The sequence below is a fragment of the Bubalus bubalis genome, chromosome X (assembly GCF_019923935.1).
Source record: "Bubalus bubalis isolate 160015118507 breed Murrah chromosome X, NDDB_SH_1, whole genome shotgun sequence".
Taxonomy (NCBI): Eukaryota; Metazoa; Chordata; class Mammalia; order Artiodactyla; family Bovidae; genus Bubalus; species Bubalus bubalis.
In genome coordinates, this window is record NC_059181.1 from 63,342,462 (window position 1) to 63,486,640 (window position 144,179).

At 40.1% G+C, this 144,179-nt stretch overlaps 2 protein-coding genes and 1 non-coding gene across 14 annotated transcripts in view; all 3 read left to right on the plus strand.

Moving 5' to 3' along the window:
* Positions 1-1,145, plus strand: part of LOC102394106 (rho-related GTP-binding protein RhoG) — an 8,610-nt gene extending 7,465 nt beyond the window's left edge. For both annotated transcript variants that reach the window (XM_044936752.2, XM_006050806.4), the window contains one exon: positions 1-1,145. This exon is cut by the window's left edge and continues 1,928 nt beyond it. The gene's annotated coding sequence lies outside the window, so the exon portion shown is untranslated.
* Positions 1,146-10,096: 8,951 nt separating this feature from the next.
* On the plus strand, positions 10,097-117,611 carry TAF1 (TATA-box binding protein associated factor 1). 11 transcript variants are annotated; one of them, XM_025276722.2, is made up of 40 exons: positions 10,098-10,321; positions 11,341-11,455; positions 11,600-11,716; positions 16,064-16,183; positions 17,290-17,531; positions 17,925-18,143; positions 18,532-18,762; positions 19,114-19,321; positions 20,519-20,695; positions 21,055-21,182; positions 21,280-21,387; positions 21,508-21,681; positions 22,427-22,600; positions 22,834-22,938; positions 24,451-24,651; positions 24,821-24,962; positions 25,335-25,465; positions 26,133-26,213; positions 30,350-30,499; positions 30,675-30,794; positions 31,319-31,494; positions 32,262-32,440; positions 34,051-34,264; positions 34,698-34,863; positions 36,173-36,384; positions 39,555-39,663; positions 39,863-39,961; positions 42,756-42,933; positions 45,960-46,027; positions 47,342-47,464; positions 48,265-48,357; positions 48,442-48,526; positions 70,263-70,330; positions 70,878-70,994; positions 74,747-74,872; positions 75,652-75,753; positions 76,009-76,165; positions 76,710-76,887; positions 77,839-77,938; positions 80,107-80,190. In XM_025276722.2, exons 1-39 carry the CDS (start codon positions 10,202-10,204, stop codon positions 77,900-77,902), a joined length of 5,577 nt encoding a protein of 1,858 aa, XP_025132507.1. In that variant the 5' UTR covers positions 10,098-10,201; the 3' UTR covers positions 77,903-77,938; positions 80,107-80,190. The 11 variants fall into 11 exon arrangements, with proteins under 11 accessions (XP_025132505.1, XP_025132507.1, XP_025132504.1 ...); XM_025276720.2 differs by lacking the exons at positions 77,839-77,938; positions 80,107-80,190 and adding an exon at positions 116,788-117,611 and having other exon boundaries at positions 10,097-10,321; XM_025276719.2 differs by lacking the exon at positions 77,839-77,938 and having other exon boundaries at positions 34,054-34,264; positions 80,107-80,920.
* Positions 27,910-27,981, plus strand: TRNAS-GGA. The gene has a single exon. It is a non-coding gene; the product is annotated as a tRNA-Ser (tRNA).
* Positions 117,612-144,179: the final 26,568 nt, after the last annotated feature.

Here is a 144,179-nt window from a genome sequence, read left to right on the forward strand (position 1 = left end):
TGTTCCTCCTCTATATGTCTCTCTGTTTGTGTGTGTTCATCCCTGTGTGCCTTTTGAGTTTGCTTCAAGAGTGTTGGAGTATGTTGGGTTTCCAGGCCGAAGGGGCTATCCTCACCCTTGTGGCAGTTTTGTTGGCTTTCCTCAGTTTGCTCTGGGGCGAGATGAGTTGACTTCTGTCTCCCCGTGGACCTGCTGATCCTTCCCCCAGCTGTATTTTTGACCTTCTTCATTTGATATGGAAGGAAAACTTCTCTACCTGACAGATAGTGGTCAGCAACCTCACCATGCACATGTCCTCTCATCCTGCCAGAATAGCATGGGATTTTTGAGAATTTGGGAAATGGAGCTAAAAGGATCTCATACCTCCCCTTGGGGTGAGTGAAGTGCCTGTGCTTTGCTCTGTGATTGTCTTGTTGTTGCTCTTTGACAGGATAAGATCAGAGTAACCTCAAGCTGACTGAACTTCCTGGATAGGGTTGCCAGATAAAATAATTTTTTTAACCAATTTTTTAGTGTAAGTGTGTACCTTGTAATATCTGGGACATGCTTAACACCAAAAAGATTATTTTCTGTTTATCTGAGATTCAAAGTTAATGGAGCATCCTGTATTTTTATTTGCTAAATCTGTTAACTCTACTCTTTGAGAATCTGGAACCTGGAGGTCAAGCAAATATCAAGTATTGATAGAACATAAAAGGTTATATAAATACTCTGTTCTTCCTCCCTTTCTTCTGGTTTCCCTTTTCCCTCACAGTGCACTAAAGTGCTTTTTCTTTTTCCTTCATCACTGTACTCGCCACTTCATGCAATATTCCATTGGTGTGTATGTCTACAATGTTAATTGTCTGAAGCTGTGGAGGATCCAGGATGAATACTGTTGTCCAGCACTTGCCTTCTCAGTTCCAATGTACTGTATCTATTTTCCAGCATGCAACTCAGGGTCTCCTGAGGCTGGCAGGGATTCCGTATGAGCAGTGTGTTAACTTGAAGAGGGTGAACGTGGCCCTCCTCAGCCAAGGCTCAATCAGATCAGATCAGTTGCTCAGTCGTGTCTGACTCTTTGCGACCCCATTAATCGCAGCAAGCCAGGCCTCCCTGTCCATCACCAACTCCCGGAGTTCACTGGGACTCACATCCATCGAGTCAGTGATGCCATCCAGCCATCTCATCCTCTGTTGTCCCCTTCTCCTCTTGCCCCCAATCCCTCCCAGCATCAGAGTCTTTTCCAATGAGTCAACTCTTCACATGAGGTGGCCAAAGTACTGGAGTTTCAGCTTTAGCATCATTCCTTCCAAAGAAATCCCAGGGCTGATCTCCTTCAGAATGGACTGGTTGGATCTCCTTGCAGTCCAAGGGACTCTCAAGAGTCTTCTCCAACACCACAGTTCAAAAGCATCAATTCTTCGGTGCTCAGCCTTCTTCACAGTCAAAACTCTCACATCCATACATGACCACAGGAAAAACCATAGCTTTGACTAGATGGACCTTTGTTGGCAAAGTAATGTCTCTGCTTTTGAATATGCTATCTAGGTTGGTCATAACTTTCCTTCCAAGGAGTAAGCGTCTTCTAATTTCATGGCTGCAATCACCATCTGCAGTGATTTTGGAGCCCAGAAAAATAAAGTCTGACGCTGTTTCCACTGTTTCCCCATCTATTTCCCATGAAGTGATGGGACCAGATGCCATGATCTTCGTTTTCTGAATGTTGAGCTTTAAGCCAACTTGTTCACTCTCCACTTTCACTTTCATCAAGAGGCTTTTTAGTTTCTCTTCACTTTCTGCCATAAGGGTGGTGTCATCTGCATAAATGAGGTTATTTATATTTCTCCAGGCAATCTTGATTCCAGCTTGTGTTTCTTCCAGTCCAGCGTTTCTCATGATGTACTCTGCATATAAGTTACATAAGCAGGGTGACAATATACAGCCTTGATGTACTCCTTTTCCTATTTGGAACCAGTCTGTTGTTCCATGTCCAGTTCTAACTGTTGCTTCCTGACCTGCATACAGGTTTCTCAGGAGGCAGGTCAGGTGGTCTGATATTCCCATCTCTTTCAGAATTTCCCACAGTTTATTGTGATCCACACAGTCAAAGGCTTTGGCATAGTCCATAAAGCAGAAATAGATGTTTTTCTGGAACTCTCTTGCTTTTTCAATGATCCAGTGGATGTTGGCAATTTGATCTCTGGTTCCTCTGGCTTTTCTAAAACCAGCTTGAACATCAGGAAGTTCACGATTCACATATTGCTGAAGCCTGGCTTGGAGAATTTTGAGCATTACTTTACTAGCATGTGAGATGAGTGCAATTGTGTGGTAGCTACAGCATTCTTTGGCATTGCACTTTGGAAAGTGGGGCTGTTATCGTAATGTGGCCACTGTGGAAGTCAACTGGCTTCTGGGCACTGGGCCCACTGCCCTTGTGTAAAGTCACTGGGTTTTTCCAAAGACAGTCAAATGGAAGTGTATTCCAGTCTCACGATGTTCTGATTGATGCCACCTTGGGTGCTCACAGGACTTTATGGTTGAAAGGGGCTAGACACATGGCTGTCATCTGGGTCTCTGGGAACTTTCTATTTAGCTACTGACATCTTTTAAATTAGCTTTTAATTTAATAGTGCCTCCTGCTCCTCTTTTGCCTGTCAAATTCACAAATGTAAGCCTGGGTTTGGTTTGGGCAAACTTGTGTTCTCTAATAAATGGAGGTGTGATCCACAAGTCTGAGTGAGTGGTTTTGTTTTGCTCTGATTTAATAGTCTTATGTATACACTGACATCTTGGTTTTTATATTTAATTTATATGAAGACTAACTGCTACTATCACTTTTAAATTTTTCACAAGGAATGCTAATAAACTTTTCTGATTTTACTGGGTCTGTTGCTTTCTAAAAATCCAAGCAATTCCTCACCACCACCCCTTTGTCTTGTGTGTGTGTTAATTGCTATCTTGTCCAACTCTGCAACCCCATGGACTGTAGCCCACCAGGCTCCTCTGTCCATAGAATTCTCTAGACAAGAATACTGGAATGGGTTGCCATGCCCTTCTCCAGGGGATGTTCCCAGCCCAGGGATTGAACCCGGGTCTCCTGCCTTGGCAGGTGGATTCTTTACCGTCTGAGCCACCAGGGAAAGTGAATGGTTTCTAAATGCTTTTCAGCAAAAGAAGAAATAACTATAACTGTCATATTGCACATGGTGCCTATGTGTAACTGTACTTATTTTTCTACATCACATAATCAGCATAAGGAATTGTCTGTCCTGCTAACACTGATTCTCTAGTTCCTGCCCACCCCTCACCTATTCATCTCCAGGATTTAGCTTCATATCCTGGTTTTCAATAATGATGGACCAGTGAGTTGCCTGTTGGTGATTTTTCTCACTTATTACACGACATTCAGTAAACAATTCTCAAGCTCTTATTGTGTTACAGGCTTGACTGTGCCAGGGGTAGGAAAGATTCTGCATTTAATGTCTTTTGCCTCTTCCACTTAGCTCAGGAAAATCTCCTCCTGTTTGTTTTAAAAATGAACTAAGGAATTCCCTGGTGGTCCAGTGGTTAAGACTGCTTTCGCTACTGAGGGCACGGGTTTGATCCTCCCTCCTCCCCCCAAAATACCTAATCTTGGCTGGCAACTGTAAATAATGCTGGTATACTAGTAAGTGCACAGGAAGAGCAAAACCATGTTTTTTGTTTTTAAAAACCACTTTATTGAGGTATAACTTACATACTGTACAATTCACCCATTTTAAGTGTACAATGTAACAATTTTGAGTAAAGTTACTGAGTCATGCAACCATTACCAAAATTCAGTTTGACAATATTTCCATCACTGCAAAGAGACCCCTCATGTGGTTAATCCCATTCCCATCCCCAGCCCTTCATATAAATGGAATCAAATATGTGGCCACTTGAAACTCTTCTTTCATTTAGCAAAATCTTCTCAAGGTTTATCCATTTTGTAGCAAATATGGGTAGTCATTTCATTACTGAATAATATTCTACTGTATGGGGTACACCATATTTTATCTACTCATAGTTGAGGGACGTTTGGATTGTTTCTACCCTTTGGCTGTTACAAATAATGCTGCTGTGAACCTTCATATAGGTTTTGTGTGGGTGTGTTTTCCACTGTCTTGTGTATATACCTGGGAGTGGAATTGCTGGGTCATATAGTTCAGTTCAGTTCAGTCGCTCAGTAGTGTCCTACTGTTTGCAACCCCATGAACTGCAGCATGCCAGGCCTCCCTGTCCATCACCAACTCCTGGAGTCCACCCAAACCCATGTCCATTGAGTTGGGGATGCCATCCAACCATCTCATTCTCTGTCATCCCCTTCTCCTGCCCTCAATCTTTCCCAGCATCAGGGTCTTTTCAAATGAGTCAGCTCTTTGCATCAGGTGGCCAAAGTATTGGAGTTTCAGCTTCAACATCAGTCCTTCCAATGAACACCCAGGACTGATCTCCTTTATGATGGACTGGTTGGATCTCCTTGCAGTCCAACAGACTCTCAAGAGTCTTCTCCAACACCATAGTTCAAAAGCATAAATTTTTCGGCTCTCAGCCTTCTTTATAGTCCAACTCTCACATCCATACATGACCACTGGAAAAACCATATGAGAAATGCTGGACTGGATGAAGCACAAGCTAGAAATCAAGATTGCCGGGAGAAATATCAATAACCTCAGATATGCAGATGACACCACACTTACGGCAGAAAGTGAAGAGGAACTAAAAAGCCTCTTGATGAAAGTGAAAGAGGAGAGTGAAAAAGTTGGCTTAAAGCTCAACATTCAGAAAACGAAGATCATGGCATCTCGTCCTATCACTTTATGGCAAATAGATGGGGAAACAATGGAAACAGTGACAGACTTTATTTTTGGGGGCTTCAAAATCACTGAAGATGGTGACTGCAGCCATGAAATTAAAAGATGCTTGCTCCCTGGAAGAAAAGTTATGACTAACCTAGACAGCATATTAAAAAGCAGAGACATTACTTTGACAACAAAGGTCCACCTAGTCAAAGCTATGGTTTATCCAGTAGTCATGTATGGATGTGAGAGTTGGACTATAAAAAAAGCTGAGTGCCGAAGAATTGATAGTTTTGAACCGTGGTGTTGGAGAAGACTCTTGCGAGTCCCTCGGACAGCAAGGAGATCCACCCAGTCCATCCTAAAGGAAATCAGTCCTGAATATTCATTGGAAGGACTGATGCTGAAAACTGACTCATTTGAAAAGCCCCTGATGTTTGGAAAGACTGACAGTGGGAGAAGGGAACGACAGAGGATGAGATGGTTGAATGGCATCACTGACTCAATGGACATGAGTTTGAGTAAACTCTGGGAGTTGGTGATGGACAGGGAAGCCTGGCATGGTGCAGTTCGTGGTGTCACAAAGAGTCGGACACGACTGAGCGACTGAACTGAACTGACTGAAGGGAAAAAGGAAGTAAGTCTGAACTTACTGGTGGCTGTTCTCTGAATGGGCAAATAAATGATGAATACAGAAAGTGAAAGAAAGTTTTGTGAGAAGTGGACCCCGAGAAGAGAGTTTTGTGCATGGTACAAGTTTCTTAAGACATTAAACCGCCTTTGAAATCTTTTATTGTTACTGTGCCTAAGTGAATAACTATTGTTTCACAGTGAATATAAGCTGGTGCCAAACTGGAATTTGGTTTCTCTCCTTGTTAAATGAATAAAGTTTTCTTAGAATGCAGCCTTTTGATAACAGACTATGTAAATTCCCTTGCCTTTAAGTGATTTATATTTGTTTTTAAAATCTTTTGTTACTTTGGTAAACTATTATTTCACAATGATCTATGAAGACTATGGCACACATAGACAAAGCTCATTCCACTTCTACAAAAATTAATCCCTCATTGACTCCTAAATTAGGGAATTTAAAATGGATAAACAACGGCCATAAATCAGAGTTATGGGAAATCTGCTTGGCTTTTCCTGGCTCCCTGACAAACCTCACTTTTATTTGATGGGATAAAGTCTTTCCTAAGTTCAGGGTTAATGCTCTCTCAACAGAGGAAAAAGTGTTTAAAAATGTGCTTTGCACTTTGGGTATACTTTCTACAATCTCCAGTGATCAAGGCACACACTTCACTGGACAAATCATACCATCATTAACAAAAACGTTTCCAACTTCTGAAAACTATCACTGTCACTATCAACCTCAGTCATTAGGCAAGGACAACAGAAGCAAAACTAATTACATGGGATTAAATAAACTGCTAAATATGATTACAATTTTCATGACTTTTTGTCTGACATATTACTAGCTTCTGATCTTTGTTTCAGATATCAAGAAACTTTTCTCCTCAAGCTACTTATGGTTTAAAACAATTTGGTAATCTACACCTGTGGGTAAAATTAAAACATTTTTCTTTTCTCTCTGCCTTGTCCCTCTAGAAATTGGAGACACTTGAGTTCTGAATAGATTTATCAGGTAAATAAAAAGATTGTCTCCTGACAAATATAGACATCTCAAAGTATAGTGGGGACCTCTAGAAGAAAAAACTCCAACTCGACAAAAACTGATGACAGGCCTGTGGCATCTGTAGTCAATGGACCAAATTTATTTTAAAAACAAATTAGTTTTGGCTGTGTTTAAAAAAAATGGGAATAATTTTAGGAAAAAAAATATTTCACTGAATATTAAATTCTAGTTTTTTTAGTTAAGGTCTGTGTTTACTGAAGATTCACTTCTCATTTAGTCCCTTGCTGTTATGTTATACTGTTACAAGATAAAAATCAGATGCTTCATGATCTACAACCAGGAGATTAACATCAGACTAAGTCAGACAACATGGTATATACTGGACTACACCTAAAAAAAGTTCTTAAATTCTTACTTGTGAACTTACTATTACTGCAAACTATATTATTTTCTATATTGCCAGTTTTATAAGACTATTCTCTTACATTACCAAATGTGTGACTGAGCCTCTAATAAAATAATGATACATAGTTCCATATGAAATCAATGATTGTAATAATGTAACTCTAGATGGGAAGAAGTAACAAGAGGGAGTATTTTCCTGGACTATAAGAGACTATTAGTAACACAGATAAGGTCCAGGACTTTTGCTACTTTCATGGCCTAGTCCAGTAACAGAACATTGAGTGGCCAATCAAAATGTCTTCACTAGACTTGGGAATGAGCCTTCCTAGCAACGTGGGACAAAATGATCATAAAATGCCCCTAAACCAGTGGTCAAATTTAAGGCAATGAAGGGGCCCTGCCAACTGAAAACTGGCACTTGCCATCTGCCTCTACAAAGAGTAAATCAGGAGCCACTCCAGTTGCTGACTTTCAACAGCCCCTGAAAGGAGTTCAGGGTAGAAATCATGAATGAGGCATTCTGTGCTCTGGGGAAAACTGGCAGAACAGGCCTCAGATTGTTATATATTTTCAAGAAAAGATTTTCATGAGCCCAAATTCTTGCATCTTCTCATACCTAGAGAAATACCAACATCACAAGCCAACATCTAGCCCTGGTTCTCCTGGCTAGCCCCTCTTCTAGGCCCCTTAGCAGCTTTTCTACTTCTATTCATCTTGGGGCTATGTATCTCTAACTTCCTGTTAAGTTTGTTTCTTCTAAAATACGGTACATAAATCTCCAGATGGTACTACAAGGATATAAGCTGGCTGACATATGGATTATGTTGGAACAAGTGGTCTTGTCATTCCATGGACATCTTCCTCCATATGCGCACCCTGACAGAGAGTGGGCATCAGGACCCAGACCCCATGATGCCCCTGTCCAGCAGGAAGAAGCCAGAGCAGTCTCCGCCCCTTTCCCCAATGACCTGTGTCCCTATGTCCTGCGGAGATAGGCAGGTAGTTAGACATGAGCAGGGTGTTAAGCGGCCAAAGATTTGGCCCATTAATAAGAAGGGGGGGGGGGAAATGCAGAATCCTGCCCTAGGCCATAGGTATGAGGTATGAGGCCTTGCACCAAGGCCTCAGAAGCAGAGCCCAGAACCAGTCACCTCTGAAGCTGACTGAGCCCCTTTGTAACCTTGCCAAAAGCCCCCTGATCATCAGTAACAAGCTTCCTGACTCCCAATTAAGCAAAGATGCCCACTCCAGTAAATACCCTATAGCATCCCAGCCAATCACCTAACATCAACCTTCCAGCCAGAATTTTGTCTTAAGGCTATATAAATTGGTTATTAACCCATGAACACCGTCAACTCTCCTTGGTCTCTGTCAGGAGGTTGGCCTGCTTCACTCATAGTGCCCACTTTTATCTCTCTTTGTTCTTAATAAATTCACTCCCTTCATAAATGCTTTGTCTGGAAATTCTCTTCCAACTGTGTTCCAACTGCCTGAACACTCTCCTAATATAATTGATTCAGGAAAGGATCATCGACAGATGCTACAACCTTTGGGTGTAAGGACAATGGGGAACAGAATGTTCATACAGTTTCAAAGTATCACCCTCATAGATTATTTACTAATTACAAAAGGCAAAATGTCCCATTGCAATGGAGAGATCTGTTGGGCACCACTTTCTTGAAGTGCTCAAATTTAGCATTATCAACATTGGGACAACCTGACATTGTGCCTTCTGATAGCCAGTAAGATATTTAACCAGAATCACTTGGAAGAAAAGACTACATGAATTCATAGTATAGCATATTTTCAAGACAATTTCCCTGGATTCTTTCAAATAGGTAGTGTCATGCAATACAAAGAAAAATGCTGGTGGATTCTGAATTCAGAGGCTAAAGAAAGATAAATGCAATGCATGAACCTTGAGTTGATCTCGGATTGAAATGTAAAATGCTCCGGTTAAGACAACTGAGGAAATTTAAATGTGGATTGTATGTTAAATGATATTGACTTAACGTTAAGTTTTAAAGATGTGCTAATAGTATTATGGTTAATGACAGAGGATGAGATGGCTGGATGGCATTACCAACTCGAAGGACATGAGTTTGAGTGAACTCCGGGAGTTGGTGATGGACAGGGAGGCCTGGCGTGCTGTGATGGGGTCGCAAAGACCCGGACACGACTGAGCAACTAAACTGAACTGAACTATGTAGAAAAGTGTTAGTCACTCAGTCAAGTCCGACTCTGCAAGCCCATGGATTGGGACCCACCAGTCTTCTCCATTTATGGGATTTTCCAGGCAAGAATACTGGAGTGGGTTACCGTTCCTTTCTCCAGGGGAACCTTCCCGACCCAGGGATCAAAACCTGGTCTTCCGCACTGCAGACAGACTCTTTACCGTCTGAGCCACTAGGGAAGACTATTTTTAGGGGTGAAGAATCACAGTATCTGTAACCCAGATTCAAATGGTTCAGGAGAAAAAAAAAAAACTAGCAAAATATTAAAATTGTGAATCTAGGTGAAGGTTCGGCTGTTAATTTTTCTCATCTCTTACCATCTTTTTTTCCAAAAAAGGAGGGAAGGAAATCTATTTTTATAAGGGAATGTCAATTCAAAACAACTAATTTGCACTAGTGCCTTCGGCACAGTGCGATACACGGCCAGTTTCTCTTTGGGACGGTGCAATAAAGGCGCCGACAGCGCAGACGGGAAGAACGTGAACGTGCGTGCTCAGTCGTGTCCGACTCTGCAAATTCTATGGGCTGTATCCCGCCAGGCTCTTCTGTTCATTCCAAGCAAGTATACTGGAGCGGGTTACCGTTTCCTCCCCCAGGGAATCTTCCCAACCCGGGGATCGAACCCACGTTTCCTGTGTCTCTGCACTGCAGTCAGAACATTATTTACCACTTGAGCCATCCCAGAAGCCCACAGAACCGAAGAAACGGTTCTAATGCTCATTTCCGTGGCAACGAGGAAGTGGGTCACGTGATCCACGAATCGCCTTCTGATTGGAGGAAGATCCGTCGCTCTTCCCCAAGGTACTGAGACAGCGCCTGCGCAGATTAGCAGAGGGGGGGAGGGGCCAAACAGTCTCTTCGACCAACGGTTTTTCACAGATCCAGCCTCCTGATCGCGTATTGTCCAATCAAAAGCCCTTAGTAACGTAGTGTTACCAATTCTCCTTTTCTCTTAGGATGGGCGGTCTTTCCGGTTCCTTATTCCGCTTCCGGTGGGAGCTTATCTTATCCAGGAACTTAGTGAATTACTTCTGGGCGAATGGTTTTTATTTCCGGGCTATAGGACAAGACAGAGCCGTTTAGCCTCCTGTAGGCGCTGAGGCAGCGCTGCCGCCGCCGCCATCATGTCAGACACGGATAGCGATGAAGATTCCGCTGGAGGCGGCCCATTTTCTTTAACTGGTTTCCTTTTCGGCAACATCAATGGAGCCGGGCAGTTGGAGGGAGAAAGCGTCTTGGACGATGTGAGGGGTTGGGCGTGGGCATAGAGTTAGAGGGTACATCGGCTGAGGGAAAGGGGACGTGAGGAGAGTTTAGGATGCTTGGAGAGTTGAGAGTGCTTAGGAAACTAGAAGAGAGGAAGATGTGGCCCTCCCTTACTGAGAGGGCGCACTTAACGTACGCGAAGAGAGAAGCGGTTGCCTTGCTAGTAGGTTGTGTAGTAACAATCTACTAGCAAGAGAGCGAGGGGGCTCAGTTCTGGGCGAGGGTGGGGACAAGAGGTGAACGGTAAGCCAAGCGGCGCTGATATGGGTGGCTTTGGCGGAAAAATAGCCTAAGCTACTGAGATTACTTTCAAATCGTTGCTATGAGAACCTTGGAGATTCTTGAAACCGTCTGCATTTGTGACATCACTGACTGGAGACGGCTCTAATTAGCTAGATCGAGAGGGCAGACCGGCGCCAAATCCTGTGGTTCGGGCCCCAGTTCTTAAAACAGCCAATGTTAAGACCATCCATTGCAGGCCTCTTCTGGTCCCAGTGCACACTTGCTTACATAGTTTTTCCACCATTCACTGACATTCATGAAATTGTTTCCTGTGCCCAGTCGACTCTTAAACCTATCTTTATTTAAAGTTCATTTTCTCAAGGAGAAAATACTGACCAGTATTCCTCCTTCGCTGCAACACACAGTAAAGATAACAATAAAGTTCTTGATTTGTTTTCTCTAGTGGGAATTACCTGTTTTCTTAGACTTTATTCACGGATCTGCTATTTAATTTAGTCTTGGTGGTGGTTCCTTGAATAATTTTTCCTTACGTTACTTTAAAGGATGGTGATGAAATTGAATATGATGTGTTATATCTGATCAATGTGGACGTGGAAGATGTACTTCACAGTTCTCAAATGTGATGCTTCTTTTAGCATGCTGTGGAGTCATTTATATGGGTTTAAACTTTGTTGTGGATCTGGAAATAAACCTTGTGGTGTGGGAAACTTAGGTTTAGTTATTGTCTTTGACTCTGGTGCTGTCCCTTTTTCAGGAGTGTAAGAAGCACTTGGCAGGCTTGGGGGCTTTGGGGCTGGGCAGCCTGATAACTGAACTCACAGCAAATGAAGAATTGACTGGTACTGATGCTGCCCTGGTAAATGATGAAGGTGAAGTCTGGGTCATGGGGAGTATGGTGGGCGAGGAAGCTAGCCACTTACTGTACATGCGCTTTTCAGTGGGAATTATCTAAGGGAGTGAGAGTTCCTGGCACTTTATTTAGATCTGCTCCCCCCCCCCACTTTTATTTATAGGATGGGTCAGGAGTACAGAAGATGCTGTAGACTATTCAGACATCAACGAGGTAGCAGAAGATGAAAGCCGAAGATACCAGCAGACAATGGGGAGCTTGCAGCCTCTTTGCCATGCAGGTGATTCTTCAGTGCCATTAATAAGAGCATTCTAGTACTTTTTTTTCTTTAAAAAAAAAAAAAAGATTTATTTATTTATTATTTTTTGTCTGTGCTGCATCTTCGTTGCTGCATACTTTCTTTGGTTGTGGTCAACAGTGGCTACTCTTAGTTATGGTGCGCCAGCTTCTCATTGTGGTGGCTTCTCCTGTTGCAGAACACAGGCTCTAGTCACAGGCTTCAGTAGTTGTGGTGCATGGGCTCAATAATTGCGGCTCACGGGCTCTAGAGCAAGGGCTCAGTAGTTGTGGCACACAGGCTTAGTTGCTCTGAGGCATATGGAATCTTCCCAGACCGGGGATTCAACTTGAGTCCCCTGCGTTGGCAGACGGATTCTTAACCACTGGACTACCAGGGAAGCCCCTAGTACATTTTCTTGCTGTGTAGTTCAGTTTGTTTTTATCCAAGCTTTCTGTCATTGTTCCTGCTTTTTATGTCTTTGCTTCTCTCCCTTTGTCAGCTTAGTTCCAAGTAGCTGCTATCCTTTTTTGTGTTCTGGGGCGGCATTTTTATACTTAGGCTTTTATTCCTCATACTGGTTAGTCCCAAATTCTTGGTGAATGCCAAGTAAGAATGATAATGCTTTCCTCCTTATCATCTGGTATTTGAGTTCCTGTGGGGTTCACAGTACTAATTTAGATGCTATTTGAACTCAGTCTTTGCCCTCAAGGAATTGGTAGTTCAAGAAAAATTAAGTATCCAGTTTATATATAAATGAGCACATGTATTTATTGGTTCAGCTTCTGTTGATCACTCACTACCTGTATGTTAACACAGTGCACTTAATGCATGCTCACAACATTGGTTTTCCTTCCTGGTATAAGGTGCTACATTATAGAATCAGAATGTTAGAGCTCGAAGGGGTTTTAGTGATTATTTATTCTTAACCTCATCATAGATAGACTTGAACTTCAGAGAACTTTAATAAAATGTGAAACTTTATTAAAAGTTCTATAATTAGCTAGTGGCAGGCCTTGACTAATTAAACATTTCAGTTCATTAAACATTGAGCAACCATTATATGCTATAAACTGTAATAGTATTGTACAAAGATAATAAAATCCATTTTCTGATTTTTGAGGAGCTCCGTTCTGGTCATAGTTCATTCTTTCCACTGCCCTATACCATCTTGGGACTTTTGTATGAAGTTGTTCATTGTTTATTCATTATCCATTTTTTTGAATTAGATTTCAGCTTGTGGAGAAATGTAGGTAAAACCTTGGTAAATAGCTGAACCTAAGTTTCTTCAGAGTCAGTTAATGGATTTGAGTGCTTCTTTTTTTTTAATATATTTATTTTTATTTACTTATTTGACTGCCAGATCTTAGTTGCAGCACTTGAGATCTTCAGTCTTTGTTGAAGCATGCAAGATTTTTAGTTGATATTTAGTTGCAGCACGTAGGATCTAGTTCCCTAACCAGGGATCAAACCTGGGCCCCCTAAATTGGGAGCACAGAGTCTTCGCCACTGGACCACCAGGGAAGTCCCTGGGTGCTTCTTATATAAAGAGATTAACTACACTGTATACACAAGAAGTAACTTAGAAAAACAGAAAATACAAGCTTTACTTTCAGGGATATTATTATCATTTGGGAAAGGCAAAATAAACGAATGCTAAACAAATCTCAAAATTTGTATGGAGACATTAAAGACCCTGAATAGCTAAAGGAATCTTGAAAAAGAAAAAGGGAGCTGGAGAAGTCAGACTCCCTGACTTCAGACTGTACTACAGAGCTACAGTCATCAGTATAGTATGGTACCAACACAAAAATAAAAGTATAGATCAATGGATCAGGACAGAAAATCCAGAAATAAGTCCATGCACCATAGAATCCACCTTCCAATGCAGGGAAGTGGGTTCAAGCCCTGGTCAGGGAACTAAGATCCCACATGCCACAGAGCAACTAAGCCTATGCACCACAACTAAGACCTGATACAGCTAAAAATAAATAAATAAATACCAAAAAAAAAAAAGAAAATCTGCTGGCCAATTACCTTCACACTACTTATTTCTATCTCCAAACCTTTACGAAGCCATGTTACCAAACCAAAATGTCATGCTGCTCCTGCTGCTCCTCTCTGTCAAACCTTTTCAAAATTCACCTCCATGAAGCCTCTAGAATGCCTTATACCTACTTCTAATTATTCCAAAGAAACACCCTTGTAAATCAAGCTGTGTGAAGGGGCCAATGCCAGGGAAGGAGGAAGCTAAGGGCATAGATGAAGGTACCCTCAGAAGACAAGATAACTTGGAAATGAGCTTCCAGAGTACCAACACTATCAAATATAGCATCCTCCTTTTCCAGGAAGTCAATTCATAGAATCCAATTAAGAACCCCCTATCTAGCTTCTTCCTTACTATTCCTAGCCATGACAACAAATCCAAATTTGAAAATTATAACATTCCCTGAAAATCGGAGCTGAAGTCAGGCAGGTTGATTCCTCCAGTTCCATTCTTTCTCAAGATTGCTTTGGCTATTCGAGTTTTTTTGTATTTCCATTCAAATTGTGAAATTATTTGATCTAGTTCTGTGAAAAATACCAGTGGTAGCTTGATAGGGATTGCATTGAATCTATAGATTGCTTTGGGTAGTATACTCATTTTCACTATATTGAATCTTCTGATCTAGGAAGGCAGGTTTCTTAACCACTGTACCACCAGGGAAGTCGCCCATAGAGCAGTTAGACAGCACCTTTATGTACACATTACTTGGAGTTTCATGCTGTAATAATCCCTCAATTTTCTTGTCTGTTTATGTGTGTTAATATTTACCTCATTAATAAGACTTTGGTGGGAATTTAAGTTCATTATCACATGGTATGAAATCACCTACATAGAACAGTGTCATGGTAGGAGCTCCTTAAATGTTGCTTGTCTTCCCTTCCTAAATGAAAATGAAAAGGGATACTTGTTGCTTTGGGATTTTGATTAGGAAAAGGGTAGAGGGGGACTTCCCTGGTGGTTCAGCAATGAAGAATCCACCTGCCAATTCAGGGAACATGGGTTTGATCCCTAGTCAGGGAACTAAGATCCCGCATGCCTTGGGGCAAGTAAGCCCACATGCCACAGCTATTGAAGCCCTCTTTCTCTGGAGCCTGCATGCCTAGAGCCTGCTTCAGGATGAGAAAGGCTACCACAGTGATAAGCCCGTGTGCTGCAACTAGAGAAGGCCCACACAAACATCAGACTCTGCAGCCGAAAATAATAAAGGAAAAGGATAAAGAGGCCAACTAACTGAGAGACTGTTTTTGTGAGCTAGATGTAAAGTTACCAAAAGTTACCAAGGTCTGGAGTAGGGTGACAGTTGTGGAAAATGATAGGCAGGGTCAGACTTTAGAGTTGCTGATAAAACATCAGTAGGACTTGGTAAGTGAGGAAGTGTGTTGGAAAGACACTGTTGTTAAACCAGGCTTAAATTCTGACTTTGTCACTTAAAATTATATGACCCTAAGGAAGTCACTTAACTTCTGTAGCTCAGAATAATTTCTGCTTTGTAGCATTACTGGGAGGATTATAGATAAATAACTAAGAATACCTGGCACATAATACCTGGAGCTCAATGAATAGAAGTTGCCTAATGACTGTTATTAATGATTTATTGGAAAAGATGTGTTGGGTGTAAGAGATTGATGAAGGAGACAGGAGGCTAAAATCATAAGCTGGGAAAATGAGGATGGAGGTGGTATTGATAGTAACAAAAGGGAATTTAAAAGAGTTGAAGGATATTTCAGTGTGATAGTGAAGTATAATTGTTGAATAGCTGAATGGAAAACCTTTAGGCAGCAGAACATGCAGTACAATTGTAGAGAGGCTAAGTCAGGGCAAGACATAGAGGTTTGGATTTAGTCTAGATAAAGGCAATTCTTGAGAAAGGGAATGAAGAATTCAGTGGTTGAAGGTTAGTGGAAGGAATAACAGGCTACAGAAGTCAGACAGAAAAAGTGTCAAAGACTAGGAAGATGAGAAGAAAGTCCAGTTTTAAACTGACAGAGAAAGAAGATTGTTAAATTTAATTATGAGGTTGAGCAGGTTGAAAAGAAACAGGGTTTGACCAGGAGAAAGAGCAGAGGTTTTATTAATAAACAGTTCTTGGGGGCTCCCTAAATTCCTGTATGAGATATACATAGTGTTACAGCATTTGGCGATACATTGTCATCTCTTTCTGAAGGCAGAAGCTGTACCTCTTGTGTGTTCTCAAGGAATCTGCATAGTTCTTCATATGATGCTTTAAAATATTGAGTGACAAGGGAGCTCAAGGTTGTTGTGTGACATTCTGGATATTGAACTCACTTTCTTGGTTTTATTAGATTATGATGAGGATGACTATGATGCTGATTGTGAAGACATTGATTGCAAGTTGATGCCTCCTCCACCTCCACCTCCAGGACCAGTGAAAAAGGATAAGGACCAGGATGCAATTGCTGGTGGTAAGTAGAGACTTACTTACTTTTATCTAAGGAGCAAGTTCTATTTCTGGTCCAGATTTTTGGCATGCTCATAGGGGGCTATTCAGATTAAGCCGCTAGGAAATGATACAACTTCTATAAGCGATTCATACAATTTTTAAATTTCAGTGTTAAAGGTAAAATTTAAAACATTTGACAACAGTATTTTAACATGGGCTCAAGAAAAAGTAGTTTAGGTTGATGTGGTTCTCAAATCTGACTGCCCATCATAGTCACCTCAAGTCTTCAAAAAATTGCAGGTTTCTGGCTCTCACCCCTGGAGAATCTATCTGATCCAGAAGATCTGGGGTAGAGCCCAGGGATTTCACAGAATTTCCTCAAGTAATTTCTGATGCAACTGATGTGTACTGGTATTTGGAAACTACCTGTCTAGATGGTTCTCTTTAAAAAAATGATTAAATGAGAAGGTACCTAGAATGGGTATAAATCATTTACAGCCAGCTGTCAGATTCAGAGATTTCAAAGTCAGGGACTTATCTCACCTATTCCTATGTCTGCAACTGTGGTAAGTCATCCTGTTCTAGGCTAGAAGGTTGGGGAAGAGCAGTGTCTTTGATCTCTAGTGTTTTGAGGCTTATGTCAACCTACATGTCTCCTAGTAGAGTTTTAAGCCCTTTCCTTTTTAGTCTGCAGGCTAAATAGCATTTGGTAACTTTGTGTCTTAGATCTTGTTTTATGCTAAATAATTTCATGGTTACCCTGTGGGCTTAAATGTTTCCAGTTTATGGGTTCCGGAATCGGGCATGAAAAGGCCTGATTGGTATAAAAGTGTTATGTAATTTTTCTATTGGTCACATTTCTTTAACCTAATATAGAAAGTAGTAAATGTAGTAATAGTGTTTGTTTTCTCTCATCACAACCCCAGGGTACCAGGTACAAGGTGAGTTGTGGATGGTGGGAGATAATGAGTTGGAATGAGTTTTCCGGGTTGCATACCTAGTAATCTGGGTGCTTAGAACTGTATCCCCTGCCATTGAGCCATGCTTAAGCCTAGAGTGGGTGTTGGCTGAATTTGAGGAAATATGCTCACAGTTACATGCCAAAGGGGTTTCTCTTCCTTGTTGCAGTGTCTGAAGATGGAGAAGGCATCATCTTGCCCTCCATCATTGCCCCTTCCTCTTTGGCCTCAGAGAAAGTGGACTTCAGTAGTTCCTCTGACTCAGAATCTGAGATGGGACCTCAGGAAGCAGCACAGACAGAATCTGAGGATGGAAAGCTGACCCTACCATTGGCTGGGATTATGCAGCACGATGCCACCAAGCTGTTGCCGAGTGTCACGGAACTTTTCCCAGAATTTCGTCCTGGGAAGGTACTTTTGGTGGAGAATGCCTGCATTCCAAACCACTGCCCTCTTGTAAATACTGAGTTTTGTTGAGATATTGAATATAGAATGAGCAGAAAGTAAAGGTTTCCTTATTCAGTGATATTGTATTGGGTCTTTTTTTAAGTTTTATGCCTTGATCATATTAATACATGTGATTTATATAGTTCTCATTAGGAATTGTCCTTTCCCTCTTAAAAGAACTAGTCCAAATTATTAAGGAATACTTTACTTTCTTGGTTGGTGTTGTAAATCTGAGTTCGGCATTTCTTGATCCCTCCCTCACAGTTGAGTAGACTTCTCAAAGGAGTTCTAGCTCAGAGCTACTGTCTTCTTATCTGACATTGGGTCTCTTACATAGAAACATGTTTTGTGTTCTAGGTGTTACGCTTCCTACGTCTTTTTGGACCAGGAAAGAATGTCCCATCTGTTTGGCGCAGTGCTCGGAGAAAGAGGAAGAAGAAACACCGTGAACTGATACAGGAAGAGCAGATCCAGGAGACGGAGTGCTCAGTAGAATCAGAAGTCAACCAGAAATCTTTGTGGAACTATGACTATGCCCCACCACCACCTCCAGAGCAGTGTCTCTCTGATGATGAAGTAGGCAAAATAGAGATCTGGAATTAAGACCCAGGAGGGCAACAAATGAGTTCTTCCTAGCTTATGTCTAAATTGAAAGTAACACCTTAGTGTCCTGTGCCTGTTATCATTAAGTAGTCATGATTTCAGTCCCAGTAGCTATCCCTTCCCTGTTGTAATAGAGAAGTATTTTGGGCAGGCAGATGGTGATATACTGGTGAATAGGAAAGTTGAATGATAGGCAGAGTGTGCCATGATACACCTCCATTGTTTGCATTTAACCCCAGTCCTGTTCAAGAATCATCCTTATGGATTCTCTAAGTTCCCCCTCCTGCCCATTAACTCCCTATAGCCTTAGGGCATCTGGGATCAGGATGTCTACCTCCCCTTCTACTTTGTTCTGTTACAGATCACAATGATGGCACCTGTGGAATCCAAGTTTTCCCAGTCAACTGGGGATACAGATAAAGTGACAGACACCAAACCAAGAGTGGCTGAGTGGCGTTATGGGCCTGCTCGACTGTGGTATGATATGCTGGGTGTCCCTGAAGATGGCAGTGGGTTTGACTATGGCTTCAAACTAAGAAAGATGGAACAGGAACCTGTGATGAAATGTAGAATGGCGGATGTAAGCAACACGGTATGTAAGAAAGGAATCACTGTGCCCAGAGCCCTATCAGTATTACTTTACTTTTCAATTGGGGAGACACTGAGTAGGGTTTCTTTGGTGGGAGATTGAGGTGTCAAAACCTTTTGTTTGGTGCGGTATATCGCCCTGGCAACTTGGCCCTATTGCAAGGATTCTTGTTTGTGAAATGAGTGTTGTGCCAGACTAGGAGTGGGAGGAGGCAGGTATTCCTTCATTATCAGGTGTGTGTCTCTCAAGTCAGGACCACATTTGATGTATCTGATTTATCTGCTGTGGGATTTGAAGTGGGAACTCTGGCCAGTGACCATTCAGAGATTTGTTGTTCTTCCCCTACTTCTGTAGGAATACAGGATACCTGAGGAAAGCAGTGGCACCGATCTTCTGGCTGATGAAAACTTCCTAATGGTGACACAGCTGCATTGGGAGGATGATATCATCTGGGATGGGGAGGATGTTAAACACAAGGGGACAAAACCACAGCGTGCTAGCCTGGCAGGCTGGCTTCCTTCCAGCATGACTAGGAATGCCATGGCTTACAATGTTCAACAAGGTTTGCATCTGTGCCCACTGTGTCCAGCACCCTGCCCTTCACCTCAGTCATTCTAAGTAAGCTTAGCTGTGATCTTTGCTGCTGAGGGACAGTGAAATGTTTTAGATCTGAGCCCTGATTCTAGTCTGTAATTTTTTTTACACTGTTAATGAGCTAGGATGGACTCTGATTTCTCATTAAAAAAATGTGAAAAGTACTTTAAAGTTAAAAATATTTCTGAGATATAATAATGCTTTTAACTTTATAGTCTACTTTTGTTTCCAAAGGCCCCTTTATCATTCTAGAATTTGCTTTTTCGCTCCTTAAATACATACGCACACACAAAAAAAGGTATGCTATGCTTAATGTAGAAAACTTTGAAAATACAATGCAGTGTCAAAAATAACTGGTAATTCTAGAGACTATCAGCTCTACCTTTTTGGTGTACTATGCTTTCAGTGTTCTATCCTGTATGTGTATGTAGCTGAGCTTATTCCTAGAGGTACAGTTTTATGTGTTGTGCTTTTTACTTAATGTTATTTTATGTTATTTAAAATTCTTCATAAAAATGTTAAATGACATGGGAAACTCATTTTAAATGGAAAAAAAAAGCCTAGATATGCACACTATATAAACAGAAAATTTCCTGAAAGGGAAAATACCATGAGATTCACAGTGGTTCTTTCTAGTTTGTAAGATCACAGATAGCTGTGCGGTTTTCTTTATATCTTTTCTGTCTTTTCCAAATTTTCTTGTGTTAATGTGGATTTCTTTTGTAATTCAGTGGAAAACCAAAAATGTCTTATTTTTTAAATATAACAAATAATTTTTTTCTTTTTTCCTTCCATTCTATGTAGAAACACTGTTGGTTACATAGTAGTCATATATGGATATCTTCATAATTTTTAGTTACTATTGTATTTTAAATATACTTTATCACATTTATTGTTAGCATATCTTATCGTATTATTTATTACCATAATTTGTTTAATCAGTCCTATGTTAAATATTTGGTTGTTTAAATTTTGACTATTATAAAAAATACTGCAGTGAACATTGTTGTCTGCAACATTTTTTAACAGTGAGAAATACATTGTTTCCAATAGGTTCTTTTTCAGTAGCTACATGAGTAACTACTAGCGTTTACTCCTTTTCCCTTTGCTAGAATTGAAGGGAGCATGAAATGTTTTGTTTATTCTTTCCTCGTGTTTTGACTAGGTTTTGCAGCAACGCTGGATGATGACAAGCCTTGGTACTCCATTTTTCCCATTGACAATGAGGAGCTGGTATATGGACGTTGGGAGGACAATATCATTTGGGATGCTCAGGCCATGCCCCGGTTCTTGGAGCCTCCTATTTTGACACTTGATCCCAATGATGAGAACCTCATTTTGGGTATGGTACTGGTTGGGTCAGTGTTCCTTCTCCATAACTGATAGCTTGCTGTCCTAATGTCAGCGGGCAAGAGGCAATCAGAAGGGTTGGGAAGGTCAAGACTGGAAGCTTCTAGATAGCAGTTTGAGACAGCAAAGTTGTGGCTGTCAGTTTCTAATATTGTGTATTGTTTTAGGGAAAACTCATAATGTAGAAATGTTGGAAAGTAGTACCTTGGAGATGTCAGGAGTGTAGTTTGATTGGTTGGACTAGAAGTGGTCTTGGGGGAGATGAAAATCTGGTTAGGAATTGTAAAGGTGTCAGTAGGAAAGTTGAATCTTCAGGGATAACAACTCCAGGGTGACTTGTTTCCTCCTTAGAAATTCCGGATGAGAAGGAAGAGGCTACTTCTAACTCTCCCTCCAAGGAGAGTAAGAAGGAATCATCTCTGAAGAAGAGTCGAATTCTGTTAGGGAAAACAGGAGTCATCAAGGAGGAACCACAGCAGGTCTGTGAAGGGAAAAGGGATTTGGTGTTTAGAAGAACAAAGAAAGGTAATGAAGAAGGGTAGTCTGACTAAGGTTTATTTGATAACTTGTCATTAGAACATGTCTCAACCAGAAGTGAAAGATCCATGGAATCTCTCCAATGATGAATATTACTACCCTAAGCAACAGGGTCTTCGAGGCACCTTTGGAGGAAATATTATTCAGGTAAAAGTAGTGTTTTTTTTTTTCTGTGGTGAATGTGAACCACTGCTTTGTTTTGGTGTAGACATGAGTAAATCTTTCTTTGACTGGAGTTCAATTTGAACCCTTATATTTCTATCTTAGCATTCAATTCCTGCTGTGGAATTACGGCAACCCTTCTTTCCTACCCACATGGGGCCCATCAAACTCCGGCAGTTCCATCGCCCACCTCTGAAGAAGTACTCTTTTGGGGCACTATCTCAGCCAGGTCCCCACTCAGTCCAACCCTTGCTAAAGCACATCAAAAAGAAGGCAAAGGTATGATTGAATCTTGGTTAGGAAAAAAAAAAGAGCTATAAAAGGCATTGGAATACAAATGGGGGAGATGGACTGGATATTAGATGCTTTTAGGAAATTGTCTATCTTCTTAGAAGTGATAAAATATTATTGTGGTTATTTAGGAGAATGTCCTTATTCTTGGGAGATGCATGGCATGTGAAAATAAAGTAAAATGTCATGATAACTTCAACTTTAAAAAATGGTTCATGGACTACCCTGATGGCCCAGTAGTTGAGAATCCACCTGCCAATGCAGGGGACATGGGTTGAATCCCTGGTCTGGAAAGATACCATATCCCACAGAGTTGCTAAGCCTGTGCAGAACTACTGAAGCCTGCATGTTCTAGGGCCAGTGTTCTGCAACAAGAGAAGTCACCCACAATGAGAAGCCCACACACCACAGTGAAGGAGTAGTCCCCACTCACTGTAGCTAGAGAAAGCCTGTGCACAGCAACCAAGACCCAGCTTAGCCAAAAAGAAAAAAAGGAAAAAGGTTTCAGCAAAATCTATTGATAGTTATAGCTAAAACAAATATGGTAAAATATAAAGTAATATATAAGTGGTGGGATAATAAGTGTTCATAGTTTTGACTTTATGCATAAACATTTTTGCAATAAAATAGGAAAAAAAAGCAAGTAAAGTTTTTGATGTCTCAATGAACAATATCACTGTGTGTAATTATTGTCCTGTCAGTAGCTGTACCGTATTCTCCTTGTTCTCGGCAGATGAGAGAACAAGAGAGGCAAGCTTCAGGTGGTGGAGAGATGTTTTTCATGCGCACACCTCAGGACCTCACAGGCAAAGATGGAGATCTTATTCTTGCAGAATATAGTGAGGAAAACGGACCATTAATGATGCAAGTTGGCATGGCAACCAAGATAAAAAACTACTATAAGCGGGTGAGTCTTCTCAGAAAAATCTTTGTTGTTAATAAATAATTGTAGTTAAATATTCAGCAACCATATGTGAACATACATATATTTTTTTTAATACTAGAAATTTATTGGGAGAAAGGAATGGTATATGTTTTGCAGTTAGTAATATTAGTAGAATGCTGTGCTCATGGAATGTTTTATTTAGGCTTATTGATTATGTTCTGGGATAGTAACTGGGTCTGTTGCATTCCTTATAGAAACCCGGAAAAGATCCCGGAGCCCCAGATTGTAAATATGGAGAAACTGTTTACTGCCATACATCTCCTTTTCTAGGCTCACTCCATCCTGGACAATTGCTGCAGGTGAGGAATTATTTCCTGCTATAACTTTTTCCTAAGGAAATTGGCAGATGAGCTAGTCAGCCCAGAAAGAACCAATTCTGTTTGATTGAGACACTGTTTAACTAAAGTATGGGAAAGAACAATATAAGCTAAAAATTATTATAATCCAAAAATTTGTTTTTGCATCTTTTTATTAAAACTGGCTCCTTATTATGTTATTCTATAAGTTAAATTTTAAATAGTCTTTTGGAAATACATAGTGGTAAGAAGTCCAAAAACATCTGGGTAGCATAGGGAAGTCAACTGGATTAATAATTTACTATAGTTAATTTATGAATGTTTAATTTGTATGTGTAAGATTGGTGTGTTTTGAGTATTGAACCACACCCCAGCTATAGTGAAATGGTTTTTCCCCTCTCTGTTCTGATGGGTATAGAAATGCCTTCTGGTAACCTAGCTTTTACATACTTTGTTAAGGGAGGGTATAGAGGTCCACGAATGATGTGAGGAAATCTTTAGCACTCTACTACCTTGTTTCCCCCTCACTCCCTCCCCAGTTTATTTCCCTTGGCAATCTTAACCAATTTAACTGTTCTTATACCTAGTTTATCCCATTGTTTCTATTGCTTACTCTCTTAAAGCATCTACAAAGCACATTTTTTTAATCCTTTGCATCTATAGTCCATTTCCACCAGATTTTGAGTATCACCTTACACTGTTGCTAGAGTTCCTGTCCCTATAACTTTCTGTTGAAGTTTTCTACCAGTTCCTACCCTTTTGTGGCTACTTTTGTAGTCTCTCAGATATCCTTTTTCATCTTCCCCCGTGACTCTTTTTCCACATTTAGAATTTTCTTTCCACACCTACGTATTGGATCCTCCCTCTTTCTGTCTACTTTTCTGATTTTTTTGAGAAGTCTTTCTTTAGAATCTTAACGACAGGTTCTTAATGACAGTTTGATCCTCATCCGGCTGCCACTTAAACAAGCTCAAATGTTTCTGTCCTGCATCTTTAGTTTGTCTTTTTTAAGCATAGTTTCTAATTCATTAGTTGTTTTTTAAATTAATTTATTTAACAAATGTTTTGATTTCACATATTATGTCAGGGGCTCTGCTGGGATCTAGGATAAGCAGTATGGTACTTTTTAGATTATAAAGTGATTTTCAGATGTAATCTTCATAGTAATCCTGTGAGTATAGGAGTTTTAAGTATCTCCATTTTGTAGATGAGGAAAATTGAGCTCATAGATATGAAGTAACTTATCTGACATCATACAGTGAGCTAGCACAGCCAGTGTCATCTATAGTGTCAAATCCTATAGTTTCCCCACTACTGAATCTTAAAGGTGACCAATGGGTAAAAAATTATCTGTCTAATCCCATTTGATATTCCATATTTTAATTTATGTTACTCAATAGACCTTAGATGGCATAATGGGGATGGAGAGCCAACAAGCTTGATTTTCCATTCTCATGAGTTTACTAAATTTCCAGGGCTTCTCTTATATTACTTTTGTGTTTTTATTTTTGTTAGGCATTTGAGAACAACCTTTTTCGTGCTCCAATTTATCTTCATAAGATGCCAGAAACTGACTTCCTTATCATTCGCACAAGACAAGGTTACTATATTCGGGAATTAGTGGATATTTTTGTGGTTGGCCAGCAGTGCCCTTTGTTTGAAGTTCCTGGGCCCAACTCCAAAAGGGCCAATACTCATATTCGAGACTTTCTCCAGGTAAGAATGAGAGGATACGGAGGGGGTCTAGATGTACATAAAAGGATATTTGGATTTGGGGTCATATCAGGGAAGATAAAACATATTATGGGCTTAGCAGGGGAAGGGACCCTGGTGAGGAATTTTATCCTTATTTTGCCAAATAAAAAAAATTTGGTATGTTGAGCAGGTTTTTATTTATCGCCTGTTCTGGAAGAGTAAAGATCGCCCACGACGGATCCGAATGGAAGATATAAAAAAAGCCTTTCCTTCTCACTCAGAAAGCAGCATTCGGAAGAGGCTAAAGCTCTGCGCTGACTTCAAACGCACAGGTCCTCAGTTGACTGATTATGTTTCTCTGCCTCTTTCCAAGAAAGGATTAAGGCTTCCAGTTAAAGGAAAAGCATACAACTAATAAAATAGAAAAAAAAATTGAAGTCATCAAAAGGAGGTAGCAAATCTTCTAATTATGGAGGCTCTGATTGGTAATTTAATTTTGCCAGTCAGGAAATTGAGTTTGATTGTTGATGTCTTAGATGCAGGAAACCTAGCAGCAGGGCTTTTCTTGGCCAGACATTCAGACTGGCTAAGTCTGATACCTTCTGGGACATTGCCTGGTTCAGTCTTGGTTTGGTATCCCTGTTAATGGCAATGAAAGGGCCTTTGGAGTTCCGAATGGTCTCATTTTCTCTTATCTGTTCTAGGCATGGATTCAAACTGGTGGGTGCTGAAGTCTGATTTTCGTTTACCAACTGAAGAGGAGATCAGGGCTATGGTGTCTCCAGAGCAGTGCTGTGCTTATTACAGCATGATAGCTGCAGAGCAGCGACTGAAGGTGAACACTTTCCTTTTAGGCACCACCTATGCCTGTGGGTGTTTCTCAGAGAGATGAGGGTGAAGAACTTTTCTCACTAGCTTAGGAATGATGCATACTAGATTATTACTAATTATTTCAAAAGTCAAACTGTATAAGGTACTCCATGTATACCAGTTCTGGGGTAAACTACATTGTAGATAAATACCAGGGGGAAGGCTTAGTGAGGGACTTAGTGTTTTGCTTTGAAAATGGTTGCTCATTCATTTGGGTGATGGCTTTAATCTCTATTCTTTGTAAGACAGGTGTATAAGCAAGGAAAGTGCTTCTTAGTTGTTTTCCATAGCCTTCCAGGTGGGCAGAGATGCTGATGGTGCTGGACATGTAGTTTGGAGAAGGATAATGTCCTTATTAGGCCAAAATAGGAAAGATCTAGCTGGGGTGGGACAGCACAGTTGTGTCCCACGGAGTTAATGAACATCTCTATTCAGCTTCCTCATGGGGCCTTAACTATCCACATATGTTAGCTTAAGGGTGTAGAGTGGTGATAGGTATACCTAAGACTTTACAGACTCCATTTTCTATGCAAAACTGTGCATTGGTGTTCTGTACTTGGTATTTGGTGAAACTTGTGCTTTGCATTTTCCAATTTATCGATTGACTTACACACGGATTTGTCCTCTTCCAGGATGCTGGCTATGGTGAGAAATCCTTTTTTGCTCCAGAAGAGGAAAATGAGGAAGATTTCCAGATGAAGATTGATGATGAGGTGAGATTTTAATCTTTATTAGTACATCCCATTTATCCTTAAAAAAAACAGGCTTATTGAGATGATTGACATACAGTAAATGGCACATGTTTAAAGTGTACTATTTGGTGCGTTTTGATGCATGTTTATACCTGTGAAATTGTCATGACAAGATAATGAGTGTATCTGTCACCTCCACAAGTTTGTGCCTCTTTAAAATCCCTTTCTCCCCTCTCCTCCTTTCTCGCTAACTCTCCCTGTCCCCTGACACCCATTGATCTGCTTTCTGTCACAGATTAGTTTGTATTTTTTAGTGTTTTAGATAAATGGAATCATACAGTTATATTATGTACTCTTTTTTTAATTGTGGTAAAATACATGTAACATAAAATTTATCATCAAACCTTTATGTGTGTAGTCAATAGTGTTAAAGTACATTCACACTATTCAGCCAATTTCCAGAACTCTTTTCATCTTGCAAAACTGAAACTTGATTACTCATTAAATAGTAATTCCCCCTTTTTCCCTCCCCCAACCCCCTGCAACCACCATTCTACTTTCTGTCCCTATGAATTTTACTACTCTAGGTACTTCGCCTAAGTGGAATCATACAGTATTTGTTTTTATGTCACTGATTTATTTCATTTGGCATAATATTCTTAATACTCATTCATGTTGTAGCATATATCAGAATTTCTTTCCTCTTTTATGCTGAGTAATATTCTCTGGTATATATGTACACACACACAAACCATGGAATATTGTTTTGGTTATCCATTTGTCCATTGATGGACATTTGTATTATTTCCACATCTTGGCTGTTGTGAATAGTGCTGCTGTGAACAAGGGCATGCAAGTATCTCTTCAAGACCCTGCTTTCAATTCTTTTGCATATGTACCCAGAAATGGAATTACTAGATCATATGGTGGTTCTATTTTCAGTGTTTCGAGGAGCCTCCATAATGTTTTCCAAAGCATCTGCACTGTTTTACATCTTGTCAATGATGTATAAGGGTTCCAGTTTTCTCACACTTTAAGCAGCATTTGTTATTTATTGTTTTTTTTTGAAAAGTACTCATCTCAATGGGTGTGAGGTAGTATCTTGGTGGTGTTTCAGTTTGCATTTCCCTGATAGAATCTTTTCATGTGCTTGTTGGCAGTTTGTATGTCTTATTTTGAGAAACGTGTATTCAAGTCCTTTGCTCATTTTTGAATTGGGTTGTTTGGTTTTTGTGATTGAGTTAGTTGTAGGAGTTACATATTCTAGATGTTAACATCTTTTCAGGTGTATGTTATACAAATATTTTCTCTCATTGTGTAGGTTGCCTTTCACTTTGTCATGTCCTTTGATGCAGAGAAATTTTACATTTTGATGTAGTCTAGTTCAGTTTACCTAATTTTACTTTTGTCCCTATGCTCTTGGTTCCACATCTAAGAAATCACTGCCAAATCCAGCGTCAGGAAGCTTTTTCTCTGTTTTTTTTTTTTTTTTCTTCTAAGAGTTTTACATTTTTAGTTCTTACATTTCGGTCTTTGACTCATTTTGAATTAATTTTTGTATATGGTGTAAAGTAAAGGTTCATCTTTATTATTTTGTATGTGAGTATTCTGTTTTCCCAGTACCATTTGTTAAAAGTGTACATTCTTTCTTGTCTGTGTTCTTCACTCTAATTATGCTGAGATTCATCCAGGTGGTTGTGTGTATTAAAGCTGGGCTTCCCTGGTGGCTCAGAGGTTAAAGCATCTGCCTGGAATGCAGGAGACCCAGGTTCGATCCCTGGATTGGGAAGATCCCCTGGAGAAGGAAATGGCAACCCACTCCAGTACTCTTGCCTGGAGAATCCCATGGAGGGAGGAGCCTGGTAGACTACAGTCCATGGGGTCGCAAAGAGCCGGACACGACTTCACTTTCACTTTCACTCTTATTGCTGTATAATATTCCATAGTATGGATGTACCACAGTTTGTTTGATCACCTGTCAAAGGACATTTTGGTTGTTCCCAGATTTTGGCTATTGTGAATAAAACTGCTATGAATATCCATGTATGTATCTTTATATGGACATATGTTGTTTTTTTTTTTTCCTTGGGTAAATATTTAGAAGTGGAATTGCTGGATTGTATGGTAGTTCTGTTTTACCTTTGGAGGAACTGCCAGACTTTTCCACAGTGGCTACACCATTTACATTCCTACTAGCAGTGTATGAGCATTCCAGTTTTTCCACATCCTTGTCGACATTTGTTATTTCCCATTTATTATATTATTGCCCACCTATAGTGGGTGTGTCATTGCAGTTTTAATTTGCATTTCCAAATAGCTAAAGATGTTGAGCATCTTTCTATGTGCTTATCATCCAGTAATCTTCTTTGGTTGAGGATCTATTTATCTCTTGCCCATTCTTATTTTTAATTAGTTACTTGTTTTCTTCTTGAATTTTGAGAGTTCTTTATATATTCTGGGTCCCAGTCCTTTATCAGGTATATGATTTACAAAGATTTTCTCCCAATCTAAGGCTTGTCTTTTAATTATCTTAGCAGTGTCTTATGAAGAGCAGAAGTCTAACTTGTAAACCTTCTCCTTTGATGCTTACGGATTTTGTGTCAGGTCAAAAATTTTATCTAATTCAAAGTTGCAAAGATTTATTCTTATTTTCTTCTAAAGGTTTTACTGTTTTAGATTTTAGGTTTAGATCCATTTTGAGTTAATTTTTGTTTAGGGTGCAAGATGTTTAGATTAAGGTTCATCTTTTTGCATAGGAATGTCCAGTTATTCTAGTACCGTTTGTCAAAAAATTAATTGATCTTTTAAAACAAAAGTTTGATCATATCACTCTTGCTCAAGGACTTCCTGTGGGTCCTCATTTGTTTTAGGAAGTAATCCGTAACATGATTCACAAGGCTCTGTGTGATTTTGGTCTTGTAATATAGCTCTCATCTCCTCTCATCTGTCACTGACCATCTTATACTCTTAAGCTCCAAACATACTAAAGTTCATTCAGTTCCCTAAATTTATTTCTGCTGCTTTCTAGGCTTTTGCAACTGTTATTCCCTCTGCCTAGAATATTTTCCTCTCCCCTCCTCTATCATCTGACCTTCATCTGCAAGTTATATTCTTTTGGAAGCTTTCCCTGACTCTTGCCCTCACTCCCACCCTTCATTCAGATTGGATCACCATCCTTTCCTTCTTTGTATACATATAGCACTTTTTACTTTCCTATCATGGCACTGATCATGCAGTATTGAATTTGGTTGGTTTATTTGTCTTTCCCTCACTGACATTAGGCCCTTGAGAAAGTAGTGCTTGATGTGTAGATATTCAATAAATATTTGTTAAATGAGTGAATGCTTGTCAGTGAGGTCAGGCAGAGTGAGTAAAGAATCATTGTTGTATGTACTGTACTTTTGAGGCTGGAGTGAACAATAAGTGGATGTCAGAATTTCCGAAATGAAAGATTCTTTTGAACGGCCTTCAAGATTGAATCTAGAATAGAGAATTGGCCACTTTATAGCTAAGCTATATATATATATATATATATATATATAACATATACCTTTTCTTGTCTGTTTAGACAAGCACATTCCCCTTTTCTTAATTGCCTGCTTATTTTATTTGATCAATAAACACCATTTAGGGTTCTAGGAGAGGACAGGTCTTTTTGACCAAACCTGTGGCAGAGGTGGAATACACTTTGGTTTATTGCTACTGAGACTGGGGCCAGTACTTTGTAGAGCATGTTTATCATCTAATTGGGAGAGTATGTATATGGGTCATTCTAAAGAAGGCGTTTGAGCAATAAGACAATCAAATGTGGTCATCAGTCTAACTTAACTCTTTGAAAATCATGAGGGTGGGGACAACACTGTCTTTGAGAACTCTCAGTCAAACCCAAGTGATGTGGAGCTAAAGAGGGGGTACCACTTTTCCATGTATTCCTACTTAGACTGACTGAGACTTTGGCCTCTTACTTATTATCATGATTTAAGTACCATAGAAAAGAACAGGCTGTGTCCTGGGCAGCTTTATGTAGCTATTGATCTCTGTGAACAGTTTAAGAAAGCATCAGATTGTACATTATTGTTATTATCCCCGCCTTCTAAGTGTGGCTAGACATAGAGCAAATGTTTTTCACCACCCCCTGAATCTTTTTCATACTTCAGGTTCGCACTGCTCCTTGGAACACCACACGGGCTTTCATTGCTGCCATGAAGGGCAAGTGTCTCCTGGAGGTGACTGGGGTGGCAGATCCCACAGGGTGTGGTGAAGGATTCTCCTATGTGAAGATTCCAAACAAACCAACACAGCAGAAGGTGAGACTGAATATCTGGAAGGTGAAAAATCAGGGGAGGAAGAAATAGAGGTTAAAGAATGGAGATGAATGGATGGGGATCTGGGAAGCCATGGAAATGTTAACAGTATATCTTAGGTGCCTACTATAAAGAGTTCAGCTTACTAGGATTCTTTCTTGTTTTGTTTCTGAGGTAGGATGATAAAGAGCCTCAGCCAGTGAAGAAGACAGTGACAGGAACAGACGCAGACCTCCGTCGCCTTTCACTGAAAAATGCCAAGCAACTTCTACGTAAATTTGGTGTGCCTGAGGAAGAGGTGGGCATGGAAGAGAAAAACTTAGAGGCTCCCTGGGGCTCTTTATAGAGAGGGGAAAGCTTAGAGGCAGATATTAAGAACTATCTGGAGGATTTTGTCGTTTAGGTTGTGATAGACTGAATCTTAGAGACTTCTTCAGGAGTTAGCTTTCTCAAAGCTTTCTGTCTAACCTGCTTGGGTGATTTTTTTTTTTTTTTTTCTGATTTCTCTTCAGTTATATATATTTTTTTTTTTCTGATATGGTTAGTTTTTTTTTTTTATTTTATAACTTTACAATATTGTATTGGTTTTGCCATATATCAAAATGAATCCGCCACAGGTATACATGTGTTCCCCATCCTGAACCCTCCTCCCTCCTCCTCCTCCCCATATCATCCCTCTGGGTTGTCCCAGAGCACCAGCCCCAAGCATCCAGTATCGTGCATCGAACCTGGACTGGCGACTCATTTCATATATGATTTCTAAACATGTGCACTGGTTTTTTCCTTTGAAATCTCCAAATGATTTGTGTGTGTCTCTCGTAGATTAAGAAGTTGTCCCGCTGGGAAGTGATCGATGTAGTACGCACAATGTCAACAGAACAAGCTCGCTCTGGAGAGGGACCCATGAGTAAATTTGCCCGTGGATCAAGGTTTTCTGTGGCTGAGCATCAAGAGCGTTACAAAGAGGAATGTCAGCGCATCTTTGACCTGCAGAACAAGTGTGTTGTTTTAGTACTGCAGAAGATCTAAGCTGGAAAGGGGAGGGGATCTCAGACATTATTTTATAGGGGAGAGAAGGTCACCTAAAAATGTGACTAGGTGGTCAGGTATCTGAGATTTCAGGTGATATCTATTCATGATAATGCTGTGGTACCTACTCCCTTCAAAACAATAGGCAAAAGTTTTTGTTTTTTTGTTTGTTTTGCTTTTTTAAATTTTGTATTGGGATATAGCTAATTAACAATGTTGTGATAGTTTCAGGTGAACAGCAAAAGGACTCAGCCATACATATACATGTATCCATTCTTCCCCAAACTCCATTCCCATCCAGGCCTGGCAGAGGTTTTCAGTGGCAAGAAGTGTTAGGTTCCATGGCAAATCTTGTGGCCTGCTTGAGCCTGGCAGCCATTACAGTGGTAATAGGGGATTGTGGGGGTTTTTTGGAGGCTAAGTGTTTAGAGGATGATAATGCCCTATTAAAAATGACTACTATGCTGATTTGTTGTTTCTCAGGCTTTTTCCAAGAATTCTGAAAGAGGTTGCTATACTATTTCATATTTTGAACTTGCCTCGTTGACTGAATTTCTAGGAAAACTTGTAGAGCTTTTCTGTTCAGGGTTCCATGTTTTAGTGGATTTTGAATATTTCTCTTTTAAGGTTGATTTCTCAATTTCCTACTCTTGCCTAAACTAAAATTGTTTTTTCAGCTTTTTTTAAAACTTATGTTTCCCCTCCTTTTTAATTTAACATTATTTTGTCTTTTTAGGGTTTTATCATCAACTGAAATCTTATCAACTGACACAGATAGCAGCTCAGCTGAAGACAGTGATTTTGAGGAAATGGGAAAAAACATAGAGAACATGTTGCAGAATAAGAAAACCAGCTCTCAGCTGTCACGTGAACGGGAGGAGCAGGAACGGAAGGAGCTACAGAGGATGATACTGGGTGAGGGTAGTGACTTTACAGATACACAGACAAAAAAAAGAAAGATCAAAAAATTGTAAATAACTGCTCACTGATAACTAAGGTAAAGATGGAGGCAGGAGAAGTAGGACATGAGTATAGAAAAGCCCATAGATGAATTAGAGAGATTCTGCAAACTGGACTCTAGGTATGTCTGTGGGGCACAAATTGAAGAGTGCTGCCAGTCTGCTACTGCCTTTGTTTGTATCAGGCCTGGCCAAACCAGGGCTATCAGTGCTCTACATCACTTGAGCTTTCTGGGCATTCATCCTAGAGGGTAAGAGTTTTTAATACAAAATCCGTGGATGAATTTGGGGGTTGTTCATGAACCCTCTGAAATCACATGTAGAAGTCTGTACAGGTGTACTTTTTCTGAGGAGAAGATCCATGGCTTTTGGAAGATTCTCAGAGGAGTCTTGGATTCTAAAAAGAGTTTAAACTCACCAACCCTAAATTGCATAAATTGAGGGTGGGGATGATGAAGGCCTGAACTGGTTTGTCTTTTTTTTTTTTTTTTCTGTTAAACAATGATTTTATTGCTTTAGTACAATACACAAATTTATGCAACCAGGGCAGAGGCTGTGGATGACTCGTATTTCCAGTTAGGGGGTAGGACTCGTTTGGTCTTGTAGTCTGAACTGGTTTGAGATGTGGTCATTGGGAATGAAAAAAGGAGAGAGATCAAAGTTAAGGTTTCACTCTGGCTTGCTGTAAAGATGGTGGTACCATTGATTAGGGTAGTACATTTCAGAAAAAGAAGCAGGTTTAAGAAGGAAAGGTATAATATGTGGATTTTGAGGTCCTTATGACACTCCCCAGTATAGATGTCAAACAGGCAATTGAGAACTTGGATGTAGATACTGAGAGAGGATAAAGGCTGAAGATGAATGCTTTAAATGACTACACTCACAGTAGTCTTTCCTTTGTTTTCCCTTTGTAAAAGCTTTGTGTGATTTGGTTGTTCTGACTACTTTGTAAAAATATGATAAAGCCTTTCCTCGAATGTGGTCTTGAACCAGCAATGTCTACATCATGTGGAAGCTTGTTAGAAATGCAGTATCAGGTTTCACTCCAAAATACAGAATTAGAATCTGTATTTTAACATGATCCTCAGATGATTCCTGTTCGTTCATATTAAAGTTTGAGAAGCATACTCTAGGCCTTAAGACCCTGGAGTTTTTCTGTGGTGTCATTTCTGCCTGCCACACCCTAGCCCCCACCCCCGTCATCCCCAGTGCTTGGGTGCTTTTCTATAGTGTGATCATCAAGTACTTCCTACTTGGACTTTCCATTTGTGCATTGGTTCAAAGAAATCAGAATACAGCTACTGCTCTGCTGTCCTCCATATGACAAACGTGTTTCTTTGAGATCCTCTCAGAACTTTCTGTACTTATAAAAATGGGAACATTGACAGTGATAAAATGAAGTCAGGAAAGGACAACTAGTGTATCCTTGGGGCTGGTGGTGACTTTGATGCTTTCTATAGAACAATAGTTCTGTGGCATGTTGAGTTTTGGGGTCTCCACTCAACCCCAAGAAAATAGCCATTTAGGTGGTAGGGGGACTGTGTGGAAATCTTTTTCTCCTTGCAGCAGCAGGCTCAGCAGCATCAGGAAACAATCACAGAGATGATGACACTGCTTCTGTGACAAGCCTTAATTCTTCTGCCACTGGCCGTTGTCTCAAGATTTATCGCACGTTTCGAGATGAGGAGGGGAAAGAATATGTTCGCTGTGAGACGGTCCGAAAGCCAGCTGTCATTGATGCCTATGTGCGCATACGGACCACAAAAGACGAGGAATTCATGTGAGTTTGACTCCCCACTTGCCAGTGTGATAAGGAGAATGATAATGATGGGGAAGTGGGTGAGGACGGATACTTGAATTTTAGTGACAGGATTCTGCACAGTTGTCCCTGGAAATCTGTGTTAATTGAGAACCATCTTGCCTTTAGAACTTTGGGTTTGAACAGAGCCAGATCACAGGGAGAATCCCCAGTTTGCTGGGTCCTTTGTGTTTTTGTTTGTTGGTTGGCAAAAATCTTAGGGACTCCTCAGGGCTCCTCATTCTGAGAGAGGTACCCCTCTGCACATGGAAGACTGATGAGCAGGGTAAGTAGGAATACAATGTAGCCCCTTTTGTTTCAGTATTACTTTAGTTCTGAGATGTTTGTTATCAGTACAGTCTTCTTGGTTTTAAGTTCGCTTATGGATCCGTGAATTTTTTTCCCCTTTATATAGTCGAAAATTTGCCCTTTTTGATGAACAACATCGAGAAGAGATGCGAAAAGAACGGCGGAGGATTCAAGAGCAACTGAGACGACTTAAGCGAAACCAGGAAAAGGAGAAGCTTAAGGGTCCTCCTGAGAAGAAGCCCAAAAAAATGAAGGAGCGTCCTGACCTAAAAGTAAGTATAGTGTAACGTGATCATAACTAACAAAGCAGAGAAAGAAAGCATACCTTTTCCTTTAGCTTTTGGCATCCTCCCTTACTGGGAATGAAGGCAGTATTATGGAAAGCTAGTTTGAACTGATGTGGCCACTTGGGTGTTATAAATGCTATTACAACTGGAACTGACAATACCAGATTTAATCTGGTGTCATTGGGTGTCATTTTATGCTTCATCCATTGAAAATATTTTCTGTGAGTTGAGACAGGTGTGGTGGATTTTTTTGACATGTATATTTATGTACATATGTAGACACATCTTGTTTTTAAATTGCATGTGTTAAAAGCAGTGACTGAGAAAACATACAATACAGGTTGCTTTGCATAGTTTAGGTATCACTGTGCAATGTAACGTGCAGCACAAAATGGGGCAACTGTGGTTCAGTGGAAAGAGCCGTGGACTTGGAAACAGAAGATCTGGGTTCAGGTTCTTGTTCTGCCATTTAGTAACTGTGACCATAGCCTCTCCAACCTGTTTTTTCTTTTTTAAAATGATACCTATATCACAGTGGTATTGTATTAAGGAATGTAATACATGGGAAGCACTTTATACCTGGTAAAATTCTCAACAAATGTGAACTGTTAACATGTACTGAGCTCATTAAGTATTCTAATGTTTCTTGTATGTGATATTATATGATACAGTATTGATTCCATTTTACAGATGACAGTGAGGGCAATTGCACAACTAAGATGGAGACTTGTTTTGTTGTTGTTTTGGCTGTTTTGTGTGTGGAGTGTTTTTGTTTTTTTTTTTTTTTTTTTTTGGCTGCACTACACTCACTGCCTGTGGGATCTTAGTTCCCTGACCAGGGATTGAACCCAGGCTCTCTGCAGTGAGAACACAGAGTCCTAACCACTGACTGCCAGAGAATTTCAAGAGACTTAGTATTATTAAGCCTTTTCCTTGAGACTGAGAATATACTCATTCTGGCTACCTGTGCTGCTGAATGCAACCTTGGGCTTTCAATAGCCTTTCTTCTGCATTTTTAATGTTTTCATAGTTTACAACTTAAGTTGGGTTAAAAATCCTCTGCCTTTTCTTCCTCACTTGATTTTTAAAGTAATGTTCAGTCTCTGGATTTCATTTTGTTTTTAATGTGTCATTTCCATACATATACTTTTGTTCGGTCGCTTCTGGTTGAAAGGTGTGTGAGAATAAAAGTTCTGGGCCTGCCTTTGTTTCACTTCTGCCTTCTGTGTTATTTCTTAAAGCTAACATGGAGAGCCTGCTTACCTCTGACATGTTGATACTTTTCCTTTTACAGCTGAAATGTGGGGCTTGTGGTGCCATTGGGCATATGAGAACAAACAAATTCTGCCCTCTTTATTATCAAACAAATGCTCCCCCTTCCAACCCTGTTGCCATGACAGAGGAGCAGGAGGAGGAGTTGGAAAAGACAGTCATTCATAATGATAATGAGGAACTTATCAAGGTTGAAGGGACCAAGATTGTCCTAGGGAAACAGCTAATTGAGAGGTAAGAGCGGTGGGAGACATCTGTTGGAGGTTGGCAATATTGGTGGGGGGCAGGGGTGGATGTGACGTGTTCTCTGAAGTGGAACTGAGGACATAGGAACTTTAATGGACTTTCCTCAGTAATTGTTGCCAGTAATGGAAATTACAGTCTTGTAAAGCACTCATTAGGCTCCACCACCTACTTGCCCTTGGGCATGCTACTCAACTTTTCTGAGTCTTAGTTGCCTTATTTACAAAATAAAATCACCCTTTCAAGGGTAACTATGAAGATAAAATGAAGGAGACTATATAAAGCAAGTAGTACAGTACCTGGTATATACTAGATGCTCTTCCTGTTCTAATTCCAGGCACTTGTAATATTTGTAAGGTCCCTGATCTCAGATGTTTTGATAATGGACCAGCCAAAAAGATTGAGGAGACAGACTATACTTATACTTACCTAGCCCTTGTCGTCAGAGAATTTGATAATCAAGTAGAAAAGTTTTTATTTTTTTTAATTCATTTTTTACAATGTTGTATTGGTTTCTGTTGTACAATGAGAAAAGTTTTTAAATTAAAAAAAAATCCTCCCAACTTTTTTTTTTCCAGGCATTTTATTTTATTTTTTTATGACCCCCAACTTTTTAGTTAGAAAATTGCAAACCTACAGAAAAGCTGAAGTAATAATATAGTATGTTTTTTCTCTAAATTCACCAACCATTAACATTTGTCACATTTGTTTCATCTTTATATATCAAAAACATTTTCTTTTTTGCTGAAACATTTGGAAGTTGTAGGGATCATGACATTGCTCTCAAATTCTTTAGCACACATCTCCAAAGTATAAGGACATAACAAACATGATACTTGGAGAAGGAAATGACAACCCATTCCAATATTCTTGCCTGGAAAATCCCATAGATAGTAGAGCCTGGCAGGCTGTAGTCCATGGGGTCACAAAGAGTCAGACATGACTGAAGTGACCTAGCATGCATAAACATGATACTACACCTAAGAAATTTAACATTAATTCAGTAGTATCTAATATTCAGTCCTTATTCAAATTTCCCCAGTTGTCTCAATGTTATTTATTGCCTACACCCTACTTCCATTCAGGATCCAATTCCAGTTCAAACATTAAGTATTTTGAATCTCTCTTAATGTAGAACTGTCTTCCCCACGTTGTTTTTCATGACATTGAATTTTTTGAAGAGTCCAGGTCAATGGTCTCATAAAATATTCCACATTCTAGATATGTCTGTTTTTGTATTGATTATATTTGGCAGGATTACAGCAGAAGTAATATTATGCATTTACTGCACCACATGAGAAAGCATATAATGTCAGGTTTCCTCAGTATTTTAATCATTTCATTAAAGTGGTAATACTCAGATTCCTCTATAATAAAAATTTTTTTTCCCATTGTAATTAATTTGTGGGTGAATATCCTGTTCTCTTACAATATTTCTCTCAATAGTTTTAACATCCATTGATGATCATTACCTAACTCATTACATAGGGGGTTGCTTAATTGTTTTTCTAATTCTATCATTCTTTATACTAACTGACATTCTGTAAAGCAGGACTTCTCCCTCTTTTTTTGAATATTACTATGGATTCTGAAATTCTTCGTTTTGTAAACTATATTAAAATTTGTTAACATCATTATTAATTTGAATGCCCAAATTGTCCCAGATTTGATTCCTTCAAGCCAGAACCTGTGTCCTTTTGAAATGAACCTATAAATTTTGCAAACTTCTTTGCTTTCTGGCACTAGATGTCAGGCTTTCCTTGAAATTTCTCTGTCCCAGACCCAGAATCAGCCCTTTCTCAGAGAGTCCTGGTTCCTTTTATTGGGGAATAGTATTTTGGAACCAATATCTAGGTGTTAGGTATGCTCATTGGCACTGAGATGTCGCTGCTTCTAGGTTCTTAGTAGATAGAACTAGGAAATATATAAATATTGTAAGTCACAACCTCATTTAATACTTCCAATACAAATTATATCTATAGATTCTTTGTCTTTTTCTGCTTTTTAGCTATAGTTTGCATTTTATTTTTAGCTCACACTTTTTAGGTTCTTGATTTAATTAAAATCAATGAAAACATTATATCACCTCTATTTGTACATCATTAAGTTTTATTCTTTTTCTGTTTTATATTTATATCCTGTTTGGTTCCCAGCATCAGTGTATTTATACATTTGCCCATCCTGTGATATGTGCAACATAATTTGAGAATTTGGAGAAGGAAATGGCAACCTACTCCAGTATTCTTGCTTGGAAAATCCCATGCACAGAGCAGCCTGGCGGGCTACGGTTCATGGGGTCGCAAAGAGTCAGACATGACTGAGCAACTGAGCACGCATACTACTACCAATAACAAACATGTAAAGTAGATTCAAGATATTTTCTGTAATTTGTTGTCCTTGGATTATATGCCACTGACGTTGTACAGTCAGGGTATTACATTCAAAATATATTTATTTTTTGAGTATGTAATTTTTAATTTAATATGTGATTATACTCATTTATTCTGTTTAGATTTGAGAGTTTTTTCCTATCCTTGTTAATTTATCAACATCTATAGTAATGTTTTGAAGCACATTAGAAAAAGAAAATATAGTATCTTGATATATGATTAAAGGGAAGTAGATAGTTGGGCTTTTAATAATTGAGGGAAACTCAAACTAGTTTTTTCTCTTCTTTTCGGCCACTCCGTGTGGCATCCAGGATCCTAGTTCCCCAACCAAGGATTGAACCCATGCCTCCTGCAGTGAAAGCATGGAGTCCTAACCACTGGACCATTAAGGAAGTCCCTAGTTTTTCTTTTCAAACAAGCTTTAATGTCTTCCCTTGTTTCTATTCTGAATAAGTTAAATTTCCTAGCCCTTTTATCCTGAGATAGAATGTTCGAGATAGAAAGATTTTTGAAATTCCTTTAGCCTAGTTCCTTTATCTTCCAAGTAGGAAACTGAGGTGAACTTGTTGCTTGCCTAGTTCTTTATTAATTTGGAGATACTATGAGGTCTTGCCCAATCTGAGCCTTAGGATGTGGATGTCTGGCATTTAGTTTGGCTTTTTACTCCCCAGGCTCATGCTCAGGTATTTTGGGCTTTTTCTTCGTGGTTGATTTTTTTCTGGGGGCTAGAAATATGGACTGCATGCTATGAAAGTGTTATGATTATTACAGTGCAGATGAGGTTCGCAGAAAATCTCTGGTTCTCAAATTCCCTAAGCAGCAACTTCCTCCCAAGAAGAAACGGCGAGTTGGAACTACTGTTCACTGTGACTATCTGAATGTGAGTATCTGCATTGCTGCTTTCTGACTAGATGGGATTCTCATTAATTCCCCCTGTCCTCTAAGCTGTGGCCCTGATACAGCCTTAAATTCTCACTGTGGCATTGCCCTGAGAATTACATGTACTGCTCATTACAAGGTTTCCAAATGTATTCTTTCTTTAATTTAAAGAAGCATTCTGATATTTTGTTTCTCCTTAGAGACCTCATAAGTCCATTCACCGGCGCCGGACAGACCCCATGGTGACATTGTCATCCATTTTGGAGTCTATCATCAATGACATGAGAGATCTTCCGAATGTGAGTTCACTGCATTCAGGTCTGCAGTATGGATTGCAAGGCCCTTTGTTCTGTCTGATTTCAGATAGAGGGCGGTATAGTCCTCAGTTCAGTTCAGTTCAGTTGCTCAGTCGTGTCTGACTCTTTGCGACCCCATAATCGCAGCACGCCACGCCTCCCTGTCCATCACCAACTCCTGGAGTTTACTCAGACTCACGTCCATCGAGTCAGTGATGCCATCCAGCCATCTCATCCTCTGCCGTCCCCTTCTCCTCCTGCCCCCAATCCCTCCCAGCATCAGAGTCTTTTCCAGTGAGTCAACTCTTCGCATGAGGTGGCCAAAGTACTGGAGTTTCAGCTTTAGCGTCATTCCTTCCAAAGAAATCCCAGGGCTGATCTCCTTCAGAATGGACTGGTTGGATCTCCTTGCAGTCCAAGGGACTCTCAAGAGTCTTCTCCAACACCACAGTTCAAAAGCATCAATTCTTCGGTGCTCAGCCTTCTTCACAGTCCAACTCTCACATCCATACATGACCGCTGGAAAAACCATAGCCTTGACTAGACGGACCTTTGTTGGCAAAGTAATGTCTCTGGTTTTGAATATGCTATCTAGGTTGGTCATAACTTTCCTGCCAAGGAGTAAGCATCTTTTAATTTCATGGCTGCAGTCACCATCTGCAGTGATTTTGGAGCCCCCAAAAATAAAGTCAGCCAATGTTTCCACTGTTTCCCCATCTATTTGCCATGAAATGATGGGACCAGATGCCATGATCTTCGTTTTCTGAATGTTGAGCTTTAAGCCAACTTTTTCACTCTCCTCTTTCACTTTCATCAGGAGGCTTTTTAGTTCCTCTTCACTTTCTGCCATAAGGGTGGTGTCATCTGCGTATCTGAGGTTATTGATATTTCTCCCAGCAATCTTGATTCCAGCTTGTGCTTCTTCCAACCCAGCGTCTCTCATGATGTACTCTGCATATAAGTTAAATAAGCAAGGTGACAATACAACCTTGACATACTCCTTTTCCTATTTGGAACCAGTCTGTTTTTCCATGTCCAGTTCTAACTGTTGCTTCCTGACCTGCATACAGATTTCTCAAGAGGCAGGTCAGGTGGTCTGGTATTCCCATCTCTTTCAGAATTTTCCACAGTTTATTGTGATCCACACAGTCAAAGGCTTTGGCATAGTCAATAAAGCAGAAATAGATGTTTTTCTGGAACTCTCTTGCTTTTTCCATGATCCAGTGGATGTTGGCAATTTGATCTCTGGTTCCTCTGCCTTTCCTAAAACCAGCTTGAACATCAGGAAGTTCACAGTTCACATATTGCTGAAGCCTGGCTTGGAGAATTTTGAGCATTACTTTACTAGCGTGTGAGATGAGTGCAATTGTGCGGTAGTTTGAGCATTCTTTGGCATTGCCTTTCTTTGGGATTGGAATGAAAACTGACCTTTTCCGGTCCTGTGGCCACTGCTGAGTTTTCCAAATTTGCTGGCATACTGAGTGCAGCACTTTGAGGCCCACTTGACTTCACATTCCAGGATGTCTGGCTCTAGGTGAGTGATCATACCATCGTGATTATCTGGGTTGTGAAGATCTTTTTTGTACAGCTCTTCTGTGTATTCTTGCCACCTCTTCTTAATATCTTCTGCTTCTGTTAGGTCCATACCATTTCTGTCCTTTATCAAGCCCATCTTTGCATGAAATGTTCCCTTGGTATCTCTAATTTTCTTGACGAGATCTCTAGTCTTTCCCATTCTTTTGTTTTCCTCTATTTCTTTGTATTGATCGCTGAGGAAGGCTTTCTTATCTCTTCTTGCTATTCTTTGGAACTCTGCATTTAAATGCTTATATCTTTCCTTTTCTCCTTTGCTTTTTGCTTCTCTTCTTTTCACAGCTATTTGTAAGGCCTCCTCAGACAGCCATTTTGCTTTTTTGCATTTCTTTTCCATGGGGATGGTCTTGATCCCTGTCTCCTGTACAATGTCATGAACCTCCGTCCATAGTTCATCAGGCACTCTATCTATCAGATCTAGGCCCTTAAATCTATTTCTTACTTCCACTGTATAATCATAAGGGATTTGATTTAGGTCATACCTGAATGGTCTAGTGGTTTTCCCTACTTTCTTCAATTTCAGTCTGAATTTGGCAATAATGAGTTCATGATCTGAGCCACAGTCAGCTCCTGGTCTTGTTTTTGCTGACTGTATAGAGCTTCTTCATCTTTGGCTGCAAAGAATATAATCAATCTGATTTCGATGTTGACCATCTGGTGATGTCCATGTGTAGAGTCTTCTCGTGTGTTCTTGGAAGAGGGTGTTTGCTATGACCAGTGTGTTCTCTTGGCAAAGCTCTATTAGCATTTGCCCTGCTTCATTCTGTGTTCCAAGGCCAAATTTGCCTGTTACTCCAGGTGTTTCTTGACTTCCTACTTTTGCATTCCAGTCCCCTATAGTGAAAAGGACATCTTTTTTGGGTGTTAGTTCTAGAAGGTCTTGTAGGTCTTCATAGAACTGTTCAACTTCAGCTTCTTCAGCATTACTGGTTGGCTCATAGACTTGGATTACTGTGATATTGAGTGGTTTGCCTTGGAAACGAACAGAGATCATAAGAACCTCAAACTTCTTATTCTTTGGAATATGGTTTTTTATTTATTTTTTAACAGTTAGTAGAGGAAACAGTCAGACCTGCTCCATCTAGAGAGATTCCTTTGAGAGTTGATGGCCAGATAGAGACAGGTAAGATGTGAGAGAGTCTTGAGGAATTGGTTATGGCAAATGTTCTTTGCTCATGGATGGTGCTGGCTCTTGTTTGCACAGACATACCCTTTCCACACTCCAGTCAATGCAAAGGTTGTAAAGGACTACTACAAGATCATTACCCGGCCAATGGACTTACAGACACTCCGTGAAAATGTGCGTAAACGCCTCTACCCATCTCGGGAAGAGTTCAGGGAGCATTTGGAGCTAATTGTGAAAAATAGTGCAACCTACAATGGTAAGAATCACCTGTCTTTGACTGCAAAGGTGACCTTTCAGATCCTTACTTAATTCCTTACTAGTCCTAAATTCAAACTAGATTGGACTGATGGAAAGGACCTACAATGTATTAGTGAATTTGAGGGTTATGAAAGTCAGGTAACGTATGTTTTTAGTCATTTAATAGATATTGCTGCTTTTTATTCCCACTTTTTAATGTATCCTCTGGAGAATTTGGAGTCTATCTGTTGAAATGAAACAATTGGATGGCGAGTATGGGAGGAAGAAGTGAGCCTAGGTAAATAGAAGAGGCATTCGCTGTGGATGGAACCCCCACAGAGCATGTGCTTGTGACTGTATTTGTCTTTAATTTGATCTACAAATATGTTATAGGGGCTGTTATATTTCCACTTTGCTCAAAAACTGAAAAGACAAGGAGGAAGAAATCTGTTTTCTGAGTCTTAAAGAGTTCAAGATATAGTACATACAGCTTTTGCATGTAAAGGATAAAATTTTCTGATTTCCAGTTGTATCCTTGAGCACAGATTCGTCTCTAAGTATAGAGATTAAGGGTACAGATTAACCATGGCACTTAATAATTGAATTACCTTAGATGACTTGTTTAGCATCTTACAACCTTTTCCGTTTTCTCACCTGTACGCATGGGACAATAGTTGTACCTAGATTTTAATACCTTTCACAAGCAGGCCTGACCCGTTTATCTAGTCTCATTTCCAGTGACTGGCTCCCATACCTACTATAGATATAGATTCCTGCCACACTCAGCATTGTATTTCACTAAATATCCTATCCCATGTCTTCATTCCTTTGCACAGTCTTTGCCCTTTGTAAGGAATGCCCTTTATTCTCTTTCCATTCATATTCCAGACCAGCTCATATCCTCGCTTCATGAAGATGTATTCACATTGCTCACAGTACCCATTTTTCAATCATCTGTGCCCCTTAGCACAATTAAATCAACTTTTATAGCTCTTATTATGTTACATGTAATTGATTATATATTTGATTTTCCTACCACTTTGTGACCTCCTAGAGAGACTATTCATCTTTCTGTTCCAAGGGCCTAGCAGAGTACCAGACACATACATACAAAGGAAGAATAAATTTGTTAGGTCCAACTATCATTTAAGTTGGCAAGCATAATTGCATAAAAAAAAAAATGGGTAGGTAAGAGCTGACATTGAAAATGCAGAGCTTGAGGTACCTGTGGGTCATTTAGGGGCAATGTTAGTAAAAATTTGGAAATGATTTTCTCCTTACATCCCCCTCTAGCTCAATCTTCTTTCTTCCTTATACCCAAATGATGATAATAGTAATGATACCACCATCAGTGGTATTACTATCCTTCCAGTTATACAACCTAGAAATATTAGTCATCGTTGATTCACTCTCCCTCTCCCGCACTCATAGATCACTAAGTTCCATAAATTGTACCTTCTAAATTTTGCTAGAACAAATTCCCTTCCTTTTGGTCTCCATTGCAACTGTCTTAGTTGAAGCCCTTGTCATCTCTTCTTTGACCTCTTGCAATTGCTTCCAGACTTTCTCTCTGCTGCTTGCCTTAATTCTTCATACTGTTGACAGGGTATTTTTTTCTGATATACAAGTTTGAAAAATTACTCTCTAGCTTAAAATCTTCAGTGCCTTTGTATCTCCTATGAGGCCACTGTAATATGTCCCATCCAGCCTTTCCAAGTTCCATTTCTGGTTTCTCTTCCTCACACATACCTGTATTCCAGTTGTATAGAACTACTTGTGATTCCTGTTGTGAAATGTGTTGCTTCGTGTTTCCATGAATTTGCTTACTTAAATGTTTTTGCACAATTCTTCTTCCCTCTGGAATGTTTTTCTACAATACTATCTACCTGGTGGACTTCTCTTCATTAATGACATTGCTCAAGTATCAGTCACAACAAGCCTTTCCTGTTCCTGGTACTCAGATTTAATTGTTTTAAAACTGTTGCAAACCCTCCACAGTTCATAGTAATCAGTATGTTCCTCTATTTGCACTTACACTCACTTTTTAAAAACTTTAATTATGGAAATTGTTAGGCATATACAGAAGTAGAAAGTAAATAAACTTCAGTACACCTATTCACCCAGTTCAGGACTTACCAGCATATGGCCAGTCTTGTTCATTATTTATATTTCCAGATATCATATCATTTCACTCATAGATATTTCAAGCACTTATACCTTGTTGTATAGCAATTTATTTTCATGTCATTTTCTTTGACTAAACCAAGAACTTTCTAAGGTAGGACTTGTGTCTTATTTTCCCTTTAATCTCATCATTGAATATATCACAGTCATTAAAAAATTGCTGAATGAACAAATAAATGCCAGCTAATTAATTAATAAGTAGTTGAGAATAGAGCTAAGGTTTAGGCTCTGGGGAGCACTTACTTTAAAAGAATTGACAGGAAGATAAACAAAGGATACTGCAAGGAAATAGAATTACTGTTTAGAAGAAAATGTTTTGACTATCCCTATGATGAGCTTAAACTAGGGTAGCCATAAGCAGGGAATGTAGGTGATAGTTGGAGGATTTTGTGAAACTCTTGTTAGGGACTTCAGGGAAACTAAAGTAGTAGTCTGAGCTAGGATGGAGATTGTTTTCTGACGAAGGCTTTGGATTAGCCATGTGTTGGGCGGACATCACAAACCATGAGTTCTGCAAATGAAAATTGCAGTCACAAATTTTGAATGCTAAAGATGATCTCCTTAGTCATCCTTAAATAAATTGTCCTTTCCCTATCCATAGTATTATTTTCAAGGTATTAAAGGCAGCAGTATCAAAGGTAGTCTGCTGTGTGTGGATATACACAACTAAGGGAGAGAATTAAAATTAGTGTATTCATCCATATTATTCATCTGGTATGTGTTAGGCACTGAAAAATGGAGGTAAGACTGAACATCTGTCTGACTCAGCAGCTAGGTTGGTGCAAGTCTGGAGAGGTGTTGGTACTCTTGCCTCCTGTGTCCATGGTCTCATCTCTTCCTGTTTGTTTCTCTGTAATCTAGGGCCAAAGCACTCACTGACCCAGATCTCTCAATCAATGCTGGATCTCTGTGATGAAAAACTTAAAGAGGTAAGACATTTAAAATGAGAGAAGGGCGGTAGAATTTGAAGCTGGCAGGTACCAGAATTGAGGAAGTAGGGAATGTAACAGAAGATTAGAGAAATGAGGGAGAAGCAGGTCTTTCGTACATTAGAGTCTGGAAGGGACCTTAGAAATCATATAGTCTAATTACCTCCCTTTTGTTGATGGAAAAACTGAGGTCCATAGGAGAAACTAACTTGTCTTGGGCATCGTGGCTGTTAAATAGTAGAGCTAGGATTAAAATCTAAAATCCACATAACACTTTAGAAAGGGCTAAGGAAATTGACTTCCTGGAAAGCCAGCTGAAGCTAAGAGACTGTTTTGGCAGGGATAAATTTTAATTTTTAAAAGATAATCTGTATTTTATCTTCTTAACAACAACAAAATATGGCAGCTGTACAGGCCTAAAAAATATAAATGTGATGATGTTAATATTGAAGTAGAAATTTCATGAAAGAAGATTGCCAAATGGCCAATAAACATGAAAAGATTATAAGTTTGGTTGATCATTGTGGAAATAAAAATTTAAACCAGTTAAACCAGTTAATACTTCATACCCACTTAGAAAGGCTAAAAAAAAAAAAAAAAACAAACTTAAACAAAAGACATGGTCTTCCCTGGTGGTCCAGTGGTTAAGAATCCAACTGTCAATGCAGGGGACACAGGTTCGATCCCTAGTGGGGTAAGATTCCACATGCCACAGGGCAACTAAGCCCATGTACCTCAGCTGCTGAGCCCAAGCTCTAGAGCCCGTGCTCCACAACAGGAGAAGCCATTGCAGTGAGAAGCCCATGCACAGCAACAGAGACCCAGTGCAGCCAAAAATAATTTTTAAGAAGATTTTTAGTGGGTTAAGACATGGAGCAATTGATATACAGACTTTTTCGTAGTATAGTCTAAAATGAATTTATTGGGTTAGATTCCCTTGTATAAAAGTTACTAATCAACAATAATGTGTTCAGTGTTTTCAGTGATAGTTTTACAGAAAAAACAGTGTGATATTAAAACTTAATTTGGTGAAGATGTTTTTGTTGTGGGAACTAAGCTGTTGTTGCCCAAGGGTGTATATTTTTGATGATCTACAAGACTAGAAGATAGAATACCTATAAGAATGGTTGACACATCTCTTTTGATCCTTTTACTGGAGTATTATTTCTTATCTGAATTTTTGTCTGGAACAGATGAGTTTACAATTCAAAGTTAGACTTTTTGGGACAAGAGAAATATTAATTGTCCTTAATACTCTATGATGATTATACCTCAGGGAAGCCTTTATGTTTCCTTTGCTTTGTTTCATGTCAGAAAGAAGATAAATTGGCTCGTTTAGAGAAAGCAATCAACCCCTTGCTGGATGATGATGACCAAGTGGCATTTTCTTTTATTCTGGACAACATTGTCACCCAGAAAATGATGGCAGTTCCAGATGTAAGTGGTCTGTATGTTGAATATTGTGAAGATAGTACAAAGGAAAGAAAAGGACAAAAGAGTGTCTGCATGTGTGTGTATCACTGGGGAGTTTGGAGTGTGGTGTTTGTCAATTCAAACTGGTATGTAATTTTTTTCTTTTTTTCAAACTGGTATATAATTTTAAAAAGAAACCTTTTTGCTATATGAGTGCATTATCATTGAAATCAAAGAGGCCAGGAATCTGTGATATAGAGAGGGTCTTTATTCCTGTTGTTGACATTCAGTATTTAATGCTCCTGAGTAGCTCGGGAGAGAAATTAGGATGCCAGGTAATATGGGAGGCTTTGGATTTAGAGGTGCTTCTTAACAAAGGAGAGTTTGATAATTACCCAGCATTTGTTGTCTTTTGTTTCAGTTTTTCCCTTTTGCAACTTTATGACAGGGCTACCATGTTGGGTCTCTGTATCATTTTGTTATAATGATCTTCCCTAGGGAATTCTGAACTGAGTTTCCTTTTGTGTTATAGGCATATGTTGTGTATGCAATAATGCTGTGAACCCTCTGCAATGGGACTAGGGGATGCGAGATTTTAATTGTGAATATAGGGCAGGGGTCCTTACCCTGTCAGGGCACATGAACTCTTAAAAGAATCCGTGAACCCCTTAAATTATATGCAAAGTTTTGTATGATTATGTGTCTTTCTGGGAAAAGGGTCCATAGCTTTTGTCAGGGTCTTAACATTATGACCCAGTGAAGGTTGAGAAGCTCTGGTATAAAGAATGGTTTCCATTTAATTTCTCATGCTTTCTTTTTACTAGTCTTGGCCGTTTCATCACCCAGTTAATAAGAAGTTTGTTCCAGATTATTACAAAGTAATTGTCAGTCCAATGGATTTAGAGACCATACGTAAAGTGAGTGATTTGGTCTAAAATATCTTTTTGGAAGCAAGTAACTTTATATGTGTATCTGAGTCCCTTGATTTCTTTTAATCACAGAATATCTCCAAGCACAAGTATCAGAGTCGGGAGAGCTTTCTAGACGATGTCAACCTTATTCTGGCCAACAGTGTTAAATACAATGGTGAGTATGTCTCCTTTTTTTCTCTTTCCATCAGTATATCCACCCAACATTAGTTAGCATTATTAAAATTTTGTTAAGTGCATAAAGCAGGCTTGAGCTGTGATAGTCAGCAGAGTCAATCAAGTGACTTAACTGCATTTTTTTAAAAAGACATATTTTAGTGTGTTCTGTAAAGTTTGCTAATAATGTTTAATGATGACAAAGCAATGTACATTTATTTTCTAAACTTCAAAAGCACAGACAAATGAAATGAGAATAAAAATCAAATGGATGTCACTTTGGGCCATCACTACTTTTCATGAGTTGTGAAAGCTTACCTAGTCCCCAGGCCCTTTGATGGAACTTAGGGAAATGTGTTAACATAACATAGACTATGGTGTGCTTCCTCAGAGCATGGAATTCCTGCTCAGTATATGAACTGATTGAATGATATGTGTCAGGTTCTGTGCTAGCTACTCCCGTCTACTGATGGGAAAGACATCACTGTCCTCATGTAATTCACAGTCCAGTCAGTGAAGAGAAACAGTTAAAATGCAGCTTATCAGGGGCTATATTAGAAGGATGTACAAAGTGCCCTAGAGGAGATGAAGGAGCACCTTCACCTAAGGGTTAGGAAGGCTTTGTAAACAAGTTAATCAAGTTCAGTTTTGAACAACTCACTTGTTAAATAAACATCTATTGAGCACCTAGTATGTGCTGGCACTGATAGATATTACAAATATAAAATCAAATTAGATATGTTCTCTGCCCCCAAATTGGCTATAGTTTAGTTGGGAAAACAAAAGAAAAATCACAGAACTTGTTGTAATGCTAGATGCACGCACAGAGTGCCAAAGTAAAACAGAAACTGAATATCTTAATCAGAGTGGGATGAGAGGAAGCTTCTTATAATAGAATTTTCTTAAGCTGAGTTCTAAAGGATCAGTGGAGTTTACTAAGCAAAGGATGTAGAGGAGACAGCATTATAGGCAGAGAGAATAGCATATGTGAAGGCACAGAAGCCTGAAATTACATCTTGGGTTCAAGAAATGAGTTATTGGGGTTGCAGTTAAGTGTAGAGTTAAATGTAGTGAATGACTGGTTATATGTAGAGAAGTAGATGTCAAATCATAAAAGGACCTGCTGCTGCTGCTGCTAAGTCGCTTCAGTCGTGTCCGACTCTGTGCGACCCCGTAGACAGCAGCCCAATAGGCTCCTCTGTCCCTGGGATTCTCCAGGCAAGAACACTGGAGTGGGTTGCCATTTCCCTCTCCAGTGCATGAAAATGAAAAGTGAAAGTGAAGTCGCTCAGTCGTGCCTGACTCGTAGCGATCCCATGGACTGCAGCCTATCAGGCTCCTCCGTCCATGGGATTTTCCAGGCAAGAGTATTGGAGTGGGTTGCCATTGCCTTCTCCGTAAGAGGACCTAGTGTATGCCATATGCCATATGCCATGCTTAAGAGTTTTTCAGGGACTTCTCTGGTGGTCCAGTGGTTAAGACTCCACACTTCTAATGCAGGGAGCAGGGGTTCAATCCCTGGTCAGGGAATTAAGATCCCACATGGTACAGCCAAAAAAAAAAAAAGTTTTTCAGTTCAGTCGCTCAGTCATATCTGACTGTTTGCAGCCCCATGGACTGCAGCATGCCAGGCTTCCCTGTCCATCACCAACTCACAGAGCTTCTCAAACTCATGTCCATTGAGTCGGTGATGCCATCCAGCCATCTCACCGTCTGTGTCCCCTTCTCCTCCTGCCTTCAGTCTTGCCCAGCATCAGGGTCTTTTCCAGTGAGTCAGCTTCTTGGCATCAGATGGCTAAAGTATTGGAGCTTCAGCTTCAGCATCAGTCTTTCCAATGAATATTCAGAACTGATTTCCTTTACTTTATCCTAAATGGAAGAACACTGAAAGAATTAAGCAGCAAAATGACAATCCCATGTAGCTCGTGAAGCAAAAAAGAAGAGGGAGCTAAGGGAATTTAAGAGCATTGCCTAGCATACTGAGGTCTCAACTAAAAATCTACATGTCTATATGACTTTTCTCCTACAGTATTCAGCAGCCCAAGTAGTGTGGCTGTTAAGTTCATCAGAAGGGACAGAGAATTGGGAGGAGGAGGTGAAGGAGGGGACAACCGGAAAGACAGATGAGAAAATGGGTATTCTGGGTATAGAGGATAGAATATCATGGAGGAATGAAAGAACAGGGCAAGTTCAGGGAACTGTACTTGGCTAGAACCTATATATTTCATTAAGAGAAGTGGTAGGAGATGAGATGAGCCTTCTAGTTTATTCCATCTAGGTTGGGTTAAAAGAATCTACTTTGTCCCTTGTATCCTTCTTCTTGCTGATTGTAAAGTGGAAATGCAGGTCATTTATCTTTCCATTATTGTTTCCTGAAAATACCTAAAGCTAATCAGCCCAAATTCTGGTAATAGAAGTTAGCAGCCTCACAGGTGTCTTAAAATGAATATAACAAGTAATAAGCAAGCAGGAATGTTACAGAGATGATGTTTGGCCTGGGGATAGCTGCCTTAAGATAGAGGGTAGGTTTATGAGGAGCTTAGGTAAGGCAATAAGGAGAAAAACCCAGAAGATGGTAATTGGAATGAGCAGAGGGCAGTAGACAAATCACAAGACAAAAATCAAATGCAAAATGAAAATGAATAAATATTCAGTTGTATCTGGTAATCAAAGAAATAAAAATTGAAGCAGATAAACCATCTTTTTTTTTTGCCTATTAGATGAGCTTGGTTTCCTTTTTAATGGAAGTATTCAAAATGCTAGTGAGGTAGGTACTCTTACATATGCAGTATAAAATTACGAGACATTTCTAGAAAGCTCTTTGATAGCACTGAGACTTAAAAATAGTTAAGTGAACAGATCTTATAGTCAGGTAGACTTGAATTTGAATATTGCCCCCCCCCCCCCCCCACTTCATAGCAGTATGACTTTGGACAAGCAACTTAGACTCTGCTTTCTCATCTGTAAAATGGGGGAAATAATAATACCCTCCTCAGATGGCTATTGTGAGGATTACAGGAAATAATGAATGTAAGTGCTTAGCATGTAGTAAGATAATCTGTCCTAATCAGAGATACAGAAAAAGCTATTCACAATAATGTCATTTATATTAATGAGAAATAACTTTGGAACGGTTAATGTAAAGGGAATGACTAGTTAGTGTGCCACCTGCATGATAGATTATTGTGTAAAGATTGAAAGCTTATTCTGAAAAACTAATGACAAAAGTGCTTAGAATGTTAAGTGAGAAAAGTAAAACACATAACTTTAATTTCATCTCAGTTATGCTTTTTATGAAAAGATACATACATTAAAAAAAAAGTGATGATAATAGTGGTTATTTCTGAGATGTAAGGTTAGGATTATCTTCATGTTCATCTTTTGTAGTTTTCCAAGTTTTCTACTGGTATGGAAATCAGGAAACTCTTTCAAGAGGATGTAGTTTTTGAGCTAAAATTTAAAGGATGATGATTATTGCAGCTAATTCTTTATTGAGCACCTGCTGTGCTGAGCAGATAGTCAAGTGGAGAAAGGTAGGGAAGAAGTTCCAGATAGAGAGTGCAAATGCTAGAAAGATGAGAGCACCTTGGACAGGGAAGTGCAAACAGTTGAGTTTGGCTATGGTGCAGAGTGGGAGCTAGTTTTGGTGTTAATAAAGGAGTTTTTAAAGTTCAGTTCAGTTCAGTCGTGTCCGACTCTTTGCGACCCCATGCATCACAGCACGCCAGGCCTCCCTGTCCATCACCAACTTCCGGAGTCTATTCAGACTCCTGTCCATCGAGTCGGTGATGCCATCCAGCCATCTCATCCTCTGTCATCCCCTTCTCTTGGCCCCAATCCCTCCCAGCATCAGGGTCTTTTCCAATGAGTCAGCTCTTCGCATCAGGTGGCCAAAGTATTGGAGTTTCAGCTTTAGCATCAATCCTTCCAATGAAGTTCAGATCAGATCAGTCGCTCAGTCGTGTCCGACTCTTTGCGACCCTATGAATCGCAGCACGCCAGGCCTCCCTGTCCATCACCAACTCCCGGAGTTCACTCAGACTCACGTCCATCGAGTCAGTGATGCCATCCAGCCATCTCATCCTCTGTCGTCCTCTTCTCCTCCTGCCCCCAATCCCTCCCAGCATCCAATGAAGTTAGGTGGGCCCAAATCATGAAAGGCACCTAGTATGTCTTACTAAGCCTTTAAAAGGACAAATCACCAATAAAGAAACTATTAACAACCATCCAAGTTAAAGCACTGAGAGTTTGAACTAAGTTACGAAGCAATAAAAATGGAAAGATGGGGACAGATGGTAGAGATGTTGAGGAAGTAGAATTGATAACCTTCATAAATGGCTAGAAATTGAGGGTATAGGTAAAGGACTACTGCTAAGTCACTTCAGTCGTGTCCGACTCTGTGCGACCCCATAGACGGCAGCCCACCAGGCTCCCCCGTCCCTGGGATTCTCCAGGCAAGAACACTGGAGTGGGTTGCCATTTCCTTCTCCAATGCATGAAAGTGAAAAGTGAAAGTGAAGTCGCTCAGTCGTGTCCGACTCTTCGCGACCCCATGGACTGCACTCTACCAGGCTCCTCCGTCCATGGAATTTTCCAGGCAAGAGTACTGGAGTGGGGTGCCATCGCCTTCTCCAAGGTAAAGGACAGGGAGAATTAAAAATGATGCCAAGTACTCCTGTTCTCTTGGTGAAAACATAAATTGGTACAAACTTTTTAGAGGACTATAAATGTGTATTCCCTTTGACTAAGTAAGCAAGTTCATCTCAAAGGAATATTCCATACAAGTTTGCAAAGGCATATGTGCAAATGTACATATGTTTGTAATTGCAACTTTGTAATTAAGGAAACAGCATTCTAAAATATCCAACAATAAGAAATTATTAATAGTTAAACTATGGTACATCTATATGATGGAATACTGTTTAGCCATCAGAATGGTAGATTAGCTAACAAATAAAGCTGTATCTTGTATATGCTGATACCCAAATATATCCAAGATATGTATTGATGAAAACTAGATCACTCAACAGTATATACAGAAGGATTTGTACATTTAGATCCTATGGAGGCCAGACAGGTAACATAAATGAGTTGAAATGGGCTCAGTAGTAATGATGAACTGAAGAGCCCATCTAAAGGGCTCAGTCACTAGTTCAATTGTCATAAGGAAGAATTACTAAAGGGAGAGGTGGAGGATAATCTTCACTTTATGCTTTTTTGTACTTAGATGTTTGAATTTTTTTAATTGAGCATGAAGTACTTTTGTTAATTTAAAAAATCTGGTTTTTGGAAGGGTGGATAAGCCAGATGACATTCAGAATTCTGACTTGGGCAAACTGGTGGTATCATTGACTAATACAGTCATCCCTCGATGTCCACAACTCCCAGGAATACCAAATCTGTAGATGCTCAAGTCACTTGTAAAATGGCATAGTATCTGCATCTAATTGTCACACATTCTCCCATATACTTTAAATCATCTCTAGATTACTTACAATACCTATACAATGTAAATGGTATGTAAATAGTTATAAATACAATGTAAATAGTTTCCAGTGTGCAGAAAAATCAAGTTTTGCAATTTGGAACTTTCTGAAATTTTTTTCACAAATGTTTTTGCCCAATGATTCCATCATTGTGGAACCCATGGATACAGAGGGCTGACTATAATAGGAAATAAAGGAGGAGTAGTTTTGGAGGAAAAGTGGTAGAGTTCAATTTGGGCTGTGTTGTATTGAGGTAGGATATCCAAGTAAAGACTTTGAGTAGATAATAGAGGTACAGAGCTCAAAAGAGAAGTCTGTACTGTTTGTATATATGGATATTTTTTCAAATCATCAGCATATAAAAATATAAGTGGATGAGTTCAAATAGGGAGTCAGGTACATTCCTTGAACCCTCTGATGCTATAGCTGAAATACGCTTGTATGTTTTTCTGGGTAGAAAGATCATAGCTTTATCAGATTATCAAAGTTATATGTGACCCAAAAAGGTTAAGAACCACTGTTAAGAGAGAATGTAGGATGAGAATATATTTGACAGATACCAAACCAGCATTTAAGGGATAGGGTGGAGAATACTGGGGAGTGACCAGGATGAAAAAAAGGAAAACCAGAAGAGAGTAATGCTCTAGAAACCTAGAGAATAGGAAAATGGCCAGCAGATCAAGTGCTACAGAGAAGACCAAAGAGAATGGTCATTAGAAGAGCTAGTTCAGTGCAGTGGTAGAATCAAAAGCCAGACTACAGAGGATATGAGTGAATGAGAATTTAAAAAGTGGAGGCTGAAATTTGCCTAAGAAGGGAAGAAGGAAGACTAATCAATGTGTTAGAAGTGATGAGTCAGTTGGACAGAGGGGATCTTTGTATAGATGAAAGAGAAGAAAATAAAGAATATGAGATAAGATCCCTGTGAGAATGGGAATATAAACATTGAGAATGTTTCTGCCCAGTAGCCTCTCATTTTCTCTGCAAAATAGCAAACAGGGCCTTTTGCTAAGAATGAGTGAGGTGGTGGGAGAGAGAATTTGAAGAGAAATGTAGATAAAGGTTTGAATTAATACAAACTTTGTATTAGGGAAAATCTGTTTATAGTTTAACATGTTTCAAATTTCTTACCAAGTTATTTTAAATCCCCCCACCCCCACCTCCTGATGAAGAAAGATAAATAACAGCAGTCCTATAGCTTACTTTGGTATACTGCTGTACATTGCCTTAGTTTTTGAACTAAAGTTAGGAGAGGCCTGATAGAGACAGGATTTAATGGGGATGCAAGTTTCCTTTGGATGAAGAGACTGGACAGATACAAGGCTGTGATAAGGAAATGTAGGATATTGGAATTGAAACTTTCAGAGGTTAAGCAGTAAAATCTGCTTAACAGTTAGCAGTAAAAGACAGCATTCTAGATATAGCCATGGATATGTTTGGCTGGAATGGAGGTGCAAACCATTGGCATGAAGATTTACAAGGATTTTGGATAGGTGGTACATATGAACATTAGAGTAACCCATCATAGTGGAGAGGGATTTGGGGCCAAGAAGATTGTGCCAGGTGTGTAAGTCCTTGGTGAATGTGAGTTAGTTAATGATGGTGAGTAAAAGTGAAGAGCAGAGATCTCAAACTCAAGTGGCCTATAGGGGCCAGGCTAGTAATGTAAATGAGTTGAGGTGGGCCAAGTGTGGATTGAACTCTGAAAGCCAAATAAAAACATCTATCTGCCGGCCAAATCTAGCTCCAAGGCAGCTCGTTTTCAACCTCTGGCATGGTAGAGAACAAGCCTCAAAGTAGGAGGAATTTTTTTTTCCCCAAGGGGAAGTAAATAATAATTTGGTAGCAGCAGTAGACAGCCTAGAAGGCTGTCGTCCCCTCATCCTTAATCTGTGGGTGAGAGTATAAGAAACCTCTGAATAGGGCAGAAAGGGTTAGTGGTGTCATGAGATAAGAAATGTGATCTTTTTTTGTGCTAAAAGGATATCCATTATGGAGTTGAAGGCACATATGAGATGTTTCCTACCATCAGGTACTATATACAAAGTAATACTTTTATTTGAAACTGTGTTGGTTTGGCCAGATATGAACCTGCCTCTATTTCTAATTAATAGTAATAAAGTCCATGTGGAATCTATTCCCTGCTTTAACATTTTTATTTCAAAAAAATTTTCTAGCAAAGTTAGTAGAATGGTATCTCTGATTAACATTATTTTGACCCTTTCCATTCAAATTCTTCACACATATCACACTGCATATGGCATATTTCTATAGCATTTTACATACTTTCATTATCATGTATGTAACATATGAGCTAAGTTGTACATAGCTAGAATGCTTAGCACTAAGGTTAGGATCATTGGGCAACAAGTGAAAGATAAGTAATACTTACCTAGAAGTATGCAGTATACGTTGGAGGACTCAGGTCTTGTACTAGAGGTGGTGGTGATAGACTGCACGCTAGTGTTCAAGCCTCTAGGTCTGTTCAGCTACCACATAGGTGCTGAATCAATTGCAGAGCCTCTGTTCATGTTCAGATTACATTTGAAGGAACATTAATAATCAGAGAAACCCAAAACTTGGGATTAGAACTATTCGCAATAGTCTTAAAAGTCACATAACATTCCATGTCAGTGAGAATGATACAGATAAAGAAATCCTGTCTGAAAAACACAACCCAAACTTTATACCAGTCTTAGCAAAACCATAAAGTAGTTGGCAGAGGCCTTAATACTTAATGTTTGATTAAATTTAAGATAAACTGCATAGTCTGTGGGCTTCCCAGGTGGCTCAGTGGTAAAGAATCCACCTGCCAATGCAGGAGACAGGAGACACAAGTTTGATCCTTGGGTTGGGAAGATCCCCTGGAGGAGGGCATGGCAACCCACTCCAATATCCTTGCCTGGAGAATCCCATGGACAGAGGAGCCTGGCGGACTACAGTCAATGGGATTTCAGAGACTTGGACATGACTGAGCATGCACACATGCCCGCATAGTCTGTACCAATAGATGATGCCAAACTATTCGTGATGAAACCCCTTTTCCCAAAGAATTTCCTAACAAGTTCCTCCTCCAGTGTTCTTCAAACCAAAAATTAATAAGAAGCCATCTTACCTATGATAAGTAGATCACATATCATAAAATCTCAGTGCCTGAAGTTTTAGAATGCTCAGCAGGACCCTACAATCTAGATTAGATAAAACAATAAATTTCCCAAAAAATCTCCAGGGAAGTTTTTTCTACACTTTTGTTTGAGTAACTCCCAACCCTGTGTGATCTCTAATAGTTCTGTGTATAGGACTCTTTTGTGGAGCTCATCATATACACATGTGCAGCTTAGCATTCAGCTGAAGATTTAAGAGAGCTTTTCTGCAGATCTTAGATTGTCTGTGGAGTTCCAGCCTCTCCAGTTCTGTCCTGCAATTTCTAACTGTTGTAGCCTCTTCAGACTCCAGTATCTGTTTCTATGGCTTAGTCAGACTGCTGTGCTTTTGTTGGATTCAGCAGAAAGCCAAGGACAATTGTAGGGCTCACTTCCTTTATTTCCTTTCTCTCAAGAATGACAGTCCTATACTTCCTGGTTGGAAACAGTTGTTTCATTTGTTTTTTTGCAGTTTTCTGGTTACAGTGGGAAGACTAATTCAATAGCAATTACTCTATTGTGCCCAAGAAGGTCTTTAGGTTTATTGTATTTTCTGACATAGAAATTTCATTTTTATGTAGTTATATTTATCAGTCTTTGCTGTTTAGATTTCTGTATAATTGTTTAAAAGACCTTCCCTACTCTGAGATAGCCAACTATATTTTCTTCTAATATGTATAGTATTTAAACATTTACTGATTTTTAAAAATAGAATCTAAGATATAAGGTAAATATCTAACTTATTTTCTCTTCCAAAGAATTAGCCAAAGTGTCCAAGTTGTACTTATGGAATGGTCTGTCCTTTTGTACATTAGTACAAAATGCTACCTTTATCATGTAGTAGATTCTTATATATTCTTTAACCTATTTTGGAGCTTTCTGTTTTATTTATTTGTTTATCTAATCTGTACTGTTATCACCAGATAGTGTCTCTGATTATCATTCAGACTTTATAATTTTAAATTCCTCTGATGTGACTATCTTTCCTCTATTAGCCTAAATAAACTCTAGGATCATTTTTGTTAAATTCTAACTTGTCAGTGACAGATAATTTTGAAGTCTTATTTTAATTTATGGATTAATTTGAAGAGAATGTATATCTTTGTAATATGTTTCTCCATCTAGAAGCTCATGTTTCTTCATTTATTCACATGTTCTTTTACCTTTGTCAATAAAGACTTTTGGGTTATGTTGAATAATTTCTAGGCATCTTTTGTTTATTTCTATTTATAGTTTTTATTGCTATTGAGCATCTACTTTTTTTGTTGTTGAGTTTATTCCTGGCTAATTTAAAAGTTTTGCTACTATTGTACATGTGCTGCCCTCCTGCAAAGTGGTTATTAAATCTAAAGGTTTCAATCAGTTTGAAGAATAGTATTGTTAACAGGTTAATATAATGCTTAAAGTATTTTTGTATACTAGTTTCTAAGTCTGTAAGTTTGGCCATTAATAAATATTAAGGTTCTTTTTTTCTGTTAATAACTTTCCTTGGATTGGGGCCAAGGTATAAGTATTCCTACATAGAGGTTAAGTCTCACATCATTAAAGAGAATAAAATCTCTTTTGATATCGCTTCAGCCCCTTGCTGCCATCCATTCTTTTCATAGCTGACTTTTTGTTTGTTTTTATTATGGTAAAATATACATGAAATAAAAATTTACCTTTTCAACCATTTTTAAGTTTACAGTTCACTGGCATTAAGTACATTCATAATGTTGTGCAGCCATTACCACTATCGGTTCCCAGAACCATTTCTTTATCCCAAACAGAAACTCAGTATCCCCATTCTCCCATTCCCCCAGTTCTTGGTAAACTCTATTCTACTTTCTTTCAATGAATTTGCCTCTTCTAGGTACCTCATATGAGTAGACTCATATATAGAATATTTGTCCTTTTGTATCTGGCTTTTATTTCACTTTGCATAATGCTTCCAAGGTTCAACCATCCATGTTGTAGCATGGGTCAGAATTTCTTTTTTCTTTTTTAATGAACATGTAATTTGTCTCTCCTATTCTTTACCTGCCATTCATGTCTCACTCAGCTTTAGTTTCTACCCTGCCAAGCATACCAAGTGAACAGGATCACATAATTGCCAGGTATAGTGGGCACTTTTCAGTCCTTATCTTTACCTCATCCCACTCTTTGACATCATTGAGCATTTCTTCCTTGAAATTATAGTATGATTGGCTTCATGACAACTTTCAGCTCTTACTTTCCTCTTACCTCTTAGACCATTACTTTTCAGTCTCCTTTACTGAATGTTATTCTGCCTGTTACTACAAGTTTAACCACCACCTCTTTCTGATGACTCTCAACTCTATTCTGGGCAAAGATCTATATATATCCCAACCACCTGCTGAACATTCCCTCTTGGATGTCCCAGTGGAACTTGAAACATGCTTCAAACTGAATATTCTACTATCCTTTTCTATTCCAACTTTCTCCCTCTGTCCTTTACTTGACTCACTCCTTTACTGTTTCCAGTCTGGATTTAATGGGTTACTAGCATCTTGCCGGGAGAAATATCAATAACCTCAGATATGCAGATGACACCACCCTTACGGCAGAAAGTGAAGAGGAACTAAAAAGCTTCTTGATGAAAGTGAAAGAGGAGAGTGACAAAGTTGGCTTAAAGCTCAACATTCAGAAAACTAAGATCATGGCATCTGGTCCCATCACTTCATGGCAAATAGATGGGGAAACAGTGGAAACATTGGCTGACTTTATTTTTTGGGGCTCCAAAATCACTGCAGATGGTGACTGCAGCCATGAAATTAAAAGACCCTTGCTCCTTGGAAGTAAAGTTATGACCAACCTAGACAGCATATTAAAAAGCAGAGAGATTACTTTGCCAACAAAGGTCCATCTAGTCGAGGCTGTGGTTTTTCCAGTGGTCATGTATGGATGCGAGAGTTGGACTATAAAGAAAGCTGAACGCAGAAGAATTGATGCTTTTGAACTGTGGTGTTGGAGAAGACTCTTGAGAGTCGCTTGGACTGGAAGGCGATCCAACCAGTCCATTCTAAAGGAGATCAGTCCTGGGTGTTCATTGGAAGGACTGATGCTAAAGCTGAAACTCCAGTACTTTGGCCACCTCATGCGAAGAGTTGACTCATTGGAAAAGACTCTGATGCTGGGAGAGATTGTGGGCAGGAAGAGAAGAGGACGACAGAGGATGAGATGGCTGGATGGCATCACCGACCGATGGACATGAGTTTGGGTGAGTTGGTGATCACAGGGAAGCCTGGCATGCTGCAGTCCATGGGGTCGCAAAGAGTCAGACACGACTGAGCGACTGAACTGAACTGAACTGAGCATCACTGAGTAGCAGCTGGAAACCTCACAGTTATTTTTGATTCTTCCTGTTGAATAAATCCCTGACTTCCAGCATATCACTAAAACCCTCATTATATTTTGCCTAAATTATTACAATAAATAGTCACCTGGCCAATATCCCAGCCTAGACTTCTAGACTTATCTCTTTCTCACCTATTATTTGCATTTTTGTCAGATAGACCTCTTTAATTGGAGAGGGAAATGGCAACCCACTCCAGTATTCTTTCCTGGAAAATCCCATGGACAGAGGAGCCTGGTGGATGGTCCATGGGGTCATGAAGAGCTGGAATGACTGAACGACTAAACAACAGACTTCTTTAATAATTCATACTTCTTATAAAAAAGGTCAAATGATACAGAAATAGATAGAATTAAATATTAAAACTTCCGGAGACACTGCTTTGGGAAAGATCCCTAGTGTTCTTACTTGCTGCAAGTAATAAATCTTTCCTTCTCCTGAAAAAGAAGAGAAAAGCTTCTTCCTACCCGCACACTCCTATTTCTATGGTTTTATTCCCTGGAGGTAACAGTTTGGTGTATATCCTTTTATACTTTTTTCTGTACTTGACTCAAAACATGGTAAATAATTACACATTAGTTTTTAACTTTTTGTCTTTTTTTTTCTTTTGGCAACAATGGACATTTTTATATATAATTATTCTGTAATTTGCTCTCTTTGTTCATGAATATATCCTGATCCTCTTTTTTTAAGCTTCTATTTTGATATAATTTTTTATGCAGTTTTATGCCATCACCTAACCACCACAATCAAGGTTTAGAACTGGTCTGTCATCACAAAAGAACTCCCTGATGATACCTCTTTGTATTCCTGTCCCTCCACGTGCATGCACCTTTCTCCTTGTTCCCTGGCAACCACCTAGCTGTTCTCCATCTCTGTACTTTTGATACTTGAGCATCTTATACAAAGAATAGTACAATATTTTTGAGATTGACTTTTTTTTTCACTAAGCATAATTCTCGAGATCCATTCAAATTATTGTATGTGTCAGTAGTTCTTGTTTTAAGTTGTTGAGTAGTGTTCATCGTACCAGAAGTTTGTTCAGCCGTTCAGTCATTGAAAAATATTCAGTTCTCCAATATTTTGCCATTGTGAATAAAGCTGGTATGAACATTCGTGTATAAGATTTTGTATGAATGTAAATTTTCCTTTCTCTGAGATAAATGCCCAAGAATGAGATGGTAGATATATGTGTAGTTTTGTGAGAAACTGCTATACTCTTTTCCAGAATGCCTGTACCATTTTGCATTTCCTCCAGCAATGAACTAAATCATACAGTTTCTCTGCAGTATTTAGTATTACCGCTATTTAAATAAATTGTATCTGTTCATCTTTTTCATTGTGTTTTTACTTTGCATTCCCCTAATGGCTATTGATATTAAATATCTTTTCATGTGCATATTTACCACCCATGTATTTTCTTCGGTGAAGTGTCTGTTTCTTTGCCCCAGGTTTTTTTTTTTTTGGCTGTACTGGGTCTTTGTTGCTGCTCAGGCTTTTTTCCAGTTATGGCGAGTGGGGGCCACTGTCTAGTTGTGGTGTGCAGGCTTCTCATTGTGGTGGCTTCTCTTGTGGAGCACAGGCTCTGGAGTGTGTGGGCTTCTGTAGTTTCAGCACGTGGACTCAGTAGTTACGGTGTATTGGCTTAGTTGCTCCACTGCATGTGAGATCTTCTGGGACTTGGGATCAAACACATGTCTCCTGCATTGGCAGGTGGATTCTTTACCACTGAGCCACAAGAGAAGTCCTGCCCCAGTTTTAATTGCATTGTTTTCTTATGATTAATGAGTTTTAAGGTTTCTTTATGTATTTTAGGTACACTTCCTTTATTAGATATATGATTTACAAAGAATTTTTCTAGTCTGTATCTTTTCAGTCTTTGGACAGTATTTTTGGAAGAACAGAAATGCTTAATTTTGATGAAATCCAATTTATCAGGTCTTTCTTTTTGCATTGTACTCTTGGTACGTCTCTAAGGAGTTGTTGCTTTACCCAGGATCACAAAGGTTTTGTCTTATATTTTCTTTTTTAAAAAAAAATTATTATTTATTTACTTATTTATTTCTGGCTCTGCTAGGTCTTCGTTGCTGTGTAGGCTTTTCTCTAGTTGTGGCTAGTGGGGGCAGCTCTCTAGTTGCAGTGTGCAAGCTTCTCATTGTGGTGGCTTCTCTTGTTGCAGAGCAAAGGCTCTGGGGCTCTTGGGCTTCAGTAGTTGCAGCACATGGGCTCTGTAGTTGGGGTTCCCAGACTCGAGAGCACAGGCTCAGTAGTTGGGGTACATGGGCTTAGCTGCTCGGCAGCATGTGGGATCTTCCCAGATTGGGGATCGAACCCTTGTCTCCTGCATTGGCAGGTGGATTATTTACCCCTGAGCCACCAGGGAAGCCCTCTTATATTTTCTTTTCTAAAAGTTTATAGTTTTAGTGTTGTACATTTAAATCCATGATCCATTTTGAATTTATATACAATATGAGATTTAGATTGAGGTTTGTTTTCTTTTTGCCAATGGATGTTCTACTGTTCCATTGCTGTTTGTTGAGAAGACTGTTCTTCCTTCAGTAAATTGTTCTGAGCATCTTTGTGAAAAATCAGCTAAGTGCATGGGTCTGTTTCTGGGTTTATTTTGTTCCACTGACCTATCCCTCTGCACACTGCCGTGATTACTATAGCTAAGCTACTGTAAGTGTTATCATCAGGTAGCGTGATTCCTCTCACTTTATTCTTTTTATAAATTGTGTTCTTTTGCCTTTCCACATAAATTTTAGAAGTATTTTGTCTATGTCTATAAAAAAAAGTCTTGCTGGAATTTTAATAGGAATTGCGTTAAACCTATAGATCAATTTAGAGAAAATTAACATCTTTACTGATCCTGTCTTGTTGTTGGTACATAGGAATCTCTATCATTCTTTTTAATGTATTCCATAGCATGTATATTTGTATCATAATTGATATCCTTGTACATTTGTAGGGAATTTTGATAGATGTTCTAACATTGTATTCTAAGAGGGTTGTACCTGTTTATAATAAAAACAACAGTGAAGGAGAATGTCTGTTTCCCTACAACCTCTCCAACTCTGGGATTATCAGTGTTTTAAAGTCTTTGCCAAATTATGTCTGTAAAATTCAAGTATATAACTTAAACTGAAATTTTCCATCGTAAAAAGTTGCATGCGCATTAAAAAAATCAAACCATCTAAAATTGTATATAAAGTGAAAAGGAAAAATCTCCCTGTCCTTCCCCTTTTCCCATCCTGCTCTCCAGAGTACCATTGGGTTTGGTGTGAAGTATCTGGGCCTTTTTTATACATACCATATATTTTTTCTTTTTCTTTTTTTTTCTTTTACAAATGAAAGCATATATTTGGTTATACAGTTTTCACCTGACATTGTTATGGACAATTTTTCATTCATCTAAGTATGTGATATTGTTTAAGTAAATTCTGTTTCTGTATGACTCAAAAAGGCAAAAGAATGAACTGTACAGCATTATGAATGCTTCAGAAAAAAATTGAATTTCTACTTTGTTTTTAAAACTGCTGTGGCTATTGATTATGGATAACAGTATGGAGATTCCTTAAAAACTAAAAATAAACCTGTTTGCAAAGCAGAAATAGAAACACAGACTTAGAGAACAAACATGGATACCAGAGGGGAATGGGGGGAAGGGCGAGGTGGGATGAATTGGGAGATTGGGATTGACATATCTACAGTATTGGTACTATGTATAAAATAACTAATGAGAACCTGTATAGCAAAGGGAATTCTACTCAATGTTCAGTGGTGACCTTAAATGGGAAGGAAATCCAAAAAAGAGGACATATATGTATACATATAGCTGATTCATTTTGTTGTACAGCAGAAACTAACACAACATTGTAAAGCAGCTATACTCCAATAAAATTTTTTTTAAAAAAAAAGAAAAAAGAAATAAGAATAGAGTTACCATATGATCCAGCAGTTGTACCATATGATCCAGTAGGCATTTGTCTGGAAAAGGTGAAAACTCTAATTCAAAAAGATATATGCACCCCAGTGTTTATAGTAGCACTGTTTACAACAGCCAAGATATGGAAGCAACCGAAATGTCCATCAACAGATGAATGAATAAAAAAAGAATGTACACACACACGCACAATGGAATATCACTCAACCATAAAAAAGAATCTTATGATACTACTTTATGTGAAATCTAAAGTGATACAAAAGAACTTATTTACAAAATAGAAATAGACTCACAGACATAGAAAACAAACTTACAGGGCTTCCCTGGTAGCCCAGTGGTTAAGAATCAGCCTGCCAATGCAGGGCACACGAGTTCAATCCCTGGTCCAGGAAGATCCTACATGCCGTGGGGCAACTAAGCCTGTGCACCACAACTACCGAGGCTGCATGCTCTGGACCCTGTGCTCTGCAATAAAGAACCCACCACAACGAGAAGCCCATGCACCATGAATAGAGAAAGCCTCTCGCAGCAGCAAAGACTCAGCGCAGTCAATAAATAAATAAAACATTGAAAAAAGAAAACTTACAATTACCAAAGGGGAAAGGTGGAAGAAGGGATAAATTAGGTGTTGAAATTGATACACATTGCTATATGTAAAATAGCTAAATATCGGAAACTATTAATATATTCAATATCTTATAAAAACCAATAATGAAAAAGAACCTGAAAAAGAATGTATATTAATAAATGAATCACTTTGCTGTATACCTAAAACTATCACAATGTTGTAAATCAACTATACTTCAATTAAACAAATACTGTGGCTTCTACTATGTATAAAAAAGGTACAAGGATATGTTGTATAGCACAGGGAATATTAGCCAGTATTTTATAACTAAAGGGAATACAATGTATAAAAATTTTGAATTACTATGTTGTACACTTGAAACTGATATAAATCAACTATGCCTCAATAAAAAATATGAGTGTCTATATATATATTAAATCTGGCACTGATTTTTTTAAAGCTTTCTACTGCTACTGAGATTTTATTTTTTAATTTTAATGCTATTTTTTCTCTGAAACCTTTTAGATAGCAGTAATACTTGTTTGCTGTCTCACTACTAGAACTACAAAGCTTGTAGCTTTCCTTTCTTCTCCTGACATTACTAAAGAGCGAAATTAACTTAGAAATGACAAAAGGAGTTTTCTTTGATTTTAGTAAAGTATCAACTTTCCAAAGCTGTCACTAAAATTATCACTATTTAGGGATATTTGAATTTGAATTACATATGATTCTGTAGGCCACTGCCAGTCCTTATGAATGAGGCAAAGTATAAATATAAATATATATTTTTTTACATTTGCAGCTGCTTTGCCATGATTTACTAAATAAGGAGAGAGAAGAAAAACAAAACTTTTCTTTTTTGCAAACAAAAACATTTCTTTTTGCAAATGGGTCACTTGTTCTCTTGTAAGGCACAGTGGTAATTCATAGACAGCCTTATCTTTCATATTCATTTTCATGCCGTTCCGGAAATTATTCTTGCTAAATTCTGATTTTCTGTATAGTAATTCTTTAGAGACTGGGAAATTGAAACTTAGTTTCTATTTACTCTCTTCTCCCCCACAATAGCCCCAGCTTCTTTATTATTCCCACAGAGGCCTTGTTGTCTGTGTATGTCTTCACTGGATGACTCTTTTCTTCCTTAGCTGTGAAACCTAAAGCTGATCATCCTACTTTGAGTAAGCACCTGATTACTGCAGAATATAGAGCACAATTTTTAGCTTTATGGAGGTGGTTATGGACCCCTTTGAGAATCTGATGGAAAAGCGTGGATCTTCTACTCAAAAAAATACATATTACATACAAAATTCTGTTTGCAGTTTCAGGAGGTTCATGGATCTCTCATTACCACCCCATTCAAGAATTTCTGGTATAGGTATAGATCTATCTGGGTATTTTTATCCTTTTTCAGTGGTGTTAACAGTGGTTTGCCAACTCCGCCACCATCTTTCATCAGAAATACTTCAGTGCTGTGGAGCTCTGCTCAATGTTACGTGGCAGCCTGGATGGGAGGGAAGTTTGGGGGAGAATGGATACATGTATATGTATGACTGGATCCCTTCAGTGTTCACCTGAAACTATCACAATATTGCTAATTGGCTATACACCAATACAAAATAAAAGGTTACAATAAAAGGATACCAAAAAAAAAATTAAAAAAATACTTCAGTGTTACTTTTCATATATGTAGAGTTAAGTAGCTGAAACACTTGTAACTCCTGAGAGCATGGACTGTCAAAAACTGAGAACAGACACAGCTAGTAATCAAAACACATAGAGAATTGTATTTGCTATATAAATAAGTATATTTTTTATATTCTGGAGTATTATTGGTGGATATTTCTTTAGAGTTATGTGTTGCAAAGAAAATGGGGAATGAAGAGGACACATCTTTTTTTAAATTTTTATTATTATTATTATTATTTTTACAATATTGTATTGGTAAAATGGTTTAAGGGAGAAAACTTTGCAAATGTATAAAATTAATTTTCCCCTGCATTATAAATGAGAAGATTGAGATATTGAAAGGGTTGGTTTATGTTTCAGTTTCAGAACTGAAGAGCTGAATTCTTAATCTGTAGGCTGGAATTTTAGCGATGAGTCAGGTTCTTGTAGGTGTATGAGCCAGGATACTGCCATAAGCTGCTGATGTACTTGCTCAGTAAAGGAAGCCTGTGACTTGTATGCAACCTATTTTCTCTAGCATCATGCATTTCTAATCAGCATGAAACCTTGTATGATAACTTTTGCAGTCTGTCTCCATCAGTACTTTGAGGACCAACCTCCTGGTGGCTTTAGGAGATTAGAACTCAGAAACTTCAGCTGTGGACGCCTATCTCTCAAAACTGTTCCTGACTGTGAGCCAGCTCTGGCTGTCTTTATGTCCTGAATATCTTTTAGTTGACTTTAGTTTTCCTTCTGGTTTGGCACAGGCAGCTTGTGTGAGGACACAACTTAATTTTACATCTTTTATGAAGAATAGATGGACCTATGCTTGTGAAAAATTTAATCTGAAGTGAACTTATTTGTTTGTATAAAAAGTATAAAGTGTTAGTCGCTCAGTCATGTCCAGCTCTTTGCAACTCCGTGGACTGTAGCCCACTATGCACTTCTGTCCATGGGATTCTCCAGGCAAGAATACTGGAGTGGGTTGCCATTTCATTCTCCAGGGGATCTTCCCAATCCAGGGATCGAACCTGGGTCTTCCTCATTCATTGCAAGCATATTCTTTACCAGCTGAGCCACCAGGGAAGAATAGCTTAATAACAATACTCAGAGTAGTTATGTAGTTATGGCACGAAAATGTCACATGGGGTATATTTTTTATACTTTACATCCTGATAAATAGTAGGTTTAATTCAAGGATCACCTCCTCTATGAAGCCTTTCCTAATTCTCTTTTCCCTCTTCCATCCCAGCAGTGGTCACTTCCTCCTCTATGCCTCTACTAAACCCTCTTATGTATTTTTTCACTGCATTGTATCACCTCATTTGTTTATAGTCTGTCTCACTGGGCTCTCTGGTAGCTCAGACAGTAAAGAATCTGTCTTCATTTCAGGAGACCTGGGTTTGATCCCTGGCTTGGGAAGATCTCCTGAAGAATTCCATGGATAGAGGAGCCTGGCAGGGTGACAGTCCATGGGGTTGCAAAGAGTTGGACACGACTGAGTGACTAACACATACACTGTGCTAAGACCATAAGCTTCTTGAGGATATAGTCTGTATCTTACTCATGTCTGTGTATTATGCCTGGCACCTAGAGGTACTCAAAAATGTTTTACAAATGAGGAGGTGAATAATTAGTATATTAAAGAATATTATAAAGCACTTAACAACTCAGTTAAGTTGGAAATAACAACTCAGATGCTTTCAGGCTCCAGGCATAAACAAGCAGACCTGGTAGGGACTGTGTGAAACACATGCCTTATCTAAAAGGGGCAGCTGCTACTCAGATCCAGCCCATTGGTGCTTCGTGAGAATGCTGACCGTGTGTTGCCACCTTTTAATTTTTTGAGAGAAGCCGGACATTTGGGTTTTTATATGAAATCTCTTGATTGTTAAATGTTGCCAGTTAACTAATTAAGCTCTTTTTAAGCTTTTAATTGAGGTGTAATTTACATACAGAAGTGTATGAGTACACAGCTCAATCCGTTTTCACAGACTGAAGTGATTTTTAAATTGAAGTATAATTGACCTACAGCAATATATTATATATATACATATATATACACTGTATATAATATATATATATAACTATGTATATATGTGTGTGTGTATATATATATAATATATATATATATATACAGTTCCAGGTATATAATACAATAATTTGATATTTCTTCACATCACAAACTGATCACCACCTGAACTGATTTTTTGTGAGCCAAATAAAACTGATTGACCTGCAAGCCACCAATTTACAACTTATAACAAAATCTATATGGGGAACTGTGTAGTTTGGTTAAGAATCACCCTATAGGTTAACTATCTTAAAGAGACACATCTGTCAAATGCAGTGTGTGGACCTTATTTGGATTATAATTCCCCCCCCAAAAAAAAATCAAATGTAAAAGAGCATTTATAAAAAAATTGGGGAAATGTGAATGTTGACTGGCCATTTAATAATATTAAAGAATTATTGTTAGCTACCTTAGGTGTAATATGGTTTTTTTTTTTAATTAAAAAAAAAAAACATTTATTTATTTATTTGGCTGCACTGGGTCTTAGTTGTGGCATGCAGGCTCTTTGTTGCAGCACGTGGGGTCTAGTTCCCTGACCAGGGATCAAACCCAGGCCCCATGCTTTGGGAACATGGAGTCTTAACCGCTGGACTACCAGGGAAATCCTCAGTAGTTGTTTTTTTAATAGTTGTTACTGTGTTTTATTTTTTAGAGCAGTTAGAGCAAAATTGAACAGAAGGTACAGAGTATTCCCATGAACCCTGTGCCCCTACACATGCACAGCCTCCCCTGTTATCCACATCCCCCACTAGAGGGACACATTTGTTGCAACTGATGAATCTACATCATTAGCACCCAAAGTCCATAGTTTGCATTAGAGTTCACTCTGGGTATTGTACATTTTATGGGTTTGAAATCCTCAGTAGTTGTTTTTTTAATAGTTGTTACTGTGTTTTATTTTTTAGAGCAGTTAGAGCAAAATTGAACAGAAGGTACAGAGTATTCCCATGAACCCTGTGCCCCTACACATGCACAGCCTCCCCTGTTATCCACATCCCCCACTAGAGGGACACATTTGTTGCAACTGATGAATCTACATCATTAGCACCCAAAGTCCATAGTTTGCATTAGAGTTCAGTCTGGGTATTGTACATTTTATGGGTTTGACAGATGTTTAATGACATGTATCTACCGTTATACAATTGTCCATGTTCATTTCTTTTAAAGAGTCCTTTAAGACACATAGTGAACAATTTATGGATGAAATGCTAGAATTTGCTTCAGAATAATTTGGGAAGAGTGTGAAAGTTGGTGTGTAAATGAAACAGGATTGACCATTTATTGATAATCGTTAAAGATGGGTAAGAGGTACATGGGAGTTCATTATGTTAGTGTCTCTGGTTTTGTATGTGTTTGAAATTTTCCCCCTCCAAAGTTAGAGCACGAGTCCAAGTTAAAGCTGAAGCATGATTTTTTGGACCTAGGACAAGAGGACACCACTGCTGGTGACAGAAAGTGCATTTCTGGAGCTGAAGCAATGGCATTCTCTTTTTTCATTTATAGGGCCTGAAAGTCAGTATACTAAAACTGCTCAGGAGATTGTGAACATCTGTTACCAGACACTGACTGAAGTAAGTGAAAAAGAGGACGTCCTGTAGGATCTAACTTTTTGGAATCCTTTTGTTCCCTAGGGCTGAGGGAGGCCTTCTCTGCCTATCCTTTTTTAAAATGTAATATCCCACCCCAACCCTCAACCCACAGTCTGTATTCTTCCCTTCTTTATTTTCTTACCCAGCACTAAATGTTTTTAATAAGCTGTATAATTATTTACTTTATTACCATATGTATCCTTATATCCTGCCACAAGAATACAAGCTTCATGAAGACAGGGATTTTTTTCACAGGCTGACATCACTTTAGTAAGTTCATCAGAAAGTGGTTTTTATAAACTTATTTTTCTGTGCTCATCTTTTAGCTTTTTAAATTATATTTATCTTTAATTGACTGATGATTACTTTATAATATTGGTTTGATTTCTGCCATACATCAACATGAATTAGCCATAGATGTACATGGTCCCCTCCCTCTTGAACCTCCCTCCCACGAAGACAGGGATTTTTGTTTGCTTCTCAATGTCTAAAATACATGTTGAATGAATTCACTGCTTTTCTTCCTCAGTATGATGAGCATTTGACTCAACTTGAGAAGGATATTTGTACAGCTAAAGAAGCAGCTTTGGAGGAAGCAGAATTAGAAAGCTTGGACCCAATGACCCCAGGGCCTTACACACCTCAGGTAAGTCTGAGGACTAGAAACTTCCTCTTACAGTTTTCTTATTGATTTTGGAAATTGGGAGCATGTTAACAGATGTATTTACTGAGATACCCTTCTTCTCTGTCCTTCCTCTTCATATGCCTTTCGTGTGCTTTCTTGTCTTCTCAAAGGCTAAGGTGAGTGAGGGCCATGGGTCTTGGTAGCCTTGTTGGATCCAAAAGAGACAGGCGTGGGATGTATGAATGGGGTGGGGTCTTAGTCGTTTAGGCAGTACTTAGGAGTACCAGACTCCTGACTACCATGGCCAAAGGCATCCTCTTGAATCCCTGGAGTTCCTTTGTCCCCAGCATTGGGGTTCTGTGTATGCTGTGCTAAGTCGCTTTAGTCGTGTCCAACTCTTTGCGAACCTTTGGACTGGAACCCGCCAGGCTCTTCTATCCGTGGGATTCTCCAGGCAGGAATACTGGAGTGGGTGGCTATTTCCTCCTCCAGGGGATCTTTCTGACCCAGGTATCGAACCCGCATCTCTACATCTCCTGTGTTGCCAGGCGGTTCTTTACCACTAGCACCACCTGGGAAGCCCCATTAGGGTTCTGTGACATCCCAAGAGTATAGACATGGGCCACATTATTCCCTCTGAATTATCTTAGTGTAGCTCAGACGTCACCCATTTTCCTGGATTGACTTTCTCTCCCTGTAAATGAAGAAGGTAATGTTTATAATGTTCTTAAATTTCCATGTCAAAGACTAGAGAGCAAGATTAATAAGAAATTTTTAGTCTTTCTGATCTGACCCTTGAATATACTGAGAGTATTTCATCTATACTGTACTCTTAGAGGGCCAGCATATTTGAAGACTAGGACTTAACCAGACTATAACTGTTGGAGGCACTGTGGTAAAGTGGAAAATACATGAAGTTTGGTATAAAACAGTCCTGGCTTTGAGTCTTGGCTTTGAGTCTTATCTCTGCTGCTATCTAGCTTTGTGAACTTGGGAAGTTGACCCCTCTAATCCAGTTTCCATTTCTCTAAAATGTACTTTTCAAGATTATTGTAAACATTAAATGAGGCCATTTGCCTAGCACACAGTAGACATTCAGTAAATGTTTATTTCCTTATGTGTATGAAAGTCATCTACAGGGTTCTCAGAGGTTCTTTCAAATTTAACCAAATATTCTAATACAAGTTTCTCCCAATTCCCACTGGAAAACTTTTTCATTCTGCTCAGGTTTCACTCTGAACTAATAAATGCAGCCTTTGTGATCTCTGTTGGATAATTGCTGTCTGTATCTCATTCATACAGTCTCCCTATCTATCTTTTACTCTCTCTTTTACCCTAAAACCTAGGTCACTGAGGGGCCAAATACAAAGAGCCCTAAGATACTTCCTCCAGGCCCAGAACAAGGAAAAGCTCTAGGAGTATGTGGGCAGATTGGGTCAAGGGGGCTTGGGTGAGTGATGTTCCCCAGGAAGGTCCTATTTGCTAATAGGCCCAACAGCTTCCACAGACCCTTTCTGGTAAGTTAAAGCCTGGGTTTTAGCCATCATTCCTCAGGAGAGTCTAACTACTGAGTGGCACATGGTTTGCTCTGGTCTATGACAGCATCAGTCTAGCACTGTGGTGAGTCCTTCCCCTCCAATGCTGTCTCAAAAATAGCTGAGGAAAACCTGGCAACTGTGCTCCCTCCTGAGCAGTAGCTGTTTGGTGCAGTTAGAGGATCTCCTGGTAAGAGTAGGGTGTAGGTATTGCCTCTTCATTATTCCAGTTCACTCTCTTATCATTGCCTTCACTCATATATACACATTTAGTAAGCCCAGTTCATTACCTCTGAACCTGAGGAAGATACATGTGAGTGATTGTCCTTACTTAATATTACTCTCAAACCCAAATGCTATTAAATACTAAAAAGTGTGTAAGTTTCCCTGGTAGCTCAGACGGTAAAGCGTCTGTCTGCAATGCGGGAGACCTGGGTTCAATCCCTGGGTTGGGAAGATCTCCTGGAGAAGGCAATGACACCCCACTCCAGTACTCTTGCCTGGAGAATCCCACGGACGGAGGAGCCTGGTAGGCTACAGTCCACGGGGTCGCAAAGAGTCAGACACGACTGAGCGAGTGCTTTGCTTTTGCCTTTTTAATACAATTTTGTTGTGTAGAAATATGACAGTAATCATACTGTACTGCCACCTCTAAATGGGTGGTAATCAATGTATTTTCACTCAACTATTTCTACCCAGCTTATATTGCACTATACATTCAGCTTGACATGTTATCTAAAATTGCTTGCTTTATATTTTTCCACATAGTGTTTCATTCCCTAATTTTCTCTTCTTTTGTTCCACAACTACTTTATCTGCACTTGTAATCCTTTTGAACTCAGTTTTTCCTTTCTCCAGAACCCTGTTCCCACTCAGCCTTGTTTGTTTGCTTTAAAAACAAAACCAACAGCAAAGTAACACATATGTGGGTTCTTTGTTGATAAAAGTACATGTTCATTGTGACAAATTGGGAAACATACAGAATAAATAAATTACTTAAAAATCAAGTCCACCACTGAGAAAGAACCAAACCACTGTGAACATTTTGGTGTGTTTCTTCAAACCTGTAATGTGCGTGTGTGTGCATTTATAACGTGAAATTGGTCATTATTATTTTGTGTCTTGTTTTCACTTCACATTATATTATGAGCATTTTATTTCATTAAATGGTCTTTGAAGACATTTTTAATAACTGTGTGATATTTATACCCTCAGCCAACTTTTTAGAGAGCCCTTTCCTAAATGAGCAGGCTTTGCTAGCCTGTTAATTTTTAGTCCCTCCTGCCCTCCTTTCCCAGGTGGTGCTAGTGGTAAAGAACCCACCTGTCAATGTAGGAGACATAAGAGACTCGGGTTCAGTCCCTGTATCAGGAAGATCCCCTGGAGGAGGGCATGGCAACCAACTCCAGTATTCTTGCCTGGAGAATCCCTATGGACAGAGTAGGATCTCAAAGAGTCAGACACGACTGAAGCTACTTTGCACACCCTCCTTTCACTGAATAGTCCATTTGCTAAATCCCTCTTCACTTTAGGAGAAGGAAGAGGGAAGGGAGCTATAATTTTTTGACTGCCAGGCATGGGGTAAGGAGCATGTATACACATCTCTTAATTTTCCCAACAACCATTTGAGGTAGACATTACCATCCATGTTTTAAAGTTGAAACTAAGACTTAGAGACATTAAGTTATTTGTTTAAGTTACTCAGCTAGCAAATGGTGGAGCCAGGACTCAAACCTAGGGCAGTTTACTCCAAAGTCCGTGGTTTTTCACCATGCTATTTTGCCTCATATTATCCTCTAGTGAGCTCATAAGCTATTACCCCTTTCCATGTTCTGGTTGGAATTGACATTTCTTTATCCCATTTTAGATGTCTCTACACCAAAACAGACAGAATAGCAGTGGTGTGGAGCCCTGGGCCTAAAAGCAATAAGACCACACTTAGAAGAAATTAGGTTATTGACCAGAGAGGCTATTAGGACATAGAATTGTCCCATAGCTTGGATGCTTTTCTGCTTCAGGCTTCTGATCATATACATCAGATGCCTCTTTGATAGAATGAGCAATATTTGTGAGAGCCCCCAAAACTTGCCCATAAAGCTGTGTCAAAACTATGTTTTTTTTTCCTTAAATGGATTGTTCTGCATGACCTTTTCTTCAGTGAATGCACTAAAGGGGAGTTCTCTGAATTTTTTACTCCCTTTACTAAATAGAAGCTAAGTTGTATGATTTGTGCCACAGCCTCCTGATTTGTATGATACCAACACATCCCTCAGTATGTCTCGAGATGCCTCTGTATTTCAAGATGAGAGCAATATGTCTGTCCTGGATATTCCCACTGCCACTCCAGAAAAGCAGGTGACACAGGTAGGATAGTCTTTTTCTCTTAGTGAGATTGGTAGTATGCTTAGGGGTAGGGGATGGGTGAGTAATGGTGGTGATATATGACATGTGTCAAGGATGATGATCAGACCCCTTGGCCCTGGGAGTGAAAGCCTGGAAATGTGATTTCAAGGTGGGATGGTGGCAGGTCACGTGACTGGCTTGTCTTCTGTCATGATGGGCAGAGTCAGGCACGGCAGAACTTAAGACACAAGTGTGAAAAGTGTGTGAGGCATCAGAGTATCCTGACTGGAAAGACCAGCTGCATTCAGAGACATAGTTCAAAATAATTGCCCTGCTACCTTACTGTACATGTGTTATCAAAGTTGTTTTTAAAATTAAGTTTTTTAAATTGGCCTTTTCTAGAGGTATCAGCAGATACTCCTGATCTGAAGCCAGAAATCTTATCAGCTGATCTCGGTCAAGGTTCCACTGGCGAGTGCAAAATCCAGGAGGGTTTTTCTGTCCCAAAGAGTCCAACACAAGCTAGGAAAAGCTTGTTTAGAAAGGAAGTCTCCTTGTGATGCTATACTAATAACAGACCAAGGACCTTCCTATTCTTTGGGTTTAATTTTTACCCTACCTGTGATTTCCAAAGAATGAATGGGGGAAAATGCACATGCTTTGAGCTGTGTAACAGCCCCCACTAGCTGTGGGGTTGGCCGGGATATCAGGGAGGAGCATCTGTCCTGGGTGAGAGCCCCTGGTTAACTCCTCCTACCGGCATGTCCCTCAATGATGTACTATTTGTGTTCCTTACTCAGATGCACCAGGGCCGAGGTAGGCTGGGCGAGGAAGACTCTGATGTAGATATTGAAGGGTATGATGATGAGGAGGAGGATGGGAAACCTAAGACACCAGCCCCAGTGAGTATGCTTACAGAAAGCTTATGGTTTCATTATACCTTTATATGGTAGGTGCCCCAGAAGTACAGGACAGGCCAAGTCCCCAGGCGATACCATAGGGTCTCTATAGTGAGGCCCAGTATGACTTTAATCCTTGGAACCAGCTGACCAAATCTATCCACCAAAATTATATCTTGTAAGGCAGCAAGGGGGCGGCTGGTGGTGGCTTCTGGTCTCTTAGTTGGTCAGTTAATGGTCTCAACTGGTCTCCTTTAGGAAGGTGAAGATGCAGATGGTGATCTTGCAGATGAAGAGGAAGGAACTGTGCAACAGCCTCAAGCCAGTGTCCTGTATGAGGATTTGCTTATGTCTGAAGGAGAAGATGATGAGGAAGATGCTGGGAGTGATGAAGAAGGAGATAATCCTTTCTCTGGTACATAGCTCACCATAGCACACTCAGGGCTCAGAGGAAGCTCTGGGCCACATATGCTGTTAAAAAGCTGTTCTTTTATTGAAGTCCCATTAATAGACCTCAGGGTGCTGAGCATTCACTCATAGGATGATTAAATTCATTGGTCTTAGAAGACGTGAAAAAATACAGCATAGGTAGAAAAAGATGATAGTCAGAAAAGCAATGCCAAAGCAGCGTTTGATTTGAATACTTGGATAAAAATGAGAAAGATGTGTTATATGTGGCAATAGGGAAAGAAAATTAAGAAAAAGAGATGTTTGTGAATTAATCGCAGTGGTAGGGGAATAATATAGGAGATGATGGGGAAAAAAAACAGATTGCACTGAAATGGTTTTTTAATTCATTTTCCAAACTATAAATCTTGTCAATGTTGACCCTAGGCAGTCCTCTGAGGTGGAGGGTCCAGGCAAGATACCTGTGTAGATGCATGGGATTAACTGTTCTGGAAGACTAAGCCAAAGATGTTAATTCTGTCAAGCTTATCTCAGGATTTCTCTTTTCATAGCTATCCAGCTGAGTGAAAGTGGAAGTGACTCGGATGTAGGATCTGGTGGAATAAGACCCAAACAGCCCCGCATGCTTCAAGAAAACACAAGGATGGGCATGGAAAATGAAGAAAGCATGATGTCCTATGAGGGAGACGGTGGGGAGGCTTCTCATGGTTTGGAGGATAGCAATATCAGGTAATCGATAGCAACATGCTACGTACGGGGGCTGTGGCATCAGTGCTCAGCTATGATGTCAGAGGGCCCAGCATCATATTACTTTCATCCATCAAACATTGCTTGAGCACCTACTAGGGCCAGGCACTATGCTAGGCCCTTGGGAATACACAAAGGAGCAAGACATATCCTGCCCTTGAGGAGCTCACAGTCTAGTGGAAGAGACTGATACAAAATCATTGCAATACAGTGTGAGAAGAGCTATATAGCATAAGTTTAGTACAAAGTGCCAAGTCACACTGAGGAGGAGGAAGTGTCTCACTCTGCTTGGAGTAATCAGGGAGTATCACAAATGAGGGGACATTTGAACTGGGCCTTACAGGATGAATAGAAGTCTACTAAGTATGTAAGTGGCAGCAGGTGAGGAGATCCTTAGAGGTGAAACAGTATGTTCAAAGGCACAGAAATATAGCAAAGAAATTCCAGACCAAAGGGAAGTTGTTGGGAGTTGTGACTCTAGAAGCAGCAAGGGATTATGTTGTTAGAGGACCTTAAATGGCGTGCTAAGACATGTGGATTGTGGTTAATGAGAATCATCACTTTAAGGAAAAGAAAGTAACATCAAGTTTATGTGTTAAATAACTCTAGGGCAATGATTGGGCTTCCCTGATAGCTCAGTTGGTAAAGAATTCACCTGCAATGCAGGAGACCCTGGTTCAATTCCTGGGTTCGGAAGATCCGCTGGAGAAGGGATAGGATACCCATTCCACTATTCTTGGGCTTCCCTTATGGCTCAGTTGGTAAAGAATCCTCCTGCAATGTGGGAGACCTGGGTTCGATCCCTGGGTTGGAACGATCCCCTGGAGAAGGAAAAGGCTAACCACTTCAGTATTCTGGCCTAGAGAATGTCATGGACTCCATGGGGTCACAAAGAGTCAGACATGACTGAGCAGCCTTCGCTTTCACTTTCAGGGCAATAATAAGAAATTCAACTAGGATCTGTGAGGAGTGGAGGAAAGGGAAGGGACATATTTAAGAGCTGTTTAGAGGACAGATCATTTGGATTTAAGAGGTAAGGAGATTAGATACGTAATGAATGGGAATGTCACTGACATAAGTAAGAGGGAAAACAGGTATTAGATGGAGTGGGAAGGGAGGCAAAAAATGAATTTGTCTTTGGATATGTTAAGATACATATGATACATCTAAGCCAAAGGTATCCAGCAAGCCACCAACAAGCCTGGTGGCTCAGATGGTAAAGAATCCACCTGCAATGAGGGAGACCCAGGGTTCAATCCCTGGGTTGGGAAGAGCCTCTGGAGGAGGGCATGGCAGCCCACTCCAGTATTCTTGCCTGGCGGGCTACAGTTCATGGAGTCACAAAGAGTCAGACATGACTGAGTGACTAAGCACACATCGGGCAAGCAGTTAAGAGCCTTAATTCATCGAGCAAATATTTGTCACAAGTACAAAAGCAACTAGGATGTTATCCCTTCCTTCAGGGAGTTCAGTTTAGTGGGAAGTCTAAAACAGGCAAACAGATGATGATCACAGTGTAACATGAAAAGTGCTGTGATAGGAAACCACGGGATTTTTCTGGGGCTTGGGTAGGAGTGGAGTAGGGGAGCTGGTTAGAGAAACTGAGCTGAATCAGAGTAGGAATTAGCTAAATGAAGAAGAAAGGGAAGGGCATTCCAGAGACCGAGAAGAGCATATATGAACACACAGAGACATGAAACACTTCTCAAGAATACAAGTAGCTCAGTGTAGTTGGTGCTTTTCATCATGATCCGTGTAATAGAGACAGTTTAAAGAGGTAGGTAAGTAAGGACCAAATCTTGAAGGGCCTGAGAATTTTGGGCAGACATTGAATGAGAGTAGTATGATCAGATCTGTATTTTAAAAAGATTGCTCTGTACCCCAGAAGAAGGATGGGCAGAAGCCATGAATTAATTCACAGAAGAAATGCAAATGGCCAATAAATTATGAAAACTCAGCTTCCCTAAGAATCAAAGAAATGCAATAAAACAACCAAATGCAATTTTTTTCCTATCAGATGGGCAAAGATTAAAATGAATAATAATGCCCAGTGTTGGAAAAGACGTGCATAAAAGGACATTCAGAAACCACTGGTTGGTAATAGAAATTGAAAAAATGGGGTAGGTGAGAGAGGTATAGCAATTTATCTTACAAATCAGAAACTTAAAAAATGTATATCCTCTTTGGCCTCCCAATTCCATATCTAGGGAGTTATTCCATGGGAATAATAAAATAACCTTCATCAAGATGTTTGTACAAAGATGTTCATCACAGCATTGTTTCTAATAGTGGAATAATTGAAGACAGGTTAAATGTTCTAGTGAGAGACTGTGAAATAAATCATGTTACAGCCACACAGTGGAATACCACACAGCTGTTAAAATGGTGCTATCGATGTATGTTTATTGACATGGAAAGATGTTCATTATAAACGTTAGTGAAAAAGCAGATTCCTGAAGAGTATATAGAGCATTCCAATTTTGTAAATTAAAAAAAAATGTTTAAGCATCAAAGTAAACTGCATAGAAAAAAATTTGGAAGGTCATATACTGAAAGAGTATCTCTGGGTAGTAGAGTTATTGGTGATTTTTTCCTTTTTTTTCTGCTGTATATTCTAATTTTTTTAAACCAGTAAACGTGCATTACTTGTGTGATTTTTTTTTTAAGTAAAATTAAGAATAAACAAACAAACAAAAATAAAGAGCACTCTGGCAGAAATGTGAAGAAATTAATTGGGGAGAGCAAGACTGGAAGAAGACTGATTGCAGTGGTGCAGGCCAGAGATCTCAAAGAATGAAGCCAGAGCAGGCAGAATAGGGCTGGAAAGATGGGGATAGAAGTGAGATATATTGAAGAGGTAGAATCTTTAGGACTGTTGACTAATTGGATATGTAGATGAGTGAGGCTATAAGTGGTCGACAAACCTACAAGGCTTATCAGAGCATTTATGGTCACGTAAGCTAGCAGTGTGTTGTTCAGGTGTAGGGGAGTTTCATTCAGATTCTTGCGTATATGAAGTTGGCAAGTTGATGTTTTAGAATAGGATCATTTTTCTCTCAGGTACCCGTAGAATAGTCCAGAGCCATCATTTTAGTGGCCAGGGGAGGTGAGATGGGCTGATCCCTTGGTGGCACTGAGAACGGGACTGGTCAGCTAGAGGATGGTGTCCGAGCTTGAGAGATGACATGTTTCTTTTCTCAGTTATGGGAGCTATGAGGAGCCTGATCCCAAGTCGAACACCCAAGACACGAGCTTCAGCAGCATCGGTGGGTATGAGGTATCAGAGGAGGAAGAAGATGAGGAGGAAGAGCAACGCTCTGGGCCGAGCGTACTAAGCCAGGTCCAGCTGTCAGAGGACGAGGAGGACAGTGAGGATTTCCACTCCATTGCTGGGGACAGTGACTTGGACTCTGATGAATGAGGCTTCCTTTCGGCCTCCTTGGTCCGCCTTCCCTGTTCTCCAGCCTAGCTCACCTTTCCCCCATTTGTTTATATTTTTTGTTACAGTGTCTGATCCTGAAACTACCAAATTAATGAATACTGTAGCTTTTTAAAAAATAATAAGTAAATGATAATAAATTAACTCTTCTGATTTTTCTGAGGCAGTGCCACCCTTTGATTTAAAACCAGGCAACCCCCTTTCCCCATCACTAACAAAAAGAGAGCACTCTCCTCCTTCTGCAGTACTCTCCTTAACTCTATTAATTGCTTTTGGTATCATTTTGTTCCTGGGGAAGGAAGAGAAATTATGAAATAGCTAATAACTTTATGTCCTCTTGATGTATTAGAAAATTTCCAAGCATGATATCACCTCAGTTTTCTAATTTGCAGGCTGTAACCATTGACAGCCCCCTGTTGGGACAGAGAATTGCGTTCTGGTGGACTCTGTGCCACACTAAAACCATAAAGCTATTGGACAAACTGAACTGCCCGTTATTTATTATTTATTTGATTATACAATGCCTTGTTCCTAAGTGGATTGGAGGCAAATAAATTATAAATCTTTGAAACAGCATATTTGTCAGAAATGATATGTCGCCATGTAAATGTGTTCTGTCCTTCCCCCACCCCCAGGGGAAATGGTAGGGAAATGGTAAGTTCTTTAGGGCAAAGACTGTGTCTTCTGTTTCTTTTCATGCTTAGGATATGGTTCTGTGCAGAATAGGTACTCAGTAAATGTTCCTAGAATCATAAAATCCTCAACAGATTTGTTATTAAGCATCTGCTCCATGATAAGCATTCTATCAGCTCCTTGGGATGCAAACTTAAATAAGACACATTCCTTTTATTGAAAGAGCTCACCATTAAGTTGGGGGAGGGGGAGGGAAATTCAAAACATGTTAATAAATCATTACAGTACTGTAAGATAAGTGCAATTAAGCTAGGTATAAAACATAGGAGAAAATAGAGGAGCAGTCATGTCTGAAAAAGTCAGGGAAGTATTCTTAGAGATAATTTTTAAGCTGACTGTTGAAGAATTAGTAGGAGCTTGCCAGATGGAAAAGTCTAGGCAGAGTGTCACATGAAATGAAAAGGCCAAACTCCAGAAATGGCAAATAGCAGAGTGTGTTCCTTGTTTGTTTGTTTGTTTGTTTGTACCTGCCTTGTTCCAGAAAGGATTTAAGGTGGTTTATGTTCCAGTCCCTCCATGCTGGAATGGCTCTAGGTGAGACTGAAAGATGGACAGGAAGCATATCATCAAGAGCTTTGAATTGATGCTAATGAATGTGAATTTTATATTAATTAGAAATGAAATGTGCTAGTGGAGTGATAAAATATGATTTGTGTTTTAGAAATTCTCAGTATATTGAATGAAGAAATAAATTGAAGAGTCATGTGTAACAAGTGTGATCCCATTTTTGTAAATGATAAAACCACATGTATATATTTATATGTGTTTACATATACTTGTATATGCAAAGGAAAAAGTCTGAAAGGATTTACACAAAATGGTTGACAGTGATAACCTCTGGGCAATGAGATTGGAGGGGAAGGGGCTATATGTTTATTTGTATACTGGGTGGGGCATTGTGCTTTTATTTCTGTATTTGAATTTTTATAAGAACATATTATTTTTGTAATAAAAATAAAAAAAAAATAATTCCAGTGGTAGTGTGGAGAATGGTTTGGAGGGTGGCAAATACAGTTGAACTAGGACTGTGGCATTAGGATAGGGAGGAAGGGGGTGAATTTGAGAGATATTTAGGGGACAGATCAACAGGACTTGGTGACCAGTTGGCATTTGGGAGTGGAGAAGGAAAAATGGAAGATGACTTCCAGAATTTTGGTTTAGGAGATTAGATGGATACATGGTATTCATTCATTCATTCATTCAGCATTTATTGAGCCACCGGGCTTCCCAGGTGGCGCTAGTGATAAAGAACCTGCCTGTCAATTCAGGAGACATAAGAAATCCACAGGTTTGGTCCCTGGGTCAGGAAGATCCCCAGGAGGAGGACATGGCAATCCACTCCAGTATACTTGCCTGGAGAATCTCATGGACAGAGGAGCCTGGCAGGCTACAGTCCATGGTATTGCAAAGAGTCTGGCACAACTGAGCCACTGAGCACACATGAAGGTCACAGAGAGCTCTGTATGCAAAAGAATCTGGACTTAATCCTAAAGGCAGTAAGAATCTATTGAACGATTTGGATAATTTTAGCAGCAGTTTGGGCTATGGACTATAGAATAGGACTGCATATGGTTGTGAGTCATTTAAGCAAAGTATGAGTCAGTTGTTCTTATGCAAGAACAGGCAAAGATTTGAGAGAATTGAGGGGAGGTAAAATCTACAAGTGATTAAATGTGAGGGATATTTCAGTTAATTAGTGAAGAAACATTGATTGAGCCTAGTGAGTACCAGGCATTATTGTTGGTGCTCTGAATATAGCAGTGAATAACACATACCCCCTTCCCTCATAGAGTTCAGGATCTAGTGGGAGAGGAAGACAGATAAGTGAATGAGAGTGAGAGAAGTACTCTGAAGACAAAGTGATATGAGAGGGTTTGGGGTGAGGGTTCTAATTTAATGGTCAAGGAAGACCTTGCTGAGTAGCTGTCATCGGTGTATAAATAAGCATGTGTTGCTGTGATAAAATATTTTTTAAAAGTCTGAAAAAGGAAGCAATGAAAGAACCAAGAAAGTTACTTTGAAAGACTGGCCAGAAGTATGAGGAAACCAGGATACACTGTTTTTGTTGTTGTTCAGTTGCTAAGGTGTGTCCAGCTCTTTGTGACCTAATGGACTGCAGCACACCAGGCTTCCCTGTCCTTCACTATCTCCCAGAGTTTGCTCAAACTCATGTCCATTGAGTCAGTAATGTCATTCAACCGTCTCATCCTCTGTCTCCCCCTTACTTGCAGAAAGGTCAATCAAATAAAGACTGAAATTTGTCATTTGGACTTGGCAGTTGGTGAGCCTTGTGAAAATAGTTTCCTTGTAATGGTGGGTACAAAAACCAGATGGCAGGTGGGTTGAAGAACTCAATGTGAAGAAGTAGAAACAGAGCTTGGTTTGATTAAATAATTGCTGCCGTTCACTTTGCCAGCTTCTGTACAGAGAGCTCTTACCTGATCTCATTTGATCCTGAACCATCTGAGATAGGTGTTACTATTTCTGTTTTACTAATGGGGAAACTGGACTGGAGAAGGGTCACCTTTAAGACCAGAAGGATGAGTATTGGATAGAGAAGCAACTAAGAAGGAAACCATACCTCTCGGCATTTGTAGACGCTGGTAAGAAGTTTTGTCTATATCCTGAAAGTAGTGGGAAATTTTTCAGTGGGACTAGGATTGAGCTTGAAAAGGTGACCTCAGGATTGTGTTTCCAAAACATGAGCTCCATATCAGTGTAAAAATAGCCAATCTTTTCCTATTGATAGTTTAGTTACACTTCTTTGGCAACTCCAGGGTTTTAGGAATTATGTTGCAAATATTTGCTGAATATAATCTAATATTACCCCCTGACTTTGAAGATAAATCACTGGTGTGCTTCAGGAACACTGATTCCTAGGCCCCAGTTAAACCTTCTTGAGTCACAATGCCTAGGGAAGATTGGTGGTCTGTATATTTTACAGATACCCCAAGTGATTCTTTTCTTTCCAAGTGATTTTTTCCCCCACACCACGTGGCTTGAGAGATCTTAGTTCCCTGTCATTGAGTCGCTAAGTCATGTACGACTTTTTGTGACCCCAGGGACTGTAGCATGCCAGGGTTCCCTGTCCTTCACTATCTCCCAGTTTGCTCAAACTCATGTCCATTATGTTAGAGATGCCATCCAACCATCTCATACTCTCTGTCGCCCCCTTCTCCTGCCTTCAATCTTTCCCAGTATCAGGGTCTTTTCCATAAGTCAGCTCTTTGCATCAGGTGGCCAAAGTATTGGAGCTTCAGCTTCAGCATCAGTCCTTCCAGTGAATATTCAGGACTGATTTCCTTTAGGACTGACTGATTTGATCTCCTTGCAATCCAAGGGACAAACTCTCAAGAGTCTTCTCCAATACCACAGTTTAAAAGCATCAATTCTTCAGTGCTCAGCTTTCTTTATGGTCCAACTCTCCCATCCATACATGACAGCTGGAGAAACCATACCTTTGACTAGATGGACCTTTGTCAGCAAAGTGAAGTCTCTGCTTTTTAATACGTTGCTAGGTTTGTCATAGCTTTTCTTCCAGGGAGCAAGTGTCTTTCAATTTTGTGACTTGGATCCCAAGAAAACAAAATCTGCCACTGTTTCCACTTTATCCCCATCTATTTGCCATGAACTGATGGGACCAGATGCCATGTTCTTAGTTTTCTGAATGTTCAGTTTTAAGCCAGCTTTTTCACTTTCCTCTTTTACCTTCAACAAGAGGCTCTTTAGTTCTTCTTCACTTTCTGCCATTAGAGTGATGTCGTCTGTATATCTGAGGTTGTTGATATTTCTCCCGGCAGTCTTCATTCCATCTAGTGATTCATCCAGCCCAGCATTTCGCATGATGTACTCTGCATATAAGTTAAATAAGCAGCAACATTCCCAAATTAATGCTATCCTCTGTATCAGCTGTTTTTAAAACAAGTGTTACATCAATATGGAAATAGGGGTTGCTTATTGTAAATTTAAATTCCTGGGCTTGAAATGTGCATTTTTAATATGCATACCTATAATTCTGATGCACATAGTCCTTGTAACAGTATTCACAATGATCCTTTGGTAAACATAAGCGCTTTAGAAAAAATATAGAATTGCAAATTTTTAATTATCAGGATATTGGAGAAGTGAATGGCAAACCGCTTCAGTATTCTTGCCTTGAGAACCCCATGAACAGTATGAAAAGGCAAAAAGATAGGATACTGAGAGATGAACTCCCCAGGTCAGTAGGTACCCAGTATGCTACTGGAGATCAGCGGAGAAATAACTCCAGAAAGAATGAATGGACGGAGCCAAAGCAAAAACAACACCAAGTTGTGGATGTGACTGGTGATAGAAGCAAGGTCCGATGCTGTAAAGAGCAATATTGCATAGGAACCTGGAATGTCAGGTCCATGAATCAAGGCAAATTGGAAGTGGTCAAACAGGAGATGGCAAGAGTAAAAGTCGACATTTTAGGAATCAGCAAACTAAAATGGACTGGAATGGGTGAATTTAACTCAGATGACCATTATGTCTACTACTGTGGGCAAGAAACCATTAGAAGAAATGGAGTAGCCTTCATAGTCAACAAAAGAGTCGGAAATGCAGTACTTAGATGCAGTCTCAAAAACAACAAAATGATCTCTTTGTTTCCAAGGCAAACCATTCAATATCATGATAATCCAAGTCTATTCCCTGACCAGTACTGCTGAAGAAGCTGAAGTTGAACGGTTCTGTGAAGACCTTCAAGACCTTTTAGAATTAATACCCAAAAACGATGTCCTTTACATTATAGGGAACTGGAATGCAAAAGTAGGAAGTTAAGAAGCACCTGGAGTAACAGGCAAATTTGGCCTTAGAGTACAGAATGAAGCAGAGCAAAGGCTAATAGAGTTTTGCCAAGAGAACGCACTGGTCACAGCAAACACCCTCTTCCAGCAACACAAGAGAAGACCCTACACATGGACATTACCAGATGGTCAATACCGAAATCAGACTGATTATATTCTTTGCAGCCAAAGATGGAGAAACTCTATACAGTCAGCAAAAACAAGACCAGGAGCTGACTATGGCTCAGATCACGAATTCCTTATTGCCAAATTCGGACTTAAATTGAAGAAAGTAGGGAAATAGACCATTCAGGTATGACCTAAATCAAATCCCTTACAATTACACAGTGGAAGTGACAAATAGATTTAAGGGACTAGATGTGATAGACAGTGCCTGATGAAATATGGATGGAGGTTTGTGACATTGTAGAGGAGACAGGGATCAAGACCATCCCCAAGAAAAAGAAATGCAAAAAAGCAAAATGGCTGTCTGAGGAGGCCTTACAAATATCTGTGAAAAGAAGAGAAGCAAAAAGCAAAGGAGAAAAGGAAAGATATACCCATTTGAATGCAGAGTTCCAAGAACTCTTGGAGAGATAAGAAAGCCTTCCTCAGTGATCAATGCAAGAAATAGAGGAAAACAATAGAATGGGAAAGAATAGAAATCACTTCAAGAAAATTGGAGATACCAAGGGAACATTTCATGCAAAGATGGGCACAATAAAGGACAGAAATGATATGGACCTAACAGAAGTAGAAGATATTAAGAAGAGGTGGCCAGAATACACAGAACTATACAAAAAAGATCTTCATGACCCAGATGATCACAATGGTGTGATCACTTACCTAGAGCCAGACATCCTGGAATGTCAAGTCAAGTGGGCCTTAGGAAGCATGTCTATGAACAAAGCTAGTGGAGGTGATGAAATTCCAGTTGAGCTATTTCAAATCTTAAAAGATGATGCTGTGAAAGTGCTGCACTCAGTATGCCAGCAAATTTGGAAAACTCAGCAGTGGCCACAGGACTGGAAAAGGTCAGTTTTCATTCCAGTCCCAAAGAAAGGCAATGCCAAAGAATGCTCAAACTTCCACACAGTTGCACTCATCTCACACACCAGTAAAGTAATGCTGAAAATTCTCCAAGCCAGGCTTCAACAATACGTGAACCATGAACTTCCTGATGTTCAAGCTGGATTTAGAAAAGGCAGAGGAACCAGAGATCAAATTGCCAACATCCATTGGATCATCGAAAAAGCATGAGAATTCCAGAAAAACATCTATTTCTGCTTTATGGACTATGCCAAAGCCTTTGACTGTGTGGATCACAATAAACTGTGGAAAATTCTGAAAGAGATGAGAATAGCAGACCACCTGACCTGCCTCTTGAGAAACCTATATGCAGGTCAGGAAGCAAGAGTTAGAACTGGACATGGAACAACAGACTGGTTCCAAATAGGAAAAGGAGTACATCAAGGCTGTATATTGTCACCCTGCTTATTTAACTTATATGCAGAGTCCATCATGAGAAACACTGGGCTGGATGAGGTACAAGCTGGAATCAAGATTGCCAGGAGAAATATCAATAACCTCAGATATGCAGGTGACACCACCCTTATGGCAGAAAGCGAAGAAGAACTAAAGAGCCTCTTGATGAAAGTGAAAGAGGAGAGTGAAAAAGTTGGCTTAAAACTCAACATTCAGAAAACTAAGATCATGGCATCTGGTCCCATCACTTCATGGCAAATAGATGGGGAAAAAATGGAAACAGTGACAGACTTTATTTTGGGGGCCTTCAAAATCACTGCAGATGGTAACTGCAGCCATGAAATTAAAAGACGCTTGCTCCCTGGATGAAAAGTTATGACCAACTTAGATAGCATATTAAAAAGCAGAGACAAAAAAAAAAAAAAAAAAGCAGAGACATTACTTTGCCAACAAAGGTGCATCCAGTCAAGGCTATGGTTTTTCCAGTAGTCATGTATGCATGTGAGAGTTGGACTATAAAAAAAGCTGAGTACCGAAGAATTGATGGTTTTGAACTGTGGTATTGGAGAAGACTCTTGAGAATCCCTTGGACTGCAAGGAGATCCAACCAGTCCATCCTAAAGGAAATCAGTCCTGAATATTCATTGGAAGGACTGATGTTGAAGCTGAAACTCAAATACTTTGGCCACCTGATGCGAAGAGCTGACTAATTTAAAAAGACCCTGATGCTGGGAAACATTGAAGGCAGGAGGAGAAGGGGATGACAGAGGATGAGATGGTTCAGTGGCATCACCGATATGATGGACATGAGTTTGAGTAGGCTGTGAGAGTTGGTGATGGACAGGGAGGCCTGGTGTGCTGTAGTCCATAGGGTTGCAAAGAGTTGGACATGACTGAATGACTGAACTGAACTAAACTGAATTATCAGGTACATAGTATTACAAATTTGCTTTTTGGTTCATAATAACTTAATATTCAAGGTTTTTTAAAAATAGTAAATTACCCTTAATGGTATGCATTCAATCTATCATTTATAAACGTCATGCATAAAGTGACAGTTTATATTACATATAAATTATAAATTCTGCAAGTTGGTTTAAATAGATGTGAGACTTTCAAAATCATTTCTTTAAAATTTTGCCTGTATAGGTTTGGATTTTCCACATTTGGGGATCTCGAAGTACTGTATTTTTCAATCAACTCTATATTACAGCTTTTAAATATCCATTCATCCTGATTTATAGAACAGAAATGTACGATTATATCCTGTCCTTGTGACTCTGTCACTTACGTAGTACAAATAAGACCTTGTATCAACCAAAATTTTGACTCAGTTATCTTTAAAAGTGGTCAAATAACAGAATAAGCAGAATTAAATCACATTTTAGTAGGCAGAGGGTATGTCATATTAATGATTGCAAAACTATTCACTTTTTGCGTGCTTCCTCCTTTTGAAATCAAGAATACTTTAAAGGGAGGAAATGGTTATGTGGGAAAGCTGGGAGCAAATAAATGCTCAAAACTGGAGAAATAGTTAAATACTTAGAAAGGAAAAAGAATTTGTCAATGAGAAGTGAAGGTTGGTTGGGTGCCAGATACATTTTGCTTCAGTTTTGACAACTGTATCTGTAGAAAGTATATTAGAAACTTTATTTTAGACAACTCACTTCCTAAATTTCTTTATGCCAAATTATGACAGTCTGCCTGTCTTTGAAAATAACATCAGTTTAGTGCTGGGCACATATGACCCTGAAGACAAGAGTTTAAACCAGTCTTTTTGTTTCTTTGTTTCTTCCTCAAATATAGTGGGAGTTAAGATAAGCTTTTATTTGGAAAACTCAGCAGTGGCCACAGGACTGGAAAAGGTCAGTTTTCATTCCAGTCCCAAAGAAAGGCAATGCCAAAGAATGCTCAAACTTCCACACAGTTGCACTCATCTCACACACCAGTAAAGTAATGCTGAAAATTCTCCAAGCCAGGCTTCAACAATACGTGAACCATGAACTTCCTGATGTTCAAGCTGGATTTAGAAAAGGCAGAGGAACCAGAGATCAAATTGCCAACATCTGCTGGATCATCGAAAAAGCATGAGAATTCCAGAAAAACATCTATTTCTGCTTTATGGACTATGCCAAAGCCTTTGACTGTGTGGATCACAATAAACTGTGGAAAATTCTGAAAGAGATGGGAATAGCAGACCACCTGACCTGCCTCTTGAGAAACCTATATGCAGGTCAGGAAGCAAGAGTTAGAACTGGACATGGAACAACAGACTGGTTCCAAATAGGAAAAGGAGTACATCAAGGCTGTATATTGTCACCCTGCTTATTTAACTTATATGCAGAGTCCATCATGAGAAACACTGGGCTGGAAGAAGCACAAGCTGGAATCAAGATTGCTGGGAGAAATATCAATAACCTCAGATATGCAGATGACACCACCCTTATGGCAGAAAGTGAAGAGGAACTCAAAAGCCTCTTGATGAAAGTGAAAGTGGAGAGTGAAAAAGTTGGCTTAAAACTCAACATTCAGAAAACTAAGATCATGGCATCTGGTCCCATCACTTCATGGCAAATAGATGGGGAAACAGTGGAAACAGTGTCAGACTTTATTTTTTGGGGCTCCAAAATCACTGCAAATGGTGATTGCAGCCATAAAATTAAAAGACACTTACTCCTTGGAAGGAAAGTTACGACCAACCTAGATAGCATATTGAAAAGCAGAGATATTACTTTGCCAACAAAGGTCCGTCTAGTCAAGGCTGTGGTTTTTCCAGTGGTCATGTATGGATGTGAGAGTTGGACGTAAAGAAAGCTGAGCGCCGAAGAATTGATGCTTTTTGAACTGTGGTGTTGGAGAAGACTCTTGAGAGTCCCTTGGACTGCAAGGAGACCCAAACAGTCCATCCTAAAGGAGATCAGTCCTGGGTGTTCATCGGAAGGACTGATGCTGAAGCTGAAACTCCAGTCCTTTGGCCACCTCATGGGAAGAGTTGACTCATTGGAAAAGACGCTGATGCTGGGAGAGATTGGGGGCAGGAGGAGAAGGGGACGACAGAGGATGAGATGGCTGGATGGCATCACCGACTTGATGGACATGAGTTTGAGTGAACTCCGGGAGTTGGTGATGGACAGGGAGGCCTGGCGTGCTCTGATTCATGGGGTCGCAAAGAGTTGGACACGACTGAGCGACTGAACTGAACTGAACTAAGATAAACTTTTATTAGTAAACAAAGGTTCTAGATTCTGGGAGGGGTGTGTGAGGTAACTCCTAGGTATGTAGTGGTGAAGCTCACCAGTCTAGGAGAATTTTTTTTTTTAAAGCCTCCCAGGTGGGCTTCCCTGGTTGCTCAGTGGTAAAGAATCTGCCTGCCAATGCAGGAGACATGGGTTTGATCCTGGGTCAGGAATATCTCCTGGAGAAGGAAATGGCAACCCACTCCAGTATTCTTGCCTGGAAAATCCCATGGACAGAGGAGCCTGGCAGGCTACAGTCCATGGGATCACAAAGAGTTGGACATCACTTAATCAAAAAAACAAGTGATAGGGAGACTTGTTCCAACCCCCCGCCCCATCCTTCTCTAATCCCTGATTTAGATAATTTGATAAAGCTTTCCCAATATTACTGATACATTACAAAAATTCCTAGGCCTCAATATGTAAACTTAAAACTAATTGATTTCTTATCAGTAAGGAATTTTCGGCCTTTTTCCGTTGTTCTCTATCAAACAATGGTTAAAACAATGGATCTTACCCAGTTTTTGGAGTATGGACAATTTTGAAAATAGGGTAAAAACTGAATTTTCCCTCCACAAAAAATATGACTACGCAAAAAGTTTTTTTATTTAAAGAATTTTTAAAGTTTTATATTGGAATATGTTAACAGTGTTGCGTTAGTTTCAGTTGTGCAACATAGTGGTCCAGTTATACATATGTATGTTTCCTTTTTCAAATTCTTTTCCCATTTAGGTGAGCAGAGTTCACTGTGCTGTACTATAGGTTCTTGTCAGTTATTTTAAATATAGCAGTGTGCGTGTAAGTTTTGTGTATATCAGGTGCTTCTTAGACTCCTGGTTAAGAAACTAAAAAGAGGTGTAGTCTGAGATTTCATGTAATTTACTCTCCAAAAGTATCTAAGTTGCAAATCATAAGCTAGTTATAGGCTGGATAGCCAATTTACAATAGAAAAATTGGGGCAATGCATTTTCATTCTCTTAAGGGAAATTTACGTGTCATTTCACTTCCTGCAACTTTCTAATTGCCAGCTGTAACTCCAGATTCCTGTAGAATTTCTTTGTGGACTACAAGGAAGAAAAAAAAAATTCAACAAAATCCCACATTTCAGATCCAAGTGTCTTAGAAATAGTGTTTGTAGTGGTTTGAAATACAGTCTTTTGTGTGTGTGTGTGTGTATGTGGCTTCCACAGCTTACTAGCAATTAAGTAACATTCAGTTTCCTAAGGTTGTGGTGATAGTTAAATGAGATAGTGCTGATGAAGTGCTCAGCACAGTGCCTGGCACATGGTTCACACCCAGTAAGTATTAGCTGTGGTTATTATCTCTTCTGAATAGACAGTAGTTCACACATTTAGACCAATTTAAATTATTTTAGCTACTTAAAGTGAAATCTTGATCTTAATGTGAAATTGCAAACACCAGTTAGTCATATTCCAGACTAACTAGAAATACTCTGGAGAGGAGGGCTTGTTAGAATTGCTTGAGGCATTTTCAAACTCCCATTCCCTGTTAGTCTTCTCCCCCCACATGGAGAGTTACTTTCACTCACACCTACAGTTTTATTATCCCCTTGGCTGAAAATCAGTGCCTTGGTGAGTCACTGTTAGATAAGAATATACACCGACAGAGGGGAAAGCTTCAGAACCATGTATTGACTTCATCTCTCTTTCTGGCAGGGTCAGAAAACAACATTTCAGTTTACTTGACTCTCCTTTATTTCAAATAAACAACTCTTAATGACGCAGTCAAATAAAAGTAAAATACAAGGGACTTCCCTGGTGGTTCAGTGGCTAAGACTCCATGCTCCCAATGCAGGGGGCATGGATTCAACCCCTGGTCAGGAAACTGAGATTCCACATGTGTAACTAAGACCCAGCACAGCCAAATCAATAAATATATTTAAAGTAAAACAAATACCTGATGGCTCTAGACTAGGGGTCCCCAACCTTTTTGGCACTAGGGACCAGTTTCATGGAAGAAAAATTGTCCATGGAATAGGGCAGGGTCGGGGGATGGTTTCAGGATGATTCTTATAAGGAGTATGCAACCTAGATCACTCACATGCACAGTTCACTGTAGGGTTCATGCTTCTATGAGAATCTAATGTCATTGATCTAACAGGAGGCGGAGCTCAGGCAGTAATGTCAGCAATAGGGAGCAGCCGTAAATACAGATGAAGCTCTTCTTGCTTGTCTGCCATTCACCTCCTGCTGTGCAGCCCAATTCCTAACAGGTCACAGACCACTACTGATCCAGTGTTGGGGACCCCTGCTCTAGACAGCTCCAGTACTATAATAAAGCCAAAGTATTGGAAATATGAAAAAAGCATAAGAATTTATTCACCACTATCTTTAGTAATTTAAATATTATTTTAGCTTTTCTTCTAAGTTTCTGGATGTGTTTCAGAAATTCAAGTTTAGAATAAAAATTGACACTTGTTTTTTCTTTTTTTGGCCATGAGGCTTGCAAAATCTTAATTCTCCCACCAGGGATTGAACTTGGGCAGCAGCAATGAAAACACTGAATCCTAACCACTGACCACCAGGGAATTCCCAAAACTTGGGGTTTTAAAACTTCTGCTTCTCATTTCATTTTCTCTTCTTATGACTTCATTTTTTTTTTTTTTACTTTAGAATCAAACTATAAGTAATCATATTTAACTCTCAGGTCAGCAAGTAAGTATGGCTTCTCCTCTAACTGTAAGCAGTAAATATCAGACTGGGCAGAATTTGCCAGAAAATATAAATTCTTAAAAAAGCTGAGGGTTACTCTACCAGATCAACTTACCCAAACTAAAATCCAACTGCCTTCATATTAAAATGTATAACTGAACAATAAAGTGCAAAAATAAATAAATATAAAAGGCAAACAATTTAAAAAAAGTGAGATGAGAAATTTCTTGCAACTAAATGAGAAGTTCCCTTTAACTCCATCCTAGCATGATGATTTTAAAATTATTATTTCAAAGTAAGTTACACAGTAATACATCCACTCAGTTTATACACATTTTACATACCAGTTTAGTCAATTAATTTCTAGTTTCAAGGGCTCTTCATTTTATAACATACAAATTCTAAGCTTTTCCATGCAAACCTCTAATTATTCAAATTTCAAGCAATTAAACTGCTTTTGATTCAGTGGAAGCTGTGTAAAGAGGACAGCCTGGCACTTTCCCTAGGTGTCATGTCCTACCACAGATAGTGCCCAAGACTTAGAAGACAGTTTCTCAGTATACAGATAGATTGAGGCTATACTGCCCTGTCCCCTTCCCTCAGTACTCATTACAAAATAATAACTGAATTTCCATTAACTCTTCTGTTCTCCAACATATACTACCCTTGTGCATTTTGCCAGGGAGATATTTACTTGCTGAGTCTCTGTGATATGGTTCTTCAGAGCCTCGAGATAATAGAGAGACATTCCTGGATGTGATTTACAAAGTAAACCAGATGACTTCAGCATTGTTTTCAGATGAAGATAACATGTTCTAGTGCTTTTAAGTTAAACTCATATGGCTCTTTAGGCAATGGGCCTGGGCCTTAGTTTCCTCATTTGTAAATGCAGGATAGAAGGATAATCCTAAAGATTAAATGAAAAATACGTTGTGAAGTGCTTTGAATAATGTCTGCTGCTGCTAAGTCGCTTCAGTCATGTCCGACTCTGTGCGACCCCATAGACAGCAGCCCACCAGGCCCCGCCATCCCTGGGATTCTCCAGGCAAGAACACTGGAGTGGGTTGCTATTTCCTCCTCCAATGCATGAAAGTGAAAAGTGAAAGTGAAGTCGCTCAGTCGTGTCCAACTCTTAGCGACCCCATGGACTGCAGCCTACAAGGCTCCTCCGTCCATGGGATTTTCCAGGCAAGAGTACGTATATGTTAACTCTTAACTCTTATTTTATTATTATAAATAATAATGATGAGTAGAAGAGAGGTGGACCTTCCCTTGTTCTAATTCTACAGTTCATCAATTCCTAAATCACCATCTACCAGTGTTGCAGTTCAAGTAGGAAAGCAAGACATGTTGGTAAAACAGTGAATGTAGAACTGTTGGGAGGTAATATGTCCACTCAAGGAAGACCAATTGGCTACCCAATGAGCTGACCACTGGTAGCATTCATTCTAGCCCATGGTCTCTGCCTCACCAATCAGAAGCTGTGTCTAAACCTTAAATCCAACTAATATGTAAACATTTATTAATTTATCAACCAGCAATGAGAAATTTAACAAATAGGTAAGTACTCATATTTGCTAATTAGTACGTTCTCTACTAGTTGACAAGTCTGCATCAGAAGATACTGTATTAAGAATATTGCTCAGTGAGGAGACAATCAGAACCAGGGCAGTAAGTTGGATTTTACCTTTAAATTTTTACTATGGAAATTTTCTAACATACCTAAAAGTAGAAAGAGGAGTATAATGAACTCTCATGAACCCTTCCTCTAGCTTTAACAATTATCAACATCTTGCCAGTCTTCTTTCATCTAATCCTCCTTTTCTTGGAGAGGTTCTTAGTGTGTGTTTGTGTTAGTCGTTCAGTCGTGTCCAACTCTTTGTGACCCCATGGACTGTAGCCCACAAGTCTCCTCTGTCCATGGGATTTTCCAGGCAAGAATACTGGAATGTATTGCCATTTCCTTCTCCAAGGGATCTTCCCAACCAAGGGCTCGAACCCAGGTCTCCTGTATTGCAGGTGGATTCTTCCCGTTTGAGCCACCAAGGGAGCCCTGGAGGGGTGCTGCAGTATTTTAAAATATATCCCAGATATTGTATTTTGCCAGAAAATTCTCCAATTTGCATCTCTTATGGATAAAAACTTTAAGAACTCCCCTACCTTTATATCAAAAATAACAGTAATCCCCCCAAACTATCTGATACCCCACCTGTGTTCAAATGTCCCCATTTGTTGCCAAAAAAAGGTATACATTTGGCTTGTTGAAGTCAGCATTCAAATATTGTATTTGGCTCACATGCCTTTTTTAATACATAAATTTATTTATTTGTGGGTCTTCTGTGCTGCACGGGCTTTTCTCTAGTTGCCGTGAGTTGGGGTTACTCTTTGTTGCTGTGCTTGGGCTTCTCATCACAGTGGCTTCTCTTATTGTAGAGCCCGGGCTCTGGGGCACATGGGCTTCAGTAGTTGCCGTCCCTGGGCACAAGCTTAGTTGTTCCACGGCATGTGGAATCTTCCTAGATCAGGGATCGAACCCATGTCTCCTGGATTGGCAGGCAAATTCTTTACCACTGAGCCACCAGGAAAACCCTCATATGGCTTTTAAGTTGTTTCTAAGCGTTAACAGTTCCACCTCTTTAAAAAAAAATGGCATTTGTTTGTTTAGAAAACCAGTTGCTCTCACTTTCTTCCAGTGTGGCTGATTGCACCCCCAACAATCTCCTATTCCCTGTATATCCTGTTAATATATCGTGGGCAATTAGACCAGGAGGTTTAGTTAGTCAAGTTCAAAATACTTTTATTTTCGAAGGAGAGGGAGGAACAAGATGTTTCATAAGTGATGGTGTGTGCTTCCTATTGCATCACATCAGGAAGCAATCTGGTAACAAATCTGGTTGTTACATGGGCCGATCTGAGTGACTGGGATCAAGCTTGATAACCTCATGCACCCATCTTCTGTATAGGAATGGATTTGATACCAGAACATCCCCCTACACAGTGCTGGAGAGTATTGATAACTTTGGCCTCTACCTTGGACTGTCTTATCTGATGACTTGCAGACTATCTTTATTTGTTAGTGTCTCATTTCATCAGATGGAGCTCAGTATATTTGCTAAAATAAAAGGTTCTTACCTACAGAAACAGTCCATCCTGTGCTTTTCCCAAATCAACTTTATTGAATCTGTAGTATTAAAAATTTTTTATATGCTGGACTTCCCTGGTGGCTCGGTAGTAAAAAAAAAAAAAAAAAAAATCCTCCTGCCAATGCAGGAGACATAGGTTAAATCCCTGATCTGGGAAGATCCCACAGGCTGTGGAGCAACTAAGCCTGTGCACCACAACTACTGAGCCTGTTGCTCTAGAGCCTGGGAACCACAGATACTGAGCAGTGAGGCAACTGCTGAAGCCTGCGCTTTGCAACAAGAGAAGCCACTGCAGTGAGAAGCATGCATGCTGCAATTAGAGTAGCCCCCTGCTCACTGCAACTACAGAAAAGCCCGAACAGCAACAAAGATCCAGAAGACCCAGCACAGCCAAATCAAATTATTAAAAATTTTTTTCATATATCCCTTTCACAGATGGCTTATTTTAGACCCCTTACATTTTTCCTTTATTGGTTTTTAAATTATGAAATAGTTCATGTGTATAAAAATATAATGGAGAGTGGGGAGAGATGGATTGCAAGTTTGGGATTAGCAGATGCAAACTATTATATAGAGAATGGATGAAAAAGGTCCTACTTATAGCACAGGGAACTATATTCAGTATCCTGTGATAAACCATAATGGAAAAGAATATTAAAAAGAATGTATATATCTCTATAGCTGAATAACTTTGCTGTAAAGCAGAAATAACACAACATTGTAAATCGACTATACTTAAAAAAAGAATATAATGGATATATTAGATATAAAGAATAGTAAAGCCATTAAATGTGTACTAACCACATTAGAAGGGCTTCCCTGGTGGCTCAGTGGTAAAGAATCTGCCTGCAACGCAGGAGACATGGGTTCGATCCCTGGGTGGGGATAATCCCCTGGAGAAGGAAATAGCAACCCACTTCAGTATTTTTGCCTGGAAAATTTCATGGACAGAAGAGCCTGGAGGGCTATAGTCTATGGGGTCACAAAGAATTGGACATGACTGAGCGACTGAGCATGTACCACATAAGAAATTATATTTTTTCTTCAATAGTTTTAAGTTAAAATAACTTTGGATTAACAGTAGAGTTTCAAATATAGTACAAAGAGTCCCCCCCATATCTTTACCTGATTTCCTCTAACGTTAACATCTTACCCTGGTACATTTATTAAAACTAAGAAATCAGCATAGGTACAGTTCTATTAACCAAACTAGTGACTCCACTCAAATTTTACTAGCTTTTTCACTTACGCCCTTTTTCTTTCCTAGGATCCAATCCAGGATACCACATTGCAGTTAATAATTGTGTCTCTTTAGTTTCCTTCAGTCTGTAAAAATTGCTTGGTCTTTTCTTGTCTTTTATGATCTTGATGCTTTGGAAAAGTACTGGTCCAGTATTTTCTAAAATGGCTTTCAATTTGGGTTAGTCTGATATTTTTCTCATTATCCTGCTGTTATGCATGTGGAGGAAGAAAGCCACAGCAGTGACGTGCATGTCTCGTCACGTCATACCAGGTGGTGCACAGAATATCAAGATTTATCAGTGATGTAAAAGCTCAATCACTTGGTTAAAGAACTGTCTGCCAGGTTTCTCCACTATAAAATTACTAGTTCTTTCCCACATACTGCTCCTTAGAAGCAAGTTACTAAGTCTAGTTCACACTCAAGGTGAGGGGAAATTAAGTTCCACCTCCTATGGGGAGAAATAACAAGGAAGTTGTGAACCTGTGATAGATTTCTTACTTTTTTCTTTTTTACCAGAAATAAGAGTTTATTTAGGAGTGGCAGAGGAATGGTAAATAAGGACATGCAAACTATAGCAAACCAGAAACCAAGGAGAGGAATATTACTTTTCAAAAAAAAGGGAAGTTGGGAAAGGCTGCTTTGTATGAAAGTCCACTGAAGGTGTTGACCTTAAAAATAAAACAGCCGGTTATTTTACCAGAAAAATGGATTCATTCAGGAATAGCAGAGAATTGCAATTTGAGATAACTGCTATAGAACTACAGGCAATTCTGCCAGACTCCTTACATTTCAACTCCTCTTAATTTTATTATTACTACCAGTATTACCTACACTATCCACCAACCACTTCCTTATTCTTCACCCAGGAGTTAATTATGAATTTGTTATTGCCTTCTTGAAAGCTACAGGTATTTGTACAGCAGTTTCCTAGACTTGTCTGATTATCATAATGCCCTGGGGTGCTTGTTTAACAAGTTTCCCAGCCCCTCCTCCACAGTATGGTTCAGTTTGACTAGGATGTGGGCTTGGAAACAAGCTTTAAAGCGTCCCACGTGATTCTTATTATGAGACCAAGTCTGAGAAACCTTGACTTACACTATTTCTCCCTTCTCCCTGTTTTGCAATAGCTAAACATCGACTCAGAACGTATTCTTTATGTTTATAGCTTACTTGTTTATATAGTTTGTTTCCTCATTTCCCTTTTTCAAATTTAGGAAATTTGTATTTTCCCATCTTTCACAAAGTAAGGACATTTGAATGTAAATGACGCGAAATATTTCCAGTTGGGAAAGGGTAGGTGGTCTCCCCACTCTTTCCCTCTAGTTTTAGTCTCTTTTTCCCGTTTTCCCTTTTGTTGTTGGAGCCTCTATTGCTTTTGCAAAAAGGCCAGAAGTTTTTCTTTAGGAGTTTATCTCTGCTTATTTCTTCTAAGGCTGGGGTGTGGCGGGTGGGAGGGTGGGAGGGTAGGGAGATAGGGGGGTGGGCAACACTTAGTAAGGATGCCATTCATTTTTGTTATCCTATTTCTGTAATAATAATTTCAGTAACTATCATTTATTGATCACATAATATGCCAAATACCATATTTTATGTATTAGACTGAACTATGGGAAAAACATTTTTGTAGGTCAAAAGGATTGAATGTTGGTGATTTAATATGTTTCAGCCTAATACATTATCTTCTTTATTATTTTTTTTTTTACATTATCTTCTTTAATCCTCACAATACAGGGTTGGTGATAGTAAACCCATATTTACAGATGAGAAAACTGAAGATCAGAATAATTAGGTGACCTTTTGAAGTCACATATTTATAAATGGTAGAGCCAGGATTTGGATACAGGACTATCTGTTTCTGAAACCCATGTTTTTGAACACAATACTGCTTTAAAGAAAATGTTACAATGAAGATATGATAAAGCAGGCCTTGACACACTGTGTGTGGGAGTATAACTTAGTTCAATTTGGCTGAAAGCTATTTGACACTGCACCATGAGCCTTAAGAATTTTCATCCCTTTGCACCGAGTGCTGCTGCTGCTGCTAAGTCACTTCAGTCGTGTCCGACTCTGGGTGACCCCATAGACGGCAGCCACCAGGCTCCCCCGTCCCTGGGATTCTCCAGGCAAGAACACTGGAGTGGGTTGCCATTTCCTTCTCCAATGCATGAAAGTGAAAAGTGAAAGTAAAGTCGCTCAGTCGTGTCCTACCCTCAGCGACCCCATGGACTGCAGCCTTCCAGGCTCCTCCGTCCACGGGATTCTCCAGGCAGGAGTACCGGAGTGGGGTGCCATTGCCTTCTCCTTGCACCGAGTAACTCCAGTTTAAAAACATTATCTTAAGGAAATAATCAGAGATGAACACGAAGATTTATGTAAAAAATGCTCATCAAAGCATTCTATTTTTAATATTAAAAATTGGAACATTCTATTTTTAATATTAAAAACTGGTGGCCTAGTGATTAAGATTCTGGGCTTTTACTGCTGTGGCCTGGGTTCAGTCCCTGGTTGATGAACAGAGATGAACTGAGATTTCACAAGCTGCACAGCATGGTGAAAAAAAAAAAGGAAACCATGAGTGTTCAACAATAAGGAATTAAATTAAGATACAGCCACAAGATGGACAGGGGCAGTGGGAAAATGTTTGTGCTACAATGTCAAGTGAGACAAGCAGTATACAAAATTAAGTATGACCATATTTTTTTGTTAAAAAAATAAGTATAGAAAGACTCTGGAAAGAAATACAACTATACACTTTAATTTTTAAAAATCTTATAATAAAATATAATGTAAAAGATCTGAGTAAGTATATATATATTCAGTTATGCATATATATTCAGTTATGTATATATACATATATATGTATTGTTTTATATATATATTCATTTATATGTATAACTGAATCACTTTGCTGTACACCAGAAACTAAAACATTGCAAACCAACTATACTTCGATTTTTAAAAAATGATGTCTTTTGATGAACAGAAGTTTGACTTTTAACAATGTTAAATATATCAAACTTTTCTTCTATGGTTTGTGCTTCCTATGTTTTGTCTAAGAAATCCTTCCCCATACTAAGGTTATAGAAATGGTCTCTTATATTTTCTTGTAAAAAGTTGAAAAATTTTGCCTTGCACATCTAAGTCCTTAATGCATCCAGAATTGCAGCTCTCTTTTCTGTTCTTTTGTCACATTTGCCTATTCCTGTGCGTATTTCAAAATCTCTTAATTATTGCTTTATAATGCATCTTGATATAGGAAAGGGAAAGTTTCAATTCCCTCACATTCCATTAGTCTACTGATGGCAGATGAAATGATGGAAATGAGATCAGGGCCAAAGGCAGAACTTTGGGGAAAAGATTCAATATTTAATGCGTGTAGGGGAGTCAGCAAGGTGATTGCAAAAGAACAGTGAGCAAATGTGTAAAAGAAGTCAAGTAAGAACTAAAAAGCACCCATTGAATTTGGCAGAGTGCCAATTTGGAGTGGTAGGAGTAGGAAGTACTAGATTTTTACTGACTCAAATAATTATTGGACAGAAATATAATTATAATATATATATATATACCACTTAAAATAACAAAAATAATAAGATGCCCAGGAATAATTTTAAATAAAAGGTTTCTAAGACCTTTATGAAGAAAATAATGAAATTTTACTAAAAGATATTAAAGACTTAAATAAATAGACACCAGATTCATGAAGAGGAAGATCCAATATTGTAAATGTGTGAAGATGTCCTAAATTGATTTATGGATTCCAATTTCCATCAAAATTCTAGAAGAGTTTTTCATAGAACTTGACAAAATAATTCTAAACTTTGTATGGAAGAGGAATAGACTGAAAATAGCCAAAAAGACAAAGAAGATGAGTGAATCTGAACTTTCATATATCAAAATGCATTATAAAGCAATAATTAAGAGATTTTGAAATTGACACAGGAATCAGCAGTGTGACAATAGAACAGAAAAGAGAGCCTAGAAGATAGAAGTGGCATTGTAGATCAGCAGGGAAAGGATGGACTGTTTGATGAACAGCTTTGGAACAGTTGCTTATTTATATAGGAAAAAGAAAATGAAATGATATCACTACTTCATACCTCAAGCAAAAAACAATTCTGGATGGATTAAGGACCTAGATGTACAAGGCAAAATTTTGCAACTTTTTACAAGAAAATATAAGAGAATATTTCTGTAACCTTGGTATGAGGAAGTATTTCTTAAAACATAGGAAGCACAAACCATGAAAGAAAAGTTTGATGTATTTAACATTGTTAAGACAAACTTCTGTTCATCAAAAGACATAATTTTTTAAAAAATCGAAGTATAGTTGGTTTACAATGTTGTTTTAGTTTCTGGTGTACAGCAAAGTGATTCAGTTATATATAACTGAATATATCTATATAACTGAATATGTATATAACTGGATATATATATATATATAACAATATATATGTATAAATGGATATATATGTACTTTTTTAGATTATTTTCCATTATACTTTATTACAAGATATATAGCATAGTTCCCTGTGCTCTACAGTAGGACCTTGTTGTTTATCTATTTTATATATAGTAGTTTGTATCTGTTAATCCCAAAATCTTAACTATTCTCCCCCCCCACTTTTCCCCTTTGGTAACCGTATGTCTGTGAATCTGTTTCTGGTTTGTAAATAAGTTCATTTGAAACATGTTTTTTCAATTCTACATATATGTGGTATCATATGATATTTGTCTGACTTAGTACATAAAGTATAATAATCTCTAGGCCCATCCATGTTGCTGTGAATGGCATTATTTCATTTCATTCTTTTTTAATCACTGAGTAATATTCTATTGGGTGTGTATATGTGTATACACACACACACACACACACACATATATATATATATATATATATATGCTGCATCTTTATTCATTTATCTGTTGATGGAAATCTAGGTTGCTTCCATGTCTTGGCTGTTGTAAATACTGCTGCTCTGAACATTGGGGTGCAGGTGTCTTTGCAAATTAGAGTTTTCTCCAGATATTTGCCCATGAGTATGATTGCTGGATCATATGGTAACTCTATTTTTAGTTTTTTAAGGAACCACCATATTGTTTTCCATAGTGACTGCACCAGTTTACATTCCCATCAACATTGTAAGAGGGTTCCTTTTTTTCCACACCCTCTCCAGAATTTTATTTGTAGACTTTTTGATGATGGCCACTCTGACAGGTGTGAGGTGATACCTCAAGGTAGTTTTGATTTACGTTTCTTAATAACTAGTGATGTTGAGCATCTTTTCATGTGCCTGTTAGAGAAATGTCATCTTTGAAAAAATGTCAGTTTAGGTCTTCTGCCCATTTTTGGATTGAATTTTGTTGTTGTTGTTATTGAGTTGTATGAGCTATTTGTATATTTTGAAAATTAAGCCCTTGTTGGTTGCATCATTTGCAGAGTATTTTCTCCCATTCCATGGATTATCTTTTTAGGTAAATGGTTTCCTTTTCTCTGCAAAAGCTTTTAAGTTTGATTAGGTCCCATTTGTGTATTTTTGCTTTTATTTCTATTGTCTTGGGAGACTGATCTAAGAAAACATTGGTATGATTTATGTCAGAGAATATTTTGTCTATGGTCTCTTCTAGGAGTTTTATGGTGGCATGTACTTTTTTTTTTTTGGCTGCACCCCACAGCATGTGGGATCTTAGTTCCTCAACCAGGGATCAAACTCATGCCCCCTGCTTTGGAAGGCAGAGTCTTAACCACTGGACCACTGGGGAAGTCTGTGTCATATCTTATATTTAAATTTCTAAGCCATTTTTAGTTTATTTTTGTGTATGGTGTGACAGAATATTCTAACTTCATTGATAACTTCAAGGATAACTATCCCGAATATATATATATAAAGAATATGTAAAATGTGTGTGTATATATATATATAAAGAATATGTAATATATATATATATATATATATAGGATGTATGAAATGTATATTTAACTACCATATATCAATAAGAAAAAAACAAGCCACACAATAGAAAACTGACCAAAAGACATGAATAAGCATTTCACAGAAAAATAAGGAATGACAAACAATGAAAAGATGAACTAGTTCATCAGTAATCAGCGAAATTCAAAATTTAACCACAAAGAGATTCATTTTATACCCACCAAACTGACAAATGTTTAAAAAGTCTGATAATATCACCATAGTCAAGGAGGTTGTGCAATGGAAATCCAATTAATACAATCACTTTGGATATATTCTGACATTGAGTATATCTGAAAATGATCATGCTCTCTGACTCAGCAACTCTACTCCTAGCTATGAGCACTAGAAAAATTCTTGCATTGAAGTTCCAGAAAACATGTACAAGAGTTCAAGAGTGTTCATGACAGCAGTGATCTTAATAGCAAAAAGCTGGAAACAATTCAAATGTCCCTCAGCAGGATATTTGGCTTCATAAATTGCAGTATAATCATAAAATGGAAAACTACACATTGGTGAAAATGAATACTTACTACAGCTACAATATCAACATGGATAAATCCCACAAACACATCCTACAGAAAAGTCAGGTTCAAAAAAATTCATACAGAATGATTCCATGTATGTAAAACTCAGAACCATAGGTGAGAAAGCAATCAAGAAAAACAAAATTCCTGCAGGGCAGTTCTGTCTTGCGGGGAAGGAGAAGAGTGCAATGCAGAAGGGCATACAGAGGGCTTAAAAATCTCAGGCAGTGTTCTGTTTCTCAAGCTGATTGGTGGGTTACATGGGTATTCATTTTATTATTCTTTAAATCACATACATATATGATTTTATTATTCTTCACATATATGATTTAAATAATTAAATCATATGAATATATATGTATATATTGTTTTGTATTTGTGATATGTTTCAAAAAAATTTTAAGCTGGGACTTCCCTGGTAGTCCAGTGGCTAAGACTCTGCACTCCCAATGCAGGAGGCTGGGTTTCCATCCCTGATCAGGGAACTAGATCCCACATGCTGCTACTAAAAAAAAAAAAAAAAGATCCCACAAGCTGAAATAAAGATTGAAGATCTCATGTGCTGCAACTGAAATCTGGCACAGCCAAATAAATAAAAATACGTATTTAAAAAAAGTTTTAGGGTAAGAAATGATCATTGGAAGGCTGTGAAGGGAAGGAGAATAATAGTAATAACTAGAGGGAGAAATGGGATCATCATCAGATTTTTAAAAATACTTATAGCATGTTTATAGACTTTTTTCATTTATTCAACAAAAGTTTGTTGATACCATCTAGGTATAGGGTACTAGGCTGGGCCCTGGGGTATAGAGATACATTTATTTAATTATGTAGTTACTTCCTATTCTAAGAGCTGCTGCTGCTGCTGCTAAGTTGCTTCAATCGTGTCCGACTCTGTGCGACCCCATAGACGGCAGCCCACCAGGCTCCCCCGTCCCTGGGATTCTCCAGGCAAGAACACTGGAGTGGGTTGCCATTTCCTTCTCCAATGCATGAAAGTAAAAAGTGAAAGTGAAGTCGCTCAGTCTAGAAATCATTAATTGATTTATTCATTCAACAAATATTGAGTGAATACTCTGCCAGGCTGTGATCTCAGTGCTGGGAATATAGCATGGAACAAAATAAAATCCCTTTTTTTCCTGAGGGGAGAGAGACAATAAATAAATACTGTTGGCCCTCTACATCTGCGGGTGTTAAATCCATGGATTTAACCAACCATGGCTTGAAAATATTTGAGGGGAAAACTTTAGAGTTTCCAAAAGCAATACATGAACTTGGTACATGCTGGCAACTATTTACATAGCATTACATTGTACCAGGTATTACAAATGGGCTTCCCAGGTGGCTCAGCAGGTAAAGAATCCGCCTTCAATGCAGGAGCCAAAGAAGAGGTGGGCTCGATCCCTGGGTTGGGAAGATCTCCTGGAGGAAGAAATGGTAACCCACTCCAGTATTCTTGCCTGGAGAATCCCATGGACAGAGGAACCTGGCAGGCTACAGTCCATAAGGGTTGCAAAGAGTCGGACATGACTGAAGTGACTGAGCACACACACAGGTATTACAAATCATCTAGAGATGACTTAAAACATATGGAAGGATGTGCATAGGTTATATGCAATTAAAAGACTCGAGCATCCGGGGATTTTGGTGTTGGAGAGGTTGTCCTGGAATCAATCCCCTCCCCCAGGACTGAGGGATGACTGTATATGGAGGGTGGTGATAAGTACTATGAAAAAACTGAAGTCAAGTAAGGGTATAGAGAGTGTGTGTGGAGGGGAGTGAGTTGCTATTTTAGACAGAGTGTTCAGGGAAGGCCTTTCTGAGAGGGTGATATTTGAGCAGAGAACTTAATGAACTGAAAAGATAAATCATGTGGATATCTGGGGGAAGATCATCCCAGGCAGAGAGAACAGCAAGTACAAGGACACTGAGATAGTTGAGGTGCTTGGCGTGTTAAAGGAACAGCTAGGAGGCCATCTTGTCTGCTATAGTGTAAACACGGGGAGAGAGAGGAAGGGGATGAAGTCAGAGAGGTTTCCAGGTGTCAGATTATGTAAGTTCATGTGGCATGGGAAGCTGTTAGAAGGTTATAGGTATGGAGTGACATGATTTTTATTTTTATTTTTTAAAGGGATCTCTCAGGCTTTGGGCTTCCCTGATAGCTCAGTTGGTGAATCTGCCTGCAATGCAGGAGACCCCAGTTCAATTCCTGGGTTGGAAAGGAATCTTGGATTTCTGGAGAATGGAAAGGCTACCCATTCCAGTATTCTGGCCTGGAGAATTCCATGGACTGTATAGTCCATGGGGTTGCAAAGAGTCGAACCTGACTGAGCAACTTTCACTTTCACTTTCACTTTAAGCTTTGTGGTAAATATTAGGGGACAATGGCAGAAGCAGGGAGACTAGTTAGTAGGCAGTTGTAGTAATCCAGGCAAGAGATGATGGTAGCTTGGATGAGGTTGGTAGGAATGGAGATGGTGAGAAAGGATTAGAGTGGGGATGTGTTCTGAAGATAGAACCAACAGGATTTGCTGATGGATTGGATGTGAGGTATGAAAGAAAGAAGTCAGGAGTGACTCCCAGGCCTAAGAGACTGGAAGGCTGGAGATCCTATTTAGTGAAGTGGAGAACACTAAGGTAAAAGAAGGTTTGGAGGGGAAAATAGAGTTCCATTTTTGACATATTAGTCTTCTCTAGTGGCTCAGATGGTAAAGAGTCTGCCTTCAATGAGGGAGACCTGGGTTTGATCCCTGGGTCAGGAAGATCCCCTGGAGAAGGGAATGGCTACCCATTCTAGTATTCTTGCCTGAAAAATCCCATGGATGGAGGAGCCTGCCGGGCCCCAATCCATGGGGTCGGACACAACTGAGCAACTAACACCCTTTGACATATTAGGTTGAGATGCCATTAATTTTTAAATTTAACTTCTGTATTTATTTCTTTTTTCATTAGGGGATAATTGCTGTACAGTGTTGTGTTGCTTTCCGCCATACAACAATGCGCTTTAGTCATAATTATATATATGTGTGTATATATATATGTATATATATATATATATATATATATATAATCCCAGAGAAGGCAATGGCAACCCACTCCAGTACTCTTGCCTAGAAAATCCCATGGACAGAGGAGCCTGGTAGGCAGCAGTCCATGGGGTCGCGAAGAGTCGGACATGACTGAGCAACTTCCCTTTCACTTTAAACTTTCATGCATTGGAGAAGGAAATGGCAGCCCACTCCAGTGTTCTTGCCTGGAGAATCCCAGGGACTGGGGAGCCTGATTGGGCTGCCATCTATGGGGTCGCACAGAGTCGGCTGAAGCGACTTAGCAGCGTATATAGTCCCACCCCTCTTGAGCCTCCCTCCCCAGTGAGATGCCATTTAGACACCCAAGTGGAGATGAATAAGAAATTGGCTCTATGAGTCTGGGGTTGAAGGGAGTGGTTGGGGCTAGAGATATGCATCTGGGAATCATCACTATGTAGATGGTATTTAAAGCCATAGAGTTAGGAGAGATTGATGCCTGAGAATTGAATGCAAAGAAGAGAAGTGGTTAAAGGACTGAATCTTGAGGTCCTCTGACAATAGAGAGTCCAGGAAGATGCAGAGGACTCATTAAAGGAAGTCAAGAAGGAACAGACTGTGAAGTAAAAAGAAAACTAGGAGGTGGGAGTACAATTTCTAGAAGCCAAGTGAAAAGAATTTTAAAAAGGAAGTCATCTAGAGATTATCATAATACATAATGCAGGTCAGACAGAGAAAAATGAATATCATGATATCACTTATATGTGGAATCTAAAAAATTGATGCAAACAAACTTACTCACAAAACAGAAATAGACTCACGGACAGAGAAAGCAGATTTATAGTTACCAAAAGGGAAAGAGGGCGAGGGATAAATTAGGAGTTTGAGATTAGCAGATACAGACTACAATGTATAAAATAGATAAACAACAAAGACGTATAGCACAGTAAATTATATTCAGTATCTTATAATAAGCCATAATGGGAAATAATAAGAAAAAGAGTATGTGTATATATATATGTATATATACACATTGCTGTATAGTAGAAACTAACACAACATTGTGAATCAACTATACTTCAGTTAGAAAAAAAGGAAGTCATGATCAACTATATAAAATGCTGCTCAGAGGTCCAGTAAGATGCTGTCTGAGAACTGAGGAAAAATGGATTTGAATAAATGAAGGTAACTGTATTATTGACAAGAACCGTTTCCATGCAGCAGTGGTAGTGAAAGCCTAGTTAAAGTTGTTTTAAGAGAGAAGTGGCAACAGTGAGTAATAGACACTTGAGTTTTGCTATTAAGGGGAGCAGAGAAGGGAGATAGTATCTCAAGGGGGATGTGAGGATCTAGAAGTCATATATGTGTGTGTATGTGTTAGATGAGAGGTATACTTTTTAAAAAATACATTGATTTTTGGCTTCTCTGAGTCTTTGTTGCTATTCATGGGCGGCAAGCAGGGGCTACTCTCTAGTTGTGGTGTGCAGGCTTCTCATTGCGTTGACTTCTCCTGTGGCTGGAGCCCGTGCTTCAGTAGTTGTGGTGCCCAGGCTTAGTTGCCCCCTGGCATGTGGAATCTTCCCAGACCAGGGATCAAACCTATGTCCCCTGCAGTGGCAGGTGGATTCCTAACCACTGGCAAGTCTGAAAGGTATACTTTCTTTTTACACTTAATATATTGTGAATGTATCTCACTCTCTCTCTCTCCACACACATACACACACCTCATTCATATTTTTTTTTTTGGCTGTGCCACACAGCCATTCTTTTTTAATTGAAGTTTTCATTGAGGTAAATGTAAAAAATAACAGTGATCTCTTGTACAGTTTGCTAAACTAGTATGGTATCACAACCAGGGTATTGACAGTAATACAACCCACTAATCATTTTCAGATTTCTCCAGTTTTCCTCATTATTTTTTAATAACCTATTGATAGACATTTAATTTTCCAATTTTTTGCTCGAGTCTCTTGGACTCTATTCCATTCTGTTTAATCTTCTTGTTTATTTCTAGACCACCATAAAACTTTTAATTACTATGCACTTAATTTTATCTGAGGGGTCAAATGACCTTATTATTCATCCTTCAAATTATTTTCTTTGGCTACTGTGGAGCATTGATGGCTTCCAATGATCCTCTCCTCCTAGTATTCATGCGTTTGTATAATCCCCTCCTCTTGAGCGTGGCCTGGACCTTGTGACTTAACAGAGTACAGCAAAGGTGATGGGATGTTGCTTCCAGGACTGAAATACAAAAGGCATGACTTGCGTCTTGCTGGCACTGTCTTGCTTGCTTGCTTTGAGGAAGCCAGCTGCCATGTTGTGAGCTTCCCAGCAGAGAGGCCAAAATGGCAAGTAACTGAGACCCTCAGTCCAACAGCCCACAAGGAACTGAATCCTGCTAACAACCACAGAGTGAACGTGAAAGTAGATCTTGAGATGAAGACAGTCCTGGCTGACACTTTGATCAAAGCCTTGTGAGAGACCCTGAGCTGTAGAACTTAGGTAAGCAGTGCCCAGTTTCCTGACCCATGAGAAATGGTGAGAGGATAAATGTACAGTTTAGGGATTTTTTCTTTTTTTTTAACTTAATTTTTTTTGCTTTCTTTGTTTTTAAATATATGGTTTTGTTTTAACTTCTTAATTTGAGGTAAGTATAGATTCACAGACAGTTGTTAAAAAAAAAAAAAAAGTAATACAGAGATCCCAACACCCTTCACGCAGTTTCTCCCAGTGGTAACATGTTGCATAACTATGGTGTACTGCACAACCAGGAAACTGACATAGATCCATAAACCTTATCATAGTGCACCAGCTTTCCGTATGCTCATCTGGGCATGTGTTTGTATGTGTGTTTAGTTCTATGCAATTTTATCACATGTATTTTACAGTTACCAATCTGTTTTTATTTTATTGAGGTATACTTGATTTACAATGTTCTGTTCCTGTCTGCTGTACAGCAAAGTGATTCAGATATACACATATATGTTCTTTTTTATATTCTTTTCCATTATGGTTTATTGCAGGGTACTGAATATAGTTCCCTGTGTTATACAGTAGGACTTGCTGTTTATCCATCCTGTATAAACTAGTTTGTATCTGCTAGTTTGGGATTAGCAAATGCAAACCAATGCTTTCTTTTTTTAATTATCTTTTAATTGGAGTATAATTGCTTAACAGTGTTGTGTTAGTTTCTGCTGTACAACAGTGTGAATCACCCATAAGTATACATATATTCCCCTCCCTTCTGAGCCTTCCTCCCCACTCCCCCATCCAGCCCCTCTATGTCCTTGCAGAGCACAGGGCTGAGATCCCTGTGTTATGCAGCAGTTTCCCACTAGCTGTTGTACATGTGGTAGTGTATATGTCAATGCTGTTCTCTCAGTTTGTCCCGCCCTCTCCTTCCCCCACTCACACGTGTAGTTTTGTGCCACTACCACCACTGTCAAAATATAGAGCAGTTCCAGCTCAAGACGGCTCATGCTACCCTCCCCCCACTTTTTTTTCTTTTTTTTTTGGCTGTGCTGGGTCTTCATTGCTCCGAGGGCTTTTCTTTAGTTGTGGGGATCAGGGGCTACTCTATTGTTGCAGTGAGTTGGCTTCTCATTGCTGTGGCTTCTCTTGTTGTGGAGCAAGAACTCTAGGATGCTTGGACTTCAGTGGTTGCCGCTCTTGGGCTCTAGAGCACAGGCTCAGTAGTTGTGGCGCTCAGACTTAAGTTGCTCCGCTGCATGTGGGATCTTCCTAGATCAGGGATCGAACCTGTGTCTCCTGCATTGGCAGGCAGATTCTTTACCACTGAGCCACCAGGGAAGCCCTCATGCTACCCCTTTATAGTCCCTGAGCATAGAACTTTGAAGTTAGCAACATTTTTTTTCTTTCAGTACTTTAAAGATGTTGCTCTGCTGAATGCTGGTTTACATCTAGTTTATATTTCTCATGAGAAACCTGTTGTCATTTTTATCTTTATTTCTCTGTACATATATTTTTTCCTCTGGCTGCTTTTAAGATTTTTTCTTTATCACCATTTGTAAACAATGTCATTATGATGTGCTGTGGTGTGTATGTGTGTGTATTTTAAATAATGGTAAATATACATAAAATTTGCTGTTTTAACCATTTTAAGTGTATAGTTGAGTGGCATTAACTACATTCACAATGTTGTGCTTCCATCACTACTATTTCTGACACCCTTTATCACCCAAACAGAAACTTTGTACCCATTCAGCAATAACTCCCTATTCCCTCTTGCCCCTAGCCCCTAGTTACCTCTATTCTACTTTTTGACTCTGTGAATTTAACTACTCTAAGTATTTCATATGAATGGAATCATACAGTATTTTTCCAGTTTTGACTGGCTTCTCTCACTTGGCATAATGTCTTCAAGATTCATCCATGTTGTAGCATGTATCAGAACTTCATTCTTTTCTTGTGGTTGAAAAATATTCCATTGTATGTATATATCACATATTACTTACTAACCATTCTTCTACTGATGGACACGTGGTTTGTTTCCACGTTTTGGCTATTGTGAATAATGCTGTGAATAATACTTGTGTACAAGTTATCTATTTCAGTCCTTGTTTCCAATTCATTTGAGTGTATACCTAGGAATGGAATTTCTGGATCATATGGTAATTCTATGTTTAACTTTTCGAGGAACTGCCAAACTATTTTCCATAGCAGCTGCACAATTTTGCACTCCCACCAGCAATGCATGAGGGTTCTAATTTCTCCACATTTTCAACCATGCTTGTTAGTTTCATATATATATATATATATATATATATATATATATATATATATATATATTAGCCTTCCTAATGGATGTGAAGTAGTATCTCATTGTTATTTGGATTTTAATTTCTCTTGTGGGTAGTGCTGTTGAGCAAAATCTCATGTGTTTGTTGGCCATTTTTATATATTCTTTAGAGAAATGCCTATTTGAGTCCTTTACCAATTTTTGAATTTGCTGTTGTTGTTATTAGCTTCTAAGGGTTTTATAGTTTAGGTATTTGATCCATTTTGAGTTACTTTTTGTATATAGTGTAAGGTAAGGGTCTAACGTCATTCTTTTGTATGTGAATAACCAGTTGTTCCATCAAACTTCAGCTGAGGATGGAGAACAGGGGAGTGGCCACCCCTGAAGTCATCTTCCCAGGGAGGAACCAGCTCTGGGAGAAAACCAACACTATTTCTTAATGAGACTGTCCTTTCCCAATAAATGGTCTTGGCATCCTTGTCAAAAATCAACTGATCATATATGTGAGGGGTTTGGGGGGGCTCTCTACTCTGTTCCATTGGTCTATGTCTGTCCTTACACAGTGCCACAATGTTTTGATTCCTGTATAGCTTTGTAGTGAATTTTGAAACCAGGAAGTGTGAGACCTCCAGGTTTGTTAATTTTCAAGATTATTTTCACTCTTTGGGAGTTCCTTGAGATTTAATGAGAGACTTTATTTTGGGGGGCTCCAAAATCACTGCAGATGGTGACTGCAGCCATGAAATTAAAAAATGCTTGCTCCTTGGAAGAAAAGCTATGACCAACTTAGACAGCATATTAAGGCCCATCTAGTCAAAGCTATGGTTTTTCAGTAGTCATGTATGGATGTGAGAGTTGGACTATAAAGAAAGCTGAGCACCAAAGAATTGATGCTTTTGAAGTGTGGTGTTGGAGGAGACTCTTGAGAGTCTGTTGGACTGCAAGGAGATCAAACTAGTCAATCTTAAAGGAAATCAGTCCTGAATATTCATTGGAAGGACTGATGCTGAAGCTGAAGCTCCGATACTTTGACCACCTGATGCGAAGAACTGACTCATTGGAAAAGACCTTGTTGCTGGGAAAGATTGAAGACAGGAGGAGAAGGGGACGACAGAGGATGAGATGGTTGAATGGCATCACTGATGCGATAGACATGAGTTTGAGTAAGCTCTGGGAGTTGGTGATGGACAGGGAAGCCTGGTGTGCTGCAGTCCATGGGATCACAAAGAGTCAGACATGACTAAGTGACTGAACTGTACTGACATTCAATATGAATTTCACTATTTAATTCAATATGAATTTCAGGGTGACTTTTTCTATTCTATTCAATATGAACTTCAGGGTGAGGTTTTTTTTTTATTTCTGCAAAATCTCCACTGGTATTTTCTTTTGTTGTTTGTTTGTTTTTTGACTGTGTGGCATGCAGGATCTTAGTTCCCTGACCAGGGATCAAACCCACACCCCTTGTAGTGGAAACTGGGAGTCTCAGCCACTGGACCACCAGGAAAGTACTTCCACTGGCATTTTGATAGAGATTAAATTGACCTGTAGATTGCATTGGGGAGTATTGTTGTCCTAACCATACTGGATGCCAGATGTGAAATTTACCTTGTTCAGTGCTGGATGTTCTTATACTACTATAGTTAAGTGAGTGAGTTAAGTGAAGTCGCTCAGTCGTGTCTGACTATTTGCGACCCCATGGGCTGTAGCCTACCAGGCTCCTCTGTCCATGGGATTTACCAGGCAATAGTCCTAGAGTGGATTGCCATTTCCTTCTCCAGGGGACCTTCCCAACCCAGGGATCGAACCCAGGTCTCCCACATTGTAGACAGACGCTTTACCGTCTGAGCCACCAGGGGTTTTATAGATGTGCTTAAAGTCTTGTTCTGGGAAGTTCAGTTCAGTTCAGTCGCTCAGTTGTGTCCGACTCTTTGCCACCCCATAAATCACAGCACGCCAGGCCTCCTTGTCCATCACCAATTCCTGGAGTTTACCCAAACTCATGTCCATTGAGTCGGTGATGCCATCCAGCCATCTCATCCTCTATCATCCCCTTCTCCTCCTGCCCCCAATCCCTCCCAACATCAGGGTCTTTTCCAATGAGTCAACTCTTTGCATGAGGTGGCCAAAGTATTGGAGTTTCAGCTTCAGTGTCAGTCCTTCCAATGAACACCCAGGACTGATCTCCTTTAGAATGAACTGGTTGGATCCCCTTGCAGTTCAAGGGACTCTCAAGAGTCTTCTCCAACACCACAGTTCAAAAGCATCAATTCTTTGGTGTTCAGCTTTCTTCACACATCAACTCTCACATCCATACATGATCACTGGAAAAACCATAGCCTTGACTAGACGGACCTTTGTTGGCAAAGTAATGTCTCTGCTTTTGAATATGCTATCTAGGTTGGACATAACTTTCCTTCCACGGAGTAAGTGTCTTTTAATTTCATGGCTGCAGTCACCATCTGCAGTGATTTTGGAGCCCAGAAAAATAAAGTCTGACACTGTTTCCACTGTTTCCCCATCTATTTTCCATGAAGTGATGGGACCAGATGCCATGATCTTCATTTTCTGAATGTTGAGCTTTAAGCCAACGTTTTCACTCTCCTCTTTCACTTTCATCAAGAGGCTTTTTAATTCCTCTTCACTTTCTGCCATAAGGGTGGTGTCATCTGCATATCTGAGGTTATTGATATTTCTCCCGGCAATCTTGATTCCAGTTTGTGCTTCTTCCAGCCCAGCATTTCTCATGATATACTCTGCATATAAGTTACATAACCAGGGTGACAATATACAGCCTTGACGTACTCCTTTTCCTATTTGGAACCAGTCTGTTGTTCCATGTCCAGTTCTAACTCTTGCTTCCTGACCTGCATATAGGTTTCTCAAGAGGCAGGTCAGGTGGTCTGCTATTCCCATCTCTTTCAGAATTTTCCACAGTTTATTGTGATCCACACAGGCAAAGGCTTTGGCATAGTCCATAAAGCAGAAATAGATGTTTTTCTGGAATTCTCATGCTTTTTCTATGATCCAATGGATGTTGGCAATTTGATCTCTGGTTACTCTGCCTTTTCTAAATCCAGCTTGAACATCAGGAAGTTCATGGTTCACGTATTGTTGAAGCCTGGCTTGGAGAATTTTCAGCATTACTTTACTAGCGTGTGAGATGAGTGCAATTGTGTGGAAGTTTGAGCATTCCTTGGCATTGCCTTTCTTTGGGATTGGAATGAAAACGGACCTTTTCCAGTCCTGTGGCCACTGCTGAGTTTTCCAAATTTGCTGGCATATTGAGTGCAGCACTTTCACAGCATCATCTTTCAGGATTTGAAATTGCTCCACTGGAATTCCATCACCTCCACTAGCTTTGTTTGTAGTGATGCTTCCTAAAGCCCACTTGACTTCACATTCCAGGATGTCTGGCTCTAGGTAGTGATCCACCATCGTGATTATCTGGGTCATGAAGATATGTTTTGTACAGTTCTGTGTATTCTTGACACCTCTTCTTAATATCTTCTGCTTCTGTTAGGTCCATACCATTTCTGTCCTTTATCGAGTCCATCTTTGCATGAGATGTTCCCTTGGTATCTCTAATTTTCTTGAAGAGATCTCTAGTCTTCCCCATTCTGTTGTTTTCCTCTATTTCTTTGCATTGATCACTGAGGAAGGCTTTCTTATCTCTCCTTGTTATTCTTTGGAACTCTGCATTCAGATGCTTATATCTTTCCTTTTCTCCTTTGCTTTTTGCTTCTCTTCTTTTCACAGCTATTTGTAAGGCCTCCTCAGACAGCCATTTTGCTTTTTTGCATTTCTTTTCCATGGGGATGGTCTTGATCCCTGTCTCCTGTACAATGTCATGAACCTCCATCCATAGTTCATCAGGCACTCTGTCTGTCAGATCTAGTCCCTTAAATCTATTTCTCACTTCCACTGTATAATCATAAGGGATTTGATTTAGGTCATACCTGAATGGTCTAGTGGTTTTCCTTGCTTTCTTCAATTTCAGTCTGAATTTGGCAATAAGGAGTTCATGATCTGAGCCACAGTCAGCTCCTGGTCTTGTTTTTGCTGACTGTATAGAGCTTCTCCATCTTTGGCTGCAAAGAATATAATCAATCTGATTTCTGTGTTGACCATCTGGTGATGTTCATGTGTAGAGTCTTCTCTTGTGTTCTTGGAAGAGGGTGTTTGCTATGACCAGTGTGTTCTCTTGGCAAAGCTCTATTAGCATTTGCCCTGCTTCATTCTGTGTTCCAAGGCCAAATTTGCCTGTTACTCCAGGTGTTTCTTGACTTCCTACTTTTGCATTCCAGTCCCCTATAATGAAAAGGACATCTTTTTTGGGTGTTAGTTCTAAAAGGTCTTGTAGGTCTTCATAGAACTGTTAGGTAGAATAGGGAAAAGGAGCCCAAAATGGTGGTGGCTAAAAGACAAGGAAGGGAAAAGCCCGCGAAAAAAGAACAAAGGAAGGTCTGAGGACCGGAGTGAGGACCTCAGGTAAAACAAACAACACTCCTGGTTGGCCCAATTTACATAGGACAGGCCCAGGGAGAGAAAAACATATAAAAAGAGGAGCCAAAGCTAGCTCTCTCTGTCTCTCTCCCCCACGTGCTGGGGCGCTCTTCTCTTTGCATCTTTGGATTGACGTGCCCTCACGCCTCGAAGATGGGTTTTCCTGATATCTTCTATATAAAATAGAGCTGTAAGTAACACTGAGCTGTAACACTGATTTGTCTAAGAGCTATAACACGGTCCGTTTGAGTCATGAGAGCTATAACACGGTCTGTCCAAGACCCAAGAGCTGTGACATGCCTAGAGGGCTTTAATGTCTGTCACTCCAAATTTTTGTTGTGATGAGACAAAAACAGAGTCGTCTGACATCTAGGTGCTATGACTCGGGTTTAACCTCCACGCGGAAGAGGCCAAGCACAGCAGGAGTCCAACTCAGCGAAGCTCCTGTGGTACACGCTGAACGCAAAGAAAACCCAGCGCAGGGGAAGGCCCATCATGCTGGAAACGGGGACAGCGAAAAATGAACTCAGCAGAAAGCTCACGCGGCTCAGTCTCAGATTCTAGAAGACCTCCGGTTAAGGTAGGAGGTCCTCGCTCCTATGGCTGGAGGGACATGCCTAACAAAATCTTAATTCCTTTACAATCTTTCGTTTCTTGTTTCCTCGAACCTCTCGTGAACAGGCGGGCAGCAGTGGGCACAATTGAGGGACTCTGGAGAGGCTACTCCTCAGCATGTCCTAAAGGCGCTATCTGCTGAGCCCCAGTAGCTGTTACACAAGCCGGTGGGGGTTCTTCTGTCCTTACTTTTCTTTGTGCCAAGGATCAGACCAATGAAAACTGTGAGCACCGGTCAGATATTCAGCAAAATTTCCCACACACTATGAAGGGGATCCCTTGGCATGTTTTTCCCACTGCTTTTTTTTCCTCCTGTCCTTCAGCTCTCTTTCCCAGGACTTGAGCCCTACCAAAACCCAGGATGCCCGGCTTCAGGACCTAATGAAGCTCAGGCTCTGATGTTTCATTGCAAAAATTCAGTTTGAGACAAAGCGATAGGTAAAGAGTTGGACTTGTTAAGATTCAGAGAGAAGCGCCCACTCTACAGGGTACTGGCCATGGAATGCGGCCTGGCTAGGTTTTGCGAGGGGGATGAATTCATATGCTAATGAGTGGGAAGATCATCCCAGCCATTGGGGAACCACCCACACTCCTCCATCTTTTGACAGTGCCTTGAAGCTGTCTTGCCACCTCTGGGTGTGTCTGTTGGCTTATAGATTGGGGATTAAGGTTTACTTGAATTTGACCTGTCATCTTGGACCCAGTTGATTTTAATTGGTTTACGTTATACCCTTGTGTTATGTCATTCTTTCAAAGGTTGTGCTCTGCCCCCCTTCCTTCCTGTTTCATGCTCTTTTCCTGAGCCCCATCCAGGCCCACAAGGTTGCCTCTACAATCTTCTGGAGCTGGCCTTGGGAGGGAAATACTGTGTAATATCCAACCCCCTAATCCTACCCAGTACTGGTCACACTGGAGATCTTGGGGATGCCCAACTCCAGTCTGGGAGTCCCAGGAGGTCATCATGCCTTGACCTGCCTAGGGATCTGGTCCTCAAAAGGTTGTCATGCCTCAACCTGCTCTGGGATCCGCTAATCCCAGGGTTCCCAGGAAGTCGTCACGCCTCAACCTCCCCAGGGACCCAATTCTCGGGAGGCTGTCACGCCTCGACCTGCCCGGAGATTCAATCTCTAGGAGGCTGTCATGCCTCAGCTTGCCTGGGAATCTGCACCCTGACCCAAGGACGCCTGTCTCTCAAGTTGCAACAGTACTAGGTAGGATGAGCTTACATCATGATATCTATTCCCGTCCACAGTGGGCAAGCTAGCAATGAGTTATAAACCCCTTAATTCTACCCAGCAGTGGTCATGCTGGAGACCTTGGGGATGCCCAAACTCCAGTCTGGGGGTCCCAGGAGGTCATCACGCCTTGACCTGCCTAGGGATCTGGTCCTCGAAAGGTTATCACGCCTCAACCTGCTCGGGGATCCGCCAGCCCCGGGGGTCCCAGGAGGTCGTCATGCCTCGACCTGCCCAGGGATTCAGGAAGCTGTCATGCCTCAGCCTGCCTGGGGATCTGCACCCTGATCCGGGGACGCCTGGCTCTCAAGTTGCAACAGTACTAGGTAGGATGAGCTTACATCATAATATCTATTCCCGTCCACCGTGGGCAAACTAGCAATGAGTTACAAACCCCTTAATTCTACCCAGCAGTGGTCATGCTGGAGACCTTGGGGATGCCCAAACTCCAGTCTGGGGGTCCCAGGAGGTCATCATGCCTTGACCTGCCTAGGGATCTGGTCCTCGAAAGGTTGTCACACTTCAACCTGCTCGGGGATCCGCCAGTCCCAGGGGTCCCAGGAGGTCGTCACGCCTTGACCTCCCCGGGGACCCAATTCTCGGGAGGCCGTCACGCCTTGACCTGCCCGGGGATTCAGGAAGCTGTCATGCCTCAGCCTACCTGGGGATCTGCACCCTGACCCGGCGACGCCTGGCTCTCAGGTTGCAACAGTTCTGAGTAGGATAAGCTTCAGAAAGATTCACCCCTAAGCAAGTCCACCCATGGAATCAGAAGGAAGCCTATTATTTGTGGGACTGTGCCCAGTCTCAGCAATAACTCAGGGGCCCAATGAAAACCCCATTGTCTTTCTGGAAAGGTTAAAAGAGGCCCTCCAAAAGTTTACCAATCTGGACTCAGACTCTTACGAGGGACAGGTGATTTTAAAGGACAAATTCCTGTCCCAATGTGCATCAGATATCAGAATTAAGTTACAACAGCTACAGCAGCAGGACCCTGCTTCCTCTTAGAAGAAATGGTCCAGACAGCCACCAATACCTTTTATAACAGAGAACAGGAGAAGGAGGCCAAGGCCCAGGAGAGGGAGAGAAAGAAAGAGACAAGGCATGCCCAGATGCTGGCCGCCCTCCAGAGAAGCCCTATGGCAAACCCTGAGTCCTTGAAGGACAAGGCACTAGGCAAATGCCTAATCTGTAGACAGGCGGGGCATTGGGCCAAAGAGTGTCCAAACCGTGACAAGTCTCCTAAAATGGATTGCCACAAATGCCATCAACTGGGACATTGGGTGGCACTCTGCCCTCAGGACCCAAGAGCCTCAAGGTCAAGCACCAAGCCTACCCTCACGATGGTTCAAGAGGACTGAAGCAGCCCACTCCAGCCAGCCACCTGTCACAGATAACCATCACGGGGCTGGAGTCAAGGGTGCAACTGGATGTGGCAGGTAGGCCCCAAAATTTCTTGGTTGACACAGGGGCTACCTACTCTGTCTTGATCTCCTACTCCAGAGCCTTCTCCTCCCAAACCTGTACCATTTTGAGTGCTAAAGGAAAAAACAACTACTAAAAGATTCGCCCAAGCACTTCTTTGTTGCTGGGATGGACAAGTATTTTCCCACCAGTTTCTGGTGGTCCCTGAGTGTCCTACTCCATTATTGGGAAGAGATATACTCACTAAATTGGGGACCACCCTTGTGATGGGGATTTTTTCAGCCCCTAGAGCTCTACAGCTCCTGGTTACTACTGAAGAACCCATTACACCTTCTTCAATAGAGAGGGACCAAAAACTATGGGAAGACAAAATTAACCCCCAGGTGTAGGACTAGGGAATTCCTGGATGAGCCCACCAAGCTGAACCGGTCATCATTGTCCTCTGAGATCCCACTCGGTTTCCTAACCAGAAACAATATCCCCTCAAAAGAAAGGCTCGGGAGGGACTACAGCCTTTAATAAATGAATTCCTTGCTTGTGGGCTATTGGTCCCCACTAATAGTTCACCATGTAACACCACAATCCTCTCAGTAAAGAAAAAGGATGGAACCTGGCGAATGGTTCAAGATCTCCGGATCATAGATGAAGCTGTAGTCCCCCCCATCCCACGTACCCAATCCCTATGTAATTTTAGAAGAAATCCCACCCAGTGCCAAGTGGTTTACAGTCTTGGATCTCAAAAATGCATTTTTTTGCATGCCACTGGCTAAAGAATCCCAATATCTTTTTGCTTTTGAGTGGGGGGCCCCAGGAGAAAAACACAAATAGATGACTTGGACAGTATTACCTCAGGGATTCAGAGATAGCCCCCACCTGTTTGGACAGGCCCTTAGCCGGGACCTCCTAAATCTGGACCTGGGACCTAATGGGAAAATATCACAATACGTAGATGACCTACTAATCTGCTCTCCAGATGAGAAAAGTGCCCAACAACATGCAATTCAGGTTCTAAACTTCTTGGCAGAAAGGGGATATAAAGTCTCCCATGCTAAGGCACATATGGTCAAGACAAAGGTCACTAACTTTGGAGTTCAGATTACACACGGGTCCAAGAGGCTGTCCTCTGATCGGGTACAAGGAATCCTCCAGTTGCCCTCCCCCACGACTCGAAAACAATTGCGAGCTTTCCTGGGGCTAACTGGCTATTGTAGAATCGGGATACCCAACTATGGTCTAATTGCCCAGCCCTTATATGAAAGTTTAAAGGGAGATGATTCAATCCCACTAATGTGGGAAACTCCTCAAAAGAAGACAGAGGCTACACTAAAACAGGCCTTAACTCAGGCACCTGCCTTGAGGTTGCCAGACCCAGAAAAAGCATTCCAACTTTATGTCCATGAAAGAGAGGGAATAGCCTTGGGAGTGTTAACTCAAAGGTTGGGATCTGAGCCCCAGCCTGTAGCTTACTTATCCAAGAGGCTCGATACAACTGCTCGAGGCTGGCCCCCTGCCTTCGAAATCTTGCAGCTATTGCAATCATGATAGAAAATGCTTTAAAACTCTCCTTTGGGGGCAAACTAACTATTTTTACCAGCCACCGAGTAAAACAACTTCTAAGTCAGAGAGGCCATTTATGGATGTCTGATCAAAGAATCCTCAAATATCAAGTAATGCTGATGGAAAATCCAGGCCTCACTATATATCGCCTTGTGAGGTTCTTAACCCAGCCACCCTCCTGCCTACCCTCGAGGGCTCTCTCCCCTTTCACTCTTGTCTAGAAACCTTGGACCACTGGACAAAACCCCAAGAGGGATTGTCAGAAGATCCTGTGACCAATCCTGAGGAAATCTGATACACTGATGGAAGCAGCTTTATCTTGGATGGAAAAAGAAGAGCCGGGTATGCAGTAGTCTCCAATTTTGAGACCATAGAGGCTAAGCCTCTGCCACAAGGTACTTCAGCCCAATTAGCTGAGCTCATAGCCCTGACTTAAGCTTTAGAGCTAGGAAAAGGAAAAAGAATAGCCATTTACACTGACTCCAAGTATGCCTTTCTGGTGCTATATGAACATGCTGCTATTTGGAAAGAAAAGGACCACTTGACCACCCGAGGGTCCCCAATCTAATATGGTGATCAAATTCTTAGACTCTTGGAGGCAGTCCATCTGCCCACTGAGGTTTCAGTCTCCCATTGTAAAGGACACCAAAAAGAGAGCACGGAAGTGGCACGAGGAAACCAAGCAACTGATCAGGCAGCTAAGAGAGCAGCATTACAAAACCATGACCTAATAGGGGTTGCCACCTTAATTCCACAGACTAATTTGCCAGAGACTCCTTCACATACTGAAGGTGAGACTCTTAAAGCTAAGAGTGAGGGCTTTCAAGAAGATCATATGGGGTGGTTCCAAAAGGAGGGACTCCTTTTTCTGCCTGGGAACCTCCAATGGAAGTTGGTTAACTCCTTACATGCCACCACTCATTTAGGAGAAAAGGCCCTCCAAAGATTACTAGAAAGGTCCTTCAGAGGAACAGGCCTCCAAACAACTATAAGACAGGCGGTCTCCTCTTGTCTCACTTGCCAATTAAACAACCCCCAAGGAGCTCGAAGACCCCAGCTGGCCCAGCCTGTCCGGCGACATGGGGCCTGCCCAGGAGAGGACTGGCAGATGGACTTCACCCAGATGCCAGTTTCTCAAGGGTATAAATACCTATTAGTCGTGATAGATATATTCACAGGATGGATTGAAGGCTTTCCCACTCGGACTGAGAATGCTGAGGAGGTGGTAAAAAAAACTGCTCCATGAAATCATGCCAAGATTTGGTCTGCCCAGGTCATTACAAAGTGACAATGGGACATCATTTACTTCTAAGGTCACCCAAGGGGTCTCAAGAGCATTGGGCATTACTTATTATCTCCGTTGTGCCTGGAGGCCTCAATCTTCAGGAAAAGTAGAAAGAGCCAATCAATTCTTAAAATCAGCGATAAAAAAGATAACCCAGGAGACCTCCCTAGGATGGAAGGAGGCTTTACCAATAGCTCTCCTCCGCACCCATATTGTCCCTAAGGAACAGGTTGGTCTTAGTCCTTATGAGATGGTATATGGGAGACCTTTTGTTTATGTCAATGACCTCTTCCTAGATCCAGAGGCTGAGACCCTCCAATCTTACACCATGGCCATTGGGCAGTTCCAACAGGATATACGCTTGTGGGGTATGAACCAGGACCCAAAAGATTCTAAGGAGTCACCACTGTATGCTCCAGGGACTCAAGTCCTAATTAAAGTCTGGAAAGATGGGTCCCCAAAGGCTCAACTCCAGCCCACATGGAAGGGCCCCTACCCTGTAATACTTTCTACCCCCACAACAGTCAAGATACCAGGACATGACTCCTGGATTCACTACTCACGAGTCAAGCCGTGGAAGAAAACAGGACACTCAATACACCTGTGAGCCCCTGGGAGATCTCAGATACCTATTCAGAACTACCAATGAGTACCATTCTAATGAACACCCCCAAAATCTGGTTTCTGGGGGTAAGATTTCTCAGGATAGCTCTAAAGAGCCAACACAGCTTGGTAGGGACTGTACTCCAAAACAGACAGGAGATAGATCTTCTGATCCCTGAACAAGGAGGGACTTGAGCCATCCTGGCAATGTGAATTTAAAATTGGCTAATGCCCCTACTAGTCCTTGTTATAATATATTGATGATGCTTATGATTATTCCGTGTACTGTCAATTGTCTAACCTGTTTTGTCTCTGCCCAGGTCAACAAGCTACAACATGCAGTGCCAGTTCAACAAAGATATAAAACTACAGCCGAACATGGAAAATATCACACACCGTTATATGGACACTGCTATAAGGACTCTGAGGCTTGAGACTAGCAAGAGAGGGAGGCCCAATACCCCTAGCCATTCCAGTTCGGCAGGAAGTAGCCAGAAAGACCTCAATGCTCCTATTCCCAAAGAATTGGGCCTCCCATCTCTTGAGGGGGGGAATGTTAGGTAGGTAGAATAGGGAAAAGGAGCCCAAAATGGCGGTGGCTAAAAGACAAGGAAGGGAAAAGCCCATGAAAATAGAACAAAAGAAGGTCCAAGGACCGGAGTGAGGACCTCAGCTAAAACAAACAACACTCCTGGCTGGCCCAATTTACATAGGACAGGCCCAGGGAGAGAAAAACATATAAAAAGAGGAGCCAAAGCTAGCTCTCTCTGTCTCTCTCCCCCGTGTGCTGGGGTGCTCTTCTGTTCACGTCTTTGGATCGACGTGCCCTCACGCCTCGAAGATGGGTTTTCCTGATATCTTCTAAATAAAATAGAGCTGTAAGTAACACTGAGCTGTAACACTGATTTGTCTAAGAGCTATAACATGGTCCTTTCGAGACCTGAGAGCTATAACACTGTTCAAGACCCGAGAGCTGTGACACGCCTAGGGGGCTTTAATGTCCGTCACTCCAGATTTTTGTTGTGATGAGACAAAAACCGAGGAGCATACACTCGTCTGACAGAACCGTTCAACTTCAGCTTCTCCAGCATTACTGGTTGGGGCATAGGCTTGGATTACCATGATATTGAATGGTTTGCCTTGGAAACGAACAGAGATCATTCTGTCGTTTTTGAGATTCCATCCAAGTACTGTATTTTGGACTCTCGTTGACCATGATGGCTGCTCCATTTCTTCTAAGGGATTCCTGCCCACAGTAGTAGATATAATGGTTATCTGAGTTAAATTCACCCATTCCAGTCCATTTTAGTTCGCTGATTCCTAGATGTCAACGTTTACTCTTGCCATCTCCTGTTTGACCACTTCCAGTTTGCCTTGATTCATGGACCTAACATTCCAGGTTCCTATGCAATATTGCTCTTTACAGCATTGGACCTTGCTTCTATCACCAGTCACATCAACAACTGGGTATTGTTTTTGCTTTGGCTCCATCCCTTCATTCTTTCTGGAGTTCTTTCTCCACTGATCTCCAGTAGCATATTGGGCACCTACCGACCTGGGGAGTTCCTCTTTCAGTATCCTCTGGGGAGTCCCTCTTTCAATATCCTATCATTTTGCCTTTTCATACTGTTCATGGGGTTCTCAAGACAAGAATACTGAAGTGGTTTGCCATTCCCTTCCCCAGTGGACCACATTCTGTCAGACCTCTCCACCATGACCCGCCAGTCTTGGGTGGCCCCACACGGCATGGCTTAGTTTCATTGAGTTAGACAAGGCTGTGGTCTGTGTGATTAGATTGGATCGTTTTCTGTGAGTATGGTTTCAGTGTGTCTGCCCTCTGATGCCCTCTCGCAACACCTACCGTCTTACTTGTGTTTCTCTTACCTTGGACGTGGGGTATCTCTTCACAGCTGCTCCAGCAAAGCGCAGCCGCTGCTCCTTACCTTGGACGAGGGGTATCTCCTCACCACCGCCCCTCCTGACCTTGAACATGCAGTATCTCCTCTTGGCCCTCCTGTGCCTGCGCAGCCACCGCTCCTTGGACGTGGGGTTGCTCCTCTCAGCTGCCGCCCCTGACCTCGGACGTGGGGGTAGCTTCTCTCAGCCACTTGGCAACAATTTGATCTTTTTGAGAATTGTTTTTCAGTTTTTTCCCCCCTGCTAAATCCAGAATCAAAGCAGCCTTTTAGTCTTGGGCTAATTTTGCTCTACTACTGAGGCAAAACTCATCAATATTTTTATCCTGTGTCTTGTGACGTTTTCCCACGCAGGATGTGGGAATACAAACGATCTGGTCCTTTTGTGAGCTTTGAATATTTCCCCCTCTAATCCTTTCAGGTGGTTCTTTCTCCAGCTTTAGGTAGTTTCTTTACATGTATTCACTAACCAGTCCTCAGCTGGAAGACTCAAGGAGGATCCTCTGCAGATATCCAGAGCTTTCTCTATATGCAGCCCTCTTCTCTCTAGTACTTTGTCCTGTGAATTTTAGCTGTCTTGTCCTCCCTGGACACCCAGCTCTCTCTTCTCAGCTCACAGAAGCTGCTAGGCTCTGCTTAGATTCCACCTCTCTGCACAGTAGCCTAGAAACTCTCTAACGGTAGTATGCTAGATCAGTCATAAGACTCAGCTTGTTTGTTTCTCCTCTTTCTGTGATCATTATCATGTCCTGCCTGAGGTCCAATACCTGAAAACTTGTTTAATAGTCTGTCTATTTGTCTTTGCAGCAGCAGGGTAAATTATTCTATCTTGGCCACAAGTAGAAATCCCTTCTGGCTTTTTGTGAGACTGTGGCATGAGATTTCAGAAGTCTTATTTTTCTGAGCAATGAAGAAGCCCAGGATGTGGCTCTGAGAGTGGAGGCTGAAAGGGGATGGAGATCAAAGTTCCTAGAGTAAAGGCAGAATAGGAACTGGAAGGCTGGATTGTTAAATGAGTCATTCATATGGATGCTCAAGTGGCAAACTAAGTGGGGGTGGAACTGGCATTACAGACAGAAGGAGGAAGATGGCAAAGGGCCTGGAGGAATAAATTAGCAGTAGCTTCAGAGAACTGTAAAATATTTCTTATAGCTGGAATATAAAGTACCCAAGAAGCCATACCAGGAAATAAAGTAGACTGATGACTATATTTGAAGGATGCTGTCTGTTATACTAAGGAATTTGGATATTTTCTTGAAGGCAATTGAGAAAGGAAATTGGGAAGCCAGGGAATCAGATGATCATCCAGATTAATTCTGGAGTCGTCTAGCTGATGACAGGACATGAGGTAGAGAGGAAAACTGAAAGCTGGATTCATTCTTACTGAATAAACGAGGGTGGGATCATAGGCTTCCACCGTGGCTCAGTGGTAAAGAATCCACATGCAGTGCAGGAGTCGGAGGAGGAGCAGGCTGGATCCCTGGGTCAGGAAGATCCCCTGGAGGAGGGCATGGCAACCCACTCCAGAATTCTTGCATGGAAAATCCCATGGACAGAGGAGCCTGGTGGGCTACAGTCCACAGAGTTGCACAGAGTCAACTGAAGCGACTTAGCATGTATGCACGCTGCTGCTGCTGCTGCTAAGTCTCTTCAGTCGTGTCCGACTCTGTGCGACCCCTTAGACGGCAGCCCAACAGGCTCCCCCCGTCCCTGGGATTCTCCAGGCAAGAACACTGGAGTGGGTTGCCATTTCCTTCTCCAATGCATGAAAGTGAAAAGTGAAATTGAAGTCACTCAGTCGTGTCTGACTCTTCGCGACCCCATGGACTGCAGCCTACCAGGCTCCTCCGTCCATGGGATTTATCCAGATACAGCCTCAAAGGAACAGAAATGGTTCACCCATGAGTGGTGGACTTGACAACAGAGAGCAAGGAGAAAGCTTCCCTCATTTGCCCTACTCCTCCTCACCTTTGTGGTAATCAGAGTGTGAGAGAAGAAGCAGCCTCCTTCTGGAGAGGAAAGCAGGAGCCTCAGGAGACAACCCCAGATCAGTTAAGACAAGGACTGAAAGGAAGAGCTCAGCAGAGAAAGCCAATGTGTAGGGCAGTTAGTTTCTAATGGAATAGGAGCTCCAGAGGGCACAGTGGAAAGGGCTCTCAGAAATCAAATAGTGGCAAAAACATGTTGTGGGTGTATGTGGAGGAAACAGCATCTGGGGCTCTAATATCAGTCTTCACCTCTTTTCCAATCTTGCAAAGGTGGTAACACCTCCTCTACTGTCATTTGTTTTTAATGCCCTTCTTAATGTGCTCCATTATAACCAATTTTAGTTTCACTTGAACATATTTCTAACTCTTACTTTGCTTTCTGTTTAAAATTCATATTATCAGATTGGTGTATTTCCAAGGAAATACTTTCTCTAGCCCTCATGAAATGTGCTCTCTCTGTAGCAAAAACCTTGTCATTCTGATATCTTAAGTCTTGGTCCAAAAGGCCCAATTGCTTTCTCTGACCCTGAGAATTTGATATCCTCCCCACTCTTCCCAGAGCCCTTCTTTTAGTGAATGAAGAAATGGCAGTGCCCCCTTTCACTCCCAAGATCTTCAGCTTTTGCCCAAGCGTCCTTCCACAGAACTGCTTTGCAAGTTATTTGTAGATGTGCCCTTCAGCCCTGTTGGAGGTACCAGGAGCAGATAGAAGTCAGAAAGTGAGGTGGATGCTATGACATACTCCATATTCATAGTGGGAAGATGGCACTGCTTTCAACATTACTTGACATATAATATTAATTTTTGTATACCTAATGATAGTACAAAATTAAAATCTCCAAAAATGTATTTGGTAAAGAGTAAGTTTGACTTCTTTCTGTATCCCCAATTCACTTCCCCTCCCTGGAGATAACTACAGTGATCAGTTTCTTGAATATGCTTCCAGAAATATTCTATACATTATCAACTTATTTCCTCTTTAAAAGCCACAGATTGTAGCATCATATACCCACAGTTTTGCTTTTTTCACTTAAAACTATATCCTGAAGATCTTTCTAGGTCAGTCCCTATAGAGCTGCTCGTTGTGTGACTGTGTAGTATTGCACTGCTAGTTATACCCTGGTTCATTTAACCAGTTTCCCACTGGCAGTCTTTAGGCTACTTCCAATTTTTTGCTCTTGCAAGCAGTGTTTCAGTGAATATTTTTGTAAATGTGTCATTTCAAACATACAGTTGTAGAGTATATACAGATTAAATATGTAGGTTATATATAGAATACATCCCTTGAAGTGGATTTTCTAGATCAGACTATGGCACTATTGCTTTTGATTGGCCCCTGAGGAAGCTTTATCCAGTGATCTCTTGAACATGATGGCAGCAAGCCATCCACTTCCACAGTCTCCCTTACTGCTGCCAAGGGCAACTCTTTCCACTTTTTGTTTCCACTTACAGAATCCTCCCTCTTCTTCTGTGGAGAATGTGATAAAACATCTTGTCTAGTGAGTGTGCAAAGCCTTCACGGAGAATGCTCTGTTTCTGTGGTGTAATGTGGCTGGTTCAACTTGTTTTTCTTTTCACATTTTTCTACTTATCATCATAAACTTGGTTATGAAACCCTCTTCTGACCTCCTGGTGTCTTCCTTCTCCTTTTCCTCTTTTTCCTACACCTCTTTCTCCCCTCCCCCTTTCTCTCCCTCCTCTTTGTTCTCCTTTTCCTTCTTCTTTTTCTCTTCCACTTCTCCCCTCTTCCTCCTCCTCCTTTGTGATGGTTTTTGATGGGTCAAGTTGCTAGGCTACAGTCCCCAGTTATTGAATCAAAATAATCTTGCTGTTTGCAGATGTGAAGTCCATAAGTAGTTGGCTTTAAGTAAAGATTATCCTAGATAATCTGGGTGGGCCTCATTTAATCAGTTCAAAGGCCTTAAGCTGGGGCTTCCCTGATGAAGAAATTCTTCCTGTGAGCAGCAGTTCCAGCCTGCCTTTCTTGACCTACTGTCCTACAGGTTTTGGACTTGCCTAAGCAGCCCTTATAACTGTGTAAGCTTGTTTCTTGCAATAAATCTCTTAATATATATCTTCTACTGGTTCAGTTTCTCTGGTTGAACTCTGACTGATACATCCTTCAAAGTATTTTCTCCATCCAGTCTGGGAAGTCCTCATTTCATTGACAAGTGTAAGAAGGTACTCCTCAAACTCTTTTATCTGTTCCTCAGGGTAGAAGATGAACTTCAGTAAGTACTTACCGAGGGCCATCATTGCCTGTGATTGGAAGGAAACCATTCTTCAGGTCCCAGGAAAGGTTCCCCAGCATCAGGAACAATGTGCTTGGGTTGTCTTATTGGTTGATTGGTTGATGTCAGATCACTGTTAATTGCATTAAGAAGAAAGTAAAAATTATTGAACAAAAAAAATGAGAATGGGCAAAGTATAAAATAAATATCTCTGTGTCCATACTGATATAAATAAGTGATTGACTGAATAAACAGATAAATAAATGGAAGAGGCAAATCTCCCAGGCAGAAGAATTTCAAATAATTTACATAGGTAATCTGCCCTCAAGGAGGTGGATCATTACTTTCTATTTCCTAAGATTGGGTGGGCATAGTGACTTTCTTTCAAAAAGTACACTGTGGAAAGAGGGAGGGAAGACTGACTCTATAGTGTAGAAATCTGACAAATGCTACCTCAGTCAGGCTATCAAGTTCAACATCAGTTGTGCAAAGTCATGTTGATACTACATATCACAGCTATGATGCAATGAAAAGGCACTTTACCTCTGTGGTCTTCTCCCTCAAACCCATAATCCTAGTCTACTCATGGGAAAAACGTCAGAAAAATCCAAGTTGAGGGACATTTTGCTAAGTAGTTGACCAGCACTTCTCAGAACTGTCAAGGTCATCAAAAACAAGAAAAGTCTGAGAAACTATCATGATCAAGGAAGAGCCGAAGATAAGACATGATGACTAAATGTGATGTGGGGTCACGGATGGGATTTTGGAACAGAAAAAGGACATTAAGTAAAAACTAAGTAAGATTGAACAAAGTGTGGGCTTTTATTAATGATGATGTATCAATATTGGTCCATTAATTATAACATGTGTCACACTAATGTAGGATGTTAATAATAGGGATGGATGGATGTTGGGCATATGAGAGTTCTCTGTATTATCTTCTCAGTTTTGCTACAAGTGTAAAACTGCTCTAAAAAATAAAATTTATCTCTGGAGACAATAAAAATATCAGTGATTGCCAGAGGTTCTGGGAAAGAAGGAAGAGAGGGTTGAATAGGCAGAGTGCAGGGGCGTGTAAGGCAGTGAAATAAAACTGCATGATACTGCAATGGTGGATAAGTGTCATACACATTTGTCAATGCCCACAGAATGTGCAACAAAAGAGTGAACCCTACTGTAAACTATTAACTTTAGACTTTGTAACAGTGTATCAACATGGGTTCCTTAACTGTTGCAAATGTACTACACTGTTCCAAAATGTTCATAATTGGGAAAATTGTGCATGCCAGAGTTGGAGTGTTCGGAGAGGGAGAGGTGGGTGGGGTGAGGATACAGAACTCTATGTAATATCTGCCTAATTATTCTGTAAACCTAAAAACTGTACTAAAACACTGTCTACTAAAATAAATGAAGAAAGAACTTGACTACCATTTCTCCAAAGAAGATATGCAAATGACCAACAAACACATGAAAAGGTGTTCAATGTCACTAGTCATTAGGGAAATGCAGCTCAAACCTACAGTGAGATACCACTTCGCACCCACTAGGATGGCTATAATTTTTTAAAAGTAAAATAACAAGTGTTGGTAAGAATGTGGTAAAATCGGAACTCTTGTGCATTGCTGGTGGGAATGTAAAATTGTGCAGCCACTGTGGAAAACAGTTTGACAGTTCCACAAAAATCTTTTTTAAAGATAGAATTACTGTGAAAAGTGAAAGTGAAGTCGCTCAGTCGTGTCCGACTCTTTGAGACCCCATGGACTGTAGCCTACCAGGCTCCTCCCTCCATGGGATTCTCCAGGCTAGAGTACTGGAGTGGGGTGCCATTTCCTTCTCCAGGGGATCTTCCCGACCCAGGGATCGAACCTGGGTCTCCTGCATTCCAGGCAGACGCTTTAACCTCTGAGCCACCACAGCAATTCCACTCCTAGGTATTAAAATAATTGAAAACAGGTATTTAAACCATAACTTACCAAAACTTGTACACAATTGTACCTATTTCAGTATTCACAATAGCCAAAGAGTGGAAATAATTGAACTGTCCATCAATGGATGAATAAATAAATAAAATGTGATATAGCCATACGATTAAATTTTACTTCATCATAAAAAGGAATGAATTACTGATGTATGGTACATAGATGAAGCTCGAAAACATTATGCTATGTGAAAAAAGAAAGACATAAAAGGTCATATATTGTATGATTCCATTTTTATTAAATATCCAGAATAGATAAATCCATAGAGATAGAATGAAGATTAGTGGTTGCCAGAGGCTGGGGGGCACTGGAGGAATGGGAAGTGACTGCTTAATGGGTATGGGGTTTCCCACTGGGATGATGAAAATGTTTTGGAACTAGACAGAAGTAATGGTTACACAACATTTTGAATATAGTATATGCCACTGAATAGCACACTTTAAACTGGTTAATTTAATGTTATGTGAATTTTACCTTGATTTAAAACCCAAGGAATGTACAAAGTACATAGAGAAGGAAACCACTAGCTGCTTTAGGAGAGGTCAGAAGATGGGAGGATGGGAAGGTTTAAAGCAGCTTTCAAGAAAGTATTGTTTGAATTGAGTTGAGTCAATCAATGTATGAATCAACTATCAAACATTTATTGTGTGCATGCAAATGCCAAGCACTAAGGCATTGAGGATATATCTATATATATGAATGAATATGAATTCAGGTCTCATTTGCCCCCTCAGGGAGCTCATAATCTGGTTGGGAGAGACAGACACATAAATAGGCAATTGCAGGGCCTTGTAGTAAGTGCAGTGATAGATGTGTGCACAAGGTATTGTTGAAACACATCCTTGGAGTGTTTGAAAGGATAGGTAGGTAGTGTGAGTGAAGAGGGAGAAGGAAAGTAATTTTAGTAGAGGGAACATAACAAGCAAAGGCATGGAACCAAGATAGAAAGGGTGTGTGTGTGTGTGCGCGCGCATGCGTGTGTGCATGTGTGTGTGTGTATAGGGAGTAATTACAAGTGGTTCCATGTTGTAATAGCAAAAATTTTCAAAACAGGAAGTGGCAAATGAGGTTCAAAGCAAGAGGATGACAATCGGGCTTATATTTTAGATAAATCCCTCTGTTAACAGTGGAGACTGGGATTGGAAGGGCATGAGACTAGAGGCAGGCAGACTAGTAGGAGGCTGTTGCCATAAGTCTGGTTGAGAAATTATCTGGGCCTGAGCCAGGGAAGTGGTAATTGGGATAAAGAGGAAAGATCGGAACCAAGAAATGCTTAGGAGATAAAATGAACAAGACTTGAGGATTGAGTGGATGTTGGTGGTGAGGGAGAATTAAGAACAACTCTAGGCTTCTGTTTTGTGTGATGGTATGATATTTGTCAGAGGTATTAGTTGATAGCTAATAGAGGCTGACTCCAGTTGACTAAAGAGAAAAGTCAGTTTTTAAACGAAAGAGTATTGAGGTGCTCCCACAAGTGTTGGGAGGGTTGGAGCTTGAAGGCTAAGCTTCCAGGAACAATGCCCCAAACCATTGCAGAAGCAGTCAGATGATACAGGTAATACACGTAGAGCCCAAAAGGAAACTGCTACTGATGCTGCTGCAAGAAGTCAATCCTGAAAACACTGGGAAATCTCTGATAGCAAAACTGGAAGCTGTGCGTAGAGCTGGTTTCCCCATGGTGCTCAGTTCTGAATCAGTCTCATGCAGATGCTTCTGAGTGGAGAAGTGAGGGGGGCCAGCAGGTAGTCCTGACTCTTACACAAGGGAGGCAGAGCTCATAACGTGCAAATACTTCCATATGTAAAAAGGTATTCCAACAATGAGGACAGCCACAAGTATAATACACATGGTGCTGCTGTCAACTCATGTCGAGGATGCAAGAGTTTGAGATTTCCCCTACGGTCCAGTGGTTAAGACTCTGCCTTCCAATGCAGGGGGCATGGGTTCAGTCCCTGTTGGGGAACTAAGGTCCCACATGCTGTGATGCGCAGCCAAAACTTTTTTTAAAAAGTTTTTGGGGATGAGGGTAATGAGTTCCATCTCAAACTTGAGTAGTTAGAACACTCAGCTACAGATGTCTAGAAGGTGGTTGGGGTATTTGAAGGTCCCAGCATAGAGGTAGCAGTTAAAATAACCAAAGAGGTGGGATGGTCCAGGGAGAGCATGTAGAGTGAGATGAGAAGACAGAGGATAGAATCCTAGAGTGGGAAAGAAAACTTGCCAGGATTTCTCAGTGCCCCTGTAAAAAGCCTGTAACACAGGAATGTATACAATGTAAAGACGGAGAATGTTTGCTCTCACTTCCCCTGCATTTCACTTTTTACATACCTTGAGGATATTTCTAGTCATTTGTCTAGCTCACTGCTGTGATCCAAAAGGATGATAAAACTTCTCTTATCTCTCCAAGAGCTCCAAGCAGTGACAGCCTGGACCAGGTCCCCAGGTGAAGTGCCCAAGATTCCAGGAAGACTGAGCACTATTTCCCTAAGTATTAACACTTCAAAAGGGATAAAGCCCAGACTTTGGAGATGTCTCTAGGCTGTAAAAGCTGGAGACACAGGACTTATCTGGCTTTTGGAAGGACATGCTAACCTTACAAAAGATTGGTGTAAGAACGAGGACTCTTTCCAGCTCCTCTCCCAGGAACAAAGGGTTTTCTCTTTCCTTTTGGAGGGGAGCAGGATGGCTGTCTCTTTCCCATATATAAATGGAGAAAATCCACTGTTCTCTATCCCTTATCTTGGGGGTGAATCCACCATTCACATAGAAAGTTTCCATCAGTTCTCACCCTGTTGCCTATGGATCTGGGTGTGGTGGATTGACATGGTAATATTACTCTGGCTGTTGACCTGGTTGTGAGTATTAAAACAAACAAACAAACAAACAAACAAACTTATCCCTGATCCAGGTGTATCCTGCTTCTTTAGTATCCATACATATATATAATGTACATAACTGTGTAAGTGGGGTAACACCTCAGAACCCTTGACAAAAGTTCTTGGCAAAACATTGGGAAACATAAGCATTTAAATGGTGGAAGGAGGAAGAGATTTTAAAAAGAGAGTACAAATGAAATAATGCCATTTGCAGCAAAATGGATGGACCTAGAGATAATTATACTAAGTGAAGTTAGAGAAAGACAAATATCATATGATATTACTTATATTTAAGACCTTAAAAATGATACAGGTGCTTATTTACAAAGCAAAAATGGATTCACAGATATAGAAAACAAATTTATTGGGGACTTCCCTGTCAGTCCAGTGGTTAAGATTCCATGCTTCCCATTCAGGGGCCATGGGTTCAATCCCTGGTTGGGGAACTAAGATCTCAGATGCTGTACAGACCAAAAAAAAAAAAAGAAAAAAAAAAGTTTATGATCACCAAAGGGGAAAGGAGGGGGGATAAATTAGGAGTTTGAAATGAACAGATACACACTACTATATATAAAATAAACAACAAGGATCTACTGTGTGGCACAGGGAACTACATTCAATATCTTATAATAACCTATAATGGAAAAGAAACTGAAAAAGAACATATATGTGTGTGTGTGAATCACTTTGCTATGTACCTGAAACTATCAGTTCAGTTTAGCTGCTCAGTCATGTCCGACTTTGCAACCCCATGGACTGCAGCATGCCAGGCTTCCCTGTCCATCACCAACTCCCGGAGCTTGCTCAAACTCATGTCCATCGAGTCGGTGAGGCCATCCAGCCATCTCATGCTCTGTCGTCCTCTTCTCCTCCCGCCTTCAATCTTTCTCAGCATCAGGGTTTTCCAATGAGTCAGTTCTTTGCATCAGGTGGCCAAAGTATTGGAGCTTCAGCTTCAGCATCAGTCCTTCCAACGAATATTCAGGACTGATTTCCTTTAGGATTGACTGGTTTGATCTCCTTGTAGTTCAACGGACTCTCGAGTATTCTCCAACACCACAGTTCAAAAGCATCAGTTCTTCAGTGCTCAGCTTTCTTCCATCATAGCTCAGTTGGTAAATAATCTGTCTGCAATTTAGGAGACTCTGGTTTGATTCCTGGGTCAGGAAGATCCGCCTGGAGAAGGGATAGGCTACCCACTCAAGTATTCTTGGGCTTCCCTGGTGGCTCAGCTGGTAAAGAATCTGCCTGCAATGCAGGAGACCTGGGTTCAGTCCCTGGGTTGGGAAGAGTCCCTGGAGAAGGGAAAGACTACCCACTCCAGTATTCTGGCGTGGAGAATTCCATGGACTGTATAGTCTATGGGGTCGCAAATAGTCAGACACAACTGAGCTTCACTTTCACTTTTCAGCTTTCTTTATGGTCCAATTCTCACATCCATACATGACAACTGGAAAAACCATAGCTTTGACTATGTGGACCTTTGTTGGCAGGATAACAACCTCGTTATCCTCAATGAGACTATGAGCCATGCCGTGTAGGGCCACCCAAGATGGACAGGTCATGGTGGACAGTTCTGACAAAACATGATCCACTGGAGAAGGGAATGGCAAACCACTTCAGTATTCTTGCCTCAAGAACCCCAGAACAGTATGAAAAGGCAAAAAGATGTGACACTTGGAACTGTCACAACATTGTAAATCAACTACACTTCAATAAAAAGTAAATAAAAGAAAATGCCTGAAAATAAAATTAATATTACCTACAAAACCAACAAGGATCTACTGTATAGCACAGGGAACGATACTCAGTATTTTGTGATTATCTAGACAGGAAAAGAATCTGAAAAGGAATATATATATACACACACACACACACACACACACATATTTATAACTGAATCACTGTGTTGTATACTTGAAACTAACACAATATGGTAAATCAACTATACTTTGATTAATAAATAAAAATAAATTTTAAAAAAGAAAGAGGGACTTCCCTGGTGGTCCAGTGGTTAAGACTTCATGCTTCCACTGCAGCAGGCATGGGTTTGATCCCCGGTTGGGGAATTAAGATCCCATATGCTATGCACAGTGTGGCAAAAAAAAAATAAGGAATGCCCAGATAAGTATACAATAACCAGGCAACTGAATGAATTCCATGTGATGGAAACCTAAGAACAAGAACGTTTTGAGGGGGGGGCAATTATATGCACTGTCAAATGCATAGAGAGGTTCGATAACATCAAGACTGAAAAGCTTTGGCAGTTTGGAAGTCACTGGTGACTTTTGCCAAAAGAAAATTCAATAGAAACATTTTTCAGTAGTTTGAGGCATGAATGAATTTGAGGAAGTAGAGGCAGAAAACATAGGCTACTACTATTTGGAGAGGCTTAACCTGAGAAGGTAAGGAGAGTAAGTGGCACCTCATGAAGATTTCGGGTCAGGAAACAGTTGTTTTTTTTTTGTTTTTTTTTTTTAACAGGAGAGACCCAAGCAGGTTTAAGGATAAGAAAAGGTACTATAGATAGAAATCAGAGACAGAAGGGATAATTGATGGGGCATATTGCTAAAGGAGGTTGAAAAAGATGGCACATAGGGCCCAAGTGGGTGAGTGGATCTTGAACAGGAAGGTGGGATGGAGACAAGGATGGGTGAGAATGTAGGTTTGTCTGTAGAAGAGATTAGACAATGAATTTAATAACTAGGTGGAGGAGAGAAGGGTGGTTGGTAGAACTGACACAGAGTGAGAAGTTTGTGGGGCTGGTTTGGCAGACAGGAAAAGGGAACTGAGGCTGCTGGTGAGAGAGTAGTTCAGGTGATCAAGCATGACATTAAGAAAGGTTGGGAAGAGAAGGAAAGGAGGCCAGGAGGGGCTGGGAGATTGGGAGAAAAAATGGAGGGTGCAAAGGACTAAAGGGGTAAAAGAGGTATATGAGGTAAAAGAACAAGTGTCCTGTGAGACCCTTACTCCTGAGGGATCAGGTGGAGAAGAGATTGTCTCAGAATGGAAAAGTGAAGGGTTCAATGTTAGAGGTGAGCAATTCTAGGCCACAGTAAAGTTCAAGATGCCGTGCTTTGGGTGCAGGTGGCTGAAGTGGAATGGGGAAGGTAATTGAGAGGGCCAAGGGACCCAGAGGTTGCTGGTTGTGTCATCTCCATGGACAGTGAGATTTCCTAGTATGAGTACCAGGAATTAGGGTGGAGTGGGAGGTCATGGGCGAGGCACCAGTCTCCTTATTTAAGAAGGGAGGAGTGAAGGATACCTAAGAATTTTCTCAGCAGACTGAGATGGAGAGGATGACCAGTCTAGATAGAACAGATTAAGAAAAGGCATGGCTGGAAGTGTGAAACAGCCTGATATTTTCAGGGAACTGAAACCAGTACGAGTGTGAGCACAGAAATGTGGCAGCAGATGAGGCTGGATTAGCAAGTGGGGCTGACATTGGAGGCACAGCCACCGAGAGGTCTTCAGCAGAGCATTGACATCATTCTGATTTGTGTTTTAGATTTTCTAAGGTGAAGTGTGGAAAACTAGAGTCAGGTAGGGTTAGAAACCAGTTAGATATAGTAGTGTGCTATTTATAAAATAGATGGCTAATAAAGACCTACTGTATAGCACAGGGAACTCTACTCACTATAATTGCCTATATGGGAAAATAATCTAAAAAAGAAGGGATGTACGTATACATATAGCTGTTTCACTTTGCTGATTTCCTAGGCAAGAATACTGGAGTGGGTTCCCATTTCCTTCTCCAGGGAATTTCTCCGACCCAGGGATCAAACCCATGTCTCCTACATTGCAGGCAGATTCTTAACCATCTAAGCCATCAGGGAAGACCCATGTGCCATGTCACTTCTATATGGGAAAAGAATCTGAAAAAGAAGGGATATATGTATACATATAACTGTTTCACTTTGCTGTACAGTAGAAACTAACACAGTATTGTAAATCAACTATATTCGAATAAAAATTTGAAAGAAAGAAAGAAACCAGTTAGAGGGCTCTGGCAATTGCCTGGGCCAGTACCAGGGAAATGGCACTGACAGAGGAGGTGGAAGATGAATTTCAGAGCTATTTTGATATCACATTTGTGTTTTTGCAGCTCTGCACCCTTTCACCTATTTTCGGCATATGCAGTATGAAGCCTGCTAGGTTTATCCTTTCAGTTTATGTATTTTATGGTCCAGCTCTTCATCATAGAAGCTTTGATATTATCAGTAATGTCTCCATTTTGTCCTCTGTATAGGACAGGGTATGCACTTATCAAAGGATTTTGGTCTCAATGAATTTACTTGTCTTTGCTTTCCCCACCCACTACCAAATCCTTCAGTTAATCTGAGGCTAGAATTTGATATCTTGAACATTATGGGATTGGGCTGTTTCCCTCTTTTGTGCTCTATTGCCTGGAGCTCACATGTGGAAATACGAAGGGCTAGTATGGTATATGAGAGTTGAACTCAGTATGTGAAACTGAAGCCTCCAGTTAGCACTTTGTCTCCTTTTCCAGGGCTACTCTGCCATTTGTGGCAGGTAGGACTCTAATGTGGTCCCCAGGATTCCTGCCCTCCTGGTGAATACACACTTTCTCCCAGATCTTTGCTCAAAAACTAATCTAGGTGCCTCTGTGAAGGGATTATGCAGATGTCATTCAGATCCCAAATCATCTAACTTAAAAAATAAAACAAACAAAAAAAAACCCCTAGATTATCCTAAGTGTGCTGACCTAACCAACTGGTCTTTCTTTAGTCACAGAAGACAAATACTGTATGATTTCACTCACATTAATGTAGTCAAATTCATAGAAACAGAAAGTAAAATGGTGGTTTCCAGGGGCTGGGGAAGGGGGAAATGGGGAGTTGTTTAATGAAACTAGAGTTTCAGTTTTGGAAAATTAAAAAGTTATAGAGATCTGTTGCACAACAGTGTGAATATACTTAGCTAGCACTACTGAACTGTACATTTAAAATGGTTAAGATGGTACATTTTGTTATTTTTTATCACAATTTTTAAAAAGTGGGAGAGATGGGGCTCTTTCTGGTGAGTTTCAAAGTGCAAGAGGAATTTGACCTGAGGGAGATTCTCCATTGCTGACTTTGAAGATGGAGGGGACCACGTTGCAAGGAATCTGGGTTGCCTCTACCAGCTGAGAGTAGCTTCCAAGATGGCTACCATCAAAGATGTGGAAACTGTGGTCCTATGACTACGAGGAACTAAAATTCTGCCACAACCACATAAGTTTGGAAGAACATCTGAAGTCTCAGATGAGCCTACAGCCTGACATCTTTATTTCAGCTGATGAGACCCTAAGCAGAGGACCCAGTTAACCTGTGCCTGGATTTCTTTCTTTCTCTCTCTTTAAAAAAAAAGTATTTATTTATTTGGCTGCACCAGGTCTTCACTGTGGCGTGTGGGATCTATTTCCCTGACCAGGAATCAAACCCGGGCCTCCTGCATTGGGAGCACGGAGTCTTAGCCACTGGACCACTAAGCAAGTCCCTGTGCCTGGATTTCTGATCCATGGAAACTGAAAAAATAAATGTGTGTGTTGTGTGTGTGTTTGGTATATGTTTTTAAATGAAAATTTTATTTATACACTGTATATAGAAGTAGATACATAAATTCTTGTACAATTTATTTCCAAAAGTGTGCAAGAAATTGCTATTATTTATTTACAAACCAAACCACATATTGCAGTCAGTGGACTTGGGATGATAAGTGAGGTACTAAATATGAATGGTTTTACACACCTGATTTGAAACAGAGAAAAAGTATAAACTACAGCAGTCCGGTTTGCAAGTATTAATCTCATGACACACCATGATTATAAAATTTCTAACCCAACATGTGTACTTATCACAAATTCCATAAGGATTTTTCATCATTTCTAGATGTAGAGTTTGTAACACTTTTCAGAAACAGCAACTAAACATTTTGTCATGTCATAATTGATTAATAAAGGGTGATTATAAAAAAAAACTTTCTCTACCAGATTAAAAAAGTACTAAAAGAAACGAAATTTGTGATTACTAGCATATCAACACTTTATTTTAGAAATGCAAAGTTATTTATGGAGCTGGCAATTGTTCTTTATTGGAGTATTCAACAGAACTGTCTACTGCTGATAGTATGATTTCATTTTTCAAAGTAAGAGTTCACATTTGAAAACCAAGGACCTACTGTATACCATAGGAAACTATATTCAATATCTTGTAATAACTTACAATGGAAAAAACCTGAAAAAGAATATATATATGTATGTATAACTGAATCACTTTGCTGTACACCTGAAACTAACACAACACTGTAAATCAACTACATTTCAATTAAAAAAAAAGAGAATTCACAGAGTCCCCTGGTGGCCTAATGGTTAGGAGTCTGAGCTTTCACTGCCGTAGCCTGGGTTCAATCTGTGGTCAGAGAACTGAGATCCCACAAGTGGAGCAGTGCAACCAAAAAAGAAAAAAAAAGTTGATGAAAAGCCATTACAATATCCTGCTGCTGCTGCTAAGTCGCTTCAGTCGTGTCTGACTCTGTGCGACCCCATAGATGGCAGCCCACCAGGCTCCCCCATCCCTGGGATTCTCCAGGCAAGAACACTGGAGTGAGTTGCCATTTTCTTCTCCAATGCATGAAAGTGAGAAGTGAAAGTGAAGTCGCCCAGTCATGTCCGACTCCTAGTGACCCCATGGACTGCAGCCCACCAGGCTCCTCTGCCCATGGGATTTTCCAGGCAAGAGTACTGGAGTGGGTTGCCATTGCCTTCTCCGCATTACAATATATATGTATAAATACCTATTATTGAATCATTCATAAAGCAATATCTCTCACAACATGAAATGTACAATAATTAAAACTGCAATTTCTGAAGGCATTTATATATATATAGTTTATATTTATTTATTTGGCTGCATTGGATTTTAGTTGCAGCACACAGGATCTTTGCTGCCTCACGTGGAATAGAACCCTAATTCTCTAGCTGTGGCACGCTCAGGCCCCTGAGTACCCAGGCTCAGTTGCTCTGTGGTGTGGGGGATCTTACTTCCCCAACCAGTAATCAAACCCGTGTCCCCTGCATTGCAAGGCAGATTCTTAACTACTAGACCACCAGGGAAGTCCCTCTGAAGCCATTTTATAGAGGAAATTATTGTTTTGATTAATTTATTTATTATTTTTGGCTGCCTTAGGTCTTCGTTGCTTTTGTGCTGACTTTCTCTAGCTGCAGTGCACAGACTTCTCATTGTGGTGGCTTCTCTGGTTGCAGAGCACAGGCTCCAGCATCTGCGGGCTTCAGCAGTTGCCCCATGCATGCTCTGGAGTGAGGGCTCAGTAATTGTGGTGCATGGGCTTAGTTACTCCACTGCATGTGGGATCTTCCTGGACCAGGGATTGAACCCTTGTCCCCTGCATTGGCAGGTGGATTCCCAGGGAAGTCCTCTGAAGGCATTTTAAACAAAATGTTTGAACTTTTACCTCTAGCAGAGACATTGCACATAATCTATTTAAGATTTTAGTAACTTTTATCTTTTTATCTAGTTTCAATAATACTGGCCCAGAAATTATATACATACATACACACACACACACACACACACACACACACACACACATATATATCTATATATATACTCTTTTTTTTTTTTTTACTTGTTTTGGTCACGTAGCTTGCAGGATCTTAGTTCCCTTACCAGGGATTGAATCTGGGCCTTTGGCAGTGAGAGTGCAGACCACTGGACCACCAGGGAGTGCTCACTTCAGCAGCACATATACTAAAATTGGACCACCATGAAATTCCTTCCCTTCCATTTTTAACTAGACTCTTTGAGTATCATGAAAAATTAACCTTTTACATTCTGTTGTACTACCTATGTCTTCAGTTCAGATCAGTCGCTCAGTCGTGTCCGACTCTTTGCGACCCCATGAATCAGAGCACGCCAGTCCTCCCTGTCCATCACCAACTACTGGAGTTCACTCAGACTCATGTCCATCGAGTCAGTGATGCCATCCAGCCATCTCATCCTCTGTCGTCCCCTTGTCCTCCTGCCCCCAATCCCTCCCAGCATCAGGGTCTTCTCCAATGAGTCAGCTCTTCACATGAGGTGATCAAAGTACTGGAGTTTCAGATTTAGCATCATTCCTTCCAAAGAAATCCCAGGGCTGATCTCCTTCAGAATGGACTGGTTGGATCTTCTTGCAGTCCAAGGGACTCTCAAGAGTCTCCTCCAACACCACAGTTCAAAAGCATCAATTCTTCGGCGCTCAGCCTTCTTCACAGTCCAACTCTCACATCCATACATGACCACAGGAAAAACCATAGCCCTGACTAGACGGACCTTTGTTGGAAAAGTAATGTCTCTGCTTTTGAATATGCTATCTAGGTTGGACATAACTTTCCTTCCAAGGAGCAAGCGTCTTTTAATTTCATGGCTGCAATTACCATCTGCAGTGATTTTGGAGCCCAGAAAAATAAAGTCTGACACTGTTTCCACTGTTTCCTCATCTATTTGCCATGAAGTGATGGGACCAGATGCCATGATCTTTGTTTTCTGAATGTTGAGCTTTAAGCCAACTTTTTCACTCTCCACTTGCACTTTCATCAAGAGGCTTTTTAGTTCCTCTTCACTTTCTGCCATAAGTGTGGTGTCATCTGCATATCTGAGGTTATTGATATTTCTCCCGGCAATCTTGATTCCAGCTTGTGCTTCTTCCAGCCTGGCGTTTCTCATGATGTACTCTGCATAGAATTTAAATAAGCAGGGTGACAATATACAGCCTTGACGTACTCCTTTTCCTATTTGGAACCAGTCTGTTGTTCCATGTCCAGTTCTAACTTTTGCTTCCTGACCTGCATACAGATTTCTCAAGAGGCAGGTCAGGTGGTCTGGTATTCCCATCTCTTTCAGAATTTCCCACAGTTTATTGTGATCCACACAGTCAAAGGCTTTGGCATAGTCCATGAAGCAGAAATAGATGTTTTTCTGGAACTCTCTTGCTTTTTCCATGATCCAGCAGATGTTGGCAATTTGATCTCTGGTTCCTCTGCCTTTCCTAAAACAAGCTTGAACATCAGGAAGTTCACGGTTCACATATTGCTGAAGTCTGGCTTGGAGAATTTTAAGCATTACTTTACTAGCGTGTGAGATGAGTGCAATTGTGCAGTAGTTTGAGCATTCTTTGGCATTGCCTTTCTTTGGGACTGGAATGAAAACGGACCTTTTCCAGTCCTGTGGCCACTGCTGAGTTTTCCAAATTGGCTGGCATATTGAGTGCAGCACTTTCACAGCATCATCTTTCAGGATTTGAAATTGCTCCACTGGAATTCCATCACCTCCACTAGCTTTGTTCTCCATGATTTCTAAGGCCCACTTCACTTATATATTAGAACCTAATAATTTCAGATTGCATTATAACAGGGCATATTTCTTTAAAGTATTTTATAATACAGCTTCACAAAGACACATTAAAAATTGTCTTTCTGAATAGAACAGTATTGACATTTTCCCTCTAAAACAACACAAAATTTAAAAAAAATTAAACATTTAACCAAATAATCCATTTAAAAAATGGGCAGGTGACCTGGACAGACATTTTTCCAAAGAAGACATATGAACAGGCACATGAAAAGATGCTCAACATTGTTAATCATCAGGGAAATGCAAATTAAAACTACAGTGAGAATCACCTCACACCTGTCATAGTGGCTGTCATCAAAAAGAACACAAATGTTGGCAAGGATGTGGAGAAAAGGAAACCCTCATACACTGTTGGTGGGGAGAGGGGAGGGGAGAGGCAAGAGGTAGGGGATTAAAAGGTACAAACTACTATGCATAAGATAAATAAGCTACAAGGATATATTGTACAGCACAGGGAATACAGTCAATATTATATAATAACTATAAATGGAATATAAACCTTTAAAAATTGTCACTATATTGTACACCTAAAACCCTATATAATATTGTACATCAACTATGCTGCTGCTGCTAAGTCGCTTCAGTCGTGTCCGACTCAGTGCGACCCCAGAGACAGCAGCCCACCAGGCTCCCCTGTCCCTG

Excerpts from the sequence above, each read along its gene's own strand:
- TAF1 (XM_044937284.1), top strand. The coding sequence starts at position 10,202 with ATGTCAGACACGGATAGCGATGAAGATTCCGCTGGAGGCGGCCCATTT. Across the intron at positions 24,652-24,820 it reads ATATTCGAGACTTTCTCCAG|GTTTTTATTTATCGCCTGTT; the intron begins GTAAGAATGAGA and ends TATGTTGAGCAG. Across the intron at positions 34,864-36,172 it reads AGGAGCGTCCTGACCTAAAA|CTGAAATGTGGGGCTTGTGG; the intron begins GTAAGTATAGTG and ends TTCCTTTTACAG.